At 36.8% G+C, this 138,820-nt stretch overlaps 15 protein-coding genes, 3 long non-coding RNA genes and 2 pseudogenes across 28 annotated transcripts in view; 10 read left to right on the forward strand and 10 right to left on the reverse strand.

Moving 5' to 3' along the window:
- The first annotated feature begins 10,129 nt into the window (after positions 1-10,129).
- Positions 10,130-13,948, forward strand: LOC137741704 (protein neprosin). Of its 2 annotated transcripts, XM_068481414.2 has the most exons (7): positions 10,130-10,759; positions 11,457-11,543; positions 11,646-11,891; positions 12,005-12,169; positions 12,282-12,335; positions 12,468-12,614; positions 13,145-13,948. In XM_068481414.2, the coding sequence occupies exons 1-7, from the start codon at positions 10,583-10,585 to the stop codon at positions 13,520-13,522; spliced, it is 1,254 nt and encodes a 417-aa protein (XP_068337515.1). In that variant the 5' UTR covers positions 10,130-10,582; the 3' UTR covers positions 13,523-13,948. The 2 variants fall into 2 exon arrangements, with proteins under 2 accessions (XP_068337515.1, XP_088535416.1); XM_088679290.1 differs by having other exon boundaries at positions 10,351-10,759; positions 11,457-11,891.
- A 3,192-nt stretch (positions 13,949-17,140) lies between these two features.
- On the forward strand, positions 17,141-32,950 carry LOC137743750 (calpain-type cysteine protease DEK1). 5 transcript variants are annotated; one of them, XR_015952960.1, is made up of 32 exons: positions 17,170-17,659; positions 19,264-19,514; positions 20,325-20,507; positions 20,655-20,790; positions 21,210-21,340; positions 21,436-21,550; positions 21,637-22,663; positions 22,817-22,927; positions 23,276-23,334; positions 23,715-23,877; positions 24,304-24,577; positions 24,689-24,839; positions 24,974-25,085; positions 25,175-25,340; positions 25,480-25,550; positions 25,665-25,756; positions 25,860-26,022; positions 26,213-26,284; positions 26,569-26,946; positions 27,029-27,144; positions 27,230-27,527; positions 28,178-28,497; positions 28,852-29,203; positions 29,343-29,663; positions 29,751-29,855; positions 29,937-30,065; positions 30,517-30,897; positions 30,995-31,132; positions 31,254-31,490; positions 31,589-32,036; positions 32,148-32,632; positions 32,750-32,950. XR_015952960.1 is itself a non-coding variant. In XM_068483694.2 (30 exons), the coding sequence occupies exons 1-30, from the start codon at positions 17,502-17,504 to the stop codon at positions 31,892-31,894; spliced, it is 6,516 nt and encodes a 2,171-aa protein (XP_068339795.1). In that variant the 5' UTR covers positions 17,141-17,501; the 3' UTR covers positions 31,895-32,686. The 5 variants fall into 5 exon arrangements, 1 of the variants encoding a protein (XP_068339795.1); XR_015952962.1 differs by having other exon boundaries at positions 32,187-32,632; XR_011069525.2 differs by lacking the exon at positions 32,750-32,950 and having other exon boundaries at positions 32,148-32,686.
- Positions 32,933-35,259, reverse strand: LOC137743751 (uncharacterized). The gene is made up of 6 exons (XM_068483695.2): positions 34,970-35,259; positions 34,703-34,753; positions 34,361-34,574; positions 33,685-33,970; positions 33,460-33,537; positions 32,933-33,219 (listed from the first exon to the last, which is right to left on the reverse strand). Exons 3-6 carry the CDS (start codon positions 34,570-34,572, stop codon positions 33,160-33,162), a joined length of 636 nt encoding a protein of 211 aa, XP_068339796.1. The 5' UTR covers positions 34,573-34,574; positions 34,703-34,753; positions 34,970-35,259; the 3' UTR covers positions 32,933-33,159.
- A 922-nt stretch (positions 35,260-36,181) lies between these two features.
- Positions 36,182-38,164, forward strand: LOC137741446 (uncharacterized). Of its 2 annotated transcripts, none has more exons than XR_015952964.1 (4): positions 36,182-36,467; positions 36,604-36,728; positions 37,240-37,628; positions 37,741-38,164. It is a non-coding gene; the product is annotated as an uncharacterized LOC137741446 (long non-coding RNA). The 2 variants fall into 2 exon arrangements; XR_015952963.1 differs by having other exon boundaries at positions 36,643-36,728.
- Positions 38,165-40,040: 1,876 nt separating this feature from the next.
- LOC137742534 (arabinogalactan protein 13) lies at positions 40,041-40,655 on the forward strand. The gene has a single exon (XM_068482427.1). It carries the CDS (start codon positions 40,191-40,193, stop codon positions 40,377-40,379), a length of 189 nt encoding a protein of 62 aa, XP_068338528.1. The 5' UTR covers positions 40,041-40,190; the 3' UTR covers positions 40,380-40,655.
- A 7,460-nt stretch (positions 40,656-48,115) lies between these two features.
- Positions 48,116-49,499, reverse strand: LOC148692605 (uncharacterized). Its single transcript, XR_015952984.1, has 3 exons — positions 49,389-49,499; positions 49,214-49,287; positions 48,116-48,305 (listed from the first exon to the last, which is right to left on the reverse strand). It is a non-coding gene; the product is annotated as an uncharacterized LOC148692605 (long non-coding RNA).
- A 6,854-nt stretch (positions 49,500-56,353) lies between these two features.
- On the reverse strand, positions 56,354-61,143 carry LOC137743263 (mediator of RNA polymerase II transcription subunit 13-like). The gene is made up of 6 exons (XM_088680659.1): positions 60,840-61,143; positions 60,587-60,723; positions 59,877-60,172; positions 58,508-59,585; positions 57,794-58,150; positions 56,354-57,332 (listed from the first exon to the last, which is right to left on the reverse strand). The coding sequence occupies exons 5-6, from the start codon at positions 57,957-57,959 to the stop codon at positions 56,737-56,739; spliced, it is 762 nt and encodes a 253-aa protein (XP_088536785.1). The 5' UTR covers positions 57,960-58,150; positions 58,508-59,585; positions 59,877-60,172; positions 60,587-60,723; positions 60,840-61,143; the 3' UTR covers positions 56,354-56,736.
- Positions 58,086-60,119, reverse strand: LOC148692606 (mediator of RNA polymerase II transcription subunit 13-like). Its single transcript, XM_088679457.1, has 4 exons — positions 59,877-60,119; positions 59,304-59,585; positions 58,508-59,105; positions 58,086-58,150 (listed from the first exon to the last, which is right to left on the reverse strand). The coding sequence occupies exons 1-4, from the start codon at positions 60,117-60,119 to the stop codon at positions 58,086-58,088; spliced, it is 1,188 nt and encodes a 395-aa protein (XP_088535583.1).
- Positions 61,144-62,089: 946 nt separating the features above from the next.
- On the forward strand, positions 62,090-65,160 carry LOC137743324 (uncharacterized). Of its 2 annotated transcripts, none has more exons than XM_068483192.2 (11): positions 62,090-62,398; positions 62,503-62,533; positions 62,663-62,676; positions 62,767-62,817; positions 62,925-62,994; positions 63,311-63,380; positions 63,485-63,552; positions 63,691-63,814; positions 64,159-64,198; positions 64,492-64,559; positions 64,878-65,160. In XM_068483192.2, exons 1-11 carry the CDS (start codon positions 62,165-62,167, stop codon positions 64,888-64,890), a joined length of 783 nt encoding a protein of 260 aa, XP_068339293.1. In that variant the 5' UTR covers positions 62,090-62,164; the 3' UTR covers positions 64,891-65,160. The 2 variants fall into 2 exon arrangements, with proteins under 2 accessions (XP_068339293.1, XP_088535147.1); XM_088679021.1 differs by having other exon boundaries at positions 63,353-63,380.
- A 3,472-nt stretch (positions 65,161-68,632) lies between these two features.
- On the reverse strand, positions 68,633-71,088 carry LOC137741483 (mitochondrial dicarboxylate/tricarboxylate transporter DTC-like). 2 transcript variants are annotated; one of them, XM_068481189.2, is made up of 5 exons: positions 70,683-71,088; positions 70,287-70,348; positions 69,557-69,897; positions 69,166-69,326; positions 68,633-68,930 (listed from the first exon to the last, which is right to left on the reverse strand). In XM_068481189.2, exons 1-5 carry the CDS (start codon positions 70,944-70,946, stop codon positions 68,874-68,876), a joined length of 885 nt encoding a protein of 294 aa, XP_068337290.1. In that variant the 5' UTR covers positions 70,947-71,088; the 3' UTR covers positions 68,633-68,873. The 2 variants fall into 2 exon arrangements, with proteins under 2 accessions (XP_068337290.1, XP_088535362.1); XM_088679236.1 differs by having other exon boundaries at positions 68,633-68,925; positions 69,161-69,326.
- A 2,699-nt stretch (positions 71,089-73,787) lies between these two features.
- LOC137741822 (mitochondrial dicarboxylate/tricarboxylate transporter DTC-like) lies at positions 73,788-76,523 on the reverse strand. Of its 2 annotated transcripts, none has more exons than XR_015953310.1 (5): positions 76,151-76,523; positions 75,766-75,827; positions 75,036-75,376; positions 74,285-74,805; positions 73,788-74,180 (listed from the first exon to the last, which is right to left on the reverse strand). XR_015953310.1 is itself a non-coding variant. In XM_068481536.2 (5 exons), the coding sequence occupies exons 1-5, from the start codon at positions 76,412-76,414 to the stop codon at positions 74,124-74,126; spliced, it is 939 nt and encodes a 312-aa protein (XP_068337637.2). In that variant the 5' UTR covers positions 76,415-76,491; the 3' UTR covers positions 73,788-74,123. The 2 variants fall into 2 exon arrangements, 1 of the variants encoding a protein (XP_068337637.2); XM_068481536.2 differs by having other exon boundaries at positions 74,285-74,499; positions 76,151-76,491.
- A 2,935-nt stretch (positions 76,524-79,458) lies between these two features.
- LOC137741821 (Mitochondrial substrate carrier family protein) lies at positions 79,459-82,666 on the reverse strand. Its single transcript, XM_068481535.2, has 6 exons — positions 82,393-82,666; positions 82,044-82,127; positions 81,490-81,551; positions 80,943-81,304; positions 79,953-80,167; positions 79,459-79,848 (listed from the first exon to the last, which is right to left on the reverse strand). The coding sequence occupies exons 1-6, from the start codon at positions 82,507-82,509 to the stop codon at positions 79,792-79,794; spliced, it is 897 nt and encodes a 298-aa protein (XP_068337636.1). The 5' UTR covers positions 82,510-82,666; the 3' UTR covers positions 79,459-79,791.
- A 7,322-nt stretch (positions 82,667-89,988) lies between these two features.
- LOC137741742 (tubulin alpha-5 chain) lies at positions 89,989-93,205 on the forward strand. Its single transcript, XM_068481463.2, has 5 exons — positions 89,989-90,308; positions 91,194-91,408; positions 91,493-91,692; positions 91,897-92,405; positions 92,713-93,205. Exons 1-5 carry the CDS (start codon positions 90,196-90,198, stop codon positions 93,023-93,025), a joined length of 1,350 nt encoding a protein of 449 aa, XP_068337564.1. The 5' UTR covers positions 89,989-90,195; the 3' UTR covers positions 93,026-93,205.
- A 1,741-nt stretch (positions 93,206-94,946) lies between these two features.
- Positions 94,947-96,335, reverse strand: LOC137741565 (ethylene-responsive transcription factor ERN1 pseudogene; annotated as a pseudogene). Its single transcript, XR_015953639.1, has one exon. The product of XR_015953639.1 is annotated as an ethylene-responsive transcription factor ERN1 pseudogene (transcript).
- Positions 96,336-97,477: 1,142 nt separating this feature from the next.
- LOC137742085 (uncharacterized) lies at positions 97,478-106,077 on the reverse strand. The gene is made up of 20 exons (XM_068481830.2): positions 104,651-106,077; positions 103,876-104,079; positions 103,163-103,267; positions 102,957-103,022; positions 102,699-102,863; positions 102,232-102,306; positions 101,994-102,148; positions 101,496-101,631; positions 101,352-101,421; positions 101,116-101,243; positions 100,970-101,026; positions 100,170-100,355; positions 99,947-100,039; positions 99,667-99,752; positions 99,511-99,577; positions 99,353-99,419; positions 99,137-99,273; positions 98,736-98,827; positions 98,545-98,611; positions 97,478-98,085 (listed from the first exon to the last, which is right to left on the reverse strand). Exons 1-20 carry the CDS (start codon positions 105,875-105,877, stop codon positions 97,921-97,923), a joined length of 3,348 nt encoding a protein of 1,115 aa, XP_068337931.1. The 5' UTR covers positions 105,878-106,077; the 3' UTR covers positions 97,478-97,920.
- A 510-nt stretch (positions 106,078-106,587) lies between these two features.
- On the forward strand, positions 106,588-107,314 carry LOC148692607 (uncharacterized). Its single transcript, XR_015953477.1, has 2 exons — positions 106,588-106,819; positions 106,913-107,314. It is a non-coding gene; the product is annotated as an uncharacterized LOC148692607 (long non-coding RNA).
- An 811-nt stretch (positions 107,315-108,125) lies between these two features.
- LOC137742133 (uncharacterized) lies at positions 108,126-116,624 on the reverse strand. The gene is made up of 20 exons (XM_068481894.2): positions 115,140-116,624; positions 114,555-114,758; positions 113,747-113,851; positions 113,569-113,634; positions 113,275-113,439; positions 112,784-112,858; positions 112,544-112,698; positions 112,013-112,148; positions 111,866-111,935; positions 111,657-111,784; positions 111,506-111,562; positions 110,608-110,793; positions 110,424-110,516; positions 110,147-110,232; positions 109,995-110,061; positions 109,835-109,901; positions 109,620-109,756; positions 109,316-109,407; positions 109,126-109,192; positions 108,126-108,736 (listed from the first exon to the last, which is right to left on the reverse strand). Exons 1-20 carry the CDS (start codon positions 116,364-116,366, stop codon positions 108,572-108,574), a joined length of 3,348 nt encoding a protein of 1,115 aa, XP_068337995.1. The 5' UTR covers positions 116,367-116,624; the 3' UTR covers positions 108,126-108,571.
- A 4,911-nt stretch (positions 116,625-121,535) lies between these two features.
- LOC137743262 (peptidyl-tRNA hydrolase, mitochondrial-like) lies at positions 121,536-128,769 on the forward strand (annotated as a pseudogene).
- Positions 128,770-129,765: 996 nt separating this feature from the next.
- Positions 129,766-138,443, forward strand: LOC137743261 (DNA topoisomerase 2-like). Its single transcript, XM_088679465.1, has 11 exons — positions 129,766-130,026; positions 130,117-130,182; positions 130,280-130,422; positions 130,540-130,606; positions 130,697-131,075; positions 131,177-131,247; positions 137,158-137,271; positions 137,373-137,480; positions 137,577-138,131; positions 138,256-138,374; positions 138,437-138,443. Exons 1-11 carry the CDS (start codon positions 129,766-129,768, stop codon positions 138,441-138,443), a joined length of 1,890 nt encoding a protein of 629 aa, XP_088535591.1.
- A 70-nt stretch (positions 138,444-138,513) lies between these two features.
- LOC148692608 (DNA topoisomerase 2-like) overlaps positions 138,514-138,820 on the forward strand; it is a 645-nt gene continuing 338 nt past the window's right edge. The window contains exon 1 of the mRNA XM_088679374.1: positions 138,514-138,820. This exon is cut by the window's right edge and continues 38 nt beyond it. Coding sequence (XP_088535500.1) covers positions 138,514-138,820 — 307 coding nt within the window.

Genomic DNA, 138,820 nt, shown 5'->3' on the forward strand with positions numbered 1-138,820 from the left:
TTATGGTTTCGATCATTAAGTAACAAGGCTATTATAAGAAAGAAAAGAGAAAATAGAAAGAGAAAAAGTTTCAAAAAGGTTGCTAACCCTCCTAGGCTAATTAGCCAAAACAATGTGCTTACCCCTTTATTTTGAAATTTGATCCTCGTTCCATAGATTATAGTAGCTTTATTTTAATACAGACTATATATATTGTCTATAGTAAGGGTGGATGAATGAGATAAGTCTCATAATTGGCTAATCATAATAATTTGGTGAAAATTTACATTTGGTGAAAATCAATCTTAAAACTTTTCATTTACAAGTGAAAATCGTAATCCTAAGTGATATAAATTATATAATAGTTTAGAATGCCAAGTTTTATGGTAAAAGAAATAAAGGAAATAATATAGGTGGGATCGGCATCGGCATCGTACTCACCAATGCCGGTGTATTTGTTTCCAATGCATGTGGGGTCTGGACCTTCCATTTTTCTTTCTCCCGTCTATTATTAAGGCAGGTTTGGCGCGCATTGTCAGCAAGTGCTACATTTTCATAGCACAAAATCATGAATCATGAAGTGGAAAAAGGAAAGGAAAAGCCAGGCCTTGGTATACCCCAATCATCCAATGGCTTATGAGAGTTATGGCCCCCTCTCCCAATCTCAAGAGACTCTTATCAAATTATGCATGTATATATATACACATATACATCTTCTTTTTCTTTGTTTCTACACATTTGAGTATTTGACTAGTGAGTATTGAACTGATAGACCCGTGACTTCTGAATTGATGGCCTTTCTATTTCTCCTCCCAACTTTCCAACTTTCCAACTTTTCCAGTTGGTGAGGATTTTGAGATATTTTGCTGGCCTGAAAATGAAATAATGGTCGTCTTGTTTAGTTTATACTTTCTAATTAATTCTTCTCAACTCTCTAATTGTCTTTTGTTTTGAACGGATTAGAATTAATGTCCTTTTCTTAATTTAAAATGAAGAAGGAGACGTTCATCCATGTTTTGGGAAGGAATCGGATTAAACAAAAAATTAAAATTATTTTGCATTTGATATATATCAGCATTTGAAGTTGGAACAATTGTTTTCTTTTAGTAATCTATAAATAATTACAAAACTTTGAATTGAATTAATACATCAGAAAGAATATATGAAGTTACCAGGATTGATGAACAACTCTAGTTTTTTGTATTCTTTTTCTTTTTCTCATCACTTGGTGGTTTGCTCATCACAATCAATAAGCATCATCGTATACATATGTGTGTGTGTGTCGGTGCATGCTGGTTTGAAGACAAATCTTCCAAAAAGATTTGTATTCCGTCAGAGCAAATTAAGAATCCTTCACATTCTCCTCTCCTAGTTTCACAATTTAACTCACTTCTTGCATCATTGCATGTTCAAGTGCTGCATTCATATGCCATCAACAATTAAAAATCCTTGAAGTTTCAAGGGCCACTCAAATTCAATACCAGATGTATTTTTCACATTATTACTAATTAAACTATGCTCTTATTAATAAAAATAAAATAAAGAATTTCAACCAACTCGCATACAAGGACAAACCATGGTTCACATGTTCATGGACTTTTGTGTCTCATCCAGTCCCACATTATTTGCCAGTTTTCCACCAGAAAAAGAAAAATATATATATATATATATATATATATTGTTTTCCAGTATTTGTTTTTCAATTACTTTTAAATTATTATTATTATATGTTAATAATTTGAATTTTCTACGGTCCTGAAGCAGCGAAGCCAACCATTAATTATGCATGCATGGCTCCTTGACGTCGATAAAGGCGTCCGTTTGCAACAAGACACCTCACACATTGCATATTCCTTTTTCGTTGCATCTAATTACAATCTACCAGATGAATGATGATGATGGAACACGAAATTAATGTTATTTTAAATGCGAAAAAGTTAAAAGAATGAATGGTCATTTAATTACGAAAAATGATTAGAAGATTGGCAATTCACAAATTAAAAGATTATTTGTTACTATCATATCTCGAAAGTAGATGTTTTGGACTTTTCATGATGTCCAGATTAATGCTACTTTCGTTTGACGTCTTATTTTTTGTCTCATAATATATGAATTCGAAGAAAATGACGAGATCCACAAGACTCGAGCAAATTATATCATTTAATGTGTTCAATTCGGATTTTAATATTTTATGATCTTTTTTATATTTTGTTATTTGTTTAATTTGTTTTCTACTTGGAGTTAGGGTTTGCTAAGATTATTTAAACAATATTTAGGGTTGTATTTTATCATCGTATCATATTATTCAATTGAAAATCCAAAGCTTTTCTCAAATTTTTGAAGTTCATAATTTTTCAAAATTGACTGTTCGTGATTTATATACCTATAATTCTCGATGTGTACCTAGATATCCAAAATAAAATGTTAGGTTTTTAGTTCATATCTTTTATAAGAACTAAGAAAATAACATAAGTAACTATTTTTCTTTTTTAAGTATACAAAACTAAATCGGGATATAACTTTTTAAACTTTCAATATAAAACAAGCTTAAAGTTGTTGTCCCAAAAATAAAAGTTGGCATGCCTTTGAAATTTTGAATAGATTGATAAGTGTATGCCGCAATTTGCTACGAATCGCGCAGCCAAAAGCCAAAAGAAAGAAAAAGAAAATGCCCCTTTCTCGATTGAAGCCTTTTTATATGGTTAGTAGTCATGAGCTTAACAGTTAACGGAATAAAGCATACAGATTTATCGTTTTCGATTAGAATTAGTTACTCGTTCCATAATTTAGTTTAGTTTATTGATAAGAAAAGTTGAAAGCAAAGAGGATTTTAAGCAACAGTACATTTCAGATACGAATCCTCGGGAAAAGATGGTGGAAAGTTGTTGATCTTGAAATACCACCAAAAACTATGTCAATCACATGCTTGGATTTTCAAAAAGGATAGAAAGAGCAAGTTGTGATGCATGCATTTGTTTTCTTCAATTATTTCAAAGTTGAAACGGGGAAGGAAAGAAAATCTTTATGTATTATCTTTCTTTTCCTTTCTTTTTTTTTTTTTTTTTTCGGTTAAGAGATTGTAACACGGGAAGGGTTTTAAGTTTATTTGTTAGCTTGGAGTCCTAGTAGCTTGAAGGAACCATGGTGCCCGAGATAAGGCATGGACCTCAACGTTTGAGACTCGACCCAATCTGGTACCCTAGAAAGCCAAACCCAAGAATCGACCTAAGATCTTGACCGTAAGACTTGATCAAGGTTCCGGTGCCTGGCACTCCAGACTCTGGTACCGATCTCGCAGCCAAACCCAGACCTCCCTGATGCGTGAAATCTCGCTACATTGATTCGAGCAAGTACAGTTGAAAATAAAGGGTTTGCTGTAAACTTCACAATTCTTTACAATAAAGATAAAATAAAGGGTAAAATAAATAGTATCAGAATTGATTTTTTAATGTAAAAATATAATTTTTCGTTAAAATGAACAGCACCGAATGTCTTTTATTAATATTCCTTAAAAATAACTATACTGCAGCTACATGTGCTTGAAAACACCATTGACATGCGCCAATCAGGGGACCAAGGAGCCCACTCCCCCAGCACATAACAAGGTATTTTCTCATAATTCACACCCCCAACATGAACCCATGTGCTGTGCTGGTGACACAGCCAGACGCAGACACACATGACCACACCCACCTCCCTCCCTATACCACTATCAGTACTATATACACTACTCTGTACCATACCATACCATACGCCTACCTTATACGTACACCGTACACTTTACCATGTCACCTTTGACAGTCTGACAGAGATCCCAGTGAGTGGGTCCCAGTTGGCACCAATTTGAATCTCGAATTATGATTTTTTAACCCCACTCCGGTGACTCCACTGAGTCCACTCCACCACCACTTGCCTTCGGGTTCTCTTTCCTTGCTCACTCAATTCTTTTTTACTTTTCTACTGTTTTTTTACCGTTGCTCGTGATTCGCGCCAACAGGTTGGTGGGTGCTCACGGGCGGGGACTGGTAAGTGTATGTACACGTGTATGGTGGCTGATGCAACCACACGGGGTGTTACAAAATCCCCTTGGCATCATTTCTTTGTTGTTGTTCATTGAGCCAATGAATCATCATGATCTCTCTCTCTTTTGTTGCTGCCCCTGGATTTCCTATATATATTGGTGATGATTTTCTACAGGTACGGTTATACCACTTAGATGATCAATTTCGGAAAGAGGTCATTTACGGGCCCTTCCACCTAATTTTCATGATCCATAAATTTGAACCCTTAAAATTTGATCAAACAACTAAATTTATTATAACTTTTGAAGAGATTCTTTATTTATAACCGTTAAATCAAATTTCAAATGCTCGAATTTATAGATCATGAAGCTGAGGTGGAAGGGATCTCTTTCCATCAAATCCATCATCCACCTTTAACTTTTTGGACCATCAAAATTTTTAGTTTTTATTGGTCCAATTTGACCGAGTCCATAAAAAAACACTTTTCAATTGAAATACCAAGCAGTTAGGGTCGGTACCAAGCACGAACAATAGTGCTCAACTTTGCATGTTTATGCATATGGTTTTCTGTTGAAGAATGTAATTAAATGTGTATCAGAAATTTGATAAAATCGATATATAACTGAGTAGTTATATCATTGGTAACATAAAGATCTCTTTTTATAACACTTGTCGCGCTAGCATGTGACCAAGTTCAAGTAGGAGATGATATTGTCATCGGACTAATTAACAGTGATTGTTGGTCCGTCTTTATGAAATATCAGATGGGGTCCAAATGCTGGATGTACCAATCTTTTGTGACTTGTGAGTTTATTGCCGCATAGAGCTTTCTAACAATTTTGTTCGTGGTTCATATCGATTGATATGGGGCACTATGTGTGCCGATATGATGCAAGGTTCATCCAAACCAGTTAATGATTTGATTTGATCGTTGATAAGGAATGATATAGACCTCAAGAATTGAACTGAAGCAGTTCGACTCATTCGTTTCCTATTTTCTCGATAATTAAATCAAACTTAATTAAAAACTTATCCTATTGCATGGTGAAACCAAACCAACTAAACCATCCACTCAGCTTTGTTCCGTCTACAGAATAACATATTTCAAATATAAAATAAGACTGAAAAATCATATACTTCGGCATCTCTATACTTTGTGATACTGCTATTTATCTTACAACTCTAAAACAATAAGGCAATGTTACGCATGAGAACACACGACATAACATTATTTGTTTTTCACGTCACGGTATCACAACAAAGGTGCACGCAAGTTATTCTCTCATTAACAAGATCCTCTTTAGATTATTTTGATGAGGATTTTGGGATCCGTGTATCATGTATGTTCATCATACATTATGTAATCAGTTTTTATTAGGTACTGTTTTTATTTAATTTTAAATAAAAATATTTAAAATGATTTCTGATCGTACAATATACGATAAACGAACACAATTAACAAATTTACAGAATCTTCAAAAAGGATCCGGATCCATTCTCTCGTTCATAGAATAGTCAAAATATTTTCCACACAAATTTTTTTTTTTTTTTTCACAAATAAATTGATGATGAAACGACGGTAACTGTGGTCGGCAGGTGACGGAAAACAAAAGCGACCGGTCCCCTCTGCGGCTCTGCGTCAGTCATATCTCCACATTGGTAATCATGAAGGCAGCTGACGAGAACACTTTTCATTGGGATTCTGAGACGATGAATATGTAATATTACTGAACTGCCACCGGTTAAATATAAATGTTAAGTTATGAAAGTTATAACATCTAATTTAAGATTTGGGTGTGGAACCAGTTAAATGTGTGTTTGTGTGTGTGTATACACACACATATATATATATATTATTGGCAATGCAGTAGCTTTCAGGCCCTCGAAACCTTCCACTGTTGTGTTTCACAGTGGAGCTTCGGACTCCATTGCCCTAGCTAGTCTCATACAAGTGAATATTCTGCTCGAGTGTCGGATTATATATCTCTCGGGCTGGACGGAAGAACACATATGTTATTTCTATAATTTCATATGTTAATAAAAGATGACAAAAATAATAATTAATACCTTACTTGTCAGGAATATACTGCAAAGTTTTTAAAAAAAAAAAAACTAATGAGAATGGTTTAAAAATTTTGAGTTTTAATGATAAAGATAAAATGAATAATACCTCGATTGACTTTTTAATGTAAAAATATAATTTTTCGTTAAAGTGATCAGTACCATAAGTTTTTCGTTAAAATTTAAAAATAAAAAATAAAAATTTGTAAGGTGGTCAAAGTGGACTGAAGAAGGGGCTAGAAACCAGAAAGGAAGAATACTTTGAATAGGCATGGCAATTGGCATCCAGATGCTTTCGCTTACGAGTTCCTTCCTTCCACCATTTTATGTAGTTTATGATATTATTGTGTGTATAAGATGACAATAATTGTCATGTGAAAAGTGCAGAAGTTGCCTCAGAATCAGAGTGCACTCACACTCATCGCTCCTCACTCAAACATAAGATCAGTGTAGAGTTTTGGTCCTCACCGAACAGTCAACACATGCTATTCACTAAATTATTGAACTCATTGGTCAAAATGCGTTAACTTTACCAGCGATATATATTGTCGATATTACTGATGATATAGCTTATGTTTTTTCCAATGTTATAGTTGCTATTGCTTGTGTTTCACTAAATTATTGAATTCATTGGTCTAAATGCGTACATGCGTTAACTTTACCAGCGATATATATTGTCAATATTACTGATGATATAGCTTATGTTTTTTCCAATGTTATAGTTGATTTTTAGTCGAAAATGCAATTAATTTTGACGTGTAATGAATGTTTTAACCATCTAGAATGTGGATTACTCACAAATTGTGTTTTTTTTGTTATGCATACTTTTTTACATGATTGTTGTTCAGTGATGACTTAAAAATGATGCTTAAGTAATGTAAAATATATATGGTAACATTAAACGAGTGATTGACATTAAATGAAGGGAGACCTTAGATGCGGTATTTAGTTATGAATATTCTTTGATTGAAATCTTGTTTGTTTTTAATTTTTGATCGAGGTTCCTGAAATTAATGTGATAATTTATTTCTATGTACGTTACTATATTTTTTTAATTAAAAATTAGAAATTTTATTTGCTTATATAAATGAGATTTTAAATAAAAATTCATAATTTGTGGGATTAAAAATATTAAAATATAAATATACTATTGTGTGTGTATAAACATGGGTACGTTCATCAAAATTAACCAAAAAATTTATTGTATCAAAACATGGGTACATTATTCAAAATCACAAAAAAAAAAAAAAAATTAGGCTTAATAACATTAGTAAATTTTTTCAATAAAACTTGACATGGATACATTTTAAAATCAAAGAAAAAAGAATTAATGTACCCATATAAGTTTAAATATGGATTAGAAAAAAATTGAATAGATTTTATATAAAAAAAAGGTACATTTTACATATAACAAATTGGTATATTTATGTCACATCCCCGCCCAGGTGGGATCACTTCCCGGCCCCGACTTCACTACCGTAGCACGATATTGTCCGCTTTGGGCTTTCACTACCGTAGCACGATATTGTTCGCTTTGGGCTTACCATTCTCTCACGGTTTTGTTTTTGGAAACTCACGAGCAACTTCCCAGTGGGTCACCCATCATGAGATTGCTCTAGCCCTCTTCTCGCTTAACTTCGGAGTTCCTACGGAACCCGAAGCCAGTGAGCTCCCAAAAGGCCTCGTGCTAGGTAGGGATGAGAATATACATTTAAGGATCACTCCCCTGGGTGATGTAGGATGTCACAATTTAAGTATGAGTACATTTTATGATTAAAAAGTTTTACATGAATGGGTACATATAATTAGCATGGGTACATTTTGGAAAATAAAAAGTACAAATAAAAATACTATATGGGTACAAATACAAATAAACTTTAAAAAATATGGGCACAAAAAGAAATTAATATATGGGTACAAATAAAAAATGAAAAGAAAATTGATACAAATTAAAAGAATTACAAATTAAAAATGGGTACAAACTAAAACTAAAAATATATGATAAAAAATTTTAGTCATAAATATAAATATACTAATTGTAACATTTTTAACATTAAATGAATATATTTAAAAAAAAATTTATTATTGAAACAATTAATGATGTTATTAATACTCAAGGATCTTGATCAAAAATTGAAAATGAATGAGATTTTAATCAATAGAGTAGCAAAATGAAGGATGAAAACCTAATTTCTTCTTAAATTAATTAATTAATTAACGTTTGAACAATATTACGTATTGTAAAACTACCATGTGTCTTATATTGGTCTCATTTTCCTTTTTATTATTTTGACGGTGGGGTAATATATATATATAGCAAGGACTACCTTTGTTGATGGGTTTGGGAAATTGTGCATTTCCATGTTGAAAATAGGATATAAAATGGGGGAGGAGAGGACCATTGTTCCCAGTATTATCCTAATTAATATATTTATTCTGTTTAATTATGCATAAAATGTAAGCCACTGCCTGCCATTGAAAAGTTTAATTATGCACGTAAAAAGTATAGAATAATATGAAGGTGGTGGATGGTGGTGGTGCCATTGAAATAAGATTGGAACAGAAGAATCTTTGTCCAGAATAACAAAAAAATAAGGTCGTGGACGAGACTCCCCGGTGTCAAGGACTCCCTGCTAAATAGTGCTTCCTCAAACGTCTTAATATGTCCTCTCGTTTATGCATTAAAAACACAGGTTTTTTTTTTAGAATAGTGATTCTCACACACCATTGAACTCTTACACACTCTTTTGAACTTTCTACACATTTTTAATAATTTTTTAATTTATTTGATTTGATAAAAAAAATTAAAGAAGACGGTGTAAAATTAAAGACGATTGCGGATAGCTCTGTCCTTGAGTAAATGTGATGGGGTTTATTTTTGAAAATGAGAAACTGGAAAGATATTTCATGAACCTCCCAATAGCAGTCTTCCCAAACGACAAACCAAGCTGTAGCCTCAAAAGCTTGTAGCATCATAATTCATCTGATGGATCTTCCTTCCCCTTTTTAAAAGAAAGAAGTTTTAACGAAAAATTTTTGGTACTGTTTATTTTAACGAAAAATTATATTTTTATATTAAAAAGTCAATCATGATACTATTCATTTTATTCTTTACTTTTTACTTATCGTTAAAACTAAAAGTTTTTAACTCATTTTCTTTAGTTTTCATGTAAAAGAATCTAGTTCATTTTCGACCCCATTGTTTAATAAAATAATAGTCTAGTTATATTTCTTCTTTTTTATAAATAAAATTTTTTAAATTCAACTCCTATAAATATTATAATATATTATATTTGTGTGCTGATGCATATTGGTTTTATCAACAGTTTTATTTTTAGTAATTCTGTTACTGAAATGTTCATAAGCATGGAATCACCCACAAATTACATAAATAATCGCATTTACCACAGGCCTTTCACGGTTAGGATTGTCCCTTCCCTTCTTGTATAGACAGTTGTGACATTTATTCACCGTTAATTTAGTTGATTAACAGTGTATGTCTTAATAATTATTATAGTTGATCTATTGTGTAACTTAATTTTGCTTTTATCATGGAGAGATTTTTTTTATTATTTCTGAAATACAGACACATACGTTATATATTATTATATAAATGAATATACACCTGAAAAAAACTTTGCTATAGTTATATAATAACATATAACATTCTGCCTCATGTTGAAAATGTTATTGACAAGTACACAAATCAAATTATACAATAACAAGAGTATTATTTAAAGGATAATAATAGGGAGATCAAAATTTTAAATTATTTACAAATTAAATAATGTGTCATCAATAAAAAGTAAGTATGTTAATCAACATTTAAAAATAATCAAATTATCCACGATCATATCATTTAGTTTGACAAAATTTAATTTCTCTAACAAGATCCTTGTTTAAATATAAAACATTTGGAACGTACAATTATAATTTTAAAGTATTAATAATTTTTTATTAATTCCTTTTATATAATATTTTTGAACTCCATCGTGCTCTTGCAAAAGCCTAAAATTGAAAGGAGAGAGAGAGAGAGAGAGAGAGAGAGAGAGAGAGAGAGAGAGAGAGAGAGAGAGAGAGTTAATTTTAACAAAAAAAAAAAAAAAAAAGAGAGTTAATTTGAGAGAGAGAAGGAGGGCATTGTTAATGAAAGAAAAGTAGAGGGAAAATGACAAGAAAGGTGCAGTTCTTGAAATGTGAAAGTAGAGAGAGAAAACGACAAAGTTCCCAAAGTGGGTTCTTGAGGGAGGGGTGGGCAGTTTTATTGGGTTTTGGCGTTGAAGGTTTCAAGCAGAACCAACTCACCCAGCAAAGGTGCGTCATTTGGGTTCTCAGAGAGAGAGAGAGAGAGGGGTCTTGTGTTTCTGGGTAATGATCAATGTGCTTGCATGAGCTCTAACCTACACTGCTGGGTCTCTGTAGTGTAGCACTGTGAGAGAGAGAGAGAGAGAGAGAGAGAGAGAGAGAGAGAAAGCTTTGATTTTTGAGCTTTTTGGTTATTGTTTTGCTGGGTTTACCCAATGGAGTTTGCTGAGTGCAGCAGAGTGAGCTCAGGGAGAGCTCAGGCGCTGGCCCTTTGCCTATTGGCCCTGATCTCTTTATCTTGTGCTGCCAGATTGAGTGCTTCTTCAAGGCAGAAGCTTGATATCCACAAGCACCTAAACCGCTTGAACAAACCCGCCGTGAAAAGCATCAAGGTATCCTCTTTTTCCTTAACTTTACATTCTTTCTTCATTAAACTTTCTTGGGTTGTGTTTATTTTTTGAAAAAAAATTGAAAAAAAGGAAGAACTTTCTTGCTTTTTTTGTTTTCTCCCTTTGTTGGGTTTCTGAGAAAGTGGTGAAAAATGGAAGAAAGTTAAAAAATTTATACATTTTTTTTGTTGTTTTGATTAGTTCTTTTAGTTTCTTTGGGTAATAATGTTTGATTTATTTGTATTTTCTTATTGTTTTCTCAGTGACCAATCGGGAAGTGTAAGCACATGGATTTTCCCCTATGATTTTCAGTATATATATATATATATTTTTTTTTTCTTCTGCAGAAGCTTATTATTATTTTTTAAAACAAAACAATGATTTAGTCATTGTTTGCTCTTTCCTTTCTCTTTACAATGATTTCATTTTAAAAGTAGTTACAGAAGATCAGAAAAATGAAAAGAAAAAAAAATCCAAAAAAAAAAAAAAGTGTGGCAACATTGTGAAATCAGGCCCCCATTTGTCATCACCAAGCATTGTTCAAGTGACTAGGCATAACGTAAATGCTTTCGTTTGTTTTCGGCCTTCAATTTATTTCTCTTGATTCTTGAGAGTTAGCAGGTTTCTTTGTTGTAGTATTTTGCACTGCTTCTGTTGTAAGATCTGACTCGATAATCTTCTGATTTGTTATGGGTATTAGAGCCCAGATGGAGATATTATAGACTGTGTTCATATCTCTCAGCAACCGGCTTTCGATCACCCTTACCTCAAAGACCACAAAATCCAGGTCCTTTTTCCTCAACAACGCATCTTTAAATTTGACAATTTTTTTGTTCCTTTTGCGTATTGCATTGTTTCTAAGTTTGCATGTGTCTGTTTTGTTTATCAGATGAGGCCTACCTACCACCCCGAAGGGTTATTTGCTGAGAACAAAGTGGCTGAAAGTACAAAAGAAAAGGTAAATACCCAGCTGTGGCATGTCAATGGGAGATGCCCGGAAGATACTATTCCGGTAAGGAGAACGAAGGAAGATGATATTCTGAGAGCAAGTTCAATGAAACATTATGGAAGGAAGAAGCAGAGAACCATACCAAAATCTGCAGATCCTGATCTTGCCAATGAGAGTGGCCATCAGGTAAGCTTTCTCTAATGGACGTTCTTAGTCTTCCCTGTGTTCTTTAAACTTTATTTCAGTGGATTTCTTAATTTTGTTTTAATTGGCTTCTTTGTTTTTTTGGGGGTGATTAGCATGCAATTGCATATGTCAATGGAGATAAGTACTATGGAGCAAAAGCAACCATAAATGTCTGGGAACCCAAGATACAACAGCCTAATGAGTTCAGCTTGTCTCAGCTGTGGGTATTAGGAGGGTCTTTTGGTGAAGATCTGAACAGCATTGAAGCTGGCTGGCAGGTACTGTCTTAATCAAGGCCAAAAAGTATTCGAGCCTGTACTTACCAAGTTACTTATTTTCTTATTGAAACATGAAGTATCGATCTTGATGCTTGTTTGTGCACTGCAACAGGTAAGCCCAGACCTCTATGGTGACAACAACACAAGACTTTTTACATACTGGACTGTAAGCTTCCAAAACATTAATTTTCCCATACCTTTTCGCGTTTGCATTTTTGTTTCTTGTTTATTTTCAATTTTAATAGTTTTGCTAATGTGTTTTTTCCTTGCATGCTTCCCTTCCGTGACTATATTACAGAGTGATGCATATCAAGCCACTGGTTGCTACAACCTCCTCTGCTCAGGCTTCATTCAAATCAACAATGAAATAGCAATGGGTGCAAGCATCTCTCCAGTTTCAGGTGTTCGAGGATCGCAATATGACATCAGTATACTTGTCTGGAAGGTAAAAATCAACAAATGGATCATCTAGTTTGTGGCTACAGAAAACAAAGGCATAGAGCTGATAAACTCCTATTGGAGGCATATGAGCATCGATAAACATTAATCAATTCATCATAGGCAATATAAACAGCAAAATATGTGTATATATGTATAATATGTATTTATATACAATAGATATACATCATCATCATCGTATTGCAATCTTGAGAGTCCCCGGGGGGGGGGGGGGGGGGGGTGGTAGGGGCAAAAATCGATTGTGGTTGAGATTCTAAGAAGCTGACTGTTGTTGATAAAGGGACAAGCATTGTTTATGCAGACATTGACAAGTTCCAAACTTTGATTCACCCTTCTTTGCATGCATGTCACGGGAAAGATAATAGCATTGTCTTGTCACTCTTTTGTTTTGCATAGGCATAGGCTATAGGATACTAGAGACCCTTTTGTTTCCCTCTGTAATTCAATAGTAGATACTAGATGCACATTTGAGAAAACTGTTCACTTGGGAAAACTGTGGTGTTTTATTGTTCGTAGGATCCAAAGGAGGGGCATTGGTGGATGCAATTCGGAAACGACTATGTGCTGGGTTATTGGCCTTCTTACCTATTCTCATACTTGGCTGACAGTGCTTCCATGGTTGAGTGGGGAGGTGAGGTTGTGAATTCAGAGCCGGACGGCCAGCACACCTCAACCCAAATGGGCAGCGGACGTTTTCCAGAGGAGGGTTTTAGCAAGGCAAGTTATTTCAGAAACATCCAAGTTGTTGATAGCTCAAATAATCTCAAGGCCCCAAAAGGGTTGGGCACCTTCACTGAGCAACCAAACTGCTATGATGTTCAAACTGGCAGTAACGGGGACTGGGGTCATTACTTTTACTACGGAGGCCCCGGTAAAAACTCGAATTGCCCGTGAGGTGAAAAATACCATTTCACCCCTCTACTGAAGTCCTATGTGTATCATTCAATCTAGTGCATTACCTTTTTCTTTTTCTTCTCCTCCTCCTTTGTATACCCTTTTTATTTTTTTGTCCTTTTCAGTCCTCTTAGGTTGGTTGGGGTAGTACTAGTAGTAGACAAGTGGTTGTAGCTTTTTATGTTGTGGGAAGTTTTGACTCGTTGGTTTTTTAGTGAAAGAATCTCGCTCCATGTAAGTAAGCGGTGGGTGGGTGTGAAGAAGGTTGGCCGAGTTTCTCAGAAGCCTAAAGAAACAAAGGCCTTTTTTTATTTATTTATATAAAACTCCTTTGGTATTCTCCTTGTTTGTATACACTCCAAATTCCAATCCCTCTCTTGCAGTGGCCTTTGTTTACTGAAATTAATCAAGTTTCTGGTTCGAAAATGTTGAGCAAAAGCGTTGGAATTCGCAAGTCTCACCTTTTTGGTTTTTGTTTTGTTAAATGTTATTTTATTTTTTGAATTTGGGTGTTGGTGTAGCTGGTGTAAAAAGTTGTTTGGAATGGGATGGGATGGGATGTGATTTGGCATGTGAGCGAATGACAATTCTTTTTGTTAGATTAGATTATCGGATTAGATGCCCCACCTGAGCATAGTTGCATTGCATGTCCGCCACCTCTACGCCCACCACCCATCACAAAGAAGAAATTTTCTGCAGTTCGGTGTCTCAAATTAATCACGTATCTTACAAAGATGAAAACACGTGTTAGTGCTTGACAGATTTGAAATGCTGTTACATCCTGGATGTCCATTGTGAGGCTTTTTCATTCCAAGCCATCTTCCAGCTTTAGATTCCTTCACTAAATTTAAAAGTGTGTAAAGCTAAACGCAATTTCAAAAGACGAGAGAGAGACATGCATGTTGATCTTGGAGTCCTTTTGGGGCAACTACTAAATGTTGGAAGCAAGTTTAATTGGTAAACAACTAAAAAGTTAAGTTGTGTTCCAACATCGTCGTCTTTGTGTTGGTTGCTCTCTTGATCCAACCAGTTGCTGTGATACATCGTTTTGTAAAGGATCTGTTAAAAAGTCCAGAATGCCCAAAAAATCTTTTCATAAAGCATTTATGTTATTGATGTTACAAGTGGTTAACAACGTTTATCTTTGCACCCGATGATCTGCATTTGATTCTTTCTTGAAACTTTACCAAACCAGTCACACTTTGGGATTCCCGATTGTAATTGAAAACAAACATGAAAATATATTGATTGATTGTGATTGTAATTGTAATGTGCAATAAGATAATGTTATCAGATTTGGGCCAAGGGGAGGGGACTTGTGAAGCCCGCATTGCTTATTATGCCGCACGTTTTAATACAATTTGGGGATTTGGGGTCTCCGCATTAAACAGTCCCTATCCTTTTCATCTCAGTTCCTTTATTCTCATGCCACTCTTTTAACTGCAACTGACACAAGTTTACTTAAAGGGATGTATTCAATCAAAATTTTAAAAGAATTTATTGTACTCCATAAAAATCTAAGTGTATTTATTTATTTTTTCTTTAGAAAATCAGGCATCTCCTACTAAGATTTTTAATAATTTCACCCAAAATTCACATGGAGTTTATGAAACTCCATTAAAACTCTAGGGATATATAACACTTCAAAATCTTTCAAAATCTCAATTGGATACAAACCCGTATAAAACTGAATTTTAGAAGAAATGGATCTATTTCCAATTTTTGACTTCCCTCACGTTTACTAACACAAGAAAATATAGGTGGATTCCATTTTAAACTAGGGGCGGAGCCAATATGGCCTCACAATGATCATCTCACCCTTGTGAAGTTCTTATGATTCTCATCAAAATAATATAGTATATAGTAATTTATCAGTTATGTACACTATGCCTATATGGTAGAATTATTCCTTACCTTTTTTTCTTCTTTCATTCTTTGAAACATTTATAATATTTAGAAAACTAATATAATCACCAAACCTAAAAGCTAAACAAATCAATTAGCATTAAACTTTTAAAACCTCTCCTATTCAGAGTTTTTCCTGGCGTCTTCGTCTCCAAGACTGCAACAACAATAATACAGTGTTCATCAATTCATCTTTGGAATTATATTCTGAATCAAGAAATCAAATAGGTAATTCCTAACCCTAAACATACACTTTTCTGAATTGCTGAACAATACAACCCTCATCAGTTTGTTTTCGATAATATTGATTATGATATGCTTATGAGAAAATTTCAGACTATTAAAGCTTGTCGAGGATAATAAATTTTTATATGAACTTTTCTTATTATATTGTAATCTTATAGTTATTTAAAGATAACCTTCCTTCAAAGCTTTTCTAGCTATGTCAATATTTTAAACTTAATTATCGTTACCCTCAAAATCAGTAGCTAGTTATTTTGATCCTTATTTCTAGATTTCCTTTATCTCCAAGTCCATTGTTTCCTTACTTGTTCGATTCCTGCTTAAGCAAACATGCTGTCAAAGAGCTATGACAAATCATATGAATGATTTTTGATTTTAGGACAAATCTCATATACTGGTTAAGTTGACAGTTCAGAAATGGCTACCGGTTTGCTCTTGGGATCCTTGACAACCTTTATATACAATCGTCAATCTTTCCACAAGAAAAAAATGAAATTTTAACGAAAAACTTTCGGTATTGTTTATTTTAATAAAAAATCACATTTTTACACTAAAAAAAATCAATTTTAGTATTATTCACTTTACCTTTTATTTTATCATTATTATTAAAATTCAAAATTTTTAAATTTTTTTCGTTAATTTTTCTAATAAACACATAATTATACACAGAGATGAAGACTAACACTTTGTTAGCAGTCTCTCCCATTTACACTCTGATTTATCGTTTGCAAAGATCTAGCTGAGTATAGCTTTTGCAGGAAGGCAATCCTGCAGCTGACATTTGATTTGACATCCCAAAGACACCTCGGTCCTCATTCCAAATAGCTTAAGAATTGTGCCAACTGCTATGACAAACTTTAAAAAATAAAAAAGAACCCACCTTCCGAATTCTTTACCTAATTAATTATTTCATTAAACAAATACAAATAATGCAGTGGGAACACATTATTCTACACCTACTACTAATTCAAGAATACTATCTTGACTCTTTAAATTATTTAAATCACAAGTGTGTCCCCTTTCGGGTAAAATTACTTTTCTGATTCTTATTTTCTTGTCTGAATAATTATCATCTTGAGAGAATTCATACACAAAGAACCCGCATCTATAAAATATACATATGTATAAACTTCCACTCTCACTCTCACACCAAAGTAGCCCACCTACCTCTCAATAGAAAATAAGTTGCCCATCGTGCTATAGGAGCGTGAGATGCACGCGCACCATCCATGCGTGAATGTAGCTCCCCCAAAGGCACAGAGGTAGCTGTTATTTTTTGGCCACTCTTCTAGCCTTTTAATTTTTTTAATTTTTATTTTCAATATAATGTTTTTATTTTTATTTTTTGCCTGTTTTCTCTCTCCAAATGAGCTTCCTTTTTTCACCTCACGGTTCACACAAAGATATCTGTGAGTCAGTAGGGTTTTTTAATCTTTACTCTTTCTCCCTCATCCCTCTCTGTGAACCTACAATCTTGACTCTTGAGAGAGAAACCCAACACAACACAAAACAAACATAAAGCCAAAATCTTTTTTAACCCAAAACAAACCCTAATTCCCAAATCATAGTCTTCTTCTTTTTCCTTTCTTCCTGCTATTGTTGACTCAAAAACCTTGGCTTTTCACTCTTGTTCAATTTCTGCTCCAAACCCTAGTCTTGGACCCCAATTCCCACTTCCAAAATGGCCCGTTTGCCCTGAATTCACCATCATGCTACTTCCATTCCATGCCATTGCGGGCTAGTGGGTGCTGGGGGCATTCCGGAAATTTGGTTTTTTGACTGAATTTTGTTGCTTTCTGGTTCTTAGTTGGAGTTTGGGAGATGAGTTCGGATGCATGCGTTGCGTAGGTGGGAGAGGAAAGCCATGGAAGGAGATGAGCATCAGCTGCTGCTAGCATGCGTGATTTCTGGGACCCTTTTCTCCGTTTTGGGTTCTGCTTCATTTTCTATTCTGTGGCTTGTGAATTGGAGGCCCTGGAGGATCTACAGGTAATCATCTCTTATAACTTTTTTGAAATTTTTAGTTACCATCTTTGCCCAGATAGAGATTAAAAAATGCAATGTTTAATTTAATTTATGGCTGCATTAATGTATTTGTTAATATTAGGGAATTAAGCTGTAGTTAGTTAGAAGTTTCATGACTGCACTGTTAAAGTAAGTTCACTTGGGGATTTATTGCTGGGTTTAACTCTTCTATAAAACAGAGGCTAAGGGCTGCATTCAGTATGCAATTCTGGGATTTATATTTTGTTTAAGAAATTGAGAAAGGCAGCATCTTCAGGGAACTGGAAACTCCTCTTTTCTGAAGAGTTCCTTAAGAATGTGAGAAACAATTCCCATCTCCGGCTTTCAAGAATACATGACTTAGATGGGTTGTAACTGACGGGATTGGAATACTTGGGGACATATGGCTACAAAGTGGAGAAAATTGTGAGTGAAGCCTAGGAGGTGCACAAATTTTGCGCTGTTTCGTTATTTGACTTCCCTTTGAAGTCCCTTTATCATAGTGAAAGGGATGCATTTTGGTTATAATCTTTAGTCTCCTTACCCCTGGTTCTAATTTGATCCAGGATTGTCTACAAGACTCTCCAAGATTACTTGGTCCTGCTGGCCAATTAGGCTAAGATTCTAGTTAATTTGGGAATTTTAGTTAAGTACGTAATACTGGCCAGCATCATTTTTTGGGAACAGAAGATTACACAAAATCATGCTGGTTAGACCTACAAAAATTTGAGAACTATAAGGGTACAAGTACTTTTGGCTAAATGGAAACATGTACTTTTGAGAACTGTAAGGGTACAAGTATTAGGATTTTATGAACTTCATAGGAAAGATTTCCAATAGGCCACTGTAGAAATAGTTATAGCCCAAATGATTATCGAATATTTTACTTTTCCATACTGATATCTTCCTCAATTTACACTGACCCAATTCTTTATATTTTGTATATACGGATGCTAATATTTATCCATTTCCTTTTTGCGCGCGTGTGTTTTTCGAACAATATTTTTAAGCATTTGCGGGAATCCACATTTCTTGATATATTTCTGTGTGGGCATGGGTTTTTTTCATCCAATTTTCAAACAAGGATTGATTACTGTTGGAATGCTTGCTTTGTTATAACGCTGAGAGTCTTAGATGCTGCATTTTTTCCCAACTTAATTGTACCATGGGTGACAAACAGTTGGATCCTTTCTCTATGAATTATGTTTTTTAACCTTTTTACCAAGGGGAGAGTCATGAGTGGGTCATCTTCTGCTGTGACCCCTTATATGCTGGAGATGTAAAAATAATACATAATACAGTTTTTGTTTGGAAGCCTTCTGTATTTCCGAAATTAATGATGTTTTGTATTCACTTAGCTACTTTGTGATCATTTGTGATGCCTTTTTGCAAAATGAGTTGCTGATTCGTGTACTCATGCTTAAATTATTGAATTATCAACATACAATCTCTCTCTCTCTCTCTCTCTCTCTCTCTCTCTCTCTCTCTCTCTCTCTCTCTCTCTCTCTCTCTCTCTCCCTCCCTCCTCCCCCCCTCCTAGCATATAAAACTCCGAATATAATACTATCACTTCTGTATTTTTTTTCCAGTTGGATCTTTGCCAGGAAATGGCCAGGTATCTTCCATGGACCTCAGCTGGATATAGTATGTGGCTTTCTGTCTCTTTCTGCATGGATACTTGTCATTTCTCCGGTCCTAGTACTGATCATATGGGGAAGCTGGTTGGTTGTAATATTGGATCGACATATAGTTGGTCTGGCGGTAATAATGGCTGGCACTGCTCTCCTACTGTCTTTCTATTCGATCATGCTTTGGTGGCGAACGCAATGGCAGAGCTCAAGTATGTATTTTCTGTACCTTTAATCAACTTTCTTTTTTCCTTATATGACTTAAACTGTACGAACAGATAGTAAACCTTAAGGTTTTGAAGACGATCAGAATGGACCATCTAAGTTAGCTTAAAGAAAAGATGGTTTCTTATTAATTATATACCAAGCCTTGGGCCTTATATTATTGATAAGTTGGTGATAGGGTATATGAGATCAGCAAAGATTATACATGAACTAACATGTGTCGAGTTGGTAATGGGATATATGAGTTGTGATGGGAATTGATGATGGGTACTTAATGGATCCAGTGTACTCATGTTGATGGTCTAGTTCCATTATGTTGAGAGTATCAATCCCACATCAGGAAAAGAAGGGACCTTGCATGTGCTTATAAGTAATTGGTAATTCCCCATATTGCCAATTGGTTTATAGTGGAACCTCTACTTTCTTCATGGTATCAGAGTAGGTTATCCCTTGTGTGAAGCCCAACGGCCACACGTGCTCCTCACGTCACTTGATTTGTGTTGTCCACGTGCTAGGTTTGAAAATTCGCCACGCGTGAGGGGGGCCTTGAGAGTATCAATCCCACATTGGGAAAATAAGGGACCTTGACCTTGCATGTGCTTATAAGTAGTTGGTCTACTCCCCATATTGCCAATTGGTTTTATGGTGGAACCTCATCTTTCTTCACATTCAACATAATTTTTTGGAATATGTATAACTCGAGCTTGCACTTAGCATTCATGTTTTTATAAAAGTATTGTTTATTGGTTTTTGTTTTGCGTAAGCATTAAAATTGTTTTATAATTTTTCTTTAACAGGGGCTGTTGCAATTCTTCTTCTTCTGGCTGTTGCCCTGCTATGTGCGTACGAACTTTGTGCTGTGTATGTTACAGCTGGTTCAAAAGCATCTCAGCGGTATTCACCGTCTGGTTTCTTTTTTGGCGTGTCAGCAGTTGCCTTGGCAATCAACATGCTCTTTATTTGCAGAATGGTGTTTAATGGTACACCTTGCAAACTTTTATCCTGTTGCATGCTTTTCAATTTGATGATTTTATCTCACTGAAAACAATAATTTGTAATTTCTGCTGTCAATTATTCTCTACAATTGGCTTGCCTTCTTCAAAAATGTTCTCCATCACTTTGTGCAGGGAATGGCTTAGATGTTGATGAATATGTGAGGAAGGCATATAAATTTGCTTATTCTGATTGTATAGAAGTAGGTCCTGTGGCATGTTTACCAGAACCACCAGACCCTAATGAATTATATCCTCGACAGTCTAGCAGGTACCCCTTAATGTGCAAGTTTTATTTCATAAGTTATTACTGGATTTTATTATACTGTTATTGATTAAAAGTAACTAGTCCTTCTCTTTCATAATAGATGCTTGTAAAGTGAATAGTGTTACCACTTTCACAGCCTTTTATTGATTATCTGAAAAAACTCGAGAGGAAAGAGATATGTTGAACAGATCTGCATCCAAGGCAATAAATGGTCTAGATAATCCTTACAGAAATTTTACATCTAGATAATCCTTATAGAACTTTTACTTGTCTTATTAAACATTGAAGAATTTGGTCAGGGTTTCTCCGTCTGTTGAATTGTGTAATATATTTATACCTAATAGCTTACATCTGGTTTAAACTTGCCCCAGAATTTTGTTCAAGTGTTGTCTGCATTCTCTGATTTCATTACGTGTATGTAGGGCTTCACACCTTGGGCTTCTTTACCTTGGCTCACTTGTAGTCCTTCTTGTGTACTCAATCCTCTATGGTTTGACTGCAAAGGAGTCACGTTGGCTTGGAGCAATTACATCAGCTGCTGTCATCATTCTTGGTATATTAACCACTGTCTTTTGTTTTGTTTTTGTTTATTTTTGCGTGCTTTATATTCAAATTTATGTATTAATTTGCATATCCAACATGCTGTAGATTGGAACATGGGTGCATGCTTGTATGGATTCGAACTCCTTCAAAGTCGTGTTGCAGCATTGTTTGTTGCTGGAACATCTCGGATCTTTCTCATTTGCTTTGGGGTCCACTACTGGTTTGTGCATTTTTTTTTTACTATTATTTGAATGTTACTGCCTTTTGTTTCTCTTGGTTCCCACAAATACTGCCATTTTTTGTCAGGTATTTTGGGCACTGCATTAGTTATGCAGTTGTAGCTTCTGTTTTATTGGGCGCTTCTGTTTCTCGTCATTTATCTGCAACGAACCCGTTGGCTGCAAGGAGAGATGCCTTACAGAGTACCGTGATTCGCCTCAGAGAGGGATTTCACAAAAAAGAGCAAAACAGTTCATCTAGCTCATCTGAAGGTTGTGGTTCAAGCATGAAGCGCAGTAGTAGCGTTGAAGCAGGTTGCCTGGGTAATGTGGTTGAAGCAAGCAATAGGAGCACAACACAGTGCACACTTGATGCCAATAACTGGACTAACACTCTATTACGAGCTGCAAGTTCTCGTGAGGGGATTAATAGTGATAAGAGCATAGATAGTGGAAGGCCAAGTTTAGCATTGCGTAGCAGTTCTTGTCGTTCAGTAATCCAAGAGCCTGAAGTGGGCACATCCTATACGGACAAAAATTTTGATCACCATAACACATTGATGGTTTGTTCTAGTAGTGGTCTGGAAAGCCAAGGCTGTGAATCTAGTACATCAAATTCTGCAAACCAACAAACTTTGGATTTGAACTTAGCTTTTGCATTGCAAGAAAGGTTGAGTGACCCGAGGATTACATCTATGTTAAAGAAGAGGGCAAGACAAGGTGATCTTGAATTGGTTAATCTATTGCAGGATAAAGGATTGGATCCTAACTTTGCTATGATGTTAAAGGAGAAGAGCTTGGATCCTACTATTATGGCATTACTTCAAAGAAGTAGCTTGGATGCTGATAGAGATCACCGTGACAATACAGATATCACCATAGTTGACTCAAATAGTGTTGGTCATGGTTTACCCAATCAAATCTCTTTGTCAGAAGAACTGAGGCTTCATGGGCTTGAGAAATGGCTTCAATTATCGAGACTTGTTTTGCATCATGTAGTAGGCACCCCAGAACGGGCATGGGTTCTTTTTAGTTTAGTTTTCATCCTAGAAACAATTGCTGTGGCAATTGTTCGTCCAAGGACAATAAAAATAATAAATGCCACACATCAACAGGTGAGCAAGTGATCTTCTAATGTACATTATCATTTATGAGTTGGTTACTTCATTGTTATACTTCTCAATCCTGATTGATGATGAGAGATGAAAACTTTACATATAATTGTGTACCTGATCATGCCTAAATTTTATATTTTGTTTTTTCTGTAGTTTGAATTTGGCTTTGCAGTGCTGCTGTTATCTCCTGTCGTCTGTTCAATCATGGCTTTCCTTCGATCTCTTCAAGCAGAGGATATGGCCATGACCTCAAAACCCCGCAAGGTATCTCACACTGACTTTAGGTTTGTTATTTTTTTTTGGATTGAACAAAAAGGTGGATGTTCAATTGCTTCAAATAGTCTTGATAGGTTTTTCATGGTTGAATTTACTCTTGAGAAACAAACGTGTTTAATGTAATTGTACTAGTCTGGATGCTTGTTGACCTCTGTGTAGTATGTAAAAATGGGTTGGCCTATATGATTATTGATTAGTAGGAAAAATCTCTTGGGGAATGCACATTTGGATCGGTTTGATTGGGGCTGAGCTTTTCCACTATCTTTTTCTGTGTACACCTATGTTATTTGAAATTTATTGGTGCTTATGCTGGTTCTCTTTCTCATGTTTCTTCAGTATGGCTTTGTTGCTTGGCTGCTCAGCACTTCTGTTGGATTGCTGCTTTCCTTCTTGAGGTATGCTCTAGCTTATCGGATAATATATAGAGTTTGAATCTCTTATAAAAAATATATATAGAAGAGAACGAGTCTTCCAAGTTTTCAGTTTTTAAGTGTGAAATGAATGGTTGAATGGATCAGTTGGCAATGTCTGAGTGAACCTAAGTTGTTTTTTTTTTGCATATATAACTCTTGATTGTATAAGATAATTTACAAAACTTGTTTTATTACTAAGTTTGCAAATATTGCATGTCATTTGAGTTTCTGATCATGTCATACTGCATTGCACCATTTAGTCTTAAAAAAGATGGTCTTTAACTTGTCTGTAAAACTTGTGGCTCTTAAATCGCGAAAGCTGTCTATATCCATCATGCTTATTATCTCTTTCCAATGTGCAGCAAATCCTCAGTTCTTCTTGGATTGTCCTTGACTGTCCCACTCATGGTGGCATGCCTTTCTGTTGCAATTCCTATATGGATCCGTAATGGTTACCAGTTTAGGGTTCCTCAATTACAATGTGCAGGTCCTGCAGGAAACCATCAAATTCGTGGAACAAAAGAGGTTTGTACTAAATCCATTTGTACCATGTTTAATGAGAGCATCTATCAGCACAAATATGGATGTTGGTTGCTGCTTATATCTCATTCTCACCATTGTCATTGGATGGTTATGCATGTATATGGATTCATACATACTGACAACGTTGATGCGCTTCTTTTCATTTATGTATTTATTTCTTGGAGTACCCACTTATTTATATGGAGAACAAAGTACTGAATTTATTTTTTAGCTTTAATTACTTCCCTTGTTGTTGTGTGATTTGATTATTGTGTGCTTTCACGAATCATGATTTCAAGAGTTTCCCTGAAGGTGTTTCTCTTCTTATTTTCTATTATACAATCTTCTCTTCTACTTTTTCACCCTTCACCAGAATTTATGGTTGACTTGAATTTTTTGTAATTCTAATTACATCTTGTACTTTGTCAGGGTGTTATTCTTGTCTTAAGTACAATATTATTTGCCGGATCTGTGTTAGCTCTTGGTGCGATAGTGTCTGCAAAGCCCTTGGATGACTTAAAATACAAAGGCTGGACTGGTGAACAGAAAAGCTTTAACTCTCCATATGCGTCATCCGTATACATTGGCTGGGCTATGGCTTCTGCGATTGCTTTGATGGTCACTGGTCTACTGCCGATTGTTTCATGGTTTGCAACATACCGGTTCTCCCTGTCTTCTGCAGTGTGTGTTGGGATATTCACAGGTGATTTCTCTAGATTTTTTGTTTCTTTAAGACTCTTTTCTTTTCGTATTGGAACATAGTTGGTACCCTGTTTTCGCTCATGAATTTTGTCATATTACCTTGTTTTTCCAGTTGTCCTTGTGGCATTTTGTGGTGCATCCTATATGGAGGTTGTGAAATCTAGAGATGACCAAGTTCCAACAGAGGGTGATTTCCTTGCTGCTTTACTTCCTTTAATTTGCAGTCCTGCATTGTTGTCTCTTTGCTCTGGGTTACATAAATGGTAAGTGAACTAATTGCCTTTTAATGACTGATTTGAGGCTGAAATCCATGGCTTGCTTTCCTTAGAAATTAGAACTATGTGGAGTAATGGGTGCTTGCCAACGTTCTGAAATTTCCTGGATTTTGTTTTTCCAGGAAGGATGATGATTGGAAACTCTCTCGGGGTGTTTATATCTTTGTCACAATTGGGCTGCTGCTTCTGCTTGGGGCAATATCAGCTGTTATAGTTGTAGTTAAACCATGGACGGTAAGTCAGGACTAACTTTGGTACCCTTGATTCTTCCAAGATTTTATAGGCAGTTGACCTCTCTGACAGTGCTTTTGGCTTCACAACAGGTTGGGGTGGCGTTTCTTTTAGTTCTTCTCATGATTGTACTAGCTATTGGTGCTATCCATCATTGGGCTTCAAACAATTTCTATTTGACAAGGACCCAGACATTCTTTGTTTGTTTCCTTGCATTTTTGTTGGCATTGGCAGCATTTCTTGTTGGATGGTTTGAAGGTGAAGATATTTTGTTGCTGCTTTTATTATTTACCTCATCATCAGTTTGCAGTTATATACTACATAGAAATATATATATATATATATATATATATATTATGCTACTAAGTACTGACCTTGTTTTACTCTCTCTGTACAGATAAAGCATTTGTGGGTGCTTCAGTTGGTTATTTTCTATTCTTATTTCTTCTTGCTGGGAGAGCATTGACTGTGAGTTGAATTCAATATTTTGAATCAAATTCTAAATTCTCACTCTAATATTTGAGTTCTTGTCTCTACTTGTTCCGCATACTTTAATTTTTTGTTACATGGCGTTTGGTGCAGGTTCTTCTTTCACCTCCCATTGTTGTTTATTCTCCAAGAGTTCTCCCTGTCTATGTTTATGATGCTCATGCAGATTGTGGAAAGAATGTCAGGTGTTTTATCATGTGTTTTTAACTGATGAACATGTGGTACACAAAGTAGTTTTGCTTTATCATGTGTTTTTAACTGATGATTCCATTTTGTATCCCTTAACAGTGTGGCATTTCTAGTGCTTTATGGGATTGCATTGGCAACTGAAGGCTGGGGTGTTGTTGCCAGTTTGAAAATTTATCCACCATTTGCTGGTGCCTCTGTGTCAGCAATCACTCTTGTTGTAGCCTTTGGGTTTGCTTTCTCTCGTCCCTGCTTGACTCTCAAGGTTTTCTTTATTTTGCTTGAGTCTTTCATTTGGCATTTGTTCGTTCTACGTAGTTCGATATAATTAAATGCTTTATTTTGGTGGAAGATGTATTGACATATTTACCAGTTGACTTGTTTCTCTTTGCCATTGAATTTCCCTTTCTCTCATGTGCTCTTTTGTCTGATTAGATGTTCATTTTTATGTCTAGATGATGGAAGATGCAGTACACTTTCTTAGTAAGGAAACCGTTGTTCAAGCTATTGCTAGATCTGCTACCAAGGTATGAATAATATTGTTATTATCGGTTTTTCAAGCATTGTTCTTAAGATTTTCCCCATCTACATGGAAGCGACAAACACTAATATGCATGTGTATGTGTGTCGGATCGGATAAGCTGTGTGAATTAATAATTTATTACTACATATTATTCAACCATGCCCTTAAATTGCACAAACTTTTAACATGTTTACCCTTATATTTGTATTCTGAAGCTGGATTTTCATTCTTGTTAGAGGTGAATGTTCTATTTGAATATAACAGGGAGTTATTCTTATAATCATGCAGACCAGAAATGCTTTGTCTGGAACTTATTCTGCTCCACAAAGGTCTGCCAGTTCAGCGGCTCTCTTGGTTGGAGATCCCACCATTATGCGTGATAGGGCAGGAAATTTTGTGCTTCCCAGAGCAGATGTCATGAAATTAAGAGATCGTTTAAGAAATGAGGAGTTAGTTGCAGGCTCATTCTTTTGCAGAAAGAGATATGGAAGAACTTTCCGCCATGAACCAACTAATGATGTTGATCATAGAAGAGAGATGTGTGCTCATGCACGAATATTGGCTTTGGAAGAGGCGATTGATACTGAATGGGTGTATATGTGGGATAAATTTGGTGGGTATCTGCTTCTTTTGCTTGGTTTGACTGCTAAGGCAGAGCGAGTACAGGTAAATTTCGACTGTTGCTGCTTGCCATGGATGATATAATTGTTTAAGTGTAAACAATAACATTGTTTTTATGCTATGCTAGGATGAGGTACGTTTGAGACTCTTTCTCGATAGCATAGGGTTTGCTGACCTAAGTGCCAAGAAAATAAAAAAGTGGATGCCCGAGGACCGCAGGCGGTTTGAGATTATTCAAGAGAGGTAAAGTTCCTCTTCCACATCTGGGTCTTCCTCTATGCGATTGTTGACGTTATCCTCTCTTCCTAATTGTATATTGATTTTGTAGTTATATAAGAGAAAAAGAGATGGAAGAGGAGCTCTTAATGCAAAGGCGTGAAGAGGAGGGGAAAGGCAAAGAGAGAAGAAAGGCTCTCCTGGAGAAGGAAGAACGCAAGTGGAAGGAGATAGAAGCTTCTCTGATTTCCTCCATTCCTAATGCTGGCAATAGGGAAGCAGCAGCTATGGCAGCTGCAGTGCGGGCAGTAGGGGGTGATTCTGTTCTTGATGATTCTTTTGCTCGAGAGAGAGTTTCAAGCATTGCGCGTCGCATACGAACAGCTCAGTTGGCTCGTCGAGCAGTTCAGGTGTTGTATATTATCTCAAACTGTTTCAAGCAAATACCACTATAAGTGATAGCATCATCAGTTCGCTTCTCATATAATGTATACAAAAGTAGGATATCTTCTCAGTTCTCATTTACTGTTGGGCTTTCAGTCTTAGATATTTTCTGACATTTATTAAAAGATTCTAGTCTTAATAGCATCCACATCTTTTTCCATGGGGGGATGATGAGTCATCTTTATTCTAACTTAATGATACGAGAAAGGTTTCAATGTTATGGTACCTGGTCTTGTTGTCTGGATTTGAGAACATTTCCACAGGCACCCTTGTAGAATATATCAATATAATGCTCTACTGTGAGTTGGAATCCATGAGTGAGAGAGTCTCACTTCTTAACGAGTAAAGGATGAGTGTGGTATACTGTAGACATGAAATGGGTCAAGTCCTTTTGTTATTAAGTGATCAAACCATGTATTCAGTTCATCTCAATGATCCAGTAGATCCAATAAGTATTCAAATACCTTGTGCTGTTATCTTTTGTTTTATCATATATCAATCTGTTATTCACTTATTGTTTGTCCTGCCTCATCTGTTTAGTTTGATTGCCTTGTCATGATATTTACATAAGGAGGTTGTTTGTTCACGGAAATGTGGTTGTTAATGTCATTGGCAGACTGGAATTTCTGGGGCTGTATGTGTTCTAGATGATGAGCCTATAACAAGTGGCAGACACTGTGGCCAGATTGACCCCACCATTTGTCAAAGTCAAAAGATTAGCTTCTCCGTTGCAGTGATGATTCAACCTGTATCTGGGCCTGTTTGCTTATTTGGCACTGAGTTTCAAAAGAAAGTTTGCTGGGAAATATTGGTGGCCGGTTCTGAGCAAGGTATTGAAGCTGGACAAGTTGGGCTTAGATTGATCACAAAAGGTGATAGACAAACTACTGTTGCAAAGGAGTGGAGTATTAGTGCAACTAGTATAGCAGATGGAAGGTTTGAGCCTTATCCATTAAAACAAAATTATTGGCTTTTTTTTTTCTTCTTCTGATTCATGGATTCGTCCTGATGGTTCTCTATTACCATCCATTTGTTTAGGGCTACTTAATTTCTTTTGTTGATCACATATTCTTGTGTTTGAGGTGGGCTTTTCTTTTTCTTTATTATTATTCTAATATTTTAGTATCAGGTCTGTTTTGATTTTATGTTTTTCTGATGGACCTCTTGTTCACCTTGTCTGGTTCCTTAATAAATTCCCAGTTTTATGTATGAAAAAAAAAGATTTTTAACCATGAATACGTGTTTGTTGATAGCTTTTGAATCTCACTGGAACGTGTATTTGCTTTTCAGGTGGCATTTGGTAACAATGACGATTGATGCTGATTTAGGTGAGGCAACTTGCTATCTGGATGGTGGTTTTGATGGCTACCAGACCGGTTTACCATTGCATGTGGGTAATACTGTCTGGGAACAAGGAACAGAAGTTTGGGTTGGTGTTAGACCACCTACAGATGTGGATGCGTTTGGGAGGTCAGACAGTGAAGGGGCTGAGTCTAAGATGCATATTATGGATGTGTTCCTATGGGGAAGGTGCTTAACTGAAGATGATGTTGCTGCTCTTCATTCAGCTATTGGCTCAGCTGATTCTGATATGATAGATTTTCCTGAAGATAATTGGCAATGGGCAGATTCACCCTCTAGAGTATGTGCATTTTGTCGTTGATATAAATTGTTCTGTATGAATCCATGCTAGAATGTAAAGTAAAGTAATTTAGTTCTTATTATAGTGGGTGGTTAAACCTATCAACTGATTCTGCTTCGCATTCTTTTTCCTTTGCTAGGTTGATGAATGGGATAGTGATCCTGCAGATGTAGATCTGTATGATAGGGATGACGTTGATTGGGATGGGCAATATTCTAGTGGGAGGAAACGAAGGGCAGAACGTGATGCAGTGCTGGTTGATGTGGATTCATTTGCCAGGAGGTTTCGGAAACCTAGGATGGAAACACAAGAAGAAATCAACCAGCGAATGCTTTCAGTTGAATTGGCAGTCAAGGAAGCCCTCTCTGCAAGGGGAGAAATACATTTTACTGATCAGGAGTTTCCACCAAATGATCAGTCATTATTTGTAGATCCAGAAAATCCCCCATCAAAGTTGCAGGTTGTTTTATTGTTCTGATTACCTTTTTGATTTTGTTGTTGACAGAATCTGTGGTCTTAGATAACTTTTCTGGCCTTTTGAATTTAGGTTGTTTCTGAGTGGGTGAGGCCTGCTGATATTGTAAAAGAGAGTCGGCTGGATGCTCGTCCATGCTTGTTTTCTGGCACTGTCAATCCTTCTGATGTTTGTCAGGTTTGGCTCTTTGCCAATATGGTAATTAATTATGATTATTTTGTTCCGCATTATCCTTAAGTGGGTTTCCATTCTAAATAGGGCCGACTTGGTGATTGCTGGTTTTTGAGTGCCGTTGCTGTTCTGACGGAGGTTTCACGAATATCGGAAGTGATAATTACCCCAGAGTATAATGAGGAAGGAATCTACACTGTTCGCTTCTGTATTCAGGTGACTTGTCATTTTAACATAACATTTCCGAATCATTTAGTTTTAAACATGAAGTTCTAGTATAAACTTGCATCTATTACCATGGGTAATATGAATTAAAAAGAGAAGATAAGGAAGAGAGGATAAACATCTGGAGGATTTGCAGTGTTTCAATAGAGCACGCTAAAGACCTTGAATTTCTTGCTACAAAAGACCACCGACTCCCGATCCAGTTTAAAATTTAAAGCACTCACCGTCTCTGGATAAGAGTTTATTATATATAATTCTGATGAAAATAGTAGCTTGGCCTTGTTTTATAGGAATTTTATTTCTCTGTAATGGGAAGTTTGCAACTTTATGCAGCTAAATGATCGTTAAGATGCTAGAATTCTTGGAGACTAATTAAATAGAACGAAGTTGAATTCCCACTCTAATAGTAGCATGCTAAGGCTTGTTCCTGACATTTCTTTAGGGTGAGTGGGTTCCTGTTGTTGTGGATGATTGGATTCCATGTGAGTCACCGGGGAAACCAGCGTTTGCTACTAGTAGGAAAGGTAACGAGCTATGGGTTTCTTTATTGGAGAAGGCGTATGCTAAATTGCATGGCTCCTATGAAGCATTAGAAGGTGGGCTTGTCCAAGATGCTCTTGTCGACCTTACTGGAGGTGCTGGCGAGGAGATTGACATGAGGAGTGCTCAGGCCCAAATTGATCTTGCGAGTGGTCGACTATGGTCTCAATTGCTGCGCTTCAAACAAGAAGGCTTTCTTCTTGGTGCTGGCAGTCCATCAGGTTCAGATGTACATGTTTCCTCCAGTGGCATTGTGCAAGGTCATGCCTACTCGTTATTGCAGGTGCGTTGGAAGGCGACCATCTCTTAGTTATGTCATTATATGTCAGCAAATGAAACTTGCATAAGGTGGGCTCACTGTTCTAATTTTGTTAACTCAGGTGAGAGAGGTGGATGGCCACAAGCTTATTCAGATTCGGAATCCATGGGCTAATGAAGTTGAGTGGAATGGCCCTTGGTCGGACTCATCACCTCTTTGGACCGATAGGATGAAGCATAAGTTGAAGCATGTTCCTCAGGTTGTTTACTGTTTCATTTTTCTGCATCACATATGTGAATCCATCTTGTCATTACTTTTGGTGGAGTGTTTCCAATCTCAAGACATGATTCATAATGTTTCTCTATTGTCTCTCTTAACAGTCAAAGGACGGCATATTCTGGATGTCCTGGCAAGACTTCCAAATTCATTTTCGATCAATATATGTTTGTCGTGTCTATCCCCCTGAGATGCGCTATTCTGTTCATGGCCAATGGCGAGGTTATAGTGCTGGTGGCTGCCAAGATTATGAGACATGGCATCAAAATCCACAGTTCCGATTGAGGGCCACTGGCCCTGATGCCGCGCTTCCAATTCACGTATTCATTACGTTGACACAGGTATCTTTCGAATTGGACCTTGTTGTGTATTTATATGAACAATTAGCTATCTTTTTATAACTGGATTTATAAACTTCTATCATTTGGTCAATGCTTAGGGCGTGAGCTTCTCAAGAACAGTTGCTGGTTTCAGAAACTATCAATCCAGTCATGATTCAATGATGTTCTACATTGGGATGAGGATACTCAAAACTCGAGGCCGTCGTGCTGCTTACAATATATACCTACATGAATCAGTTGGTGGGACGGATTATGTCAATTCTCGAGAAATATCTTGTGAAATGGTTTTGGATCCAGATCCAAAAGGTTACACAATTGTGCCTACAACTATACATCCAGGGGAAGAAGCTCCATTTGTTCTTTCTGTTTTCACAAAAGCATCAATTACCTTGGAAGCCTTGTAGTATGCTGTGGTCTTCAGATGTCTTTTCCTCCTTTGGTATGAGAACGCTTTTGAAAAAAATGTTGAATTGCTTGGGCTGGACATGGACTGCGTCTCCCTGTTGGAAGGCTGCGGTGGACCACAAATTAGAAGACATGATCACGGTAATTTTCTCACTGTGTCTAAGTCAATGCGGTGGTCAATCCTCTTCCGAATGGTTCTCTTCTTTTCGAGCTTCTTAGAGGACTTGTTAATATGGACATAATTCTGAGCAGGGCAGGGTACATATGATGCGACTGATTCTATCATTGCAGAAAATGCAAAGTTGCCAGGTCTGCAATTTTGATTAGCGGCACTGAACTCTCCAAGTTCAATGCACCGAGTATCAGACGGGTCCTTTAGTCGCAAGAATGAGTAAGAGGCGGGCATATACATGCATGTGGTGCGAAATGGTGCTTGTGAAAGAAAACTAGTCGCACTCCTCGCTGGCCTTCTATGCATATCATTTGCTTCCGCCAGCATGGAACAGGGCTTTCGGGGGTTTTGTAATTGTCTCTGTACATACAACTAATTGTTTTGCATGGAATGAATATAGGTATGATGTTGTGTAAATGAGGGGGGAAATTGGGAAAGAAATAGAATATGTTTAGTTGGAGGGAGATGTAAGTTGGCAAATGTAGCTAGAACTCTTTGTTGTTTTAGCTGCAGTTTTGAGGTTACAAGTGTCAACCAACGAATGGAGCCCAAGTGTACAAAATATGTAATTCTCTCAATTTGATTCTCCTGTTTCATTAATTCAATGTAACTTGCATTATCTTGTTTCGTTTTACTTTAACGTGCATCTTTTATGCTCATTAATTTTCTCACTGCGAATCAGGTTGCTCAGTTGACAAAAAAGATAAGGAAAAATCGTGAATGTTATCAAAGCTAGAATCGTCTGTCTTCAGAGCCCCTTGAAATAGGATATGTTAACAGCAAACATATAAGTCCTTTAATCTCCAGCAACTGTGTTCAATAATCCTCCAAGCTTGCAGTTTTAGGTGAGTCGCGACCGGTGATATGAAACAAAAAGAACAAATATATTGATAAAAATGATCATGCAACTAGGGCAGATAATGAAGTTTATTTTCCAAGTCTCAAAAATGCCGAAGCAATACATAACAAACCAAGGGAAGAGAGATCACGCTGTTTCTTTCAACTTTTTCTTTTACCCGGCTTTGATCTCTGTCCCTAGTTGCATACTCGAGTCCTAACTACTCGATAAAGTTGTATTTTCTTGCCTATTTTTCACGTCTCTCTGTCTGATTCGCTATCGATACCTCCCATGGCCTTCAATCCTCTGGGTCTCTGCATCATAATGGAATCCCAATCAGTTTCGGATTTGCATAGTTATGCTTGGCACAACAATTCTTAGGAAAATAAACAGACAACATAAAATATCATATGACATATCCATTTGTTAATCGATTTTGAGGTCCCGAACATTTAAAAGCAGTCTCAGATTCTGAATCCATTTTTTTGTCAACCCTAAGGATGGAACAATGTAGTTAAGACAACTGAAAATTAACCCAAAAGAGACAAGAATACCTTCTTTGAAGTCTTCTTCTCCCTGACTTCATACCGCTCCTGGCACAAATCCGATAACCATACACCGGGCATCACCAACTGCACACGGAAGTGAGCGTAAGTCAAACCCCTCACAAACAAAAACGAAAAAACAAAAAAAAACAAACACAAACAGTTAAACACACACACACACACACACACTCACACACACTCTCTCTCTCTCTCTCTCTCTCATGAACAACTTACAAGTAGGCTTTTCTGGAGCAATTTTGCTCTTTTCTTGGGCCTTTGAGGTAGCTTACACCCTTTCATAGCCATGAAATCCTCTTCCTTTTCTTTACTAGACAATGATAGAAATAACCTTGGCCAAGCACGGCTTCCTTTGTCATCCCTTGCAGGACCAGGATTATCTAATCCTAACACCTTCCCGTTCTCGTCCAACCCTAATGAACCCCTTGTTGTGTAGTACCGATCTTCCTTCTCAGGTGAAGTAACAAATTGCTTCCTACCATTCATTGGCGAAGCTGAACTCCTGCAATCAAAACGCAACCACTTGGTAAAATGTTACCTCTATTCCACTTCCCACAGACTTTCTGATTGAGAATTTTGCCAACTTAAGCAACGAATCTGAGATATAACAATATCATCACAACACTAACTTCACAAGTGCCATGATTCTGGGATTGTTCAATTTATTACCACTAAGTTCTAACCTTTCACTTCCATTTTTTCATTTCTTTATTTTTAAGAGGGATCTTTGAAAAATTTCAGAGAATACAAAAACAGAGGATAAACATACAAGCTCTTAGTTCAAGAGTAGCTGCTTCAAACCAATTTATAACATAATATCTAGCATACTTCAAACTTTGAAAAGTCAACATTTTTGCATCATGTTTCAGTTAAAACCATCGATGTTTCTTACTTATCCATGCGATTGGGCAGTGGATGACGAGCCGGAGAGTCTTTATCGGCGGTCCGAGATGTGATTTTCTTCTTCTTCAAACAGTCCGACGATCTGTCGTTGCTCAAGCTTTCGTCCTGCTTCAACTTTGAACATCTAAGCCTCTTTCTGTTCCCCCATTGCAGCACAAAGTCTGACTCTGTGGCCTTAGAGGTTTTCCCTTCCTTTTCCATCTCTGCAACCATAAATTTAGAGATTACCCATCTGGGAATTCCACTAAAAAAAATAATAATAATAAAGTGCGAGAAAATGATAGATGAGTGGAAGATAATTTCCCCAGCATGTAGAGAACTGAAAACTGACCTCAAGATCTATGGAGATAACGGCGAAAAATGCACTTTGTCTCAGACAGCCCTGCATTTCAGTGGATTTACGATGACCCCATTAACAAATTAGATCGAATAAAAACAACATCATAGTAATTATCTGATCTGTTTGGTTGCTGAGTAAGTCTCGGACAAAAAAAAGACAAAGAAACAAAGGAACCCAACGGGAAACCGAACAGACCAAACAGACCATGACGATTATACAATCAGCAGGTGAGATATTTGAAGAAAAAGAGCTCATTACATAGTGTGATGGCAGCCGAGCAGCAGCAGAAACTCAAAAAAGTGAACAACTTTGGCCTCAAATTTTCTCCAGAATAATTGAAAAAATAAATACAGAAGAGTGATGACGGTAATGAGATATGGGTTGTGTGTTGGCTTTTGTCTTTGAAACGCCAAGAGATCAAAAATCGGCGCTTTTCTTTGTTATCTTCACTTCTGTGAGTCTCTCTCTCTTCCCCTCTCAGAGCCTCTGTTTTTCTTTTGCTTTTTCACCCTACTTTGATTTGTTTTTGTTGCACTCCTCCAATCACCAATCTCTACTATGTCACACACTTACCGCTATACATGTCGAAAATGATTTTGACTGTCGGATGTCAAATGGTCATATGCGTTTCCCTCCAACTGCCTGACCTTTTAACCCCCCCCTTGTAAAGAAAAGTACTTAGGTTTAATGGGTTACCGTCACCATATAATTTTTATAGTTGCAAATTTGATACCTAATTATTAAAGAAAAACTTATATGGCATGGTGTTATCCTGTTCCAACGAAATAAATAACATATGAACAAATACTTTCACATGTCTTAATTTTATTACCATAAGACGCCACCGTGTTGATGAACTGGTGTTGTACTATGTAACTTGCAAAGGTTTATGAGAGTTATACTATCTCTTGCTTATTAATAAAGCATTATGCGAAGGAAAATAGGGGATCGCCCTTTTTCAAATGAAAGTAAATAACACGAGTTTCGAACTATTAATTTGATTTTGAGCCCAAGAGACTTTTAGGTCGTGCACAATTTTCCATTAATTCTATCACATGCAATTCGCATGACCAACTTTTCTAGGCATATGCATCATTAAAATGCTACAATCACAAAAAAAAAATAAATAAATACTTGAAATTTTGATAAATGTTAGGAAGATTAAATTTGTATATAAAATTTAAAAATTAAATAATTTGTCACTAATATGAATAAGCACATTTATCAACGTTTAATTAATAACTCAATTATCAACTTTTATATTATTTAATTTACAAAATTTTATCTACAAATTTAATCAGTGCCAACTTTTCCACAAATTCAATTAGATTGACGGAAAAAAGAAGTTGATTAGGTATTTAAGCGCTGGGCTTACGTTTTGGGTTGTTTCCCTTTTTCTTTTGGACTAGGACTCTCTAGCTAGGGTTCCTTCTTTAATTTTGTTGGTAATTTCTTTCAGATTTATTTTATTTAAGAAGCACCCATCGCTCTATTGCAAAATTCTCCACGCTGCCACACTTGGCTACAAAGTACAAAAGTGTACACTTGTCTACAAAGTACAAAAATGTCTGTAAGTAGTGGGGGCATGGCAAAGCGGAAGATAGAAAACAATTCTACAAGAAGTACAACGGAGTTGAACTTATCGAACAACAACAGAAAACAAGTTCATCATGCTCATCAACCGAATACGATGAAGTCCCGCCCAATAATATTCATTCTGCAAAACACTTCTCTCACAAAGGGTTTCGTCCATAAGGTACACACTTCCAAAAACAAAAACAAAAACAAAAACAAAAAAGGATTAAGATTTCTTTAATTTGATATGCAAATGCTTGAAAGAAGATACCCTGAATTCAACTTAGACGTAATATTTAACATTTCTTATGTTTCAGAGGTAGAAGATTCTAGATTTAGCATTTCTTATGTTTCAGAGGTGGAAGATTCTAAAATTGGATGACGACCGTAACCTTCTCCTCAAGCAGAACAAGATGATTTTGGGCCTGCAATAATTTACCAGGTTTGTGAGTTGTTGGTGTGTGTGTGTGTGTAAGAAATTAATTATATTCTTAGAAATCATAGCTCTTAGTTTCAACCTAGCTCCAACAATATATTAACATGAATAATTTTCTAAGGTTTTTTTTTAGTGGAAGGATTAATCCCAACTCTAAGTTATAACTCAAACAGTACATTCAGGTTTTGGATTGAGATTAACATACAGCTTGCTACCGTATGCTACCAAAATTTTAATGTTTTTATTTTTTAGGAAATAGAAGTCTTAACATTGGATCATATGCAGTCTTACTAAGATCTTGTGTGTATTAATTCATGCTTAGGGAGTCGCTAATGGCAACTACAATCCTCCCTTGTGAAAATTTTAAAGGAGGGAGGAGCGTTGAAAGACCAATTTAGAGCACACTAATAGCAGTCCTTTTCTGATATATTCGATCGTCCTACATTGCCGTCTCTTCAAAGTACTTCTTGACCGATTATGAGGAACTTATTAATTGATTTGTCGTTTGATTCTTCAGTTTCTCAAGTGGAGTTGCTCACAAAGAAATGTATACGCACCGAAGATACAAATGAGGTACTTATGCGCGTCATCGAGGAACCTGTAACTCGAGATTTACCTGTCAAGTTACTGATTATAATTGGGATATATGTAGGTCTCTCTGATAGTTTAGAGAAGTTGGTTGACATAGATAAGTACGTTATTTCTGCTGGGGCCGATGATCAGGATCTTGTTTTTGTGGTATACTTAAGAATCTGAATTGCTTATTATCTTAGGACTGCAGAACTTGCTACTTTATTTATTTTAAAATTATGGAATCACCATGACTACTACGTATTTATGCTCGATCAGGTGGGTGTAATGGCCCATGAAAAATCAGTAAGGAGTACGCAGATGATTTTATATCAGGTAATTCACACTTAAATTAGGTTGTATCTTAAAGTAAATCGTATTTACCTTTTGTTCTATGTAGTCTCGCATTCACCAAAAAAAGTGTCTTGTTTAACTTGCTGATGTGCAGTGTCGAATTATTGAATGGGAAGCGAAAGACAGCATAGCATTCATTTACGAGGCAATGGAGTGGACGATCGGTATCTATCTTAGGTTTATAAATAGTTATACCTTGCAAATTGATCCCAATGCGTCAAACAAGTACGAGTCACCAACCGAAGAAAGAAAACCAGGCATATAGGCAAGAAACTCAAAAGGATAGGCAAATGGAAATGATTGGATGGTTTGTGCCTCCTATCTAGTCCCATTCCATTATGAAGATGTCAGTTAAGGTCAGTTTGGGCTAGGGTAGTATGATTTTGCCCGTTTGTGCTCAAATTCGAACCACTTTCTTGTAAGCTAAAGTAGTTTAAAATATCACTTTGTCACAAAATAACAAACCCATTCAATTTCATGTACGATTTCATTCTATAACTATGCATGTCTTTCCAACACTTCATGCTTCGCAAGTCACATACTGGTATATTAGTGGGTTTTCTGATTCTCTAGCCAATATGGCTGCCATATTCATGATTTGTGAATACTTAAATTTTTTTGTTATATATTTTTTTAAATTTATAATCATTCATGAAATTTAAACTCGGAATTTCTTTAAACATAGTAAAGATTGAGTACTGCTTTTCTTTACTTAGATGTGACTTGAATAATGAAAGACTAGGAAGATGCATAAAAAGAGTAACAAAAACCGTCTTATTCTCATTTATTATAGATTGGCCCAGTTAATTTGTTTGATTCCAAAAACATCCTTTCAGTTTCAAAGCATTTAGCCTGGATTTGCCTTGTGTAAAAGAGTTGGAGTTTAGCTAGCACTTATGGAAAAGAATCGTTCGTGATAATATGATCACCATTTTTAATTTGCTGATTTCCTTGCCTCAATTTCTTTTGACCCATTCACATACAGTAGAGTTTTCATAATCATATGATCACAATTTTGCGGACTCAAAACTTTAATTTACATATTTTAATGTTAATTAGATTGTCTTTACGATAGAACATGTAAGGATTTGTTAAAATTAAGAATGAAAATTTTCCTCCGATATTCAGTCTTAAATAATTAGATCAAATTTCCATGTTTGATTTGATTCACATTTGGTTCAGTTGAAAACTGTGTAGATACAGAATGAAGCTGATATGGACAACACACCAACCCAGCTGGTAAGCTTAGGTGACCCATCTAGTTTCCAAGTTTCCAAGCCAGCTTTCCCATTACTATTGTCCATTGCAGAGACCACAAGCAGTTCCGATTTCCCTTTCATGTGGATTTTAAGCTAAAGTTTTAAGGAGCGAGATTGTGGAAATCACAACCCAAATTGTAACTTCGAGGACTTTTACCTCCTACCCCATGTATATATGTCCTATCCATTTTAGATCCTTCCTTCCTGCGCTCTTACCAAAATATTTCAATAAATCTACAAAATAAAACGCTTCTGCACGTATATAAAAAATTTAATCCCTTTGTAAAGAGAAATGACTCATTACACGTAAGTTATGTATTTTCTAAATTTTATATAAAAACACCTACATATTCTAAAATACAATTAAAAGTACAGCTACAAAACCACACTAGTATGTAAATAAAAGCAGCACAAGTGCATATAATAATCCACTGTAGTACTAGTATTGTTAAACAAACATAACATTATCATACAACCAGCTCATCATCACTTTTCATTTCCTACCAAATCGCATAATACACCTAACAAGAAAACTAGAAAAGCATAATAACGTTCACCCAATGAATGATGAATGGTAAACTCAACCACTTATGAGTGCATGAGCTATCAAGTTAGAACTTATACTGTGTTTACTTGTCTATATTAAATCCAATTGCTAATATATACATAATCGAAAAGATTGTGATCTTCATGAAACAATTGGTAATTCTTTACTTGAAAAAACTAAGACTAGATTGATAATTAGAAATGAGCTGTTCCAATACAAGTTCGTTTTTTTTCAACTTCTAAATTTCTCGATTCATGATTTCATCGATTAAATAAGTAGACATGCTAAAAACGAATTTAATTAGCAGAATGAAAGTGAAAAAAACTGTGAAAAAAAAACTATAAAAAAAATTGGCAAAACAATAGTTAAAAATCTTTTAGAAGACAGCAAACGTGGGGGGGGGGGGGGACCCTGAGGCAAGGTGACAGTTGTATGACAACAATGCCAAAGCCACCCTGTGAGGTGTCAACTTCATCAACCCCCCCTAACGTTCACTTTGGGAAATTTGGCAGTTCAGCAGCCTTTGAAAATTGAAAATTTGAAAATTTGAAAAATTGAAAAATTTAATCTATCTTTCTGTCTCTCGTCTCTCTCTTTCTCTCTCCTCTCTCTGAGGATATATAGCCTACAACCCACAGCCATTGTCCTTACACTTCCTCTACAGCAATATAAGCAATCAAGTTTCTTTCTTCCTCTCCTTTTTTCTATATTCCAAATTAATTACTCAGTAATCAAGAAATGGAGGCAATGAAGATGAACCTTTTTGTTGCTTTGTTGGTGGTTATGATGGTGGCCTTCTCAGGCATTCAACAAGTAGCTGCAGCTGAAGCTCAAGTTCCAGCTCCAAGCCCAACATCTGATGCCTTCACATTTGCCCCCACTTTCTTTACTTCTCTGGCAGCTTTGGCTTTTGGCTTATTCTTCTAAGCATGATTCTTTTGGGGGGAATTTCAGGTCTTAATTTAATTTTGTATTGTTGATGGAGTTGTATGTGTGTGATCTTTTCGTTTTGGTGGATTTGTATTATATGATGTATAATTAATGTCATAATCTTTTTAGTGGGAATGTGAGGATGGTTCAATTTTAGGCTAATAAAGGGGATCAAGGGTAGGCATTTGATGTCCTTGTATTTTCTCTATCATTTCTATCAGTGATTCATTTGTACTAAAAAAATTTCATTCTTCTATTTTCTTGTCGTTTTCAGATTAATGTCTCATCATTGGATTTAATCTAGGAATTCGTATGATTATGAAACTTTTCTATACTTAAGAAATAACATATGTGATTTGATTAAAAAAAAAAAAACATATGTGAGTTATATGATCCGTTGGTTTGGACAGTGTGTCTTTCGCTTGATTTAGTTTTCCTTCTTGTAGTTTAGACCATTGCATTTTGAAAGCAAAAAACTGAAAGAGAAGAAAGAAACAAAGATAATTAGACAGAGTGGACCTTGTAAGTTGGCAATTGTGGTGAGAAGAGAAGGGTTATGATGAGCAGTAGCTAGCTAAGCTTGGCATGTTCTACTCCAATGAAGTTGTGTGAATTGTAATGGTGAATTGGGCATGGGTTTGTGGTGCCTCTGCAATAATGCTTAAGGCCATTCCATAGTCGAGTGTTGAACATGCAAGGGGAGAACAAAGATTTACATGCAACTAGGACATCAAAGTGACAGTATTACAAATTTATTATGTATAAGAATGTGTGATTCGTTTGAGATATTATCGACAATTTAGTGTTATATTACATGGAAGTCCTCCACGAGGAGGTTTACCAAAAAATCAAAACCAAGTGCTTTGATCCTTGCAAGTTTGTGGCTTGTGAGTTTCTGTGAGGGACCATTCAGAACAGCCAAGGATTGTATTAACTTGGCGGTGGTCCAAATGAAATTCTTCATTGTGTGGGTCATATCCATACAATGCCAGAGAATGAATGAAATGACTTGATGCCTAAAATATCCTATAGTTTTACATGAATTTTCGTATAAATATAATGCAAAACAGAGGGTATTATGGATGAGGGAGTCAAAAACATGATCTCCAAAAACTATTTAGGAAATATGCAACAACTTACATACATTGGTCATATATCTCTATCGTTTTTATCACGTGACGTAAACGGAGGGACAACTAAATTTTCCGCCACAAATTAACCTAGACCTGGACACACATCATCATTCATCTTCAATCAGTTCACATGGATTGAAAAAAAATAGCTTCTTTCTGTACAACAACTTCACATGGAATGTAGAAAATAAAGTAACGCAGAAAAGAAAATTGTTTAGGGTTTAAAAAAACCAAAAACAGCAATGATGTGAACCTTTGAACAAACATCACATGCTTTGTGAGTTCTAAGAAAGGATGGTAGGGCCATATATATAATATCAAAATTGTTTTTTCTAAAGGCAATAATTAAGAACTTCAAAAATTAGAACTCTGCAATAATTAAGTTTCTTAAATTTCTTGTAGGACATTCAAGAGATGCTTTGTCCAGAAAAAAAATTTGTTATGGTTGTCAGAAATATGTTAGGAACACTGCTGGCATATTACAAGACTGAAGAATGGGAGCAAAACTGCGAAGGAAAGAGTGCTTCCAGAAAACTTGTCGCATTTATCAACTCGATAAAACGGAAGAGTGCTTCCAGAAAACTTGTCGCATTTATCTTACCTCCCACGTAAAATATTTTGCGAAAATTTAATAACCATTTTTCATAAAAAACACTACAATGAATAGTTCATGAATTTCAACTCCATTTTGTCCAAAACTACAAATATCATCATAAAAGTATTTTCGTGGAAGTTTCACCACACCATAAGATTCTTTAAATTCATGCACGACATTTCAGAGACATTGTGAGCCCTGCTATAGTCGTAAAATTACTTGTTTTCACATTTACCACACAGTTGGGTTTTGAAAATTTATGTAAATTTTTTTTTTTTTGATATTCTTGTGGATGGAGTCCCGTTTAGGCAATGTTTTGAGCCCCTTTGTTGTTTTTGTCCACCTTTTTTTAAGTTTTTGGTTTAATCTATTAAAAATACATTTGTGCATCGATAAATGGTAAAACCATTTTCATTTGCCTTATAAAGTTACTCTTACTCATGGGGGAAAATATAATACAAAATAAAAAACTTCCATTTTTCGCAAAAAGAAGTGGGCTAATCATCATGGTTTCTAAGCGATTTTTCAAATTTGTACATAAATCGTCGTAAAATCTACTTACTTTCATCTTCACCTCACCGTTGGGTTATGAAAATTCATGTAAGATTTTTTGTTGATATCATTTTGGATGGATTCCTTTTTTGTCAATGTTTTGACCCCCACTATAGTTTTTGTCTACTTACTTTTTAGTTTTCAGCGTAAATATTCTATTAAAAATATATTTAAGACTTAATAAATGGTAAAACCATTTTCAATTACCTTATAAAGTTACCCTAAATCATGACGGAAAATATTTTGCAAAAATAAAAATTTGCATTTTTCTCAAAAAATGTGGGTGTATCACAGTTTCTAGGCGATTTTACAAATTTGTACAGAAATCGTTGTAAAATCTATGACCTTTCACTTTCATTGCACCATTGCATTTTGAAAATTCATGTAAGACTTTTTGTTAATATTCTTATGGATAAATGTAAAACCGCTTTCATTGGCCTTACAAAGTTACTCTTAATCTTGTTGCAAAATATTATGCAAAAATAAAAATTTGCATTTTTCTTAAAAAAAAAAAAAACAAAAAAAAACGTGGGTTTAACCATCATGGTTTCTAGGCAATTTGCAAATTTCTACAAAAATCATCGTGAAATTACTTTGTTCAACTTTCACTTCACCTTTGGGTTTTTAAAAGTCATGTAAGCACCATATGTAAGACTTATTGTCTACTTACTTTTTAGTTTTCAGCGTAAATATTCTATTAAAAATATATTTAAGACTTAATAAATGGTAAAACCATTTTCAATTACCTTATAAAGTTACCCTAAATCATGACGGAAAATATTTTGCAAAAATAAAAATTTGCATTTTTCTCAAAAAATGTGAGTGTATCACAGTTTCTAGGCGATTTTACAAATTTGTACAGAAATCGTCGTAAAATCTATGACCTTTCACTTTCATTGCACCATTGCATTTTGAAAATTCATGTAAGACTTTTTGTTAATATTCTTATGGATAAATGTAAAACCGCTTTCATTGGCCTTACAAAGTTACTCTTAATCTTGTTGCAAAATATTATGCAAAAATAAAAATTTGCATTTTTCTTAAAAAAAAAAAAAAACAAAAAAAAACGTGGGTTTAACCATCACGGTTTCTAGGCAATTTGCAAATTTCTACAAAAATCATCGGGAAATTACTTTGTTCAACTTTCACTTCACCTTTGGGTTTTTAAAAGTCATGTAAGCACCATATGTAAGACTTATTGTCTACTTACTTTTTAGTTTTCAGCGTAAATATTCTATTAAAAATATATTTAAGACTTAATAAATGGTAAAACCATTTTCAATTACCTTATAAAGTTACCCTAAATCATGACGGAAAATATTTTGCAAAAATAAAAATTTGCATTTTTCTCAAAAAATGTGAGTGTATCACAGTTTCTAGGCGATTTTACAAATTTGTACAGAAATCGTCGTAAAATCTATGACCTTTCACTTTCATTGCACCATTGCATTTTGAAAATTCATGTAAGACTTTTTGTTAATATTCTTATGGATAAATGTAAAACCGCTTTCATTGGCCTTACAAAGTTACTCTTAATCTTGTTGCAAAATATTATGCAAAAATAAAAATTTGCATTTTTCTTAAAAAAAACAAAAAAACAAAAAAAGACGTGGGTTTAACCATCATGGTTTCTAGGCAATTTGCAAATTTCTACAAAAATCATCGTGAAATTACTTTGTTCAACTTTCACTTCACCTTTGGGTTTTTAAAAGTCATGTAAGCACCATATGTAAGACTTATTGTTGATATTCTTGTGGATAGAGTCCCGTCTCGGCAATGTTTTGGCCACATTATTGTTTTTGTCCCCTTATTTTCAAGTTTTTAGCATAAACACTTTATTAAAAATACATTTGCGCCTCAATAAATGGTAAAACCATTTTAATTTGCCTTATAAAGTTAATCTTGAACATGGGGGATGATATTATACAAAAATAATTTTTTTTTCATTTTTCTCAAAAAAAAAAAAAATGTGGGCTAACCATCACGGTTTCTCAACGATTTTTCAACTATGCACATTAATCGTCATAAAATCTACTTGCTTTCATCTTCACTGCACCGTTGGTTTTTCAAAATTCTTGTAAGTCTCTTTGTCGATATCCTTGTGGATGGAGTCTCATTTTGGCAATGTTTTGCGCTCCACTACAGTTTGTCCATTTATTTATAAGTTTTTGGCTTAAATAGTCTATTTAAAATACATTTATGGGTCGATGTATGGTAAAACCATTTTCATTTGCCTTATAAAGTTAATCTTTAAACATGGGGATAATATTATACAAAAATAAATATTTTTCATTTTTCTCATAAAAAAAACGTGGGCTAACCATCACGGCTTCTCGGCGATTTTTCAAATTTGTACATTAATCGTCATAAAATCTACTTTCTTTCATCTTCACTGCAACGTTGGTTTTTAAAAATTCCTGTAAGTCTTTTTGTTGATATCCTTGTGGATGGAGTCCCATTTTAGTAATGTTTTGTACCCCACTACAGTTTGTCCATTTATTTATAAGTTTTTGGCTTAAATACTCTACTTAAAATACATTTGTGGCTTGATAAATGGTAAAATTGCTTTCATTTGCCATATAAAGTTACTCTTAATCATGGGGAGAAATATTATGCAAAAATAAAAAACTTTCATTTTTCTCTTAAAACAGGTGGGCTAACCACCACGATTTCTAAGATATTTTGCAAATTTGTACAAAATCGTCATAAAAAATACTTGCTTTCACCTTCACCACACTATTGGGTTTTGAAACTTCATGCAAGATTTTTCATTATTCTTGCAGATGGAGTCTCGTTTCAGTAATGTTTTGGGCCCCTCTTTTTGTCCACTTATTTTTAAGTTTTTGGCCTAAATACTCTAGTAAAAATATATTTGGGGCTTGATAAATGGTAAAATTGCTTTCGTTTGCATTATAAAGTTACACTTAATCATGAGGAGAAATGTTATGCAAAAATAAACACTTTGCATTTTTTTAAAAAGAAAGTGGGATAACCATCACGGTTTCTAGGTGATTTTGCATTTTTGGACAAAAATCGTCGTAAAATCTAATTGCTTTCACCTTCACCCCATCGTTGGGTTTTGAAAATTCATTGATATTCTTGTGGATGGACTCCGGTTTCGGCAATATATTGGTTCCCACTAAGTTTAAGTTTTTGGTGTAAATACTCTTTGAAGAATAAATTTGCAGATCAATAAATGGTTGAACCCCTTTCAATTGCCTTATAAAGTTATTGTTTGTCATGATGGAAAAAATTTTGCAAAAATAAAATTTGCATTTAAAAAAAAAAAAAAAAACGCCGGCTAACCATCATGGTTTCTAGGAGATTTTACCAATTTGTAAAAAAAGCGTTGTACAATCAACTTGCTTTCACCTTCATGCACCGTTTGGTTTTGAAAATTCATGTAAGACTTTTCATTGATATTCTTGTGGATGGACTCCTGTTTCAGCAATGTTTTGGTCCCCACCCGGTCTAAGTTTTCGTTGTAAATATTCTGTTAAGAATAAATTTGCGGTTTAATAAATGGTGGAACCACTTTCAATTGCCTTATAATGTTACTCTTAGTTATGACGGAAAATAAAATTAGCATTTTTCTCAAAAAAAAAAAAAAAGTGGGCAACAATCAAGGTTTCTAGGCGATTTTACAAATTTGTAAAAAAAACGTTGTAAAAAAATCAACTTGCTTTCACCTTCACACACTGTTTGGTTTTGAAAATTCATGTAAGACTTTTTACTAATATTCTTGTGGTTGGACTCCCGTTTCGGCAATGTTTTGGTCCCTACTCGGTTTAAGTTTTCGGTGTAAATATTCTGTTAAGAATAAATTTGCGGCTTAATAAATGATAGAACCACTTTCAATTGCGTTATAAAGTTACTCTTAGTTATGACGGAAAATATTTTGCAAAAATAAAAATTTGCATTTTTCTCAAAAAAAAACATGGGCTAACCATCACAGTTTCTAGACGATTTTGCAAATTTGTAAAATAGCGTCATAAAATCAACTTGCTTTCACCTTCACGCACTGTTTGGTTTTGCAAATTCTTTTAAGACTGTTCATTGATATTCTTGTGGATGGACTCCCGTTTCGGCAATGTATTGGTCCAACTCAGTTTAAGTTTTCGAAGTAAATATTCATTTAAGAGTAAATTTGCGGCTCAATAAATGATAGAACCGTTTTCAATTGCCTTATAAAGTTATTCTTAGTTATGACGGAAAATATTTTCCAAAAATAAAAATTTTCATTTTTCTAAAAAAACGACGTAGGCTAACCATCATGGTTTCTAGGCGATTTTACAAATTTGTAAAATAAACGTTGTAAAATCAACTTGCTTTCACCTTCACGCACCGTTTAGTTTTGAAAATTCATGTAAGACTTTTCACTGATATTCTTGTGGATGGACTGCCGTTTCGGCAGTGTTTTGGTCCCTACTTGGTTTAAGTTTTCGGTATAAATATTATGTTAAGAATAAATTTGCAGCTCCATAAATGGTAGAACTACTTTCAATTGACTTATAAAGTTACTCTTTGTCATGATGGAGAATATTTTGCAAAGATAAAAATTTGCATTTTTCTCAAATAAACGTGGGTGTTATTATGGTTTTTAGGAAATTTTGCAAATTTGTAAAAAAAAGCATTGTAATATCAACTTGCTTTCACCTTCACGCACTGTTTAATTTTGAAAATTCATGCAAGACTTTTCATTGATATTCTTGTGGATGGACTCTCGTTTCGACAATGTTTTGGTCCCCATTGATAATTGCTCAAAAGTGCATGTCTAATGCGCTTTGATTATACCCGTTACTTGTTTTTCTCTAGTAATTTATCAAATTTGTGCTTTATCATGTATAACTAGTTAAATAGGTTTTATATCTAATTTTTTTAAATTTTTTACTGAGGTTATATTAATTTTAATGTGCAAGGCTATGAGAATGTTGCAAGGCAATTAAAGGGTGAGGCACAAGACAATAAATTGGTGCTTAATTCTATGTCGGTTACCGAAAAGAAATGAAGAAAGGAGAAGGCAAATAAGAAGAAAAAGAAATGGCTAGCCATTACCATTTCAATATGGCATTATGTGACATCCCACATCGCCCAGGGGAGTGATCCTTATATGTATATTCTCATTCCTACCTAGCACGAGGCCTTTTGGGAGCTCACTGGTTTCGGGTTCCATAGGAACTCCGAAGTTAAGCGAGAAGGGGGACTAGAGCAATCCCATGATGGGTGACCCACTAGGAAGTTACTCGTGAGTTCCCAAAAACAAAACCGTGAGGGAGTGGTAAGCCCAAAGCGGACAATATCGTGCTACGGTGGCGGAGCGGGCCCGGGAAGTGGTCCGTCTCGGGCCGGGATGTGACAATTTGGTATCAGAGCCTAACCTTGGTCGCGTGTGTGCCGATGAGGACGTCGGGCCCCTAAGGGGGTGGATTGTGACATCCCATATCGCCCAGGGTGACACACCCCGTCCCGAAGGAGGGCATGCTGGCCGTCACGTGAGAGTGACGTAACCATTTACACAGTTCGGAAGCTTTAAAATATACAACTTCTAAGATGAACCACCCGAAGGTGAGTTCTCATTTGGTCCATTCTGTCAGAACACCGTTGAATTTCCTCGTAGTCACCACACCTTTGCAATTCTTAAACCTGGAGGGGCGCAAAACCAAAATTGAGTGGGTCAGTAAAACAATTCTTTTCCAAATCCAAACACTTCTCAAAACTTTGTAACCCCTCTCCGTAAAACCTGTATACTTTCTCAAAAAATAAACATATATACGTATGTATAGATATGTCAGTCATGCTCCAAAGTATGCCATTCATGCTTGAGAATATGCCACATCAGAATCTCATAATAAATGTAAATGCTCAAGCATAACTCATATCAATATCATATAATCTGGCAGCCGAGAGTCACCTAACGTGACCTGTACGGCTGCATATAGAGCTCAAATCTCAAACTCAATAACTGAATCTGCACATGAGTCGGAACCACCTAACGTGGTTTGTACGACAGGCTGGTGTAATATATATATATGCTCTAGTGCTACGATCACGTGAAGCTGGGCGATAAATCGCGGGTCACCTACGAGTCGGAACCACCTAATGTGGTATGTACGACAAGCCTATGCACCTAACTTGGATCCAAGGCGAGCATGCGGTACGGGTGAACATACACGTGAAGGCTATGCCCCAACTCTGGGCGGGAGCACTAACACCGGGGGTGCAGATTATGAGCTCTCTAAGCATCTCAAACTACTATTGCATACAAACTTGAATACCACTTACCTGGCACTTACCTGTGCGTCCACAGCACCAAATACACATATATAAATGTATGCCGCTACTAATGCATGTGATGATAGTATTTCAAATGTAGCTTACCTGGGCCTCCTCAGCACCATGCAACAGTATGCATAATTATGGTAATGCACATATTAAAATATGATGCATATATGACAGGATATTTAATTCGTATTTCTTTTAAAATACGTTTTATGGGAAATACGTCAAGCATACGTATATATATATATACTGAAAAGTAACTGCCCACTCACTGATCACATCGACGTCTCGTAGGTCCCTGAGCCTCCCCTAGATTGGTTACATTCTTCTTTTGTATAATTTTCACCTATACAAACAGTAACCAACTTGACGTTATTTAACGCACATACACCAAACATTCGTCCATAACTTTCTCATACGTTGCTCAATTTGGGTGTATGAATATACCACGGTGATCTACACGACGTCACGAACACGTGACAATTTTCAGAACTCAATTTGGAGCTCTCACGCGCCCCCACGCGCCATTTTCAAGCGCTGCCCACGCGCGCGTCTTCTTCCCCGCGTCGCCGGACTGGTTTCGCCGGCGGTGGGTGTTTTGCCGGAATTTCTGGGTAAACTTCAAAGTGTCATAACTTCTTCATTTCTTAACCATTTTCGACGTCTTATATATCAAAATGAAGGTATTGACGAGACGAACACAACCATACCTGCCTTAACCCCTAACTCGCCGTGGATTCGCCGGAAAAGGCCTCGAAAGCTCCAGCCAACTTTGACCACGATGATCCCGACGTCCAATTCCTTCAAACGAAGCACTCCAAGCTTCCTTAGGACCTCACCAAGCTTCCTGCAAGCTTCAAAATCCCAAAAACATGCTAGTTTAAGTTTGCATGAACAGTACCTAAATCGGATTACCTCGAATCGACATGAAAACGAAGGATTTCTCACCTGAAAATGGTATGGTTGCACTCGCACGAGCTTCACGAGTTCGAATATGTACTTGGATTCTCCGATCTACAAGGTTTGGGTGATTTGTGTGTTGTCCGTACGTTGAAGGAAGAAGAATGATGGAGGACTCGGGGAGAGGGAGAGAGAGAAGTGACAGAAAAGAAACAGAGGGAGAGGAAAACACGGGAGAGATAGAGACAGTGTGTGTAAGTGTGTGTGTGTGGTCCAACACATGCCACACCACACAAACAACACTAAACGTAAATGTAACGAACTAGGGGTAAAAAGGTAAATTCACACATACGTTTTTATAATCTCGGGACGGGATGTCACACAGGGGAGTGATTCTTATATGTATATTCCCATCCCTACCTAGCACGAGGCCTTTTGGGAGCTCACTGGCTTCGGATTCCGTAGGAACTCCGAAGTTAAGCGAGAAGGGGGGCTAGAGCAATCCCATGATGGGTGACCCACTGGGAAGTTGCTCGTGAGTTCCCAAAAACAAAACCGTGAGGGAATGGTAAGCCCAAAGCGGACAATATCGTGCTACGGTGATAGAGCGGGCCCGGGAAGTGGTCCGCCCCGGGCCGGGATGTGACACATTAAGTCTTATCAATGACCATTATTCAGAGGGTTATGGGGATTGGCATTAACATATTAATAATGGGTTTATCAATGACCATTATCGAAGAAGAATATGAAGGGAGGTTGACTGCGGTAGCAGCTCATATAATCTCCATTTGATTGTTTTCCAAAGTGGCCCGACTCTTTCATAATTTTAGACTTTTCTTTTTCTATTTAGTTTATGGAGAACTAATCTCCCTAGCTAGGGGGGAAACCTATATTACTAGTATGTAGTTTTATTATTTTGATTCTAATTGATGAATATTGGTTATGATTCATAAGTTTAATCATATTTTCCTATAGTTTTTGTTTCACATTCATGCTTTTAGTGAATTGAATAAATTAGTAGAATGGTACGATTTCGACGGAGTAATTTTTTAATATTTTGTTGCCGTGGGTACAAATTATATTTGGGATTACTTCTATAAGAAATTGAATGGGCGTTTTGTTTTGAATATCTACAATGAAAATCACTTTCAAGAAGTTTTATACGAGGAAAACTTAATTGCTATATTTTCTGGTTGAGATCACTTGTTGTTGGTATCTCAGTTGAGTTATAAAAAGGAATCGAAATAGTGAAATTGCATAGTTGTATGTGGGTGGAACCCTGATGCTTTAGTGTTTTTAATTGTTGAACTTTTATTCTATAAGTTACATCTCATTCGATATTATTTTTTGTTTCAGTCTTGATAATTCTGCATTCTTTTTCAATGCTCTTTAAGGAATATGACACTCAGACTTCAAGTTGATACTGCTACGCGACACCTGCACTTGGGTTTAGCAAGCACCCACTCAGTTTAAGTTTTTTGTGTAAATATTCTGTTAAGAAAAACTTTGAAGCCCAATAAATGGTAGAGCCATTTTCAATTGCCTTATAAAGTTACCATTAGTTATGACGGAAAATATTTTGCAAAAATAAAAATTTGCATTTGTCTCAAAAAATCGTGGGCTAATAATCACGGTTCTAGGTGATTTTGCAAATTTGTAAAAAAAATGTCGTAAAATCAACTTGCTTTCACCTTCACGCACCGTTTCATTTTGAAAATTCATGTAAGACTTTTCATTGATATTCTTGTGGATGGATTCCCATTTCGGCAATGTTTTGGTCTGTACTCGGTTTAAGCTTTCAATGTAAATATTTTGTTAATAATAAATTTGTGACTCAATAAATGGTAGAATCTCTTTCAATCGCCTTATAAAGTTACTCTTAGTTATGATGGAAAGTATTTTGCAAAAATAAAAATTTGCGTTTTTCTCACAAAAACGTGGGCTAACCATCAGTGTTTCTAGGCAATTTTGCAAATTTGTAAAAAAAACATCGTAAAATCTACTTGCTTTCACCTTCATGCACCGTTTGGTTTTGAAAATTCACGTAAGACTTTTCATTAATATTCTTGTAGATGGACTCCCGTTTCATCAATGTTTTGGTCCATACTCGGTTTAAGCTTTCAATGTAAGTATTTTGTTATAATAAATGTGTGGCTTAATAAATGGTAGAACGGCTTTCAATTGCCTTTATTAAGTTACTCTTAGTCATGACGGAAAATATTTTGTAAAAATAAAAATTTTCTTTTTTCTCAACAAAATGTGGGCTAACCATAACGGTTTCTTGGCGATTTTGCAAATTTGTAAGAAAAGCATCGTAAAATCAACTTGCTTTCACTTTCACATACCGTTTGGTTTTGAAAATTCATGTAAGACTTTTTATTGACATTCTTGTGGATGGACTCCCATTTAGGCAATGTATTCTTCCCCACTTAGTTTAAGTTTTCGAAGTAAATATTCTGTTAAAATAAATTTACGACCCAATGAATGGTAAAACTGCTTTCAATTGCCTTATAAAGTTACTCTTAATCTTTATGGAAAATTTTCATTTTTCTCAAAAAAGCGTGGGCTAATCATCACAGTTTCTAGGCGATTTTGCAAATTTGTTAAAAAAGTGTCGTAAACTCAACTTTCTTTCACCTTCACACACCGTTTGGTTTTGAAAATTCATGTAAGACTTTTTATTGATATTCTTGTGGATGGACTCTCGTTTCGGCAATGTTTTGGTTCCAATTCAGTTTAAGTTTTTGGTGTAAATTTTCTGTTTAGAATAAATTTGCTGCTCAATAAATGGTAGAATTGCTTTCAATTGCCTTATGAGGCTACTTTTAGTCATGATGGAAAATATTCTGCAAAAATAAAATCTACGTTTTTCTCAAAAAAAATGTGGCCTAACCATTATGGTTTCTAGGCGATTTTGCAAATTTGTAAAAAAAGCGTCGTAAAAAATCAACTAGCTTTCACCTTCAAGCACCGTTTGGCTTTGAAAATTCATTTAGTACTTTTCATTGATATTCTTGTGGATGGACTCCCGCTTCAGTAATGTTTTGGTCCCTAATCGGTTTAAGTTTTCGGCGTAAATATTCTTCTAAGAATAAATTTGCAGTTGAATGAATGGTAGAACTGCTTTCAATTGCCTTTTAAAGTTACTCTTAGTTATGGCGAAAAAAATTTTACAAACAATAAAAATTTGCATTTTTCTCAAAAAAGCATGGGCTAACATCATGGTTTCTAAGCAATTTTGCAAATTCATAAAAAAAGCGTTGTCAAATCAACTTGCTTTCACCTTCATGCACCGTTTGGTTTTGAAAATTCATGTAAGACTTTTGATTGATATTCTTGTGGATGAACTCCCGTTTTGGCAATGTTTTGGTCCCCGCTCAGTTTAAGTTTCATGTGTAAATATTATGTTAAGAATAAATTTACGGCTAAATAAATGGTAGAAACCCTTTTAATTGCCTTATAAAGTTACTCTTAGTCATGACGGAAAATATTTTGCTAAAATAAAAACTTTTATTTTTCTCAAAAAAAACGTGGGCTAACGATCACGGTTTTTAGGTGATTCTACAAATTTGAAAAAAAAAGGTCGTAAAAAATCAATTTGCTTTCACCTTCAAGCACCGTTTGGCTTTGAAAATTCATGTAAGATTTTTCATTGATATTCTTGTGGATGGACTCCTGTTTTGGCAATGTTTTGGTTCCCACTTGGTTTAAGTTTTTGGTATAAATATTCTGTTAAGAATAAATTTGTGACTTAATAAATGGTAGAACTGCTTTCTATTGCCTTATAAAGTTACTCTTAGTTATGAGAGAAAATATTTTGCAAAAATAAAAATTTGCGTTTTTCTCACAAAAACGTGGGCTAACTATCACTGTTTCTAGGTGATTTTCCAAATTTGTGAAAAAATGGTCATAAAATTAACTTGCTTTCACCTTCACGCACCGTTTGGTTTTGAAAATTCATGTAAGACTTTTCATTGATATTCTTTTGGTTCGACACCCGTTTCGGCAATGTTTTGGTCCCCACTCTGTTTAATTTTTCGGTGTAAATATTTTGTTTAGAATAAATAAGTGGCTCAATAAATGGTAGAACCACTTTCAATTGCCTTATAAAGTTACTCTTAGTCATGACGGAAAATATTTTGCAAAAATAAAAATCTGCATTTTTCTCCAAAAACATGTGGGCTTAATGGTTTCTTGGCGATTTTGCAAATTTGTAAGAAAAACATCGTAAAATCAAGTTGCTTTTACCTTCACGCACCATTTGGTTTTGAAAATTCATGTAAGACTTTTTATTGACATCCTTGTGGTCCCGTTTAGGCAATGTATTCTTCCCCACTCAGTTTAAGTTTTCCAAGTAAATATTTTGTTAAAATAAAATTGTGGCCCAATAAATGGTAAAACTGCTTTCAATTACCTTATAAAGTTACTCTTAGTCTTTACAGAAAATATTTTGCAAAAATAAAAATTTGCATTTTTCTCAAAAAAAAGTGGGCCTAACCATCACGGTTTCTAGGCGATTTTGCAAATTTGTAAAAAAAGCGTCGTAAAATCAACTTGCTTTCACCTTCATACATAGTTTGGTTTTGAAAATTCATGTAAGACTTTTCTTTGATATTCTTGTGGATGGACTCCCGTTTCGGCAATGTTTTTGTCCCCACTTAGTTTAAGTTTTCGATGTAAATTTTCTATTAAGAATAAACTTGTTGCTCAATAAATGGTAGAAGCGCTTTCAATTGCCTTATAATGTTACTTTTAGTCATGACGGAAAATATTTTGCAAAAATAAAAAATTGCATTTTTCTCAAAAAAAATGTGGGCTAACCATCACGATTTCTAAGCGATGTTGCAAATTTGTAAAAAAAGTGTCGGAAAATCAACTTGCTTTCACCTTCACGCACCACTTGGTTTTGAAAATTCATGTAAGGCTTTTCATTGATATTCTTGTGGATGGACTCTCGTTTTCGCAATGTTTTTGTCCCCACTCGGTTTAAGCTTTTGGTGTAAATATTCTGTTTGGAATAAATTTACGGCTCAATAAATGGTAGAATCTCTTTCAATCGCCTTATAAAGTTACTTTTAGTTATGATGGAAAATATTTTGCAAAAGTAAAAATTTGCATTTTTCCCACAAAAACATGGGCATCACAGTTTATAGCGCGATTTTGCAAATTTGTAAAAAAAGCGTCGTAAAATCAAATTACAAATTTCTTTCACCTTCACGAATCGTTTAGTTTTGAAAATTCGTGTAAGACTTTTCATTGATATTGTTGTGGATGGACTCCCGTTTCGGCAATGTTTTTGTCCCCATTCAATTTAAGTTTTCGGTGTAAATTTTATGTTTTGAATAAATTTGTGGCTCAATAAATGGTAGAACTGCTTTCAATTGCCTTATAAAGTTACTTTTAGTCATGATGGAAAATATTTTGCAAAAATAAAAATTTTCATTTTTCTCAAAAAAAAAAAAAAAAAAAAACGTGGGTGACAGTTCTAGGCGATTTTGCAAATTTGTAGAAAAAACGTCGTAAGATCAACTTGCTTTCACCTTCATGCGCTGTTTGGTTTTGAAAATTCATGTAAGACTTTTCATTGATATTCTTGTGGATTGACTTCCTGTTTCGGCAATGTTTTGGTCCCTACTCGGTTTAAGCTTTCGGTGTAAATATTTTGTTAAGAATAAATTTGCGTCTCAATAAATGGTAGAATCGCTTTCGATCGCCTTATAAAGTTACTCATAGTTATGACGGAAAGTATTTTGCAAAAATAAAAATTTTCGGTTTTCTCACAAAAACGTGGGCTAACCATAACTGTTTCTAGGAGATTTTGCAAATTTGTAAAAAAACAAAAACATCGTAAAATCTACTTGCTTTCACCTTCATGCACTATTTGGTTTTGAAAATTCATGTAAGAATTTTCATTGATATTCTTGTGGTTGGACTCCCGTTTCGGCAATGTTTTGGTCCCTACTCTGTTTAATTTTTCGGTGTAAATATTCTGTTAAGAATAAATTTGCTGCTCAATAAATAGTAGAACTGCTTTCAATTTCCTTATAAAGTTACTCTTAGTCATGACGGAAAATATTTTTCCAAAATAAAAATTTGTATTTTTATCAAAAAACGTGAGCTATATCACGGTTTCTTAGCGATTTTGCAAATTTGAAAAAAAAAAAAAACGTCGTAAAATCAACTTGCTTTCACCTTCACTTTCACCTCACCGTGGAGTCATTAAAATTCATGTACAAGTTTTTGGTATCATGTTGAGAAAGATTACTGTATCGGCTGGTATGGATATATGACAACTAAACCGAAATTTGAGAGTATCATGTTGCAGTTGCAGTGCCCCTTTCCTATGCTTCCCGTCTATTCGAGTCTTGTCACTGCGCTCCCAAACAACGAGAACGCACATATAACATACATGTGACATAATCATTCTGCAATGAACTGTTGTCTTTTTTGTTTAGGTCGTAGGTTCAAAATCTCATGTGCCAAAGTTTGTTGTGTTGTCGAATAAAAATAAATAAATCGAAACTCTAATCACGCCTTGATTTATTTGTTACAAACTATTCATGCAGAACAAGAGGAACACATTGATAATCTCCCTCCCAAGTACCTTAATCTTCATATTAAACTGTCCTTCCAACTGTTCATATACATCATGATAATCTACCTATTTCTTCCCAGGCTGCCTATTTTCGTTTACATCCATTTGGAAAAAGATGGCTATGAATTAGCAGGCTAAAATTACATCTAGAAATCCCCAATTTACAAAAATCGTCTATAGAAGTACTACACTGTCAACTTTCAGGCCTTCGAGAGTTCACTTGGTCATTTCATACCTTAACATATATATATTTACCAATAAATGGCCAAGTGATTACCCGCGGTCTTGATTTTACCCCCTCTAAGCCTTCTCTTGATGCCTGGACAGCTCCTTATCAGCAAAATGCAAAAGCCTCCTCAATCTCAAAACCATATCGCAATGAAATGGCAGTGCAGTTCGCCTCTCTAGGTACACTGGACTCACAGTCATCCATGAGAGTGCATGAAGCTCTGCCGCCAGAGATTCCAGAATGACATGAATCTCAAACTCCAACTCTCTAGCTTCCGAGCTTGGACTCCTTCCCGCTTGTTTGGTATTACCCCTCATGAGTTTGTCTTGGCTAAAGCTATTGCCTCCATAATGATCAATAAGACTGACCAAAAGAGATGAAGGCCATTCTTCTTTGCTCCTCCAATCTCTCCTCACAGTAGGTGCAGCTTTGGAAACCACAAAACAAGTAGAAAAGGGGATAGCAGAGCCTTTACTGTGAAGGAGATGGGCTACTGGAGGTGATTCGGCAGTGAGGCATGTGGGCAGCTGAAGAGGTGTTGGCGGGAGGAATCGCATGCTCGGTGATGGGATCAGAATGTAAGAAGCAGGTTTGGAACCAAGAGACTTCACGGGTGTGAAGCCTTCCAGATATGCTGCGGAGCCCACACCGACAACACCTTGAGCTCCTGCACAGAACTTGGAGTCAATATTATAATCAAACTTCACATTAACTTCTCTGATCCGCTTGGCAGATAAATAAATAAAAGGTTTGAAGTGTCTCAGAAACAAACTCGCGTAATTTAGATAACTAAACTATTTCCATAAGACATTTTCTCTTGTTTATGTTGATCTATAGAACCCTGGTTCATATTGCATAAGAAAAAGTCCCAATTATTGCTGTTAGCTTTTGTTCTAATACTTCTTTTTCCCTCTTTTTTTGAGACACGCAAAAGAAATAAACAAAGAAGAGGAGCACTTTGTTAAGCAAACGGAAAGATGCATATGGTGCTGTTCCGTTCAGTTTAAAACTATTATCCCAAAAATACTAACCAAGTTCATGTATTGGGCCTTAAAGAATAAAGCATCACCATCATTATGTAATATTAGTTATTGGACAACAGAATGAGGACTGGAAGAAGTAACTGACCCGGAGATTGTGTATCTGCTTGAAAAATAAGATGCAAAGAATGATCAATTGCAATTGTAATAAAGCTGATACTTTGCACCCACTGAATAAAACTCCTTGAGCTGTCCATTAACTGTGTGCCCACGAGCTGCTTTCTGACAGAAGGTTGTCCTAAGCCACCCTTCATATATCCAGATATTTTTTAGTGAGAGCTGCCATACAGAGGGCCAGGTGAAGAAGGTAGGGTTCTTTCTTGAATCATACTCATTTCCTGCTGTTGCATGGAATGCCCTTACTACTAGCAGACATCCCATCAGACAGAGATCGCCACAGTTGCAAATTCAACACCGATACCAATTTGAGAGTAGTGAATAAAAGCTGTGAATGAAAATTCACAGCATCGGTGAAAGTGATCTCAACATACAAGATGTACAAATAATAACCAAATTGATTGCAATTACCAACAGAAAAAAAGGTTGACAAGAATACCAACTGCATGTGGGCACTTCATCTCATAATTTAATTCTCACCCATGTAACCACTGTATCTCACATGCAATTGTCACCCTAAAATCCCTAATATAGACTTCGTCTTCCATCACAGTTCATCTTCAAAAATTAAAAATCTACTCGATACATTGCAGCTTTGTAACCGCACCAACACACAACTTCAACTTTAAAACAGAAAACCATAAGAACTTTGAAACGTAAAATGATGGGAATGAACTCAGTATACCTTGGTATTCAAGTTCATAGAAACTTCCAATGCGTGCAATCACAAAGTCCCTTGGCTTGGCAACACTGGTATCAGAAGAGCATGCCCGCAATATCTGACAGCCTTGCTGCAGAACTTGCACAAAAAGGCATTCCAACCCCTTTGTGTCTTGTCTACTGCTGATTCCACCAAAGGGGAATATGTGGCTATCAAGTAATTCTCCCCTTGAATCTGTCCAGATACATATTAGCCAACGCCAATCCTCTGTCCATCCATAGCAACAATGTAGGCTTGGAGTCTTATCTGGCTCAGATCCATCTTGGGAGCCCGATCCAGAATCAGCATTTCCACCCAAACTTGTATTCGGCAGAAAGCCTCCACTACTGTCATCTGACAATGGCTTTGAAGATTCTAATGATAAATTACCAAAAGCTAAAGGTGACAATGCACGCTCTAGAGAACCAGGTTCCACAAGAATAAAAAGCGGTTCAAAGATGTAGCGAGTCTCATCTTGAGGAAAAATATCTCCAATTCTGTTGGGATCACAGCTTACTGCTCCACTTCTTGTTTGCCATGAACTATCCCAGCCACCAGTCCTCAAACTAGCATCAATTTCACCCTCTCTTGGAAGGGAATGCCCATTAATTCAAGAGCCAACACAATCCTTCCACATCCCCGGAGTGGTAGAAGGCATTTGTGTGAGGACAGTATGGGATCTACTGGACAGTGATGATCATTGGACCACATCGCTAGATGGTCCTCGTGATATTCGGCGAGCCTTGTTGTAAATAGTAAAAGCAGTTTCCTTGAGAATTACAAGCTCATTCAGTGATGAGCTTGTAACTTTAAAAATGGCATCCACTGTCACAATTTGCAGTACCAATTTAGGAATATTAAACCCAGAAAGTACTAAAATATTTGATATTGATGCTTCATCCACTGTTGCTGAATAGCTTAATGCCTTGGAAACCTGACTGTGCCATAGAGATCTCTTTTCTCTGGCTGATTGGAAAATGACCGATCCAATAGCAACAGAAGATTCAACGACGGTCTTTAGAACTGGAATAGGCTCAGGGAAGGGGCACACAACATAAATCACCTGGATACAAAGAACCAACATAATATAGGATGTTAATCACAAGCAGTTAAAATAGTTTCATTACTATCTTGAGCAATTAGCAGAAAATACAATTTTCAAATAACCATAAAAGTAAGGTAAATTGAGTTTCCAGCGTACTCAGAAGAGTCCCAAATGAATAAGATAGAAAGCTTTGCAACTTAGGATAATCAGAAATTTATCCAAATATAGGATTGACATGAAATTTCCATAATCAGGAAAGGAAAAGAACACGTCTAAATACAACAGTAATTGAAGGCCTACTTTACTCACCGTTGAAGGACCACTACTTCCTTCTTTTGCATTTGTGGACAAGCAGTGACCAAGTTTCAAAGCTTTGAGTGCCTCTGAGAGAGACTTAAGGTAGCTTGTCAGGTCCCAGCCATTTGAAAGAGAAAGAAAATAATCACCTATTGAGCCCAGAGGAGATGCATTTCTGCTTTCTATCTTCATCGCTTGAGGGCAATCAAGTAGGACAAACCCAGGAGATGGCCTTCTCCCAGAGTCCACCTCCATTTGGTTCCCAACAGTCTGGAGTAAATGAGTTCCCAGTTTGCATGTTTCATAAACTGGAGAAAAGGAAGCAAAAGGTAGAACTTAAACACACAGATAAAAAGGGGAGGGGGAAGAGATCATGTGGAAGACAAATATTTTTCTCTTTCTAAACGAGAACACCTGAAAGCACAAATTCACCATAGATAACTGAGTTATGCACAAGCTTTTATTTTCCATTCAAGTAATAACTCCGAAATGTCTCTTTGAATTCACACATTTTCAGGGGTTAAATATGTTGAGAATAAACTCAAAAATGAGATCAGTGTTGTCTTTCTTCTTTTTTCTCTTGCAAAGCTATCATATATAACAGCATTCAAGCCATGATGCAATGCAAGTATGCCATATTAAGAATAAACTCAAAAAAAATGAAACTTTAAGAATTCAAAGCTAATGAAACAAATGAAGAGAACAGGGGCAAATGAACATACGATTTTGAAAATATTCGTCCACATTCCTTTTGAATATGATGGTAAAGCTCCAAAGCTCCTTGCCCCTCAGCTACTAAGTGCCCTTCTTTTATGATACTAAACTCGTATCAAATCCAATCCCCAAACATCTCTCATCTCTGCAAATAATACCAAATGAAAATTCATACACGTTTTCAACGCAGAGAAAAATATAGCAAATTAAGAAAATTGTTTCCACGTAGTGATATATGTATGCATGTAAAGAGCTACAAACCCTAACAACCCGTCTGGTGGCAACATATGGAGAGGGAAGCAAAGTGAAAATTTCAAATTTCAGATACAAGCTGCAAGATTTAGTATGCTTCTCCTTCCCAATTCCGAAGACTCTTGGCAGCGGAAAGATGGAGAAAAAAAGGAAGAAAATTTGCAATAGAAAATAAGCGTCCCTTGTGTGGTGTTTGGCTGCCGGGAAAATTCAGTCGGTGATTTTCTTTCAGAGGGTTTTTCTTACTCAAGTCTCAACAGTCCAAGTGAAATGAATTTTGTATCGATTCAAGTAGAAAGGATTATCGTGCGTCGATCTCATTCGGATCCTATTCCGCACTTATTCGGACAGCTGCGCTAGAAAATCTGAATTTTTGTCGTCGTTTGTCCGACACCTAATGGGTTAACGGTGCGGATCCTGGTTGGTTCGTTACCGATTGTCTAATTCAGAGCTTTGCACGTTTGTACTCTAAATAACTGAAATGCCCAAACTTGCATTGTTCATTTGTACTCCAAAACTTTAGCTAGTTATGCAATAAAATAATAAAGACAACTAACATTTTAAGTTCGACAAAAAATATTTTAAAGACAACTAACATTTTAAGTTCGACAAAAAAAGTAAAAAAAACTAACATTTTAAGTTGAGTGTTGTTAAACTCACTTTATTGTCTTATCATTTTATCATCTTATAATAAAAATGTTAATACTAATTTTACCTTGTAAAATGACAAAAGGATTGCCGTGAATTTATAAATGGGTTATGAGGATGAAATTTGGGAATTGCCGTCCTAAGGCTTGGTCGTGGAATTTGAAAGGAAGTTGAAATGAACTGACGATCTGGGATGATTGAATTATAGAATTCTAACCAGAATTAAAATCGGAAAGGGAGGTTTGGCGGTAAGTTGAGATGCGAGTGTGCTTATCATCACTCTAATGTTTCATTGGATAAGTTTAAGCGTGGTCCAAATTTAAGTTAGCTGTAAAGCGGTCTAAATTTAAGTTAGATGTTCAAAAAGGTCATACAATGAGTCATTCAGTACTACGATCTGATAGTATTTCTTTTCATTCGAAAATGAGAGGTCTTAGATTCGAATTTCGTAGATGAAAAATTTGATATCAAATTAAGTTGTTCATTATGTGACTTACCCGAACTCTCCTTTCCCTTAATATAAAAATACCAATGTTCTAAAAAAAAAAAAAAGATCATACGAGGTGAAATAAAATTTTCCTATAAATAACCGTTCACTTTCAGCGTGGGTTTTCTGCCGCGTAGCATAAACTCTCACTCTCTCAAATTTCCCAATTTTTTCTAGCAGAAAAGCAAAAATTAAAAAAATGCACGCACTGGCAAAGCTGTGCAAGAATCTCCCTCGCCCTCTCTTTCTCCTCGCTCCGAGAACCTTAACCACCCTTACTTCTTCTTCTTCTTCTTTATCGCACTCACTAACCTCACCGGGCTGTGATTCCACCATCACCCACAGCACCAACACGTGTTTCACCGGAAGAACTCTGCTTCGCTCTCCTTGGTCCGCCATTCAACAACGCGGAGCCGTCGTCCACGGCGGCGATGTAAGTTCCTTAATCTCGTTTAGGTTTTTCGTGCTATGAATTCGACTATTTTGAGTTGCAACTGTTGTTTGTAATCATGGGTTGGGTGATTCGTGATTCTGCAGGTAAAACCTGGAAATGTCATTGCAAGGAATGGTGGGTTTGGAATTTCATTGGGTTTAGTTTGAATCTCGTTCAAAGTTTCAATTTTTACTAACCAAGTTTGTGAATTTTGAAAATATATTGCATTGCGGTCGGGGTTATGGTTTGCAATACCTTTTCCAGATCGCATTTACCAGGTGAGTTTGCTGATTATCTACTTTAATGGTGATTAGTGTTGTTAATTAGTATTCTGGAGTTTTATTGATGCATAATTTGTTGTTATATAGGTGTTAAAGGCGGATCATTCGCATGAAGGAAGAGGAAAAGCGGTAGTTAAGGTGTTTTTCTGACGTTATCATTATTAGGGTGTTGGTCACAAGCTGTGATTGTAATTTATGTTTTTTTTTCAATCATGCTGATATCTTAAGCTGTGTTTTCGTTGCAGGTGGAGGTTCGTGATGTTGACTCCGGGAACAAGACATCCTTACGATTGTTGACGGATGAGCAAATTGATAGTACGAAACTTTCAACTTTGCAAATTCCTATTACTAGTTATGGTTCAGTTTTCGAAGTTCAATGTTAGCATTCTCTGGTTGTCGTATGATCTTAGTTTCTTGGATATTTATTTATGCATTGCGCGTCATAAATTGTTTTACTGTTTCGTGCCATTCTTAATGTCTGTTTTGATAATTTTGAAGCGAACGTGCTGGGTTGTCACTGTATTTCCAGTTGGCTGAGTTCCTTTAATCTTAATCATGTCCCTTTTTTTTTGAGCTATTATAAATGTGTGTGCTTAAGTTAAGATGATAAATCTCATATGGATTGCTGCAGAAGTATTTGTTGAATCAAAAACTTACGTTTACATGTGCACAGATCGTGATGGCATTGTAGTATTGATAGAGTGAGTTTTATATAATATTAAAATTTTCTTCTGGCATCGCCTTCGGTTCACTTTCTTCTGTTACTTTCCCTTAAATAATGTGTACTATTTATAATTCTTTTCAGCCCTGATACACTTGATCAACTTGATGTGCCTGAGGACTTGTTTGGAAAGAAGGCTAAATACCTACAAGGTCTAAATTTATTATAGTACATGTTACTCTCTGTTCACTTATTTCCATGATATTTTTTTTATTTTCTTTTCCTTAGTGTCCGTATACCAAAATATTATTGGTTGCCATGTATCTAAAATATGTTATCACTGTGAACAGAGGAAATGAAAGTGACAGTGGAGCTGTATAATGATAAACCTTTATCCGTTAAAGTTCCAAAGCACGTGACATGCGTTGTCAAGGAAGCACAAAATCCTGTGAGGGGGACTGCACAAGCACCTAAGTATGTTTTCATTGTGGAATATTATCTGTTTTTCAGACTTTGTATCTCTAGTTGCTTTCTTTTTCAGTATCAGTATATATGGAATTTAGTACTTTGTGAGTATGCAAATGAATGAAAGAAAAAAATCCTGCAATTCCTAAACCATTGATTTCTCAATTAACTTGTTAAACTAAAGCTTGCTATGATAAGACCTTTTAATCATCATTGACTTGGCTCCTCCTACAAATCTTGTAGCTAAATTCTGAAGCGGTTTCCAGTTCTCATCTTGACACTACTGTACGCTGTAATTTTATTATATCATTTGTGTGCTTTTGCTATTCCCTTGATATTTCTCTAAAATGCAGGGAAATATTAGCTGTGATGGAAAACGGCTTCACTGTCAAAGTAAGACTATTTTTTCTGAGTAGTTTGATATTTAAATTTATTCATCTTTGTAGCTAATATTACAAAATAACATTAGGTATTTGCAAAACCTGTAGCAAGCAATAAACTTAGAATAGGACACATTCCAAATTACGGCTTTCTAATTTGAAGGGGGATATTTTTGTTGGCATTCCTAAACCTTGTTCTACCATCCCATGGTGCATTGAGGATATTCCATAGGTTTTATGAATCATATATTGCATTATTGTTTGTGTTTAATATTTTTTGTAAATTTTCTTTTCAAACTTTCCTAGGTACCACCTCACATTGTAGAAGGTGAAGCTGTGGTGGTTGACACCGATGACGACTCTTATGTTAAAAGGTAATTTTATACTCATCTTTATGGCATGTTTCACATATTTCAAGTTCTATTTTCTGGCACAGTTAATATAGGGTAAGCATTTTATTTCACGTCTGCTTGAAGTGTATCTATTTTTTTTTTTATTTTTTTTTTTTAAATGTTCATAAGATGAGATTTTTTTTTTTTTACGTTCTAAATAGAATGATGCCGATGATTGAGATGTTGAAGTTAATGCTATAATGTTATTATCCCTCTGTATAATTGTAACTCTCCTCGTGCACTGTGAAGCGTTTCTGGATTTTGTACCAAGTCTATTCTCTTATTTCCTTTTGGTATCAGGGCCAAGCCATAATGCTTAATAGCATTGCTTCAATTGGATGGAGAGGTGGAAATTCTATTGGCCACTGTTTAAGATGAGTTGCTCAACTTCATGATAATTTTTACCATCTTGATGTAGCTGATTCAAAGTGATGTACATTTACTCGTACAACATAGTTTGGCAGCAGAAATGATACCGCTCTTTCAGCGGGATGATAGTTTTGCTCGTTGACTTGATGAACACATGTTTCTTGGTGCAGTTTAGTTTATAAAAAAAGGAAAAAAGTTTCACATTATTATTAAACTACTGTTTTGCACTTTTATGATTTTATGAGAAGGGAAACGAATTTTTATCATATATGCTGATAAGCTCTTTCATCAATGTTCCACTGAAACTTCGTGCAGAATTCGTTTTAATGTTAAATCTGATTAGCCTAGTGGTTCAAGACAAGTTGTTCATATCTGGTAACCAACCGGTTTATTGGAGGCAAACCCCTTTTAGCACGAAATATATGACCTCTGATGTTCTTCATCACCTCGGTATTTTGGCTACTCGCAACAAATCAGATTCACTGTTCATGAAATTTGACCGTCCGGACCAAAACCTTGTTTGAAACATGACATCAGTGGCCAACCTTATGATACACGGCAGTATTTTTGACATTCATATTTGGTTCTAATCTCGGAAATAAAAACATGATGAAGTAAATAAGATTCTAATCTTGGCAAAAATACAAGTTTTAACATATCTGCTTCGAAAAGAAATGTTATCAGACCAAGACTTAATTAATTAAGATCTAAACCAAATCAAATCCAATCTGATTCCACAAGTTCCTGATTCTTTCATTGGGGATTGTGTGATTGTATCCCTGTTGCATGACATCCCCTACATACTCACAAAACAAAGGGGAAATGAAACATGACATCAAAAGGAAAGCTTGACTACACGTTTATGTGCATCTTGTTGCAGACTTCTAGTATTCAGATTGCCAGTCCAACTGACACTTCGAGATTCCAAATCCTTTCTAAATGAAACCAGGAAGTCTCCAAAATCATGCAGCAGAATAACATAATCAACCACTTTCCAATAAATAGACAAATATGCGTGCGTGTTTGCGTGTGTTTGAGATAGAGAGAGCAATAGCGGGAGAGAGAATACCATGGCAGGAGGTGCAACGCGAAAAAAACATGTAGAAATCCTTCAAACAATGGTCGTCTTGATTTTAGAATTTTCAGGACACAATCCAGGGAGCTAGCATATTCACTTTCTTGTTTCGCTATACGGATGTGTTTTGAGTGAAATAGGAACACCTTGAAGATATTGCGGGCATGCCTAAAAATCTCCGGACTGGATGAATGATACAATGTCGGAATTAAAAGTAATTAAGATGGTCTCACCTCCTCTTATACTAACAAAGAAAGGCCTTTTTTTCAGCAACCACAAAGTGGATTCCTGCCACCCCATTTTAGTCTGGTCGACCGTCTAGACAGCCTCAACGTTTTACCCTCTAGAGTAGGGGTAAGAGTCCAAGATGAAGATATAGAAATTGTCCATGTTAAAAAGATATATAGTCATACATAATGTAGAAGTACCATTTAACAGAAGTTATGCTTCCACCTAATTAATACAATAATATTCAACTTTCATATCCAATCTGTTTTCAAATCTGAATGCGTTCAAGAAGCAGTCTCTGCACTTGACTAGAATTTCTATTGTTCCATTGTCTCTTCTTCTTTCCTGATTTCTTCTAAAACACCCCATGTAATCTGCAAAACAATGCACCAACGGGAGCTCCAGCGCTCCTGTCCCGGCACTCTCATGTTTAACTTTCTGGAACTACGTACAAATTGTGCGTATAAAAGTGATAAAATACTCAATTTAACTGAAAAATCATATGGCACTTGAAACAGACAGATAAATAAATGTGTGCGCATTCTTGTGCATGTTAGAGAGAGTGAAAGAGAGAGGTTACCATGACATTAGGTGCATAATTGACAAGAAGAGAAGGAAACCCAGTAAAGAAAGCAAGGGGTCCTCTTGATTTTAGAATTTTAAGGGCGGAATCAAGGGAGCGAACATTTCAAACATGTTCTTACCAGTAAGAACAAGAACACTTGTAAATATTTAGCTCAAATAATGAACTTATTCTTACCAGTAAGAACACTAGTAAAATTGCAGCTCTACTAATTAACGTGTTCTTATTGGTAAGAACACGTTCATGTATGACTTGCATCATGCTTTGTACTAATTTCTAAAAAAATAAGTTTAAGCCCCGGGGTCTACTCTTTCTTAGATCTTTTTTTTTTTTTTCTAATTATTCCAAAATAATAGGTAAAGTGTTAGAAAAAAATGCATGACATAACAAGCCTCGCGGGTTGTCGTCAAAGTGCAGGGCATGACATGTCATGACAAGACATGACTAGTCGCTAACCCTCCCAACGTGACACAACATAACAAGCCTCGCGAATTGTCGACAGAATGCATGGCGTGTCATGACATGCATTTTGCCAACATTCACAACGCTTGTAATAGCGAGGCCAACAACGATATTTTGGCGTGCCACGCTACGAGGGTTGGTCATGCCATGCATTTTCCTAACACTTTTACATGTTGACCCTCGCATCGTGGCACGCCAAAACATCGTTGTTGGCATATGACATGTCACATGTCTTAACAAGCCATGACTTGTCTTAACATGCTAACCCTCCCACCATGGCACGCCATAACAAGCCTCCCAAACTGTTGACAGAATGCATGGCATGTCATGACATGCATTTTGCCGACAATTCATGACGCTTGTCATGTCGAGGCCAACAATGATGTTTTGGCGTGCCATGATGCGAGAGTGGCGTGTCATGCAATGCATTTTTCTAACACTTTGACACGCTAACCGTCACATCGTGGCACACCAAAACATTGTTGTTGGTATGCGATGACATGTCATGGCATGCATTTGCCGATGTTTTGCGCGCTTGACATGCGATGGAATGTTATGGGATTAGGATGTTGTGACATGAATCGCCGACATCTAAATTATTTTGAAATAGTAGGCAAAATGTTGGTGTACCATGATGCCAGTGTTAGCGTAGCCATGACTTGCCTTGACACGCTAACACTCACATCGTGGCATGTCATGACAAGCCTCGCGAATTGTGGACAAAATGCATGGCATGTCATGACATGCATTCTGTCGACAATTCGCGATGCTTGTCATGTCGAGGCTAACAACGATGTTTTGGTGTGCCACAATGTGAATGCTAGAGTGTCATACCATGCATTTGTCTAACACTTTGGCACGTTAACCCTCGCATTCTGGCACGCCAAAACATCGCTATTAGCTCCGACACTAGCCTCGTTTCTAAATTATTTTGAAATAGTAGGCAAAGTGTTGGCAAAATGCATGTAAAAAAAGAATCTAGGAAATAGTAGTTCCCGAGCCTTAAATTAGCTTTTTGGAAATTACTACAACATAGTAGGCAATTATATATGAAGGGTTCTTGCATTTTTTTTAACATTTTGCCTACTATTTCGGAATAAGTTAGATGTCTAAAATGCATGTCACGGCATCCTAATCCCATGGATCTCGGTTCCATTTTCATAGTATACAAAGTTGTCATGTTAAAGCTTTAACACTAAAATCAATCAACATCTTTTCCGGAATCCGTATGCATCCTCATTTGATATGCAACGTGACGTATGAAGAAAGAGAGAAGCACAAAGCGGATATACACCTCTTTACACCAAAGTCTATCTCTCCAAGGCAAGGGATCCAAGATGTAGATAAGAGTCCAAGATGAAGATATAAAAATTGTCCATGTTCAAAAGATATATATAGCCATACATATATAATTTAGAAGTACCATTTAACAGAAGTTATGCTTCCACCTAATTAATACAATAATATTCAAAATCCAAACTGTTTTCAAATCTGAATGCGCTCATGAAGCAGTGTCTGCAGATACAATATGGCAAACCAACTTCAGATCTCATCAATTTTAGGAACTTGACTAGAATAGCTATCCTCCTATTGACTTTTCTCGTTTCCTGATTTCTTCTAAAACAGCCCATGTTACCTGCAAAACAATGCACCAACATCACGCAATCAACCAATTACACAAGGCCAACGGAAGCTCCAGCGCTCCTGTCCCGGCACTCTCATGTTTAACTTTCTGGAACTACGCACATATTGTGCGTAAAAATTTGTAAAATACTCAATTTGAAGTGAAAAAAAATCATACTGCACTCGGGATAGATGGATAGATAAATGTGTGCGCATTATTAATTGTGCATGTTTGAGAGAGAGGTTACCATGACATTAGGTGCATAACTGACAAAAGAAGAAGGAATCCCAGTGCAGAATGCAAGGGGTCCTCTTGATTTTAGAATTTTAAGTGCGGAATCCAGGGAGCTAACATTTCGAAACGCTGATTCGCATGCCACAGCACACAAACCTGATATAGCACTAGCACCTGAGTTAATAATTAAAAGTTAAACACCGCCACTAATTCATTGATACAATAAAACTCGAAACTATTTAATATAATGTTCATCATCAGTTCGAAAAGTCAGTGTTACTGGATTACAACGAGTGTTCAGTTTTAAGATATAAGATGTGCATGATCGACCATATATATTCCAATATCTTTAATTTTTATTAAATTTTAGTTTTGAGAGAGAAAAAAAAGAATTAAGAATGTACCGAGTTGTGCGTCAGATTGGCTGAAACCACAGGATTCCTTGAGATAACGGAGACTTGGATTATAGGAGGCAAGCATACCGAAGTCTAAGCTGGTTCTTGACCTCACATAAGGACCCATTCCTTTTGTCCATATTTTTGGGTACCTAGCTAAACCTGCCAATGTCCAAGGCTTTGCAAAAAAGTTAGGTGATCCAATTTTAGCTCTACAGTAGCCTACATGCAAATACAATGGAACCCTAATACATGTTGCAATTGCTCCAGCAGCCAGCCCACAAGCAGCTTCCTGATGTAACATTGGTGGCATTCCATCGTTCGTAGAAATTGCTTTCCTTCTCAGAATCCTAAATAAAGTAATTAAACCAAACTCACTTTTGAGAGGAAAAAAGAAATTCAATCAAAATAGTCAGGTTAATTGGAGGCCTGCCAGGATACCAACTGGCTTTGACCAAGAGAAAATTAACCTCAGTTCTACTCAAATCTCTGTTGACACGCTTGATTGTTCTAGGGTGTTGAATCATTAAACTTTGAATTGGCTCATTGAGTATCAAAAGGGTTCATTTTGTACCCTAAACAATCAACCGTGTTAATAAATGAAATCAAACTTGAAGAAAATTGAGTACAAAATGAGGAGTTCTTGAGGAGTCATCGAGTCTTTACATATATTGTGTTTATATTGGTGGTATTGGTACAGGCAGGGCTAGTTCTAAAATTTAGTAGAATATATACTTACTCGAATAATCCAAGTAGTTGAGACGCAATGAAAGTATTAGCCAAAATCATACGAGGAATAATCTGCGAACAACAACCAATTTAAAGTTAATAATATTGAAGATAGACTGCAACTGATATCATAAATTAAATTAACATTTCAATATAAATTATTTATATGTAAGGAATATACAGTACACCTCGGACTCCGAAGCTCATTTTCAACCACATCAGACATTTTGTCACAGATCAGATCATCAGAGGCTTGTCAAAATTAGGGAGAAAAAAAAAAACCAAGCTTTTTCATAGATCGAAATGAGATAAATTAGGCAACTTATTTATTTGCTAGCTAGCTAAATAGTTCTCAAATAAATAAACAAAAAAAAAAAAAAAAACAGCTAGGGTTGGAAATTGGAACCTTGATGTTTTCTTTGGAAAACAAATGGAATGTGGGATTGTTTTGAAAGCGAGCGACAGTGTCTGGAGATGTAAAATAGAAGACAGTGGCCGAACTGGCAATAGCGACATAGCTTGTAAAAAACCCAGCAGCTCCACCGTACACAAATGGCTTCACCGACGGCCAGTAATGTTGCATCCACCGTGGATTTGAACCCGCAGGAGGAGGACTACTACCTGATTTACTCAAGGGTTTCATGCCCACATTCTCCTCTCTCTCTTCCATATCTCTCTCTCTCTCTCTCTCTCTCTCTCTCTCTCTCTCTCTCTCTCTTTTATATTCTCATTTTCATTTTCTTTAGAAACCATGAGTTTTCAAGGCCTTGTTTTACACTATGGAAGAAAGAAGGTCTCATCATGCAGCTTCATCTTACACTAACAAAGAAGGTCCTTTTTCCAACAACCAGAAAATGGATTCCCTGCCACCCCAATTTTAACTTGCCTACTCTCTAGAGAGTATTGGCATAAACCAATACTGTACCGAGTACCTACCACCAGTCATGCAACTGGCATCACGCAATGGACATATTGTCTTTTATTTATATTTCGATCCTTTCAAATTTGTGATTTGGTTCCACACCTACAACCTATAGAATTCAGTGGCAAATAGAAATTAGAATCCAGCATGCTCTAGAATTGGCTTGACTAACATGATAACAATCTTTATCAAGAAAAAAAAACCATGAAAAATTGCAAATGGCAAAAATAATTGGGCTGAGTTCCAAACCGGCCAAATGACACTGAATAAAATCACATTATAAGGGTTTTGTTTGATTCGGTTTCACTCATGGCCTTTTGGAAACCAACCAAATCGATATATATATATATATATATGAAGATGGAAAAATGTTAAAAAAATATGATATTACTGCCTATGATTTTATTTTGTGATGGAAAATGAAATTTATCTTTTCATTATCTTTTAGTTGACAAAGAAAGTTGTATTAATAAATAGTTTACATAGTTGACGATCAAATGGGTTTTGTCGTACATGTAGTTTCCAATATAACTAATGGTCCTTTATAATGATTGTGAAGAATTGGGATGGGATGGAGAACACACGTTCCTAATTATAACCCAACAGAGATCATTGATAACCTTATACGTTTAATGCAAGGTGACCCGGTGCTGCCAATGAGGCTCTGGTATAAAGGCTTTCGTGGAACAATAGCGCCTATCCCATCCAATATGTGGGAACCTTGTTTGAAACTTGAAATCAGTGGCCAACCTTATATTTTTTACATTCATATTTGGTTCGAATATCCAAAATACAAACATCATGAAGTAAATAAGATTCTAATCTTGGCAAAAATACAAGTTTTAACATATCTGCTTTGAAAAGAAATGTCATCAGACCAAAAGCTGGAGGCACAGGGGACGAGAGAGAAGAGGGGAATGAAAAATATAAAGGGAACTTTAACGAAAAACTCTCTGTACTGTTTACTTTAACGAAAAACCACATTTTTACACTAAAAAGTCAATCCTGGTACTATTCACATTACCCTTTATTTTGTTCTTATCATTAAAACTCAAAGTTTTCAAATCATTTTCATTAGTTTTCCTAAATAGAGAACTTTAACGAAAAGCTCATGGTACTGTTCACTTTAACGAAAGACTATAGAATTCAATCTTTATAAATAGTTTAGTCATACAATCATAACACAACAAAACCTGTTACCAAGTTGGTTTCAGTGAAACTTTTCAAGTGAACCCTCATGCATTCCAGGATTTCGGAGAATTTTGATAATTTTTATGATTTTTATAATTAAAATATTATAAAAATTAAATATATATTTCGATTCGGTTTGGTTTGATTTGATTTTTTTCCGGTTATATTTTTTTTCAACCTCAATCTGGTTTTTGGTCCAATTTTTTTCGGTTTTTGGTTTTTTTAACCCACCCCTATTAGGAATAACCAGTTGTTTGATTTTGTTCGTGGACGCAGAGAAATTGGAGTTGATGCCAAGCAAATCTATAGCTAGGTTTAAATACTAAAGGGCCCCTTTATTTTTTCGGAAACTCTTATTTATGCCAGAAAGCATGGGTAGGGTTTACTGCATTTTCGCTCCATAAAGGTATAATTTTTAAATTTAAACTCCATAGCATATCTTCGAATGAGGATACTCTTCGGATTCTCTTTGTGAGAATTCTAGAAATTCGTGAATCATATCTGTTCATCATACGTTTGGTTAGAAATCATTTTAAATTTTTTATGTAAAATTGAACACAAACAGTACCTGACAAAAATTGACTGCATGATATTCGATGAACATATATGATTTACGGATCTCCGAGATCCTTACAAAGAGAATCCGGAGAGAATTCAGGTTCCATATATTCCACTTCATACCTGTTTTGGCTTTTGTGAATTAGCTTTGTATTTATTTATTCTTTTGAGCCTTTTATTATCTGGTGGACATGGATAAAAAAAATTACCCGGTGGACAAGGTCTTCACCATTACATAATTTACATCTCGATTTTAAACTTTTCTCCATTTTCATAAGAATTTAGTGCAGATTATATATCAATTATCGAAAAATAAAGAAATTGAGTTTTATGATTATTATTGTGTTGTTTGCTTTTATGAAGGTTTTCTCAACATTCTTATGGCTTTATTCTATTTAAAAATTTAATCTTTATTTCAAGGATACGTTATCCGAGCGACAAAATTGTCGTTTTAGAGCTTTAACACTAAAATCAATCAACATCTTCTCCAGAGTCCGCATGCATCCTCATTTGATGTGCAACGTGACTTGTGAGAAGAGAGAAAAGCACAACCAAAGTCTCTCTCCAAGGCCCAATTGATTTAAGCTTAGAATTCATTCCAACAAACAGATTCGCTGGTCATTGATTTATGCAGATGCAACGACCGCCCTCGGTCAAAAACATATTTGTTTAAGGGTGTGCTATCCTTCTAATTTTCTACCGTAGATCAGATGAAATGAAGAAGATCAACGGACAGAAATTAACAAGGGATGTGTGGATAGCACACCCCTCTGTTTAACATGATCATGCAGTACAAGCAACACAAACTGTCAACCTGCAGAGCTTCAAACGCCAAACCCCTGCTTATAATGTGGTGTAAAAAATTTATTATTTCGCCTCGACATTCATTCCTTGTCCAATTGTTCCTAACGAGAAGATCCCTCTCGAGTACTCAACTTCAGAATCAATCACAAGGGGTGTAATCCTTCCTACCATTCCAGTCACACCCGAAAAATTACTAGTACAAATATCATAAATTCAAGTAAATCCTACTCCAACTCCGATATTAAAATTCTCAATAATCAGTTAGACTCTGTAGGCGTGATTTTGCAGAAACAGGACTGCAATAAAACTAGAAAACTTATTGTTTGAAGTTTAAACTCAACTCCAGCAGAAATATCCGTCCACGCAGATAAACTACAACCCAACTTTCTTTTCCAACTTCTGGATCTGGTTGATGAAAATCCATGTCATCTGCATAATTTAACGCCAAATAATCAGAATATGATCGAGAAATATGTTGGCACCTGAAAATAAATGGAACATCCCTTGAGGAAGGAAGAGAGCGAGAAGAGTACCATGACGTGGGGTGCAATTCTACCACAATATACCGGAAACCCAGTGTAAAATTTCAATGGTCCTCCTGCTTTCAGGGTTTTCATGGCACAATCAAAAGAGCCAGTGTATGGATACTTCCCCTGGGCATCAGGCTGCATTTTCTGAATTTGGGTTTTCACGTAGTCAAAGGGAAAACTGCAAGCAGCTGCGAAAAACCCTGAAACGGTACTGGCACCTACAAAGAAAAAGGAAGCAAATGTCAATTCACCGGCCATAAGCATAGGCCAAATATTAACCGCGGAATAGAGAGAATGGAATATATGAAATTAAGAGTTAACATTCCCCTTTTGTTGGTAGCCATAAGCATAGGGCAAAACTAGAAAGTTCAATAAACGCTTTCCACGAGGACAACGTAGGATGAAATACCATATAGATCATTAATAAAATGCTGGAGACTAATTAAGTGCGGAATCCAGGGAGCTAACATTTCGAAACGCTGATTCGCATGCCGCAGCACACAAACCTGATATAGCACTAGCACCTGAGTTAATAATTAAAAGTTAAACACCGCCACTAATTCATTGATACAATAAAACTCGAAACTATTTAATAAAATGTTCATCATCAGTTCGAAAAGTCAGTGTTACTGGATTACAACGAGTGTTCAGTTTTAAGATATAAGATGTGCATGATCGACCATATATATTCCAACATCCTTAATTTTTATTAAAGTATAGTTTTGAGAGAGAAAAAAAAGAATTAAGAATGTACCGAGTTGTGCGTCAGATTGGCTGAAACCACAGGATTCCTTGAGATAACGGAGACTTGGATTATAGGAGGCAAGCATACCGAAGTCTAAGCTGGTTCTTGACCTCACATAAGGACCCATTCCTTTTGTCCATATTTTTGGGTACCTAGCTAAACCTGCCAATGTCCAAGGCTTTGCAAAAAAGTTAGGTGATCCAATTTTAGCTCTACAGTAGCCTACATGCAAATACAATGGAACCCTAATACATGTTGCAATTGCTCCAGCAGCCAGCCCACAAGCAGCTTCCTGATGTAACATTGGTGGCATTCCATCGTTCGTAGAAATTGCTTTCCTTCTCAGAATCCTAAATAAAGTAATTAAACCAAACTCACTTTTGAGAGGAAAAAAGAAATTCAATCAAAATAGTCAGGTTAATTGGAGGCCTGCCAGGATACCAACTGGCTTTGACCAAGAGAAAATTAACCCCAGTTCTACTCAAATCTCTGTTGACACGCTTGATTGTTCTAGAGTGTTGAATCATTAAACTTTTAATTGGCTCATTGAGTATCAAAAGGGTTCATTTTGTACCCTAAACAATCAACCGTGTTAATAAATGAAATCAAACTTGAAGAAAATTGAGTACAAAATGAGGAGTTCTCGAGGAGTCATCGAGTCTTTACATATATTGTGTTTATGTTGGTGGTATTGGTACTGGCACGGCTAGTTCTAAAATTTAGTAGAATATATACTTACTCGAATAATCCAAGTAGTTGAGACGTAATCAAAGTATTAGCCAAAATCATACGAGGAATAATCTGCTAACAACAACCAATTTAAAGTTAATAATATTGAAGATAGACTGATATCATAAATTAAATTAACATTTCAATATAAATTATTTATATGTAAGGAATATACAGTACTGCTCGGACGCCGAAACTCATTTTCAACCACATCAGACATTTTGTCACAGATCAGATCATCAGAGCCTTGTCAAAATTAGGGAGAAAAAAAAAATACCAAGCTTTTTCATAAATCGAAATGAGATAATTAGGCAACTTATTTATTTGCTAGCTAGCTAAATAGTTCTCAAATAAATAAACAAAAATAAAAAACAGCTAGGGTTGGAAATTGGAACCTTGATGTTTTCTTTGGAAAACAAATGGAATGTGGGACTGTTTTGAAAGCGAGCGACAGTGTCTGGAGATGGAAAATAGAAGACGGTGGCCGAACTGGCAAAGGCGGTGAAGCATGTAAAAAACCCAGCAGCTCCACCGTACACAAATGGCTTCACCGACGGCCAGTGATGTTGCATCCACCGTGGATTTGAACCTGAAGGAGGAGGACTACTACCTGATTTACTCAAGGGTTTCATGCCCGCATTCTCCTCTCTCTCTTCCATCTCTCTCTCTCTCTCTCTCTCTCTCTCTCTCTCTTATATTCTCATTTTCATTTTCTTTAGAAACCATGAGTTTTCAAGGCCTTCTCTCTCTCTCTATCTCTTATATTCTCATTTTCTTTAGAAACCATGAGTTTTCAAGGCCTTGTTTTACACAATGGAAGAAGGAAGGTCTCATCATGCAGCTTCCTCTTACACTAACAAAGAAGGTCCTTTTTCCAACAACCAGAAAATGGATTCCCTGCCACCCCAATTTTAACTTGTCTACTCTCTAGAGAGTATTTGCATAAACCAATACTGTACCGAGTACCCACCATCAGTCATGCATCAGGCATCACGCGATGGACATATTGTCTTTTATTTATATTTCGATCCCTTCAAATTTGTGATTTGGTTCCACACCTACACCCTATGAATTCAGTGGCAAATAGAAATTAGAATCGAGCATGCTCTAGAATTGGCTTGACTAACAAGATAACAATCTTTATCAAGAAAAAAAAAACCATGAAAAATTGCAAATGACAAAAATAATTGGGCTGAGTTCCAAACCGGCCGAATGACACTGAATAAAATCACATTATAAGGGTTTTGTTTGATTCGGTTTCACTCATGGCCTTTTGGAAACCAACCAAATCGATATATATATATGAAGATGGAAAAATGTTAAAAAAAAATATGATATTACTGCCTATGATTTTATTTTGTGATGGAAAATGAAATTTATCTTTTCATTATCTTTTAGTTGACAAAGAAAGTTGTATTAATAAATAGTTTACATAGTTGACGATCAAATGGGTTTTGTCGTACATGTAGTTTCCAATATAACCAATGGTCCTTGGTAATGATTGTGAAGAATTGGGATGGGATGGAGAACACACGTTCCTAATTATAACCCAACAGAGATCATTGATAACCTTATACGTTTAATGCAAGGTGACCCGGTGCTGCCAATGAGACTCTGGTATAAAGGCTTTCGTGGAACAATAGAGCCTATCCCATCCAATATGTGGGAGCCTTGTTTGAAACTTGAAATCAGTGGCCAACCTTATGATACGCGGCAATATTTTTTACATTCATATTTGGTTCGAATTTCCAAAATACAAACATGATGAATAAATAAGATTCTAATCTTGGCAAAAATACAAGTTTTAACATATCTGCTTCGAAAAGAAATGTCATCAGACCAAACGCTGGAGGCGCAGGGGACGAGAGAGAAGAGGGGAATGAAAAATATAAAGGGAACTTTAACGAAAAACTCTCGGTACTGTTTACTTTAACGAAAAATCACATTTTTACACTAAAAAGTCAATCCTCGTACTATTCACTTTACCCTTTATTTTGTCCTTGTCGTTAAAACTCAAAATTTTCAAGTCATTTTCATTAATTTTCCTAAATAGGGAACTTTAACGAAAAGCTCCTGTTATTGTTCACTTTAACGAAAAACTATAGAATTCAATCTTTATAAATAGTTTAGTCATACAATCATAACAAAACAAAACCTGTTGCCAAGTTGGTTTCAGTGAAACTTTTCAAGTGAACCCTCATGCGTTCCAGGATTTTGGAGAATTTTGATAATTTTTATGATTTTTATAATTAAAATATTATAAAAATTAAATATATATTTCGATTCGGTTCGGTTTGATTTTTTTTCGGTTATGTTTTTCTTCAAACTCGGTCCAGTTTTTGGTCCAATTTTTTTCGGTTTTCAGTTTTTTTAACCCAACCCTATTAGGAATGACCAGTTGTTTGATTTTGTTCGTGGACGCAGAGAAATTGGAGTTGATGCCAAGCAAATCTATAGCTAGGTTTAAATACTAAAGGGCCCTTTTATTTTTTCGGAAACTCTTATTTATGCCATAAAGCATGGGGAATTAGGGTTTACTGCATTTTCGCTCCATAAAGGTATAATTTTTAAATTTAAATTCCATAGCATATCTTCGAATGGGGATACTCTTTGGATTCTCTTTGTGAAAATTCTAGAAATTCGTGAATCGTATATGTTCATCATACATCGTTTGGTTAGAAATCATTTTAAATTTTTTATTTAAAATTGAATACAAACATTACCTGACGAAAACTGACCGCATGATATACGATAAACAGACATGATTTACGGATCTCTGAGATCCTTACAAAGAGAATTCATGGAGGATTCAGGTTCCATATATTCCACTTCATACCTGTTTTGGCTTTTGTGAATTAGCTTTGTATTTATTTATTTATTCTTTTGAGCTTTTTATTATCTGGTGGACATGGATAAAAAAAAATTACCCGGTGGACAAGGTCTTCCTCACCATTATATCTCGATTTTAAACTTTTCTCCATTTTCATAAGAATTTAGTGCAGATTATATATCAATTATCGAAACATAAAGAAATTGAGTTTTATGATTATTATTGTGTTGTTTGCGTTTATGAAGGTTTTCTCAACATTCTTATGGCTTTATTCTATTTAAAAATTTAATCTTTATTTCAAGGATACGTTATCCGAGCGACAAAATTGTCGTTTTAGAGCTTTAACACTAAAATCAATCAACATCTTCTCCAGAGTCCGCATGCATCCTCATTTGATGTGCAACGTGACGTGTGAGGAGAGAAAAGCACAACCAAAGTCTCTCTCCAAGGCCCAATTGATTTAAGCTTAGAATTCCTTCCAACAAACAGATTCGCTGGTGATTGATTTATGCAGATGCAACGACCGCCCTCGGTCAAAAACATATTTGTTTGATGTGCAATCCACACATTTTTTTACTTCTCACACACCCCTTATTAATTTATGCCCGTTGATCTTCTTCGTTTCATCTGATCTGATCAAAAACATATTTGTTTAGGGATGTGCTATCCACACACCTTTTTTTTACTTCTCACACACCCCTTGTTAATTTATGTCCGTTGATCTTCTTCGTTTCATCCGATCTGACGGCCAAAAATTAGAAGGATGTGAGAAGTGAAAAAAAGTGTGATATCACACCCCTCTGTTTAACATGATCATGCAGTACAAGCAACACAAACTATCAACCTGCAGAGCTTCAAACGCCAAACCCCTGCTTATTATGTGGTGTAAAAAATTTATTATTTCGCCTCGACATTCATTCCTTGAACAATTGTTCCTAACGAGAAGATCCCTCTCGAGTACTCAACTTCAGAATCAATCACAAGGGGTGTAATCCTTCCTACCATTTCAGTCACACCCGAAAAATTACTAGTACAAATATCATAAATTCAAGTAAATCCTACTCCAACTCCGAAATTAAAATTCTCAATAATCAGTTAGACTCTGTAGGCGTGATTTTGCAGAAACAGGACTGCAATACAACTAGAAAACTTATTGTTTGAAGTTTAAACTCAACTCCAGCAGAAATATCCGTCCACGCAGATAAACTACAACCCAACTTTCTTTTCCAACTTCTGGATCTGGTTGAGGAAAATCCATGTCATCTGCATAATTTGACACCAAATAATCAGAATATGATCGAGAAAATTGTTGGCACCTGAAAGTAAATGGAACATCCCTTGAGGAAGGAAGAGAGTGAGAAGAGTACCATGACGTGGGGCGCAATTCTAACACAATATACCGGAAACCCAGTGTAAAATTTCAATGGTCCTCCTGCTTTCAGGGTTTTCATGGCACAATCAAAAGAGCCAGTGTATGGATACTTCCCCTGGGCATCAGGCTGCATTTTCTGAATTTGTGTTTTCACATAGTCAAAGGGCAAACTGCAAGCAGCAGCGAAAAACCCTGAAACGGTACTGGCACCTACAAAGAGAAAGGAAGCACATGTCAATTCACCATAAGCATAGGCCAAATATTAACCGCGGAATAGAGAGAATGGAATATATGAAATTAAGAGTTAACATTCCCCTTTTGTTGGTAGCCATAAGCATAGGGCAAAACTAGAAAGTTCAATAACCGCTTTCCACGAGGACAACGTAGGATGAAATACCATATAGATCATTAATAAAATGCTGGAGACTAATTACAGGGAAACAAAAATAATATAATATACTTTCACTTTTTTGGCATAAAATATAGTTTCAATTTGATAATGCGGATACAAAGGGAAGAAAGAGAGAGTGAGGTCAACACTCAAATAGAATAATTGGAAAAGCAAATATCATCGATGAACACAAAAACTGTATGTGGGCCTAGGGGTCAAGACAAAATTCAGGAAAATTTGTCCAACTTCTCTACAGACCCAACTGATGACAATGTTGTTCGATAATAAATTTTGGACCCGTGAAAACACAGAGATGTTTTGACTATGTAGGTTTAACTCTACAATGTTCATTCCAAAGCTTTCCTCACATAAAGCAAAACCTGCCTTAATATATGAAGTCCATTACTCTTCTTTCCATGTTAACAAGACCGAATATTTTCATTACTCACAAAAAGAATCGGTCAAAAAGAGTAGACTGAATAAATGCTTCGGATATCAGTAGAAGTTAGAAAAATCAAGCTAATTTCAATCACATCCCAAATAATTTAAAACAAAAAAGAATCACCTTTTTATACTACTTGCAAAGAATCTTACCCAAGATAGTAGCAGCTTCACCAAATCCAAGGGAATCCTTGCAAAACTCAACACTTTGATCATAAGAGGCAAGCATTCCCATGTTCAATGCCATTGCTCTAACTACAGTAGGGCCTGCACCTTTCCAAAGTGCCAAAACCCCTTCATCTGCAGTAATGCGATAGAGAGCATGGAAAGCATTTGTGTAGTTCCGGCGCTGAGCAGCAGGCAAAGTAGCATCAGCTTGCATACGAATGAGTGCTAAATCTGCTGGACTTCCAACAGATGCTCCAATGGCACCAGCAGTTAGCCCACACAAGGCTTTCTGGTATAGAGGTAGGGGCTTCCCATCATTGGCCTCAATTGCTTTGTTTGTCAGAATCCTAAACAGGTTTATCAAATTCAGATTAACAAGATGATAAAAAAACAATTTACATATAAATCATCATATCACATGATAAAAGTACTTAAGAAGATCTACAAAATCAAACTAAACAAAAGCAAATCTATCACTAAAACAATTCAAATGCTTTCAAAAGCTCACTTCTGGATTTTGCAAAAGACTCACCTGAATGATCCAAGACGAGCTGTGGTATATGTAGCTTGTCTTAGTAGTCCAGCAGAGAGTCCCTGCTCATAGAATTTCAGTTTAGATAAACTATCATTGTAACACGTAAACTTAAGTCAATCAATCAGCACATACAACATCAAGAACTTTAAGTCAATAAAAAACATTCTTCTACGTTCCGAACCTCAAATCTGACAATTCCTTAGATTGCATTAGGATTCGGGAATCAGAGAGAAAGGGTTTGGACTTTGGAATACAATTTTAAGTTTAAATTGGTTGGATGTTATATGAAAGACAACACTTTTTAGTCAAATACATGGATGAACTAAAACATAAGCAGATGATGAATTTGATAACGCCTTGGTCAAATGTGTTATTCGAAAACCTATATGAAGTGATCATTCTGAACGAACTTATCTTTAACACATCTTTACCGGTACAAATTCAAATCTAAACACCTTACAAGCATCACTTGATTTGAAATATCATTCAACACTGGATCAACAAGATATACGAAAAGTACTCAAATTCTAATCACATTTTAAGAAGTATACCTTATACAAAGCACCAACACCTTCCTCTTTAATCATGGTCCTGGTGACCTGGGCAGCTGATCCCTGACCCAATTGAATTCTCACCTGTACCAGCCAAGATAACACGAACCCAGAAAGCATGAGTTCCAATTAACCAAATTATAGCACAAATCAAAACAAAAACTTTCAGAAAAAAAAAAAAAAAAAAAAAAAACACTAAAAAATTCCAGATCTAAAAATCATCAAGGAAACCCGATTTCAGCTCAAAAATTGAAGTGGAAATCAATAAAAACGAAAGAAAAGACATGGGTTCAATCCAAATCTCAAAAATGTAAAAAAAGATTCAAACTTTGACAGTCCAAAAACTCACCTTGATCATATCGATTGGCTGGATGACACAGGTAGCAAGCATACCAGAGGCTCCGCCATTGACGAAGGGCTTAATGGTTGGCCAAACACCAGATTTGGGCGTACCTTTGTCTCCCATAATTTGGATTGGAAGTGAAGAAGTGAGGAGCTCGAAGAAGGGAGAGAAAGGGCGGAGGCTGCTTTTGCTTTGGAGTCGCAGAAGATGAGAAAACAGAGGCAATTTAACAGACTTAGCTACTCGCACTCTTAACAAACCCTCTGCCTCCTTGCTTTCCTCACGACATGAAAATTATTTTAATAAAAATGAAAAATCAAAATGGACAAGCTTGTCTTATGACCTCACAAGTCTAGTAAATTACAATGGTAGAACTACTTTGTGCCAATTGTGATTTATTATTGTTTAAGCACACTCTAATATTTTCTTTTAGTGAAAAAAAAAAAAGTGATTTTCTATTTGTATAAAATAATTAAAAGTCCATGACCATCGTTCTAATTATCTTCTTTTTTACATAGATTAAAACCCACACGAAGTGTGACTCTGGTTTCTTCTTATAATACAAAAATTCCTCTTAATAATAAGAAAACTTGTCTAAATATTTTTCGTTAAATTATGAATGAATTTTTATTAATTTTCCCTCAAATTAGTCCCCCTTACAAGTTACAACTACATTGGAAATATTGTGAACGGTTATTTCTAACATATAATTAAGTTGGCGCTTTTGAAGAGATTGCTCCATTGTTTTCATCTAAAATATATAAAACTAATTCTATAGTAAACAACTAAAATATGTTTGTTTAATTCTCCAATTGGTATAGAAGATGCAAACCATATTTGATGTGCCAATAGAACACTAGGAGTATATTCAACTGAACTTTTATTACTTTTTAAATTCAAAATAATACCAAATCAGTATGGTTTTTTTTTTTTGTTCCATATTTTATTAACTTAAAAACAAACTTGTTTGTAATAAAATAATTAGTTCTAATGTGTTGGCGAAAGAGAGTAGGTTGGGAGTCAAATTTGACTGGCCAAACTAAAGAGAAGAATTGGGATCATGAGTTCTCCCTTTCCACATTTTAGTAAATATTCTGCCTAAACCCATGAGATGATAGAAGAGAATTGATTAAGTCAAAATAGTTGCAAGGGTATATTTGGCTATAAAGATAGGGTGGTGTTATTCGTACACCCTTATTAATTTTTCTCCATTGAACTTCTTCATTTTATTCAATTGAACGGTCAGAAATTGAAAGAGGTGTGTAAGAGGTAAAAATTGGCGTATGGATAGCACCACCTTGAAAATATATACAAAATAATTGATGTAGGTTATGAAACTCTTGTACTGGTTTGCTCGTAAGCTTTAATTTAAAGTGACTTAACGTAGTAATTTCGTTGTGCATGCATGTTAGACAACGGGATCAAACATTGTCAAATGTGAAACTATAATAAACTACATTTGAAACACGTTTTAAGGATGCACAGAGAGCAGCCATTTCATGAGTTGTGGTTGTTGTTGTTGCCTTTCTATGTATTCAAAGAAAGCTCACGAATGTAGCAACATTGACTTTCTGGTAAGAGTCTGATAAGGAAGGAAACTCAACGGCATTTGCTTGTCTTAGAAGACCACATGCACTCCTACTTTGTATTATATTATATTATATAGATACAATCGAAGCAATGCAAAGGGCAAATAAGTAATTAACTTACTTTTCGCCGTAAAGCAATAGTCATGGAGACGTTAAGAATATTTTTTTTTTCATGTGCAGATGCACTGCATATTACAAAAAGATTAATGAGGATTTTCTCCGATTCTCTCTTTGTGAATATCTTTGAAATTTTTAAATCGTGTCCGTTTATCTTATATTGTATAATTATAAATTATTTTAAATATTTTTATTTAAAATTAAATATGAACAATACTTAACAAAAAAATGACTATACAAATATGATAAACGAACACAATTTAAAGATTTCTGAAATCCTCACAAAGAGAATCCGAAAAGAATCCTCGTTCCAAAAAAATCGATATTTTCAGGGGAATTCGATGCCTCCAAAATAAATGGTCATGTTGTGAGGCTATTTTGGTAATTTCCAAATAAGGATTGGTGCTGCCCATCGTCCGCCTCAGGAGGACCTCAGCTTATCCAACCAGCCAAGCTGCCATAGGATTATTCGCAAATATTAAATTACATAACTGTCCAGGTTAAGATATTGGAGCCTTTTTTTGGGTCGACTCTCTCTCTTACTCTTGGGTGAAATATTAGAGCATTTAGTAACCAGTCATCACCAACGTGAGGAGTTTGATTTTTGTGTGAACAACATTTGATACCATCCTTACGAGAATCCGTAATGTCACTTTCAATAATGGGGCAGTGTCATCAACATCAGTATATTCTCATAAACCTTCGGCCTTGTTCTTCTTTCTTTCTCTCGATCATAAACTATGGGATCTAATATCTAATGTTTGTGTAAATGTAAAGTTGATTAGCCAACACTGGTACCTGCTATTTATGATACGAAAAAATATTTTAACTTCGAATCTTTTCTCATTTACCGATCAAGAATTAAAATCTACATATGAACTAAGCAAGATTATTTATCATTAAGATGCAAGCCGACCTTGCATGCAAGAAGCCGAAAAAATTCCTTTGCATTGATCATAACATCGATCACTTATGTATAAACATGTTAGATGGATGTTGTTGATGGTGTGATAATGTGGAGAGTTGTCTCACATTGAAAAGTTAATGACGTTGTATATATGCTTATAAAGAGATGGAGCACTCCTTAGTGGAAGCTCAATTTTTTTCATAGTATCAGAGTAAATTAAGTCACCCGTATTTGACTCAGCCCAGTCCACGTACTCCAACATCACTCAATATATGTTTTGTCTATGTTGCTTAAATGACCCTACATGTAGGAGCATGTTAAAAGCCCGACTTTTCACATTGGGGAATTAAGGAACATCTTGTAAAGTTTGAATACTTTCCTTATTGTACAGTTAAATTAATCTCAATGCACTAAGAGCATCTTCACTCGTTATTGGAGGGCATAGGCAATGAAGTTGCCCTCACTATTTACTCTACCTGTTTGGAAGGAGAAAAGACAAGGGAGATTACTATTCACAAATATATATTTTATTTTGTTAATGTTTTCTTTGTCTTATTCCCACATGTCATTATTTGTCATAGAATCTTGGTTCTTTTTCCTACATCAAGTAGCATTAGAGCAGGTTATTCGTTGCGGTTGAAGACCATGCCTATGATTTACAATCTATTTGAGAGGACACTGTCGAATAAATTAGTTTCGTTGATTGGAATTTACCACCAATTTACGATGAGCACGTTGATGAAGACGAAGTGAATAATCATTTTGTGAATGAAGTTGATGAGGATGGTAGCGAGCCTTCCATGCGTTAGATGGTAAGCTGTGACAGCTATTTGTGTTATGGATGCTACAAGAAGCTTTCAAAGTACTCCAAGCATGATGCAAATGGAGATGCTTCAAACCTACAAGGAATGGATGATGGCAAAGGGCTACTGATGTCCCAAATGAATTTTGAAAAGAATTTCAGGCAGTCTACAATTTTTATGACTTCAACATGGATGGAACAAGGCGGTGTCCATCCTTCCTCAAGCCTAGCAGTGATGCTTAAAAAGGCCACTCATGTGATAAGTTGTGGTTATGAAGACAAAACTGAATGGGGTTTCAAACTAGGTTGGATTCATGAATTTATCATAGATAACATTCTAACGGGTTTAGAGATGCATTTTCGTGGTTGGAGGTCATTTTCAATCAAGAAGAAGGAACTAAGGCCTACAACGTTTGGAAGACTGGGGAAGTGGTGTTTTTGTGAATATTTTGTGGCTTGGAACATATGATTGCCGTGAACTTCATTTTACTATTAGGATAATGTTAGGGTGACCAAATTTGCAAACCAAATGATGTGGTTGTAGATGGTTGAATAATTAATTAAGTGTCTAACGTGCTTGTTTCTTATTGGTAACACTTCATTTAGTTTACAATTTAGTCTACAAAATTTGATCTCTCTAGCATTACTTTTACTACTATGGTTGTTGTGGAAGAATCTGCAAGGTCATCCTGTAGATTGAGGAAGACCAAATGAAACTTGAGGGCGATTTTTCTTTTAAAAGGATAGAATGATGCGGGAGCCAAGGCATAAGGAAAAACAAATTGAAAACTTCTCATTGACATTTGAAATTCAAGTAATAAAGGCATTTGAATTTATTTTTTGTGACATAGGAACTTGTTAAGTCATTTTTAGAGTTTCTTAGGAAGTTGATGTATATTTATGTTACTGTATCTTTAGTTCCTTTAAATATTGATGTATTAGAAGCCTTTGGGGACTAGACTTGAACGAATTAAAATATATTTTGCTATGTGCAATTGAAGTGAGTGATTTCTCCTTTCTCAATCAAGAGTTTGGCTTGGTCGTGTCGAATCCACGATTAGTAATGTTGAGCAAGCTCCGTTGCCCCTAGTTGAGCAAATCTCAGGTCATCTATCCTTCGTCTATCATTTTCTACATCTATTATTGCCGTAGATTTTTGTTTAATTTGCAAGTATGTCGTATGTCGAACTTTGTAAGATTTTTTAAGTGTGAACTTTGTAACTTTTTTAAATATTTTTTTTGGTAATTTTTATGATTTTTCGGAGTTTGATTAACCCTAACCGTTGATTTTTAAAATTTTTTTTTTGAAATCAGAGGCTCTCAAAGCGCCATGTGGCAGCTGCAAAAATTTTCATTTTATTAACCATTGGAAATCCAACGGTCCAAATGAAAGTACAGTTGAAAATATCAAACGGTCTGCAAGCATTGCAATTGTGTTGTCACGTGGTGTGGTGGGCTGTGCTGTCACATGGTGGGGCCCAACCTCACCGTTCTTATTGAAAGGGCGCAAGCCCTTGCTCCAATTGACTCTCCAACTTTGGACCCATGGAGGAGGTTTTTCTAGGTTGGAGGCAATTTAACCCAATTGCAAGGGCAATATAGAGACAGGTGGACATGCTCTAATATGCAAACACTAATTCACTAGAATAAAATAACTAGAATCGAAGTTTGCAGTGTATGCTGATCACCTGGATCAGTAGTCATACGTGATCTGTGGCATGGTTGAATTATTCGTGATGGGGAGATTATATATTTATACAAGTACGTATACCTTACGTGTTCGTGATCATATGGCATGCGCCATGCAAAGTCTTTTCATAAAAAAATCAGTGACTCACACAGCTATATATCAGATTCCCCAAGTTGGTAACTGCTTGGACGGTTGGACCTAAAGTTTCATACCCCGATCACAATCAAGGTTCTTAATTAGGTTTTAATTAAATCGTGGAATAAAATTACATTTAATACTATCCGTATAATGTATGTAGTAAATATATTAAGAATTTTTTAATCAGCCAAATGAATAAGAAAAGGGATATATTTTCCTAACATTACTGGCCAAACCAAGCTGCGAGCTTCCAAAACAGTTAGCACTCTCTTGGTAGTGTGTGGGCGCATGGAGTGATAAATAGATAATGTACTAGTTTGGAGATTCAAGCAACCAAAATTACCAATCCGAAAAAGCAATCTGCTCGAACAATGAGAAATTGAGATTTTGTCATAAAATCATTTAACAATATAGAAAGTAACTCAACTACTTATAAATAAATAATGTGTAATCCCATATTCTCAACATTTCTCACTCAATAATGTATATACTGAATCTAAAGAAAACCAATTATAATGATTCATAAATTTTCTTTCATTGTGCAACATACTAATGGTTTGAGTAAATATATGACACTGCTAATTCCAAGCTCGGATAAAAGAAAAGAGAAAATGCATTAGGTAATCGATGGTCGACACTTCGTTTTTACGTCGAATCCCTATAATACTAATGGTTTGCACACAAGCTCTATTGGTTGGTTGGTCCCTTTGAATTATGATGCTTACTACTGTGGCGCTGCCCAACTTCAACTCGTGTATGGTACATGTGGTCCTCAACCTCTAGATTTTCTCTCTGAAACAATGCATGAGTGCATGCAACCTGTGTATATTTGCAACCCCGCCCGCCCCTTCTTATTTGATTGTGTGTGTTTTCCTCTTTTAAATTGATTTATAACTTCAATGTCGAAACTTTCAGTCAATAAATACAAACATATACGTTTTCATGCATTAACCAACTATTATGCCAACTATTGTATAGTAATAGAACCAACGAAGCATAAAATATCTATGGGTTCCAAAAATAGTGATAAATAAGAGGAGGAAAAGTTGGTGCAAGTGCATCCAGCAGTAACAACAGCTAATCACACTCGAAAGACGCTTGGGTTGCTGCACATGGACAGGCTGGTGCGCCAACTTTTCAACTTACCCATATTGCCCTTCCAAAACCAACCCCGATTATAGTACTCTTTTATTTTTTATTTTTTATTTTTTTCTGATATGGAATGTTTTCAAAACGATAAAAAATAAAAGTGAGTATTACACAATGTTTGACAAAATCATTTTAATTTAGGATGGTGCTATTCACACACACTTTTTTATTTTACACATAATTTTTTTTTCAATTTTTGGTATTTAAATCAAAGAAATTGAAGAAAATAAAAAAAATAGGGTGAATCGATGCTAGAGTAAACCAGCGAATCAATAATGCTAGGGTTGAAGATTTGAGAGAGAGAGAATCGGGTGGCTAATGGGTGTTGCCTTCGGTAGCTTACTCTTGCTTGGGTGGAGAGGCTAGGGCATTTGAATTATTTGACAGCATTTTTCTGATTTAGTTATTGGTTTGTGTAGTTTTTTATTTATTTATTATTAATTTGCAAACATATTTACATTTTTTTAAAACCGTAATAGGATGAATCACATTGACTTAACAGAGTAAAACACAAGGATTAAATCGATCAAATGAAAAATACAAGGATTAAATTAGCTAATGGAATAAAATACAGGGACCGTTTAACATTTAAGCCTTACTTATTTTGAATCAGTCTAAAACTAGTGTATGATTCATTGTAGTACAAGTGTGAGACCATTATCAAACGAAGAATTCGTTGATATAAGCTTGGGGAACGCTGATGAAAAATTGCGACGATATAGCTACGGAAATGGAATTAGCAACGAAATCATGCTAATAAAAGGGTGAATCATGCTAATACAAGGGTGAAACGATTATCCGATGAAGACTTGCTTGTGAGATGGATACCAGGTTATGATTAGGAAACAATAAAATGCAAAGGAAAATATGGGAAATAAACATATAATGTGTGTATTTAAGTGTTCAATGAGTCTCTTACAATTTATTGGAAACAATAAAATGCAAAAGGAAATTTATCTATTTTCTATCTAAGTGAATTGCAACCTAGGCAGATGTGTAGACGGGTCTAGATGGGGCTAGGCGGGTGCCTCAGCAGGTCTATGCGTATTTTCTTAATTTTCAAACATCTAGGCATTAATCGAGTATTTTCTTAATTTTCAAACATCTAGGCATTAATCGAGGCAGTAACCAGCCATTTAACGCTTAGACAGAGATTTTTAGAACAGTGGTTTGGGATCCAGGTTTAGGCTGGTGCCAAATGGCAGCGGGAGGAGAGCTGTCTCTTTTTATCGTAGCGGACTTCAAATTTTTGTCCATTCCCATTTGATCGAAAAAAGGGCAAAACACACACACAAAACCCACAAGAATAGCAAAACAGGGGATACCATATCATAGCACGCAGAGAGAAATAACAGAGATAGCGAGAGACTTCTGCTGTTCATAAAGTTTCAATTTTTATCGAAGAAAAGGGAGAGAAATGAGAGAAATTATAAGCATTCATATTGGGCAGGCTGGAATTCAGGTGGGGAATTCATGCTGGGAGCTCTACTGCCTCGAGCATGGAATTCAACCTGATGGGCAGATGCCCAGGTTGGTATTTTTTTCCTTGTTTCTTATCATTTCTACTGATATTTCTATTTAAATATGCACTTTTCTGTGGATTTGTTTGTTTATTTTTGGTGGGTTTCTCAAATGTTAGTCGATGAATGTGTTTTTTTATTCTGACTTTATTATTTGGAAAATTAAAATAGGTAACTTTAACAAATAGGTGTTTGCGATCTTCTTTTGTATGAATTTCAGATGTATGATTGTTGTTATCTGTTTATCTGGGGGTGTATCTGTTGATTACATTGATATTTTTTGGAGTTTTAGGTTCTTTTGAGCGGTCTTTCATGTACTTTTGATGGAGCTGAAGAATCAAGCATGAATTTTCTGAATGTATTCGATGGGGAAGCTAAAAGTTAACATAGAAGAAATAGAATTCAATTCAATTTAATCCGATTGATCGTATGCATTTGCTTTCTTTGCAAGGTTGTTGTAACCGATACGTCTTGAGTCGGGTGTGCTTAGAGATAGTATCAAGGAACTAAACACGAAGTTCTATGGTTTTGGGACATAGTTATAAACCTATAACAACAAAACTTTGTTGATCTTCTAATAATAAGGGTAATGTTAGGTAGACCAACTATGTAGATCAAATTTTGTAAACCATGACTTGGTTGTTGATGATTGGATTATTACTTAAGTTTTGATTAACGTGCTTATTTTCTATTGGTGACACATCCCATGGATTGCAAATTGGTATAGAAAGTCGTTATACCTAGCAGTACTCCTAGTAATAAGAAAGTTGATCTACTTAAACCCTAATAAAGCTTTATTGTTTTTCTCCTTCTGAGTTTAATGTTTGCAATTTAAGTCTGAATTTGAAGATGATTTGATTGCCTGATGGACAGTTATGGTTTTGTGTCTTTAAAGTGATACAACAGTGGGTAGCGGCCGCGATGCTTTCAATACCTTCTTCAGCGAGACTGGATCAGGCAAGCATGTCCCTAGGGCCATATTTGTCGATTTGGAACCAACTGTTATTGATGAAGTAAGGACTGGGTCTTACCGCCAACTCTTTCACCCCGAGCAGCTCATTTCTGGAAAGGAAGATGCTGCTAATAATTTCGCAAGAGGACACTATACAGGTAATGGATACTCTTCTATCTTTCATTGATGAATGCTTTTATTATGTTAATCTCGTTGATTTGACCTCTGGTTGTGCTCTGCAGTTGGAAAGGAAATTGTAGATCTCTGCCTTGATCGAGTTAGGAAATTGGCTGATAATTGCACTGGTTTACAAGGATTTTTGGTGTTTAATGCTGTGGGTGGTGGTACCGGTTCTGGTTTGGGGTCCTTGCTGTTAGAACGCTTGTCCGTGGATTATGGAAAGAAGTCAAAGCTTGGATTCACCATCTATCCTTCTCCACAGGTACTTCATCCACAAATATTATGATATTCGACTCTCCTCAAAAAGTCTATGCAGTTTCTTATGCAGAAGAATGTTTCTGTTTATACGTTATCTTATGATTTCATAATTATAATGCATCTTTTTTAGAAAAACAAAAAAGAGAAAAAAGAATATAGGGGCCGTTGATATGGAGCTCATCTGTGCCTTAATTCTTGTGCACTGCAGGTTTCAACAGCAGTTGTCGAGCCTTATAATAGCGTTCTCTCTACTCATGCTCTCCTTGAACACACCGATGTATCTGTGCTCTTGGACAATGAAGCTATCTATGATATTTGCAGAAGATCTCTAGACATCGAGAGACCAACGTACACCAATTTGAATAGACTGATATCACAAGTCATATCCTCCTTGACAACATCATTGAGATTTGATGGAGCCATTAACGTTGATGTTACAGAGTTCCAGACTAACCTTGTACCATATCCCCGCATTCATTTCATGCTTTCCTCATATGCTCCTGTTATCTCAGCTGCAAAGGCATACCATGAGCAGATCTCTATTCCTGAGATCACAAATGCAGTTTTTGAGCCCTCAAGCATGATGGCCAAGTGTGATCCCCGGCATGGAAAATACATGGCTTGCTGCCTAATGTACAGGGGTGATGTAGTTCCCAAGGATGTCAATGCTGCCGTTGCAACCATCAAAACAAAAAGGACTGTGCAGTTTGTTGACTGGTAAGAACAATGCCTAAAGAGGAAAAGAAAACGACGAAAAATACTTACATATTTTTTAAATCATATCTAATGTTGTTGAAGAAACTTACTTTGTTCAAATGCCATAGTCTCAACTCTCGAACATCAGTACTCACAGTAGGAACGGAGATTTATTTATGATGCTGAAATTATCTTGATGCCATGTTCTTTTCATCTTTAATAACGAGTTTTCTTTCAGATAAACAGTTTAACCATTTGTGCATCATCCGTCTGAATTATGGTCTTCGTATATGTTTTATCTGACAAGTTTGGTGGTTCAATTCTGCAGGTGCCCAACAGGTTTCAAATGTGGCATAAACTATCAGCCTCCAACAGTTGTACCAGGGGGTGATCTTGCCAAGGTTCAGCGAGCAGTGTGCATGATCAGCAACAACACTGCTGTGGCTGAGGTGTTCTCACGCATTGACCACAAATTTGATCTCATGTATTCCAAGAGGGCATTCGTTCACTGGTATGTTGGTGAGGGAATGGAAGAAGGAGAGTTTTCAGAAGCTCGTGAAGATCTGGCTGCTCTAGAGAAAGATTACGAGGAGGTTGGTGCCGAAGGTGTGGATGATGAAGAGGGAAGTGAAGATTACTAGTGTTGTAATGCAAGAGAAACAGTGTTTTATCATTCATCTTCAGCTATCTCTGTTCCTTTTGTTGTGTCGTACACTCTCGTGCTGTGAAATTGTGACAATCGTCACTATGTTCTGATTATGTTTTTTTGTGAAGTGACATTTCTGAAAAACCTGAATGTTTATGGTCCTCTTTCAAAGATATTTTACGTTGTATGTTTCCCAGATGTTTCACATAGAATTCGGTACTAATTAAGCCATCTCCAACCGAAGGAGGGTCAAATAATTTCTTTTAGCTCTATAATCTGGTAAGAAATTATATTTTAATGAACAATGAGGTCATATTTTATATCATCTCCAACTGAGGGGGTCAAAGGGTCATAGGTCAAATATAATCCTTTGATAAAAAATCATCTCCAACCGAAAGGATCATAGGCTAAACATAATTTATTATTTTAAATAAATTAATATGGTTAATTAAATTAAACTAGTATATTAAATAAGGTTTTCAGACATATTTTGAGTGCCACTTGTCCACAAATGAATAAGTTTCTGGATTTCTTATCTTTATATAATCTTAATAATTTTTCGAATAGGATTTCGAGTAACACGTGTCGCTAAAAAGATTAACTCTCTAGATTTCTTATTTTTATGTAATCTTAATAATTTGTTGAATAGGATTTCGAGTGCCACATGTTGAGATGTAATTGGTTGTGCAATTTTAGATATGATTCTTATTTATGTGGCACTTTTTATCTTCAGCTTCAATGTTGTAGGAATGGTGTAGGTATTTATAGGAAAAAAAAATTAGATTTTTTTTTTTTTTATAAATTCATCCAAAAAAAAAGATTTCAAATTCCAACGGTAACTTGACATTAGCTAGCCATTGCTAATTGGTGTCATGTTGACACCAGGTAGCCGTTGGCATTCAAATGGGCTTAGCTAGAGGGCTGGCACAATGTCAAACTTGACATTCTGGAGTTGGAGGGCCGGCAAAATGTCAAACTTGACATTCTGGCACTGGAGCAAAATAAGGGCTGGCAAAATGTCAAGCTTGACATTCTGGTGCTGGAGGGTTGGCTGGCTGGCTGGCTGGAAATGGCCAGCCCATTGCCTGAATTTGGGGTTTGGGCCCGATGGGACCCACAAACCCTTTGGCCTAGCCCTTAGTTGGAGACGGTTTTCGTGTCATTTGTAGCTATTTTTAGCCCTATGACCCTTTGACTGGGTCGGTTGGAGATGGCCTTATATGACGAAATTTGTTTGGCATGTTGTTTCCCCATTTTTCCTTCAAGACGGTTTCATGGTATAACTTAATATCATTCATTGGTACGCCATCCACTGTCTTGAAATACAGTTACATGTTAAGGTGAACCGGACACGTGAATTTTTTTTGTATGATAGTTTTGGAAGAGGAGATTCGAACTTGGGATCTCTTTTAACATTGAGAGACCGGGAGCTTGTACTTGTTTTAAAATGTGGTTCGTTGATAAATTTTCGCTTTCATCAGTTTGCAGCTATATGATGTTTTAACAACAGATAAACCTGGTTGATTAGTCATGGTAATTTTGTCCTGTGGTCGTTATATAGCTGTGAACTGCACCAACTGTTCTCATTTCCGCTTCTTCATATTAATTGAACGCCTTGTAATATCGCGTTAGAAATTGTGGATCGAACATAATTGTTCTACATCAGATAAGTGATTCTCCAATATCGATATATTACGGCATGTTTACTTACTTGGAATGGAGGAGGTCGTGAATCAAGAAGGGGAAAGTAGGCATGAGAATGGGATTAACTAGCAACCCTGTAGTTGATATGATCCCTAATTATTCAGGTAACAGATTACGGATTTTAATGTATAACCCCCACTTTTTTTATATTCCATACGAGTTAGTAAACACAGGAGAAGTAAGGAATCAGAATCATTTCAATACCCATGTTTTAGTAAACGCAGGGAAGTCGGGAATCAGAATCATTACAATACTCATTCCACGCAACTTCTCAGGATGTTCTTCCTTTTGCATCTTAATTTCATGCTACCAAAAATCAATGCAATTGTTAATCAAACTCAGAGAAAAGCTGAAACTCATCTGCAATAGCAGATAGGAAGTACAAGCTATTGATATCATTCAGCTACCTACACTTCTCATGCTTTCAAAAGAATTACACTAAACATAAACTCTCAAGACTAACCCCTCAATTCACTCATTTCAAAAGAATAAAACAATACTCAGAATGGTGAAGGCCATCAGCCTAGGCAGAACGGTTGAGAGAGACTAGGAAGATCCCAGAGAGCATCACCGGCATTGTACTCATTGTCAAAGTACTCATTCACTGCATTCATTGTATAAAATGAAGCCGACATCTGCCTTTCTACCTCCAAGCACTCAAATTCCGTCACCTCTGGCTCTACTGCAACACTAGGTTGCACCGTCACAGCATTGCCTTTCGCTAAATCCATCCCTTCATGGGTTATTGGAAGCTGATCAAACCCAGTTAAGAGTGGCCACTGGAGACCAAAATGGTTACGAAACAACCCTGGTTGAAGATCATCAATGCAGTTGCTAATGTCTGGTCTATATGCATCATCAAACACCTGAACATTTTTCTGGCTTTTGCAATTAGGCAGAAAAGTTTCACTAAAAGTAGCAATGGAGATAGCTGAACCGTCACTGAAAGAGGTATATTTGTTACTAGTTCTAGTACTAGTAGCTGTAGGGGTGGAATTTAAGCTGTTGGGGGTGGAACTTACAGGGCATTGCTTCAAGCTCTTTTTCTGGTTGAGGAGGTTTCTGATCTTCAAGGAAAGTGGAGAGTTAGAAGGGACATGAGTGGCGAAGTTGGTTCGGGTATTCGAACCCCGAAGAAGGTAAGCAGCCTCGTCGTAAGCTCGAGCAGCTTCCTCGGCAGTCTCAAAGGTTCCAAGCCACATTCTTATCTTCTTTGTTGTGTCCTTGATCTCTGCAACCCACTTCCCGGATGGCCTTTGTCTCACCCCGACGAACTTGCACTTGGATTTGGTCCTCTCTTTGAACTTTCTTTGTTTGTTGGCTAAGACTCCCTTTTGCTGCTTCGGGGCTTGATGTTCCATGGAAGAGGCTGAAAGTGAGAACTTTAGCTTGTTTGAGAATACTTCTGGAAGAGCTAAAAGTGATTTCAGATAATCAAAGAGCTTTTAACAGCGTTTGATAGAAGGAAGAGAAAAAAACTAAAAGTGCTTTTGGATTCTAAAAGCTCCCACCCCTGTTGGTCCCTCGGGGCTTCATGTTCTATAGGAATGTTTGAAGCGAAGTTGTGAATGAATGAAAGAGCAAAAATGGGTGTGACTTGTATAAAAAGGTAGAACAGGGCAAAGGTTCTGTTTGGTAGTAATGGGAAGCTCGTTTTCTTTCCCTTGTCAGCAGACTCAGCACGTCAATTTGTATTTGTTCGTTATTAAGGATGACTGATCTCTCAATGCTCACTCTAAATCAATTACATTGTTAGTAGCATTGATGGATAATATTTTAATAGCAAAGATGTCGATCAATTATCTATATACTATTAACATTATCAACTATTCACATGATTTGTGTTTTTCGCTTGCTTGACTGGAAAAGTCGTTACACATGAAGCTGCGTGTTAACAGTAAAGAATGGACTTTGCATGTGCTTACAAGTAATTGAAATATAACTTAGGTTGTCAATTGATTTTATGATGAAATTTCAATTTCTTCAATTCAGTCAACTCTATTCATGTCTCATCCACATGACATCCATGACCCACCCCAACGGTAACCGTAAGGGTTTGGGTAGTTGTCGTGGTCACTCCTCACCACCACCAAGGTCCAAAGCAGTTGGTCAACGGAGAGAGAATCGAAAGTCGTGGGAGCACGAAGGCATGACACATGGAGCACGAATATGGTCCCCTCCAAATGAATTCATAAAAAATAAAAATAAAAAAAATAGAAACGACAGCTGGCATTGCATTTGTATCGAAAGAATTTGAGGTTTGATGGCGAAGGAAGGAATCTGATGCTGCATGCTCTCTTTTGTTTGGTGGAATCCTTTTTCAGTATTACATAAAACATACCAAATACTTGACTTGCATTGCATTTATATTCATAATAAAAAAGATAAAACGAATAACCAAACGAATAGATAAGATTCGAAGGTCTCAACTCATAACCAGCGTTGGATAGAATTGGATTGCAATGGATTGTCCGAGCCTCGAACGCTTACTTCTCAGGCTCTAGGGTCCTTGAGACGGGTTCAATTCTGAGACTAGCTCTCTTTGGTTGCGGGATTCCAAGAACTCCTAGATATCTTTGAGGAACAAAGCTTTGTTCTTGGCACTGTTTCTCGAAGAAATGGAACCAGACATATCATCGTCTTTGGGTGCTCAAAAACTCTTGCACTCCTCGAGGATGACTCAGAATTACCCTAAAGTGTGATAGCCAGTTCACATCCAACACAATAGCATACCATTGAAATATACCATAAAAGCCAATTTTATTGCCTTTTGGGGATCAAAATTGAAAACATAACGAAAGAATCGCCATCGATAATTTCATCAACAGATTCTTACAACGCAGGTATAGGAAAATACAAAACAGGATGAGACCAAAACTCCCACGAGAATTTTCTCACCAACAGCCCTCATAACCTCGGGCACCAACAAAAAAGAAAATGAAAGAAACCCTCACGAGCAGGAACAAGTCTTCTTTTCTTTTAGACTCAAAATCGCCACTATAAATTAACACTTTCATATACACCCTACAAAAAATGGTTTGACCAAACCGCACCAATGACTTCCACGCTGAATCGATGCTGACGGGCCGCTGTAAAACTTTTCACATAAATGACTGATGGGAAACATAGCAAGACAGGGAACAGTGCATCTGAAAGCAGCAATGTGCACAATGCAAGCCAAAGTATTTATGAGGAGAGGATGGATTGCAGAGCAAGCTGTTGCTGGGGTTGCAAGGACGACCACGTTGAAGCCAATGTAGCTGGTGGCAAAGTCTGCTGAAGTTGCCTTAGCAGTTTAATCATTCGGTTTGCAGTCTGTTCAGTTGCCAGATCCTTACCGGCACATAGAACCTACACGAATAATCATAACCCTCAAAGTAAATATTCTGGAAAGCTTGAAAACATATTACAAAAAACATGCATTTACTGGAGCCATCTGATTGCCTGCATTGTTTAAGATATCAATTAGAAGAGAAAAAGAAAGCCTAGATTTAGGTTACAGTTATACTAGTTCGTTAATTAGTCCCTAAATCTTGCCACAACGGAAAAATGGCTCAATTGACCAAGGTGTGCACATATCTGTACCATACATACAATAAATGATGTGCCTATAATTGCTTCACCTCAATAATAATCAGTACATAAGATAATTGCTTCACCTCAATAATAATCAGTACATAAGATACATATGTTCAAACTGATGAAATAGAATATTGAGAAATGTATTAATGAAAAAACATCGATTTTGATCATGATATATGACACAGAAATATAGCTTAAGAGTGCTAATTTAGTTTCTAGATTACAAACCTCTGCAAACACTGCAACAATTTTGGGAAGATACTGATTGTTGGGACCCAAAAGTTCCCGATCAGACCTGTAGATGGATTACAAGGGTCACCTCTATGAATTCGTTTGGTAATGATATTCTGAAAGTTAAATATACGAAAAGGCAACAAGTAACAGAACAAGGCACAAGTACAAGAAAATTGAAGCTCTACCTCTCTACCATAGAACAAAGTTGGTCATGAACAACTTTGGCTTCAACCAAGTCACCTTTAATCGGTAAACAGTTCAGCCATGCAGGAATGACCTGCAAAATGCCGAAAGGATGACAATCCATACCACCCCCCGAAAAAAAAAAAAAAAAAATAATGGAACTGACAAAAGAAAGATTATTAATCTTAAAAGTGATAGTTGGCAAGATATATTATAATAAACTATAGTGTTGCACTAAATTGAGGAACGTGCGCACAAAAATTATATTAGAGAGCGCTACACAGCACAGTAGTCGTATACTCATAGTCAAGACTCCTTACTTTTGTGCGTATATTCCACAACAACACCAATGAAAGAATTTCTGATCAAACCATATGACAACAGAGAAAATAAAAGTTAGTACCTGAGCTGCATCAATACTGTCACGGTGGAATTGGCTAATTTTTCCTAAAGCAGAAACAGCATTATCATATGCCATTACATTTTCAGATTGTTGGGCATTAGGATGCTGAATCACAGCGTTCAGCCTTGATAGAGCCTCTGTATAAAGCCACAAGAAAATGTTACTCACAAACATACATAAATGTTTCATCTATTTAAGATATTCAAGCAGAATTACCGCCAACAAGAGGTTTAATTATTGCTCCACCAAACTCTGAACAAATACCAAGTCCATATACAGCTGCCTGAAAAATAAAAATAAAACAAAAACAACCACTTAACACTAATGTCGAAGAGCAACCTGATGCCTATTGAAACAGTTTGTTGAGATCAGACCTGTCGAACATCAGGGTTTTCGTCATTGCAAGCCTCCAACAGAAAAGGAAGAAATGTGTCATAATATCTGATCCAACCAAATCATAACCAAATATGAGTACAGAAAACAAGAACTACTCAAAGTAAAATCTGAACGTTTCTATTAAAAAAACTTACTTTACAGCTGCTTCACGACACTGCTCTGCAACTTCATCAAAGATGCATATTGCAATCCTTCTCTCTTCAGGTGTTTTATCCTTGGCCTGTGTTTAGAACCCGAAATGAATAACATAGTTAAGAAGACAAACAAATTAGCTCAAATATAATGGCTGACAAAAAAATTAACATTCTACTTCCTTGAAGTGAAGCTTTCTAAGGAGCGTTTGAGTAAACATAAACAACTAAAATCCTAAAGTTGGAACAGAAAAAAAGGCTGCATCCGTGAGACGAAACTTACCCACATAGGCATTAAATATGATGATAGCTCATCAAAGAAAGGCAAGAAAGAGGCTTTGAACGTTTTAATCAATGTTCCAATGATTTCTCCCACCTGAAACAATTAAAAAATGTGTTGAAGAGAAACAGGACAAAAAGTCCCACACTGCATATGCTGGCCCAAAAATTAAAAAATCAGCAAATTGCTGACAAGCTACTTAGAGATTGTGTTAAAAAAAACTCACTTGATCAAAAACTTCTTCCTCTTGTTCATTTTCCTCTTTAATCAGCTCCTGTTCCTCAGCATCAAAGTCTTCTGCTTTGGTCCTTTCTGCTCTCTCTCTTTTTCTACTAGAACTGGCAGTGATCACCTGCTTTATCTCCTCCACGATGGATCTCACCTGGTTTTCATCTAAAAGTGGTCCAGATGTCTGAAAGCAAAGATACAAGGCGCATGAATGGGGCCATACACAAGAAATGATGCACAATATAAAAATGAAAACACAAAAACAAATTTTTGTCTTTTGAACAAAGCTAATTCTGATTAACTCAACAAAACATTTCTCCCAAAACAGTTGGCTCATTCACTGCTTCCGTGCAAACTAAAATGAAGGATTGGCTACTACAAAACAAAGTAAGTAGTACTATATTGCAGTGACTGCCAGCATTTCCAATTTCAAGCCCAAAATCTAAAAGGCAGAGATTTAATTATAAAAGTTCTTTCAAATCAAACCAATGATTTTCACTATACTGCAGTGACTGCCAGCATTTCCAAGTTCAAGCCCAAAATCTAAAAGGCATAGATTTAATTATAAAAGTTCTTTCAAATCAAACCGATGATTTTCTTCTGCAATGAAAAGAAAATAAAACAGAAGTGGCATAGCATGGAACATGATTAGTATCCAGTACTCAATTAAAAATTTAATCATGAGTGTATTGACAACTTCTCTACAACGAAAAATATAGCAATTCCAGCACTACTGAATTGGTCAGTTGGTGCGGAATGAGTGCAAAAAGTAAATTTCTTCAAGAATAAACGACGAACCTGTAAGCATTCATTTAATGCATCCAATATATTCGCACAGATTTCAGTATCAGGTTCCTGCACACAAATTGCAATCTCATACTTCAGAGAACATATAAATCATTACACCATGGTCAAGGAGGCTTAAATGAAAAACACTGAACAACCTTATGTAACGCTTCCACCAGAGCTGGAACAATGTAGTCAGACAATTGCTTTATATATGTTTCATTACGACCTTGAGCCTGCCCTTTCTCTATTGCTAATTTTGCAGAACGCAGTAGCTCCGGCATTGCTAGAAACAAAAAGTAGATATCTCTTTATTAAGAAACAGAGCAAACTCAAACAAAATTTGTAGAGGAAAGAGAAAATAAAAACATTGAGTATTAACAATTAAGGGTACCTGAAACAGCTGCCTTTCTAACTTCTTCATGGAAATAAAATTTAAGAAGTGGAACCAAAGTTGGGGCAACCTACACAAATATGACCTTTGTAAGTATGCAACCAAAGTCGGACAAAAAAAAATAATCGTGACACTATTGGATACCTGATCAATCCAGGGAAAGAATCCTTCCTTCAGCTCATCAGCATAGCAACACAGCATATTGCAAGCTGTAGCTTTCTCCTCCAAGACACTTGTCTTGATTCCAATCCTTTTATCTCCAAGAGTAATTGTTTCCATACTGTAACACAAAAGCAGCTTTTAGCAAGAGAAGAAGTAACACAGAGCTACATAACAGCACTATTTCCAGATCTTGGTATCTTTTACACTCATTCACCAAAACTACACCTCAAACACTCTAAATCAGTACATTGATAACTGAACCAGATAATTATCAAGTATAGAAGCATATAAAAAAGTTGATGTGGACGTTAAAGACACTGGTTATCCATGCAGTGAAAGTTTCTACACTAGATTCAGGTACTTACATATCAAACTTTAGGAAGGATACCAAGAAATAGGTAGTGATGCAACATTTGAGATATCTTACATGCCCGTTGGTATTGAACTTACGTAAAAAGGGAAATGAGAAAAGTTTCAGACCTATCATCATCAGAGTCATCAATATCATTTTCGTCATCTGCAGATGTGATGGTTACATCTGGCTTAAGTTGAGCAGATTGAAGCAAAGGAGGCATTACAACACTCATGTATGGGAGGAAATCTTGTCCTAAGCACTTGCAGAGTCTAGCCCAGGCCTACAACATTGTAGATAAAATTTTATTGCAAACAATAAGCATTAGTACAGTAATTTTAGTGCACTTATAAGATAAGGGCATACTTGTAACATGTAACTTGTAGTTGGATCATCCGTCTCCAAGTGAGATCCTTGCAAAGCCATCAGCACTTCCATGACCTTCAGATGAACAGTAAACACCAGTCTGTGATTAGAGAATTTGGCAGCAGCATTTTTCTATTAGGTTTTTAGATTGGCCAAAATGGCAGCGGCATGTTCACAGGTTGAAAGACTCAGTTTTTAATCTCCCAACTGATAAGCGGAAAAGAGCTGAAGCATATAACTTGAGCAAAGGAGAGTGCAGATGAGGAAAAGAACAGGTCAATTTCGGAATTTTGATAAAATAAAAATTCTATTGGAGGTATTAAGGTATGAAATGGTTCAAAATAACAAAATATAGATCTGCATGAACAAGCACCTTAAAAAATAACATGAAACCATCATCCATCAAATAGCCATTCATATCCCAGGTCCAATAAAGTAAACGTAGTTTCAAATGTATAATGCCTTACCTGCTTAGCGTCTTCCCTGAATTTCTCTTTTCCAACTGCCATTCCAACCAAACTAATACACTCCATCGATTTGGCACGAAGCATGCGATTAGACTTATCAGTGGCATTCACCAAGATAGCCTTCAGGTAAGGCATAACTGCATCATAGTATTTTTGAAAATGCTCCTACACATCCCATTACCATCAAACTTAATCATCCATAAAATATATAAAAAAATAATAATTTCATGTATAATATCACATATTATAATACAATACCTGAGATGAATCAGCAACGGATGCCAAAGCAGTCAAGGCACCCTCTTGCACCATTTGTTTTCCATTCTGCATGAAACGTGAAAAATCAGACACAATTAATAAATACTAGTTCAAAAGCATGTAATTAAGTAAAGTTTTACATCATGAATAGGGTGTTTGTATATACACATACACACACGCACACACATAATCTTGAGAAGCATTACCTGCAGAAGTACAAGCAATTTACTCACTACTCCATCCAAATACGGTGTTAAAATATCCGGAGTGCAATTCTCACTGAAATTCAGCACTGCTGAAGCAGCATGTGCCTGCAGATAGCAAATTACAAAAAAGGAAGCAATGAATAGATAATCTTGCACGTTTAATTACATGATCTTGATAATGAGCTGAGTAAAGCACCAAATGATCACTATCCTCCAAATTCAGAAAATAAAGAACCTCATATGGAGGATAGCTTGCAACTATAGATGCCAATGGTAGCTCACAAGTCGCAACAAAAGGCCAACGATTAGTTTTCAAACTGTACTTTTCAAAAAGTCCATACTTAAAAAAAATGTGACAACATCAACCACAAACATGCAGTCAAGCACATATGACTTTTGCGTGGACTCATTCAAACATCCCATTAACCAGAAACAGAAAGTGAACTAAATAAGTAACGGCTCTACTGAAGTCGAGGACATAAGATGACTAGCAACTTAGAACATTATACACACTAGAATGCTCTACAGTACACAACTTGTAAAGAATCCTTAAGATGAGAAAGTGCCAGTCAATATAGTCTTGTGGTCACCCTCTAGTGCATGACGAAGGTGACCTGCATTGCAGGATACAAATCCATACCATTCAAATAATAAAACTGAATATCAAGTCAATTATTTAGAAACAGGATCGGATGCTACGATCAGGTACTAACCTGAACACGAGGGTTCTGAAAATCATCCATAGCTCCAGCCAATGCCGGGAGCACCCGTTGGTGATACTGAACTTGCAGATCTGGGCCCAAATCAGTAGACAACTGCCCAATTGCGTTTATCGCTGCCCACCTTACACGAGGATGTGGATCTTGAAATGAGTTCAAGACCATTGCTACCACTTGCTCCAAATTTTTAATCATTACCTGCAAATAAAATAAAAATGAAAGGAACAGACTAATGGTCGTCATTAACAAAATAAATGGAAATTCATTTAACTAGAAAGCTGCACAAAAGTACTTTATAGCTGTACTATTCACTTATTTAAGGATATAAAAGTGCCCCCTCGGAAACTGCATAGTAGGAATATACAATCGCTTATGTAAGATGCAAACATCTTACATAAGTGTATTGTATCTGGCCTGAAAGCTTTTCATTCATATTGTGCAAGTGTGAATGTGACTATCAAACCGTACAAACATTGAATAATTTCAAACGAATGTTTCTCATTACATATCTAACCTGTTATCCATTCGAATTCACACAATAGCACATTCAACACGTGTCAAAAACCTAGGCTCTTTTATTACCAAAACTCAACTCTATTACTTCAACAGAAAAGGCACGTTAAGTATTCAAAATGTGGTTAAAGGCGGAACCATGAAAAATTGGACAAGCAACTATCCCAAGCATAATGTCTCTAACTAATGACAATCAGTTAACCTGGATATACAATTTCACAAATAATTGCACAACTATTAAAATAAAAATTGATACCTTGGCACAACCCTCAGCAATCTGAGCCAGGGCAATCAATGCAGCATGGTGCTTCTGCCACTCAGGGGCAGCCAAATATGCAGGCAATTGCTCAGACGCCACGGGAACAATGGTATTCCCACCCAGGGATATGGCAAGCCTATCCAAACACTCCTGCCCAACACTGTAATTACCAGTCTCACCCGCATCCTCATCTTCACTCTCTGCCGCATGCCATGCCGGTTCGTCCTCAATATCCAGAAGCATTTTCATTAAAATGGAAAATAATCGGCTTATAAACTGCGGCAACTTCCTCATCATGCCAGGAGCACGCTCTCTGGCCTCGGCCAGAGTGATGACGAACTCAATGGCCAAGTGCCTTGTCGCTTCTTCCAAGGAATCGGCCTCAGCAATCTGTAACATAGCCCCAACGACTTCCACAATCTGCCGCCTCAGGAACCTCGGCTCGGTCCCAGCCAACTCAATCAATAATTCAAGAGCGTCCTGAGCGGTGGCCTCGTTCCCGTTGTTCAGAGCCTCCATCAACGTCTTCATCATCGCTGGCAACAGGTCCTGAAACCTATCCCTATCCGCAGAGCTGGTCAAACACTGAATGAAATTGATGACAGCGTTCAAAGCCGCGATCTTCACGTCGGGGCTCGGCGAATTCCCCAGGCTATGCAAGAACACGGCGTGCAATTCCTTTATGTGCGGCACCATGGTGTCGCCGATGTACTGCGATAACTGAGCGAATATCAAGAACGCCGCTTCTTGAAGCTTGGGCGAATCGGACGAAACGCAGTGGAACATAAAGGGCAAGAGCTCCGGCCACCCGTTATCCGGCAAAATCCCGGAGGCCAGCTCGGAAATCGTATCGCATAGCTTCTTGGAGATAGATTTGGTGTCCTCCTGCTGAATACACGTGAGCAGAACGGTCTTCAGCGTCGATTGGGTCGTGGGATTCAATCGGGGCCAGAGGTAAGAGTCGTCGCGGGTGAGCTGCTTGCGGAGGAGAATCGCGGACATGGCGCGGGCCTCGGCGGCGGGGGAGAACTGGAGGAGGTGGGCGAGCTTGAGGGAGAGGGAGTCGGGATCGGTCTGCTTGCAGAGGTTGAAGAGGAGCTCGGCCTGGGAGCGCTGCTCGTTGGCGGAAGACATGAGGTGGGAGATTAGGGTCTGGAAAGGGGCCGGGTCGGGGCCGAGAATGGTCGCCAGTTGGGCTTGCTGTAAGTGAGTCGACTCGGCCATCGGAACCAGGTGCAGTTGTTTAGGGTTCTTGCCTGCTCTGCGCTGGGTGTGGATTGGAGTCAGTGGTGAACCCGCGAAGAGAAGATGCCCTTTCTCTCACTTTCTCTCTCTAGACTTTTGAATCAAATCAAAAGTTGGGATATTTGGGGAGTTTAATTGTGCGGGGGATTAAAGTAGGAGCCGGAGCAGAGGAGTGGGGCTCCTAAATAAAGGAAGAAATGCAAGGAATTATCCAATGGATGATTAGCTGGGCGTGGGTCGGTTATCAATCATGATTTATGACTATAATTTTCCCACCAAAATTTATTTTTGGAGGGAAGGGAGAAGGGACTCATTTTTTTTTGTTTAATATGGTATAAAATTATAATTTGAAAATTTTAAGTTTTAACGATAAAGACAAAATAAAAGGTGAAGTGAATAGTATCAATATTAATTTTTTAATATAAAAATATGATTTTTCGTTAAAATAAACAGTATCGGATAGTTTTTCGTTAAAGTTCTTTAAAATCATATCTTGGAATTTTATTAATTATCAAAAAAATATATAATTTCTGTGGAAAATAGGTGGGCCAACCAGTTTATAAAGCAAAGCCCAACTTTTTCATAAAGTCCCTTTGATTGGCCGTCTTCCTAATTCTGAATTTTTAATTGTTTTCCCATTTTTCAACAAAGCAAAACAATATTTTGAGTTAAAAAGGAAAGGATTTCTAAACATTTATTTTCTCCTCAATAATAGGTCCATAAACGAAAATGAAAAACCGAAACGGGGTTTGAAAATTTTAAATTTCGGAGCGAAATTGTAGAGAGGGGAAATGGTAGGGTTTTAGTATTTAAACCTTCCCTTCTAGTTTCTTTCTACTCCCAGTTTAATTGCCTCCACCTCCACCAGTCCACCTCCGCAGACCAACCACCGGCATAAAATCAAGGAATTGGTTTCTCAAGGTAATTCCTAAACCCTAATTTCAGTTAATTTCGTGCTATTCCGTCATCGCAATTGCTTGATCTCTGACATTAGAATTGTGTTTTGGAATGGAGATGGCAAGGAGCCAGCGGACATTGAGTCCCTGCTGCAGGAACGATTCAAGGCTAATGAACCTACCCGCCGATATCCTTGACGACATCCATTTAGGCTAGCCAGTTAGTTATGCGGTTATGAAAAGATGCAAAATTGCATATGCCTTCATCCATTCAATATTGAAAAATGCTAAAGGGAATCTTTTAAATAAGAATCACTCTACTACCTAACAATTTAATGTTAATTTTTATATCAATATTATAAAATATTGTATCAAAAATATAAGATGACAGAAAAGAATTGATGTGTTTATTTTTAAAAAAGCTTTTGTTGTACTTTAAGAAAAACAAAAGTTGGTTGCTGAACAATTAGCAGGAGTTCCTGCGAAAAGCCAATGTAATTGCTCTTGGTTTGACACTTTATTCCTTTTTTTTTTTTTTTCCGGCAGAATTGTTCGTTTTGAAAAGTATCCTTCTAACACAATGCCCTCTCTTACGAGTCTCCTTCATTCCTTATTTTGTAGAAAATTACTCATTCATTTATATAAGGGGTATTCTAGGCCAATAAATTTTTATCAAACAGAATTTAGTGTTTTCTCTTTAAATTGAAGCAGCCTTTTGATGGAAAAATGTAATACCAAACAAAGTCTAAGTATGCGACTTTTATGGTTCAAGTAAACATCGGTTTTGGAGTTTACGGATAAATTGTCTCCATTTAGTATTAGTCTATTTCTAAAAAACAATGTATAAATCTATCGCGTGACACATTAAGATTACTATGTAAAGCACAATAAATATTTGATGTACATGAGAGATGGCACTAATTATCCGATTTCTTGCGTCTCATTCTTCTCATATGTACCATAACTTACGTGTACAAGTTGAAATGATGTTTCCGATTTTAAAAGTAAAATTTTCACATGAGAACTCGAAATTTTCAAATTCGAATATTTTTTGCAAAATTAAAATGCAAACAAGAATTATGATGGTTCTAATCCAAATTTTTCTGAAGTATTCCAAACTCAAAGCTGTTTGTATCATGAAAACAAATTGTGTCGAACTAAGATTTGTTCATACTCAAAATGTTGAGAAACAAGCTCTGCGAATTTACAGACCCGCTCGGTGACTACTTTTTTTTTTCTTTCAAATTTTAAACTATTCTTCAATTAGAAACAGAGGAAAATGTGGGGGAGATGAGGAAGCTCAATCCAGCACAACACAACACAAGAGCATCTACCACTGTAAAAAGCATGGCCAAATTTATTGCCTTTTGCGATCAAAATTGCCAACACAATGAAAGAATCAACCTCTCAACCTCTAGTCAACAGATTCACACTATAAAAAGTAGGCATAGAATACATTAAAACACAAGGAGATCAGAAATGCAACAAGAATTTGTCGACCAACAACACTCCCGAACCTCAGGCGCGTGCCCACAAAAACAACCCTCCCCAACAACAATCACCTACACTTCTTTTCTCTTAAGACTCAAAATTGCACTAATAATTAACACCTGCATGTACACATCTTACCAAAAGGAGTATACGATCAAATCGCAATGATGACTTCCACGCTTTGCAAAACCAACCTACGGGAACCATCTTAAGGAGAAGAATTGGTGACATAATTACCACACAAGACAGGATCCGTGTATCCCAAAGCAGAAATATGCACAATCACTTATGAGGAGAGGATAGATTGCAGTGCAAGCTGTTGCTGAGGTTGCAAGGAGGACCACGTTGAGGCCAATGTAGCTGGCGGCAAAGTCTGCTGAAGCTGCCTTAACAGATTAATCATTCTGCTTGCAGTTTGTTCCGTTGCTAAATCCTTACCCGCGCATAGAACCTACGAGAGAACAATCATACACTCCAAAGTAAATATTCTCACACTCTTGAATATGTATTACAAACAAAATCAACAAGGGACAATATCATTGTGAAAAAAAGTTTACAGCTATCAGCAAGGCCAGTAAAACAAAGCAAATTAGGCAAATAAATTTTGGTAAACTTGTACTTTATCACATCAGTTAATCAATCCCCATATCACAACTGATGTGCCTATAATTTCTTAACGCCAATAGCAATCATTGAAAACACACACATCAAAATAAATAAATGAAACAGAACAATGAGATATGCGCGTTACTGAGGAAAAGAGAATATCAAATATCATGATTTTCTTAGTGTGTAAAATACTTGGCATAGTAGTGCTAAATCATTTTATAGATCACAAACCTCAGCAAACACGGCAACAATTTTGGGAAGACACTGATTGTTGAGACCCAAAAGTTCTCTGTCAGACCTGCAGATGGATTACAAAGGTGCACCTCTAAATTTCACCGGTAATGTTGTTCTAAACTTCAAATGCAGAAAAGGCAACAAGTAATAGGATTACGCACAAAGTAAAACACAGCTGAAGCTCTACCTCTCAACCATAGAACAAAGTTGGTCATGGACAACTTTGGCTTCAATCAAGTCACCCTTAATTGGTAAACAGTTCAACCATGCCGGAATGACCTGCCAAATGACAGAAAGTTGTCAGACCATAATGCGAAGAAATAAAAGATTTGAAAGATAAATTTCAATAACTCTTGAAATAAAAGTTAGGACAAAACAGTAGTGTAATAAAAAAGTTTTCTGAAAACACCGTATAGAGCACACACTGCATATAGTGACAACAAAACAAATGAATTTCAGATGTCACAACATAAATAAATAAAGTTTAGTACCTGAGCTGCATCAATACTGTCACGATGAAATTGACATATTTTTCCTAAAGCAGAAACAGCATTGTCATATGCCATCACATTTTCAGCTTGCAGGGCATTAGGATGCTGAATCACAGCATTTAGCCTCGAAAGAGCCTCTGGATAAAGCCATCAGAAAGTGTTACAATAAGCAATCAGAAATATTCCAACTCTGTAAGAAATACAAGCAGACTTACCGCCGACAAGGGGTTTAATTACTATTCCGCCAAACTCTGAACAGACACCAAGTCCATATAGAGCTGCCTGAAAAGGGAAAACAAAACCAAAAAGAATCACATAACACTTACGGGAAAAAAGCACCCTTATACATTTTAAAATAAATTGCTGAGATCAGACCTGTCGAACATCAGGGTTATCATCATTGCAGGCCTCCAATAAAAAAGGAAGAAATGTGTCATAATATCTGACCCAACAACATCAGAACAAAAGATAAGTTCATAATAATATGAATTACTTCCACCCAAACATTTCTAATAGAACAAACTTACTTTAAAGCTGCTTCACGGCACTGCTCCGCAACATCATCAAAGATGCATATAGCGATCCTTCTCTCTTCAGGTGTTTTATCCTTGGCCTGTTGATTTGGATGCATTATTTAAAAAACAAAGAAACTAACTTGAAATCAAAGATTGACAAAACAGAACATAAGATTTTACAAATGAACATTCTGGTTCCTCAAAATGACAATCAGAGGGAATGATAAGCAAATACAAAAAAAATAAGTTGGAATCTTAAAGAGGGAAGCTTCCTTGAGACGAAACTTACCCACATTGGTGTTAGATATGATGTTAGCTCGTCAAAGAAAGGTAAGAAAGAGGCTTTAAATGTTTTAATCAGAGTTCCTAAGATTTCTCCCACCTGGAATTAAAAAAGGTTGTTCAATTAAATAATGAAAACATCAGCAATATCATTGATGGGCTACTTAAAGATTGTATTTGAAAAAACTTACTTGATCAAAAACTTCTTCCTCTTGTTCATTTTCCTCTTTAATTAGCTCTTTTTCCTCATCGTCAAAGTCTTCTGCTTTGGTCCTTTCTGCTCTCTCTCTTTTTCTACTTGAACTGGCAGTGATCACCTGCTTTATCTCCTCCACAATGGATCTGACCTGGCTTTCATCTAAAAGTGGTCCAGCTATCTGAAACAAAAGATGCAAAGAATGCATTAAATGGTGTCATATTCAAGCAATGATAAAGATGGAAATTCCAAAATGAAGTTATTGAATTTTGAACTAAAAAGTATGAATATACTCAAATAAAACATTTTTCTAAGACAGTAGGGTAACAACTATATAACCGTATTACGGTGCATTAACTGTCTTCAAGTCAAAGTTTAATATAAAAAAATATAATAATATACTAGTCTTATTATAGTTACTGAAGTTTTTTTTTTTCTTTTGCAAGAAGTTAAAATTAAACAAAAGTGGAAAAACAGGGTAACTCGAGTATCCAGTATTGCATTCAGGATACATAGACCACTGGTCCAAGCCAACATTTTTCCCTCGTTTCTCACAACTGCGGGAATTCACTGGTTTCATCCCGGATCTTCCGAGTATCGGGTACCTCTCCGAGAGACCAGTAAAGCTCACCCGATAGGGTGACCCTTGCTGGAACAGTACCAAAGCATCAGCTCTAGCTTACCAACCTTCCAATGGGAGAGACACCGCGCACTCTAAGGAGGCAGGCTCGATCCCAGGTCAGAAGCGTAAATCACTTTGGTGCGCTGTGCAAGGTGCCCAACCCAGGTTTAGCTATTCCATCACCACAGAGCTAAACTCGTGCAGAATAAGTACCAAAAGTTAAACCAGGCCTCAAAGGAAATTTCATAAATTTCTTTAAAATGTGGCATACCTGTAAACATTCATTCAATGCATCCAAAATATTTGCACAGATTTCTGTATCAGGTTCCTGCACACAAATTGCACTCTCATTTCATACTTCAGAGAAACATCATATCATTACACCCTGATCGAGGAACCTTAAATGACAAACAATAAACAACCTTGTGTAATGCTTCCACCAGAGCTGGAACAATGTAGTCAGACAATTGCTTTATATAGGTTTCATTACGACCTTGAGCTTGCCCTTTCTCTATGGCTAATTTTGCAGAAAGCAGCAGCTCCGGCATTGCTAGAGACAAAAAATAGATATTTCTTTATCAAACCTCCAACTAAATGTTTATCAGAAGGAGAAAACCCAAATAAAGTATACCTGAAACAGCTGCCTTCCTAACTTCATCATGAAAATAAAATTTAAGAAGTGGAACCAAAGTTGGGGCAACCTGCACAAATATGACATTTTTAAGTATCATTCATAGGAAGCCGGTAAGAAAAATAATTATGATACACCATGAAAGACCTGATCAATCCAAGGAAAGAATCCTTCTTTCAACTCGTCAGCATAGCAACAAAGCATATTGCAAGCGGTAGCTTTTTCCTCTAGGACACTAGTCTTGATTCCAATCCTCTTATCCCCAAGAGTAATTGTTTCGATACTGTAATGGAAAAGCAACATTTAGAGAGACAGCTACTAAAGAGCAGCATAATAACACTACTGCTACATGTATTTATCTTCTCCATTCAATTACTCTAACTACACCTTCCAAACTTTAAATTGCTAAATTGGTACATTACACAAATAATCATCCAAAGGTTCAAGAAGAGAAACATCATATATGGATGTCAAAGCCATTATGCTTATCCATTTTGCGGCATGTAGATAATGATGTAAATGTGGTAAAAGTGATATGAACCAACAATAAATCCAGATGCATTTATAACAAACCTTTAGGAAGGATAGCAAGAAATGGCTAATAGTATCACATTCACATACATTATACATGGCTGTTGGTATTGAACTTACATAAAAAAGAATGAAAAATATTCTAACCTTTCATCATCAGAGTCATCAATATCACTATTGTCATCTGCAGATGTAATGGTTACATCTGGCTTAAGTTGAGCAGACTGAAGCAAAGGAGGCATTACAACACTCATGTAGGGTAGGAAATCTTGTCCTAAGCACTTGCACAGTCTTGCCCATGCCTACACCATTGTAGATCAATTTTTATTGAGAATACTATGTTTGAAGTATAGTAATGTTTGTGCAATTTAAGAAATAAGAACATACCTGTAGCATGTAACTTGTAGTTGGATCATCTGCCTCCATTCCAGATCCTTGTAAAGCCATCAGCACTTCCATGACCTTCAAAGAATTAAGGGTATGATCAATCTGTATCTATATATAACTAGCTAACTTAAAAGTTCAAACACAAAAAACAAGAAATTGGCAGCATATTCCAAACAGGTTTCAAATGGCAGCAAAATTTTAACAGGTTGAAGATTCAATTTATCATTCCCATACAAGAAACAGAAAGAGCTTAAACATATAATTTGAAAACTGTAGAGTGAAAAAGGAAAAGTTACAATTCCAATGAAATCAAATTTCTATTGCGACGTGAGGGGCTTAGGGGAAATGAATTAAGAAACCAAAGCTTCAAAGCGTCCATACTTTTCCACCCATTCCATAACCAGTGGTATGCAAGATAATTATTTCAATACGAACTCCAAAACGAGGAGGCTCTGATACAGTGAAAATGGATACAAGATAGAGTGTCTTACCTGCTTCGCATCATCCCTAAACTTATCCTTTCCAACAGCCATTCCAACCAAGCTAATGCACTCCATCGATTTCGCACGAAGCATGCGGTTAGACTTATCAGTTGCATTCACCAAGATAGCTTTCAGGTAAGGCATAACTGCATCATAGTATTTTTGGAAATGCTCCTACAAATCCAATTACCATCAAACTTAATCATACATAAAAAAAAAATTTAAAAAAAAAAACAAATATATATATATATATATATATATATATATATTAAACAAGAATAACGCATTATATAGAAACAATACCTGAGATGAATCGGCAACAGATGCTAAAGCAGTAAGGGCTCCCTCTTGCACCATTTGTTTGCCATTCTGCATGAGACATGATATTTAAAAGAACGTAAACTAATACTAGTTCAACAAGATTATTATTATGCAAGTGTTTTTATTAGATGAATATGTTATTTTCTTAAGAAGCACATACCTGCAGAAGTACAAGCAATTTGCTCACTACTCCATCCAAATAAGGTGTCAAAATATCCGGAGTACAATTCTCACTGAAGTTGAGCAATGCTGAAGCAGCATGTGCCTGCAGATATCAAATTACAAAGAGGATGCTAATGAATAGATAATCTAGCACATGCAATAATACGGTCCAGATAATGAGCTAATAAAATGGGCATGTCATATTATATCAAAAGCAATCACCCTATATTACAAATTCAGGATATAAAGCAACTCAAGCTCACAAAACTAAAGCACATGACACATTGTTTCCTACTGTACGTTGCAAGAAATAGTGCTCACGAATGAAAGCCTAATTGTTTTTTCACTTCAACATAATAAGACTGCATTAATACAAGTCTTTTTTTTTTCTTTTTTTCTTTTTTTTGTCAAATCATTAATACAAGTTTACATCCCAGTAAGTAAGATGTAGATTCTCGCATCCCAAAAAATAAAAGATTAACAGGACAGAAAGCAATGATTCTAAAAGAATGACACTTTCCATAAGTAGACGTCAGGTGAGATACACTATCTAATTATATTATTGATTAAAGCAACTTTATACACACCATAATGCTCTACAGTGCACAACTTGTAAAGAATCGTTAAGAAGAGAAACTGTCTGTCAGTATTTGTCTTATGGTGACAAGGTCAACATGAACCATACCATTTTTGGTAAAGAGTGTTAGTTATGGTAGGTTAAGGATGACACTAGCATGGAAAAAACCAAATCCTTCACCAATTCAATTAATCAGAAAGAGAACCAGAAAACACAATCGGCAACTAACCTGAACACGGGGATTCTGAAAATCATCCATAGCTGCAGCCAATGCCGGGAGCACCCTTTGGTGATATTGAACTTGCAGATCTGGACCCAAATCTGTAGACAACTGCCCAATTGCATTAATCGCTGCCCACCTTACACGAGGGTGGGGATCTTGAAATGAGTTCAAGACCATTGCTACCACTTGCTCCAAATTTTTAATCATTACCTGAAACGCCAAAAACCAAAATATTAACAAAAAGGTAGATGAAAGTTGATTTTAACTGGAAGAAGCAGCATGCTGCACAAAAGCTTTATCTGCCGCTGTACTTTTCCCATAGTTGATGACGTAGACGTGTGTGTATGTGTGCAAACAATTTACCCTACACTTTAATTGTATCCGGAATTAAAACTTTCATTCATGTGTGTCAAGTGTGAATGAAACAATAACCATTGACAATCAAGGTGTATATTTCCCAGATTCTATCATTTCAACTGAAAAACATCTAAAGTGGTTGAACAACTAATCCTATTGTAGTGTAACTAACCAACAACATTTAGTTAACCGGGAAATAGTATTCATGAATAACAATATGATAACAATCGATACCTTGCCACAACCCTCTGCAATTTGAGCGAGAGCAATCAAAGCAGCTTGGTGCTTCTGCCACTCAGGGGCAGCCAAATAAGTGGGCAACTGCTCAGACGCCACGGGAACAATGGTATTCCCACCCAGAGATATGGCAAGCCTATCTAAACACTCCTGCCCAACACTGTAATTACCAGTCTCACCCGCATCCTCATCTTCACTCTCAGCTGTATGCCATGACGCTTCGTCCTCAATATCCAGAAGCATCCTCATCAAAATGGCAAACAATCGGCTTATGAACTGCGGCAACTTTCTCATCATCCCTGGAGCACGTTCCCTGGCCTCAGCAAGGGTGATTACAAACTCAATTGCCAAGTGCCGGGTTGCTTCTTCCAAGGTGTCCGCCTCGGCAATTTGTAGCATTGCCCCAACAACCTCCACAATCTGCCGCCTGAGGAACCTCGGCTCAGTCCCTGCCAATTCAATCAACAATTCAAGAGCGTCCTGTGCTGTGGCCTCGTTCCCGTTGTTCAAAGACTCCATCAGCGTCTTCATCATCGCCGGCAACAGGTCCTGAAACCTGTCCCTATCGCCAGAGCTTGTCAAACACTGGATGAAATTAATGACGGCGTTCAAAGCTGCGATTTTAACGTCAGGGCTCGGCGAGTTCCCCAGGCTGTGCAAGAACACGGCGTGCAACTCCTTTATGTGCGGCACCATGGTGTCGCCGATATACTGCGATAACTGAGCAAATATCAAAAACGCCGATTCTTGAAGCTTGGGCGAATCGGACGAGACGCATTGGAACATGAACGGCAGGAGCTCCGGCCACCCGTTATCGGGCAGGATTCCGGAGGCGAGCTCGGAAATTGTATCGCAGAGCTTCTTGGAGATGGATTTGTTATCCACCTGCTGAATACAGGTCAGGAGAATCGTCTTCAGCGAGGATTGGGTAGTCGGATTCAATCGGGGCCAGAGGTAGGAGTCGTCGCGAGTGAGCTGCTTGCGGAGGAGAATGGCGGACATTGCTCGGGCCTCGGCGGCGGGAGAGAACTGGAGGAGGTGAGCGAGTTTGAGGCAGAGGGAGTCGGGATCGGTCTGCTTGCAGAGGTTGAAGAGGAGCTCGGCCTGGGAGCGCTGCTCATTGGCGGAGGACATGAGGTGGGCGATTAAAGTTTGGAAAGGGGCGGGGTCGGGACCGAGAATCGTCGCCAGTTGGGCTTGCTGTAGCTGAGTCGACTCGGCCATTGCTGCAGCGAAGTCGAGAGTTGCAGGTAGGGTTTTTGAGACTTTGGGTGTGGATGACGAGGAAGGTGGCCGGCTATCTCCCTCTTCTCACTCTTTCTCTCACTTAACTTTTTCGAATTTAGGGTTTTTTGGGTGTCGACTGCGGCGACAGGGTACGGTGCGTTTAGAGTGGGAGTGGGAGTAGGAGAGTGGGGCTCCCTCGTTGGCAAAAGACCGCGTTCTTGTACATTATTCTTTTAATTTAAATCATTAAAGAATGCGTTTATCAAAATTATGCTTGATCGTTTGTTAAATTCTAAGTTTTGAATATCCTCGTAACAATTAAAGTGCAAACAAAACTAATTTAACATAATGTATTTTTATATCACTAAATATTATCAATTTATGTTATATTTAATATTGTTAATTTAACAGAAATGCTTATGAATATTATTCATTTCCATTTTCTCATAACAATTCAAGTGACAAAAATTAATTAATTTGACTAAATATTTTATTAATTTAACATAAATCGTAGAAATTTATCTAAATACTTAAATTAGAATTTTTAAATAAATAAACTTGTGTATTATACAATTTAAAAATTAAGAAATTTAGTGATAGAAACTTGCATTATGGAAGAATTTTGTCGTCGATCATTCTTTATGTACTCAACCTGACACACCCCGACCGAGATCGGAGCGTGCTGGCCGTCACACGAAGGTGACGTAGCCATGTGCACGTGCGGAAGCTAATAAAGTAATAATATAAAAGTACGAATACTTAAAAACTAGCATACAAAGTCCTAGAACAATTGCTAGCGTAAGTGAAATACAATTTCAGAGCAGGTCTATAGCAGTCCAAACGAAGATTTCAACAATAGTACACCCGAATGTGACCCTACAATGGTGAGTGTCTGTCAGAAACGCCGGAAAAGCCCTCTGGGAGACCACTGAAACTGCTAAGCAACTAGAACCTGGAGGGGCGCAAAACAAAAGCGTGAGTGGGCAAAAACACATCTTTTCTAAAACCATTTAGCAAAATACATTCTAACCCCTCGCCGTAAAACCTGTATACTTCCCAGAAAATAAACATATATACGTATGTATAGATATGCCAATCATGCTCAAGGGTATGCCAATCATGCTCAACAATGTGCCATGTCAAAGCCTCATAATGATATGCAAGTGTTCAGGTATAAATCACATCAATAACATAACATCTGGCAGCCGGAGTCACCTAACGTGACCTGTACGGCTGCATATAAAGCTCAAATCTCAAACTCAATAACTGAACCTGCCCACGAGTCGGAACCACCTAAAGTGGTCTGTACGACAGGCCTGGGTGTAATACATATGTATGCTCTAGTGCTACGATCACGTGAAGGCTGTGCGAATAATCGCGGGTCACCTACGAGTCGGAACCACTTAAAGTGGTCTGTACGACAGGACTGTGCACCTAACTTGGATCCAAGCTGAGCGTGTGGTGCGGGAGGTGAACATCACGTGAAGGACTGTGCCCTACTCTGGGCGGGAGCACTAACACCGGGGGTGCAGGTTATGAGCTCTCTAAGCATCTCAAACTACTGCTGAATGTAAATATGAATATCACTTACCTGGCACTTACCTGTGCGTCCACAGCACCCAATATGCATATGTATATGTATGCCACTACTAATGCATATGATGATGCATAAACAATAATAATATGGTGCATGGCATAACGTAAATAACCCTTTTTAATCAATTTCTGGGAATATAAATGTATATAGGTATATACGGAAAATAAAAGCCCACTCACTGATAAGTGGAAGGGTCGTAGCCCCCCTGCCTCAAGTGCGAACGCTCGTCCTCGGGGTATGTGTCACCTATATGCGAAATAACTATAAAAACGTTAACTTTAAAGCACATAACCAACTTCTCGTAATAACTTTTCATACAATGCTCAAAATGGACAAATGAATATACCAACGTGCTCTACACAACCTCAGGATCACAACCATATTTTTAGAAAAAATTTCCTCCGCCGCACGCGCCCCCACGCGCAGGCCAAGGCACGGCCACACGCGCCGGCCACGCGCAGGCACGTGTGGCGCACACGGACGGCGTCAACTGACGCCGTGAGGAATATTCCATTATTTCTAACGGATTCCGTCAACGGCGTCAGGAATATTCCGTCAACTCTGACGGAATATTCCGTCACCTTCTCCGTTCAATCTCCGGCGCCGTCGCCGGCGCCGGAAAACTGGGTAACCTGCAACTCGAGTTTTCTCACTCGTTTCTCAACCGTTTTTCGTGATTTTTGAACCAAAATGAAGCCCTAGACTAGTAGAACACATCCATACAAGTTTTAAGGGCTAAAACTCACGGAATCATACCTGTCCACACAAACCAAAACCGGCCAACTTTGAACCAGGCCTTCCCGACGTTCAATTTCATCCAACTAAGTACTCCGAGACTCCTTGTCACACCACCAAGCTACCTACGACCTTAAAAATCCCAAAAACAAGCTAGATTAAGTTTGCATGAATAGTGCTTGAAACTGCCATTGTCGAAACGACGTGAAAACGATGTATTTCTCACCTGAAAATGGTATGGCTGTGCTCGCACGAGCTTCACGAGTTCGAATATGGCCTTAGCTTCTTCTATCTGTGATGGTTTGAGGGGTTTGTGTGTTTGTCCGTACGTCGAAGGAAGAGGAAGAAGAAATGGGAGTACGGGAGAGAGAGAGAGAGAGAGAGAGAGAGACAGGGAGAGGGCAGAGAGACAGTGTCTGAGAGTGTGTGTGTGTGGTCCAACACCTGCCACACCACACAAAACAACCAACAACGTGACGAAAATGCACTAGGGGCAAACTTGTAATTTCACACGTACGTTTCGATATTTCCGGGACGGGATGTCACAACCTTCCCACCTTAACAGAATTTCGTCCCGAAATTCAAAACAACCAAGTATAACCCCTAGTGGTCATAGAACAATCGAGGATACAAATCCCTCATCCGATCTTCTATCTCCCACGTAGCTTCCTCGACTGAATGATTCCTCCACAAAACTTGCACTAAGTTCACCGTCTTGTTGCTCAGAACCTTCTCTTTCCAATCGATGATCGTCACCGGTTCCTCGTCATACGTCAAATCTGGGTTAATCTCTAACGGTTGAGGAGGTATCACGTGAGATGGATCAGCAACATAGTGTCGGAGCATAGACACGTGAAAAACATTATGCACTCTAGCCAACTCCGGAGGCAACTCCAACCTGTAAGCTACCTCACCAACTCGTTCTATGACCATGTATGGTCCGATGTACCTGGGACTCAACCAGCTCAAATAAAATACCTACAAAATTAAATCGTAAATAAAAATTAAACATAAGAGAAGAAAATAAAAATACTAGAACCAAGAAAAACTTACTGTGGAGAAGAAGGAATTAATGAAGTTGGAAGAACAAATAAGAAATATGTGAGATAAGAAGAAGAAAACACTATGGATGGTTTATAAATTCGAAGAAATAAGAAAGATGTGAGTGAGGAAGAAAAAAACACGGGGAAGGTATATAAAGGCCACCAATCTATTTCCTACAACTGACACTGGGTTTCAAAATATTAAAAAAATTAAAACCTATGTCGGCTACAACCCACACTGGCTTTGAAAATATTTAAAAACTATCATTAGTGTCGAGCAGAAACAACACCGGTCTTCTTTTAACCGATCCTAACTTTATCTCGATTACAATTGACACTAGGTTTCAAAATATTTAATAAAAACTAAAACGTATGTCAACTACAACTGACATTGGCTTTGAAAATATTTAAAAACTAACATTAGTGTCGGGAAGATGCGACACCAGTCTTCTTTTAACTGACGTTAATGTTATGTCGGTTGTAAGTGACACGATTTTTTTTTTATGCGACATCAGTATTAAAAAATATTAAAATCTATGTCAGTTATAAGCGACATTAATAGTTTATGTCAGTTATAACCGATCGTAATTCCAACAACATATTAAGTAGGTGTCAGAATGTCTTATATGCCACTACGTTATATAAAACCGACACCAACCACCGACAAAATAAGGCCCTTTTGTAGTAGTGCGTGTAATCAAAGTAGAATTTAAAAGAATGCATCCAAATTAAAGTGTAGTCAATTGGAAATTCGAAATACTTTTAATAAAGTACAAACAAATTTATAGATATTCAAAATGTTATGGATTTTGAAGAACTTCATTAAGTTAAAAAAAAAAAAATTAGAATTTGAGAGTGAATTTTATGCATCACCTATAAAAAAAGAAAAAGAAAAGATAATGATAGGGAGACTAAAATTTTAAATTAAATGATGTGCCACAAATGGAAAATAAGTACGTTAATCAATGCTAAAATAATAATTCAATCATTAACAACCACATCTTTAATTTACAAAAGGTCAATTTAATTTAGAAATTTAGCCTCTCTAGTATTACCTCGATAAAAAAAATCTCATGTCCACCGTAGGATTTTCTTTTCAAGCTTCTTTTTCTGTTCAACACTCTAATCTAACCTTACTTCACCTCGCTTGCGGGGTCTGCCGGCACAATAAGAGAATGAGGGAGCTAATCTGCTTGCTTATTTTCTACTTTGTATATACTGATATACGTTCCTTTCTCCTTGGCCTTTAGGACTTGGAGTTGATCGGTCAAAACAGCTGCAAGTTAAGTACGGATAAAAACAGAGCTTGTCTATTAAGTATCGAAGTGGTCACATGGTGCCTCTGAAGTGTTACAGTCATGGAGCCGTCGGGAAATTTTACAGATCCTATGTGCAGAAATCGGGGAAAGAAAAGAAATATACTAGTTTGATGGCAACAAGGACCCGGGCCTTTGGTTGGTTTGTAGCACAGAACCCTCGTTTGGGGGTAATTCATGTGGCATGTCGTGCCACCTTGGGTGTGTTTTGAAGCTTGAAAGTTTTGGTGTTGGAGACGAGAGAGGACGTAGGGGACTTGATGGAGCTTTTATTATCCATCTTCTGGTATTGGAAATGATCTGTCTCCCTCTGCTTGGTCCTTTCGTTACAACGAATCACCTAAACAACAAATGGCGGGAAAGACTATTTGATTGAAATCAAATTGAATTGGGAATCAAGTTAGAAAGGGAAAGACATACTTGATTGGTTTGTATTTTCATATCAACACGCACACACACACACACATATACCGAAATGGTATCTTTGGGAAAGGCACGTAAACCTTTGCATATGTTACTTTGTTTTTTGTCATTTTCATGTTTCGTTTGTGAAGTTCATGGAAGTTTGTCATTTCAGGTTTCGTGGGGGAAGTTCCGGTTTTTCTTGCAAAGCCTCAAACTTACATGAATTTGAGTGGTGAATCTGTGACTGATATACTTTCTTTTTGTTGTGCTAACCCGGATAGCACCAAATCAATTTTTGGAACCAACTCAAGCTAACCCACAGGAAATATATCAAATATAGTGCAAGAACAAAATATAAAAGACACCAAGATTTTAACGAGGTTCCTCAACAGTCAGTGTAACTGGAGTACGTCCTCGGAGCAGTAGGAGCTCACCCAATAATCCACTATCAACCAAATGGGAGTTTACAAAGTGTTGGCAATCTCACAACCCTTAACCCCAATACACCCAAAAGCTCTCACACACCAAAGAAACAAATAGAGAAGAAAATATAGTGATTAATTTCTTCTCTATACAAAGCTCAAAGCTATTACAATTACTTTGATGGATGCTTACTAACCAAAGAGAAGAGCACATTCTTCTCTTCGAAATGGGGTTGCTGCTCCAGATTTCTTCTTCCTCTCTGCCCTCTGTTTTCAGCTCTCACTCTCTCCCACAAACAATGAGGATAATTGATATCCTTTAATTAAAACCCCAAAGCCATCCGTGGCTTTTCCCATGGGTCAAGACAAAAAACAATTCCATGTTTTCCTCCCCAAACCAAGGAAGACACAATGATGTTGTCCACCTTTTTTTTTCTTTTCAACAAACATCATCATTCCACTTGGCCACTAATACAACAATCTCCACCTTGGCCAAGTTCCGAAAACGCCATGATAAGCCAACCAACACAATTGACACAAAAAATCACTCCCAAACACTAGCAAGAGAACAACTCATGCCGAGCCAATTCTCCAAAACTCCTACTGCTCAATGCCTTCTTTAAATAGGCAAAATGCGAGCCAAGTTCAAGCAATGAACAAACTTGGCTACACCAACAACCTTAGTCAACATATCAGCGGGGTTGTCTTTAGTTGGAATCTTTTGGAGAATGATTTCCCCTTCACCAACAACTTCACAAACAAAGTGATAACGCACATCTATGTGCTTGGTCCTCGCATGATGAACCTGATACTTAGCCAAATAAATGGCACTCTGACTATCACAATGCACCTCCACCTGCTTCTGATCAACCCCCAAATCTCTAATCAGCCCATGTATCCAAATGGCCTCCTTTATAGCTTCAGCAACTGCCATATATTCAGCCTCTGTAGTAGACAAAGCAACAGACGACTGCAAAATGGACCTCCAACAAACTGGCCCTTTAGCCATAGTAAACACATAGCCTGTAGTAGACTTCCTTCCATCTAGATCACCTGCATAATCTGAATCAACATAACCAACTGCAAAATGACCAATACCAGAGTCATCTCTCTCAAAGCATAAACCAACGTCTCGAGTACCATGGAGATATCTCAATATCCATTTAGCTGCTTGCCAATGCTCTTTACCTGGATTATGCATATATCGACTCACCATGCCAACTGCATGAGCAATATCCGGTGTAGAGCATACCATTGCATACATCAAACTACCAACCAAATTTGCATATGGTATATCTTTCATTTGCAGCTTCTCTTTATCAGTTTTAGGACACTGTAGAGAACTTAATTTAAAATGAGGAGCCAAAGGGGTACTAACTGATTTGGTTGAATCATGAACTCCAAACTTCCGAATCAACTTCTCAAGGTATTGTCTTTGATTCAAGCATACCAAACCTTTCTCTCTGTCTCTAGTGATCTCCATGCCAAGGATCTTCTTTGCTTCACCAAGATCCTTCATCTCGAACTCATTCTTCATTTGCTTCTTCAATTTCTCAATCTCTTCGACATTCTTTGAGGCAATCAACATATCATCAACATATATCAATAAATAAATGAAAGACCCATCTTGCAACTTCTTGAAGTACACACAATGATCATATTGACTTCTAGAATAATTTTGGCCTCTCATAAATTTATCAAACCTCAAATACCATTGTCTTGGAGATTGCTTCAAGCCATAAAGTGATTTCTTCAACTTGCAAAACAAATTCTCTTTCCCTTTCACTTTATACCCATCCGGTTGACACATATAGATCTCTTCATTCAAATCACCATGTAGGAAAGCCGTCTTCACATCAAGTTGCACAAGTTCAAGATCATATTGTGCAACAAGAGCTAACATAATGCGAATTGAGGAGTGCTTCACAACTGGAGAAAAGATTTCATTGTAGTCAATGCCCTCCTTTTGTGCATACCCTTTAGCAACTAATCTTGCTTTGAATCTGACATTGCTTTTCTCAGCAACATCTTCCTTCTTGGCATACACCCATTTGCAACCAATAGCTTTCTTACCCTTAGGCAATTTAGCTAACTCCCAAGTCTTGTTCTTCAAGAGAGAATTCATCTCATCACCCATGGCATTGCACCACTTCTCCTTTTCCTCACTCTCAATGGCTTCCTCAAAATTGGATGGAATCTCATCAGTGATAATAGGAAGAGCAAAAGCAACATAGTCACTATACCGAGCTGGCTTGGTAATATTTCTCTTTCCTCTGTTCTTAGCAATAGACTCTTGAGGTGAAACTTGCTCTTCAACTTGAATAGAATCTTCAAGTTCAACTTCTTCAACATCCTCATGGTCTTCCACTTCTTCACTTGTAGTGGCTTCGACATCAGCGGAAATAGGATTTGAAGTACTAGAGGCAACTTTCTCAAGCTCCACCTGTTGGACATCTTTCACATTCTTCTCAGAGTCTCTAAACATATTTTCTTCATCAAATGTCACATCTCTACTGATTACAAGTTTTTTCATCTCTGGGCACCACAACCTGTAACCTTTGACACCACTACTAAAACCAAGAAAGATAGCCTTTTTGGCTCTAGGATCAAGTTTATTTTCAGTTACATGAAAATAAGCAGGTGAACCAAAAATACGAATATAGTCATAATCAGAAGAGGGTTTTCCAAACCATACCTCCATTGGTGTCTTACCCTGAACAGCAGCTGAAGGTAACCGGTTGATGATGTGACATGCATAAGTAACTGCCTCTGCCCAAAATGACTTGCTCAAACCCGACTGAGATAACATGCATCTAACCTTCTCAAGCAAGGTTCGATTCAATCTTTCTGCAACTCCATTTTGTTGTGGAGTTCCCTTGACACTGAAATGTCTTACAATCCCTTCTTCTTTGCAAACTTTAAAGAAAGGGTCGGATGTGTATTCACCACCATTATCCGATCTCAAAATCTTAATCTTTCTCCCAGTCTGGTTCTCAACCATTTTCTTCCAACCCAAGAAAATGCTCAACACCTCACTCTTGTGCTTCATAGTGTAGACCCAAGACCTTCTTGAATAATCATCAACAAAGGTCACAAACCAATGTCTACCACTCAAAGAGGGAGTCTTTGTAGGACCCCAAATATCTGAATGCACATAATCAAGAATGCCCTTCGTCTGATGTACAGCAGTACCAAACTTCACTCTAGTTTGCTTCCCCAAGACACAATGCTCACAGAAATCAAGCTTACAAGTCGTGGCACCTTTTAGAAGACCTTGTTTCACAAGCCCTTGTAGAGCTTTCTCACCGGCATGGCCTAATCTCATATGCCACAATCTAGTAGTATCAGAATCGGATGTGCCCATATTTTCTGAGACTACAGATGCTTCACCTGTCACAGTGCTTCCTTGCAATAAATACAAATGGCCACATCGAGGAGCTTTCATCACAACAAGTGCACCATAAGTCACCTTCAATGTCTGCCCATCTGAATGAAACCTGAAGCCCTTGGCTTCCAAAGTTCCCAAAGAAATAAGATTTTTCTTCAAATTCGGTACATACCGAACACCTGTCAACTCTTTAACTATGCCATCATGCAACTTCAAACGGACTGTACCAATCCCTTTTGTTGTGCAAGGATTGTCATCTCCCATGAACACAACACCGCCATCAAACTCTTTCAAGCTTGAAAACCAATCCTTGTGAGGAGTCATATGATGAGTACAACCCGTATCCAACACCCACTTAGTAGCACAATCAAATGATGAGGAAGTGGTTAAAGCAAAATCAGAAAAATCTGTTTCAACCTCAGCAACATTAGCTTCAGAACTTTCTTTGCCTTTGGTCTTCAATCTAGGACAATCTTTCTTCCAATGGCCCTTATTACGACAAAAGGCACATTCATCCCTTTCCAAAGGTTTTCTACCTTTAGAGTTTCCTCTAGGTCGAGACTGTGATTTTTTCCTGCAAGAAGAGGATCTCCTCTCCGATGATCTACCTCTAACAAATAAAGCTTCAGAGGTACTATCATGATTTTTATCTCTATGCCTCATTTCATAATTCATCAAGGCATTTGACACATCTTCAAATTTCACAGTTTATTTACCATGCATAATAGTGGTAACAAAATGCTCATAAGAGTCCGGCAAGGAATTCAACAATATTAAGGCCTTATCTTCATCCTTAATATCCTCATCTAAATTTAACAAGTCGGCAATCAACTTATTAAAAGCATCAAGGTGTCTAATCATTTTTGTACCTTCTTTGTATTGGAAGCGGTAGAGCTTTTTCTTCAAGTGTAGCCGGTTCTCTGCACTCTTCGTCATATACTTGTCTTCCAATTTTTGCCACAACACACTTGCCAAAGTCTCCCGCATCACAAAATACTTCTGAGTTTTTGCAAGGCACAACCGAATTGAAGAGCAAGCCCACAAATTTAATTTCTCCCATTCCATTTTCGACATAGCTTCAGGCTTCTCTCCCAAGGCGGCAAGAAGATCTTGTTGAGCCAACACATCTTTAACCTCACATTGCCACATCCCAAAGTTGTTTGTGCCATCAAACTTTTCAACTTCGAACTTTGCATTTTGCACCGTAGTTCTTGCAAACCCAGAGCTGCTTCCAAAAGGATTCTCATCTTGCCCGTCTGACATCTTTGGCAACTAGATAGTACCCAAGAGCAACCAGTGCTCTGATACCAATTGTTGTGCTAACCCGGATAGCACCAAATCAATTTTTGGAACCAACTCAAGCTAACCCACAGGAAATATATCAAATATAGTGCAAGAACAAAATATAAAAGACACCAAGATTTTAACGAGGTTCCTCAACAGTCAGTGTAACTGGAGTACGTCCTCGGAGCAGTAGGAGCTCACCCAATAATCCACTATCAACCAAATGGGAGTTTACAAAGTGTTGGCAATCTCACAACCCTTAACCCCAATACACACAAAAGCTCTCACACACCAAAGAAACAAATAGAGAAGAAAATATAGTGATTAATTTCTTCTCTATACAAAGCTCAAAGCTATTACAATTACTTTGATGGATGATTACTAACCAAAGAGAAGAGCAACTTCTTCTCTTCGAAATGGGGTTGCTGCTCCAGATTTCTTCTTCTTCTCTGCCCTCTGTTTTCAGCTCTCACTCTCTCCCACAAACAATGAGGATAATTGCTATCCTTTAATTAAAACCCCAAAGCCATCCGTGGCTTTTCCCATGGGTCAAGACAAAAAACAATTCCATGTTTTCCTCCCCAAACCAAGGAAGACACAATGATGTTGTCCACCTTTTTTTTTCTTTTCAACAAACATCATCATTCCACTTGGTCACTAATACAACACTTTTAACATCTGATGGAACTATGTTATTGTACTTCTATTTGCAAAGGCTATTCATTTATCTTGCCTTGCTACTTATGTTTATTACTTCCACTGCGATTTGAATGAACATACGTACCGAAATGGTATTTGTTCTGTGCATTTCATTCCTTCTAGCACACTTCCAATCCCATTTACTATTCCCGCGTGATTTTTTACTTCGTCACTTTTGTATGTTAGAGGCTTAGAGCTATTATTTAATGCTACTGGTTATGTAAGTAATGTTAGTAAAAGAGAGAGTGCATGGTTTAACTTGTATTTCTCTTTATTAAACTACAGACAGGACCTCTTGCTGCTTGTTTTTAGCTCTCTCTCAATCGTGTGCTTCTGGTACTTTCTTTTTCTGGTTTTAAGTTTTTCTGTACGTAGAGCATCTGTGCATATCTTTATAGTATTTATTTATTTATCCTCAACTGTAGTTTCATGATGACATGACCAAGTGAGGTACTTCGTCTTCACCCAAATGGAGGTCACCTATGCCAGAATGGGAATGATCAAATTTTTTGCTTTCGAGTTTTAAGCACATATGCTTCTATATGATTAAGAAATGGTGAAAAATGTCCTACCAAAAATGTTAGAACCTTTCTAGACACTGGTGTTTACATTGGTTATATATATAATTAAGAAGAAGAATCGTCGGTGAACTAATTATATAGGAGCTCCATGTGAGGATTGTTTACCATCACTACTTCTACACTGAGGAGTAAAGACCATGATTATGCGGTGTTACCAGAATTCTTATGGTCAAGCTTCCCTTTTTGGGGCTGATCACTTGATCAACCAATTAAGCACTCATATATAATTACCGAAAATGTATTAATTTTCATTTCCCTCTTGAAAGGCATTTCAATTTTGCCTTTTCTGCTTTCAAACTTAAGGAGAATAAGTGGACTACCGGTACTTATCACTGGATTTTGTTTTGTTGTTAGGCTGAAGAGTGTGATCTGTCACTTTCGAGGGAACAGAGAATTTCCTCGGCTAAGAATCAGTGAGCTTGAATTTCCAGATTTCATGAGTTTGAATGGGAGACCTCCTGGTCAAATGGATCCAAAAGCATTCTTGCTGCAAAAATTTCATGCAACAGCTCAAGGACGAGTGAGTATATGGTGGTTGTGTATTTGTCTCAGATAACATTTCTTACGTTCAAGGCATCCATATTCTTAGTTTGTTTCTCCTACTGCATAATAAGAATTACCACATAGCTAAGAATTTATAAAAACTATATGTTGAAAGATTCTACCACCGTTTGTTTGCTTGTTATTTACTTATTCAATTATGTCTAAACGTCGTTTGGTTCCTGTTATCATTCCTTGTATCCCAATGTAAGCCTAGTAATTACTTTCTGAGATACCGATGATGTGCCTATTTGATCTAGATTGATGCTGCTTTACAAGAGGGAGTTGATATAATGAAGGTCGTGCTTTCTAAAGGCTTTGCCGAAGGTGTTAGATGCTTACTCAGATCAGAAATACAAGCACCTAAGATTAGAAACCTTGCCAACATGAATTTGTAAATGAGTAAATGGTTTTCTTTCGGGATAACTCTTGGGTCGTGATTGTCGGATATATGGAAACTCGACAGGCGTTGGATCTAAAAACAAGAGGACGTACATGTGTTGCACTGTTGATAATCCACGTCATCGATTAACGATATAAGGTTCTGACAACTCACCCCCCCCCCTACGTAAACCATCATGTAAAGTCCAATTTGCAACAAATAATTACATAAATTCCAATTCAATGGTTTTCCCAGACCAATTAGTAATATAAAGAATTTGATATAGGAAACGAAGATGTTGTAAGATTTAATCCAACAAACATCAAAGCTCCCAGAAAAAGGTAAACAAGCAAGGTCTTAGACAATAAAAAGAAAAAAGAAAAAATGCAACTCTTACCATATTTGAGTACATTTTCACATTCGCATTGCATTCCTTGTACGGGAAGCATGTTGCGAGATGATTGTTAACAATCCAAAAAAAAAGTCCAATCAATGTTTTTGCATACCTGATAGGATTTAATAATGAAAAGGAAATAAAACATGTAAGTACAAAATTGGTAAGATTTTAGCGGTTTTAAACAGGAAAGACTTGAACTTTTTAACCTTTTGATCAATGAATTAATGTCGTGGCTTCCCCAAAAAAAAAAAAAAAAAAAAAAAAAGAAAAGTACTTGAGAGTGTATTCAAAGAAATCTATTCCTTCTTCATGAGGGTGGAACCTAACTCAACTTGGGTAAGTTTTCGCATATAAATATGGGAGTACATCCACCTAACAAACACACAAGCCCAAGCACATCTCCGTACGTAGGATTCTTTCAAAGATCACACAGCATAACACTTTGGAAATTTCAAACCTTTTTCGATTTTGTTGCTTCGTTTGTTCAAGAAAGAAGACGATATCTTAGGATAAAAACGAACAAGAGGAATGCCAAGAACAACAAACGAGAGAGACTGGGTTTGGAGACTGGAAAACCCAAACTTTACGGGTGTACGATAATGAGGAGATGGTTGAACGTCCAGTAACGTACGCTCTTGGCCTCTACTGGATGTTAAACGACATGCTGACGGATGTCGCGTTGACGATTAAAAACAAACTGGAAGTTGATATAGGGAAGGTTGATGATGCCATAACTATTTGCTTTGCCAATAAGAGCCACGAGAAGTTTAGTATTTTATGCAAAGAGCTCGAATTGTCAAAGAAGTTTGTTCCTTATTGCAAAGAAATCATAGTGTCAAAGGCTGACGGAAATAAATTGCATAAGAAGGTAAAAAGTTTGATATGTTAAATGTGTTGTAATCGTGGCGGCCATCGATTGAGCACACGGGTTCAATAATTTGATTGTTACAAATTTCAGGTATTCTCTAGAGACAATAAGAACCCGCAAACTGACTCCAGTGATCACAAATCAAAGGAACTGTGGGTGAGAATACTATTGAAACCAGATTTGGCAACATATAACATGTCATGTCACATATAACATGACAAGCCTTAACGGTGACATTGTTGGTTTGATAAAGAAACGAGTGATTGACATAGCTGGCTGCCTCGGAGAGACGGTGGAGGTTAAGCTAAATGGAAGGGACGTCGGCACAAAATCATTCTCTACATATGTTGATCTATACTTAAAACCTAGAGCTTTTCATTTTGTCAACATTCCAAGGTTAATTATTGTTTATATGAAACTTTTGGTTCTAAATTTATCCTCTTATTTTTTTTTCTTATAATTATTTAGAAAGTTTTTTTTTTTTTTTTTAACTCAATCCACTCAATTTGCCAGGATAACCATGAAAATTAGCGATGACATGGAGATCTGTGTGACTCTGAGCAACGGACATTTCCAACAGGTTTATTACATATGAGAGCCCAAATATATGCGACTGTTTTGCACATGTGAAATTTTGAGTCTCGTGTTGTCGGACTTTATTTCACTATAGGTCAGTTTTGTCAACTTAGTCAATACAAGCCACGGTGGAGATAATGTTGATGTCGTTAGCAATGCGATCGCAAAACATCTTTTCGAAACTATCAAAGAAAAGGATGAGAATTCAACCTTAAATTTAGATGAGAATGAGAATGAGAATGAGAATCAAAACTTAAATTTAGACAAGGACGAGAATCCAAACCTAAATTCAGATGAGGACGAGAATCCAAACCAAGATTCAGATGTTGTGAAGAATCATTTATGGATTTTTTTTAACGTTAAATTTCGCAATCCTGTGTTTAATCTCCCAGCAAAAGATACTTTTGATCATCCGCGCCATACTATAGCATTTACCAAAACATTTGAACTTTCAGAAGATTTCTTAAAGGAAGGTATATATATGTATAAGCAATGCGATCAATGATTCAAGTTCAACTACTATAGTAAACTGGAATACTCTAACCTTGATTCTCACATCTATATTATTTTTCAGTGGTAGACTCATCAATTGTCAATATTTTGAAGAGACGTTTTGGCATGTATGAAGAGGAAGAAAATCTTCAGGTAGAAAACTTGACGGATGCATATTTTCCCCGCCGGGGGAGTGGGTGGTGGGGAGGAAGGGATTGCACCTTGATTTTCGTAGAAGGAAATTCAGCTGAGTCGCTTGCAGTAAGTCATCTGTTTTGTAAACTTTTGTAGAGTCAACAAATTTTTTTTTATTTGGTTCCCGTTGTATAGTATGTTAACTTAAGTCGATCCAAATTCAAAAACAGACGACAGGGCTCAGTATTCTGGGTCGGGACACTTTTGGTGTGTTTAGGTTGCAAGGTAAATTGCTCAATGTAAGAGAAAATAGCAAAGACAATAAGATAATTGACAAAATCATGACAAGTATGGGGGTACAGAAAAATAAAATCTACGAGGGTGAGGATTACGCTGATTCATTACACTACGGCAAAGTAATGATTATGACAGATTTGTTGGTATTCTAAAGTTTACTAACTCAATACCAAAATATGTGGGTGATAAGTTTACAAACTCTATCACACCTCTCACTTTCACTCTCAATAAAATTGGACAAAGAAATAGAGAAAGGAGGGAAGCAACAAGCTTTGAAAAAAAAACACTTGGACTTAGATATATGAAAAGAGAGTTTACAAAAATCAATAGTTTACAAGCTGAAAATGAGAATGGGAAATGGGATTCGGATGATATGCACTAAGGCTTAGCAAGATGGCCTATTTATACAAAAACTGAAAAAATAAACAATCCAACAATACATATAATGAATGATGGTGTTCCACATCTTTACACCCTTTCAAACACATGCAGCAACTTTGATAGTTGGCATACACATGCATTGCATCATGGCAGGTTGTAATACCTTCCTTTCGGCTAACACATGGAGGCACACTGCTGTCTTCCTGCTAGCACATCACATGGCAGCACACTTGCTGTCTTTCATCACCATTTGGCTGAATAATGAAGGAGCAATGATGATTATATTTTGCTGGAAACAATCTGTAAAGAAAGGTTAGCATCACATGAACAGATCACATGACTTTTAATTTGAATTTCCAACATGCCCCCTCAAATTAAAACGCCTTCATGCCTAGCATTTCACGTAACAGCCGGAATGATTCAACTGGTAATGGCTTAGTGAAGATGTCTGCCACTTGTTCCTTCGTGTGACAATAGACAAGCTCAATTGTCTTTTGCTTCACATGGTCCCTTAGAAAATGGAACCTGGTATCAATGTGCTTGCTCCTTCCATGTTGAACAGGATTCTTTGCAAGCTTGATTGCAGACATGTTATCCACATGAATCACAGTCGATTCCACTTGTGGATGACACACTGACTTCAACAGATTTCTTAACCAAATTGCCTCACACACGGTTGAGACTACATCAACATACTCGGCTTCACACGATTACAAAGCAACAATTGATTGCTTCTTTGAAGTCCATGAGAAAGCTATTGATCCTAGAAAAAACACATAGCCAGTTGTGCTTTTCCTTTCATCTTGGTCACCTCCCCAATCACTATCTGAATAACCAAATAATTTTGCATCTTCACCAAAATTATAAAATAGACCATAGTTTAGAGTACCTCTTATGTACCTTAAAATTCTCTTGGCGGCCAGCCAATGAGACTCCCTTGGTGTTTCCATGTATCGACTCACGAGTCCAACACCATAAACTATATCAGGTCTTGTGATTGTAAGGTACCTTAGGCTTCCAACCAAGCTTTTGTACATGGTTGAGTTTACAAACTCACCTTCTCCTTCCTTGGACAGCTTCAATCCAGTTGCAACTGGAGTGTTGACAATATTGCACTTGTCCATATTGAATTTCTCCAATATATCTCTCATGTACTTTTGTTGAGAGATGTAGATACCGTCACTTTCTTGCTTCACCTCTATGCCAAGAAAGTATGACATTAATCCATTGTCAGTCATCTCGAATTCACTGAACATGGATTGCTTGAACTCATAGAACATTGCTTCATTGTTTCCTGTAAACAACAAGTCATCTACATAGAGACAAATAATTAAGAACTCCCATTTTTCACCGTTCTTCATGTAAACTGAATGCTCGTATAGACATTTCTGAAATCCATTTTGGTGAAGGTAGTTGTCAATCCTTGAGTTCCAAGCTCGTGGTGCTTGCTTGAGGCCATACAAAGCTTTCTTCAAACGATACACCTTATCTTCTTTTCCTTGTACTTGGAAGCCTTCTGGTTGTTCCACGTACACTTCTTCCTCAAGAACTCCATTAAGGAAGGCTGACTTGACATCTAATTGATAAATTTTCCATTTATGCTAAGCGGCAAGAGAGATTAGTAATCTTACCGTGTCAAGTCTTGCAACTGGAGCATAGACTTCATCATAGTCCACTCCATACTTCTGTTTGTAGCCCTTTGCTACAAGCCTTGATTTGTATCGATCCACACTTCCATTTGCAATGCGTTTGATCTTGTAAACCCACTTGAAACCAATAGCCTTCTGATTTGGTGGGAGCTTTGTTAACTCCCAAGTGTCATTCTTCTCGATGGCATGGATCTCTTCTTCCATGGCTTTCTTCCAACAATCTTCTTCCACAGCTTCATTGAATGAGAGAGGCTCATGGTCTGCATAGAAGCAGAAAAAATTGGTTTCTTCTTCTTCTTGTCCATAAATCTCTGTGAGACTCCTTAACCTCACTGGAGTTGAGGAGCTGCTTTCCTCACTAGATGTAGGACCACTCCTTGCAATTTTGTGCACTGGAGTTGTTGTGATTGTTTGAGCAGGCTGTTGCTCAATAGGTGGTACAACTTCTGGTTCTTCAAAATCAGTGGAGACGATATTCTCTTTATTGACTTCTTTGTTGTTCCACTTCCATGTCTCTTCCTCATTGAAGATGACATCTCTACTAACCACTAGTTTGCCAATTAGTGGGTTGTAGAGCTTGTATGCCTTGGACTCTTCACTATAGCCCACAAACACACACTTCTCACCTCTATCATCAAGTTTCCTCCTCTTGGCTTCTGGAACTTGAGCATATGCAACACACCCAAAAATTCTTAGGTGTGTAACATTCGGCTTGTATCCACTCCAAGCCTCTTGTGGTGTCATCTTTTTGACACTCTTTGTTGGACATCGATTCAACAAATAAATCGAACAAGCTACAGCTTCTACCCATAACTCTTTTGGAAAATTCTTCTCCTTAAGCATGGACCTTGTCATGTCAAGGATGGTTCGATTCTTTCTTTCGGCTATCCCATTTTGCTGTGGGGTATAGGCAGCAGTAAGTTGATGCCTAATTCCTTACTCCTTGCAGTATGCTTGGAAAGCATTGGAGGTGTACTCTCCACCTCTATCTGATCTCACAGCCACAAGCTTGTGGTTACTTTCAGCCTCTGTGAGTGCCTTGAACTCCTTGAAAATTTTTAGGGCAGCTGACTTCTCCTTGAGAAAATAGACCCAAGTCTTTCTACTGAAATCATCAATGAAGGTAATAAAATACCTATTACCTCCATAAGACATGGGATCCAATGGACCACATATATCTGTGTGCACCAACTGCAGTGATGCCTTTGCTCTCCATGTATCACCAACATGGAACGATAGTCGTGCTTGCTTGCCAAGCACACAACCTTCACATACTTGGCGTGTGGCTTCAATTTGGGGTAGACCACGAACCATTCCTCCACTTGACAGCAACTTTAGGCCATTGAAATGAAGATGGCCAAATCGAAGATGCCATTTCCATGACTCATCTTCCATTACACCGATGTTGCAGCTTCCAATCTTTGTGTTCAAATTCAACGGAAACATCCGGTTCTTTGACATTCGAACACGTGCAATAAGTTTTCTCCTTGCATTCCTGAGAGTGAGAAGCATGTTCTCCATATGTATAATGTACCCTTTCTGGAGCAGTTGACCAATGCTCAGAATGTTGCTTTTCATACCTGGTATGTAGTAGGTATCGGAGATGTATTCTTCTCTACCATCCTTCTGGATGATCTTGATCTTCCCTTCAACTGGCAACTTTGAGGAGTCACCAAGACTTACAGATCCATAGGCCCCATCTTTGAGTTCGGCAAAGAACTCCTTCTTTCCACACATGTGATTGCTTGCACCAGAGTCCAAATACCAAACATCTTGTTGGCTACTGGAATCATGGTGTGCTAGCAAGACTGTAAGTTCTTCATCAGTATTTCCACTTGATTCTGCCATGTTGACATGCTCACCATTTTTATGTGAACATTCATTGGCATAATGTCCATATTGCTTACAGTTGTGACACTAGATATGCGCATTTCCTCGAGTAGATCTCCACTCTTGAGACTGACCTTGATTTTGTGCATAGCCTCGACCTCTTCCTCGGGCTCGTCCTCGGCTACGGTTGGATGAACTCCCACGACGTGAGTTCCACTACCCACGACCTTTATTTGGTTTGTCAATATTCAACTTTGACTCCAAAGCTTGCTCTAGCGTTGTGGGGCTTGCATTCTTCTGAATGCGTTGCTCGTGAACTATGAGGGATCCTAGCAATTCCTCTGTGCTCATTGTCTCCAAATCCTTCGATTCCTCAATGGCAGTCACCACATGCTCAAAGTTGGATGTGAGTGACCGAAGGATTTTCTCCACAACTCGTACTTCATCGAGTTTCTCGCCATTTCTCCTCATCTGATTTACTATCGCAATGAGCCTTGTGTGACAGTCGGAGATACTCTCTCTTTCATTCATGTGAGCAGTTTCAAAATCTGTTCGAAGTGACTGTAACCTCACTTTCTTGACTCGATCTACTCCTTTGTAGATTGTACTGAGTGTATCCCATACTTGCTTGCTCGTTGTTGCTTCTGCAACCTTCTCGAACGTTGAATCTTCCAAACCCTGGTATAGAAGATACAGCGCATTTTGGTCCTTCTTTCGTAAGTCCTTGAGAGTGTTCCTTTGATCCGCAGTATATACGGCTTCTTGCTCGGCAGTGGGTACAACATACCCACTACTGACAACTTCCCATAGCTCATGTGATCCAAACAATGCTTTGAATTGGATGCACCATCTTTCATAATTTTCTTTCTTCAATGTGGGAACTTGGAGTTGCACTAAGTTGGACCCCATAACTGCTGCACCTGCCAGAATGGTATTCTGGCTCTGATACCAATTGTTGGTATTCTAAAGTTTACTAACTCAATACCAAAATATGTGGGTGATAAGTTTACAAACTCTATCACACCTCTCACTTTCACTCTCAATAAAATTGGACAAAGAAATAGAGAAAGGAGGGAAGCAACAAGCTTTGAAAAAAAAACACTTGGACTTAGATATATGAAAAGAGAGTTTACAAAAATCAATAGCTTACAAGCTGAAAATGAGAATGGGAAATGGGATTCGGATGATATGCACTAAGGCTTAGCAAGATGGCCTATTTATACAAAAACTGAAAAAATAAACAATCCAACAATACATATAATGAATGATGGTGTTCCACATCTTTACACCCTTTCAAACACATGCAGCAACTTTGATAGTTGGCATACACATGCATTGCATCATGGCAGGTTGTAATACCTTCCTTTCGGCTAACACATGGAAGCACACTGCTGTCTTCCTGCTAGCACATCACATGGCAGCACACTTGCTGTCTTTCATCACCATTTGGTTGAATAATGAAGGAGCAATGATGATTATATTTTGCTGGAAACAATCTGTAAAGAAAGGTTAGCATCACATGGACAGATCACATGACTTTTAATTTGAATTTCCAACAAGATCAGGCTAGATGCCTTAATTTTCATAATTTTTTTTTTGTTTTATTGCTTACCGTTTATATTGTACACCACTTAGTGGGATAAGGTTTTGTTATTGTTGTTTGATTGTTTCTACTTACCGTTTATATTGTACACGACAACTTCAAATTTTCAATACATACGGTTTATCTTGATGACTGCTAAGAGAAAGCTTAACGTATGTGCTTGTGTAGGATGATGATGGTTTCCACATCAAAGGACTTTTGATTAACCTTTTCCATTGCCTTTGCCCCTCACTTCTTAAAATTGAGGGGTTTTTGGCTGAGTTTGTAACTCCTTGTATCAAGGTTAGTTTACATAATTTAACTAGTATGCCTAGTAAATTTAATATGATCGATCAATGGAAGATTGTCAAGGGTATCTATAACTTGTATTAACATTTGTACAGGTGACTAAGGAACATGATCAAAAATACTTTGATTCTACCAAAAGCCATGAGGAGTGGAAGAAGACACAGGACAATAACGCTAGTGACTGGTCGACTAATCACTACAAGGTACATATTAGTTTGTGTCTTCAATTTATTCTTGGGATTGTGCGATGCATATTGTCATAAATAGTTTGTTCTTGTATGATATTTCATGTCCTTTAGGGTTTGGGAACATTCTCCCCTGAGGAAGAAGGGAAAGATTTTTTTCGAAATCTTGAGAATCATAGGAAATACTTTGTTTGGGATGATAGAGCTGATGAGGCGATTGATCTTGCCTTTAATAAGAAAATAGCAGATGATAGGAAAGGGTGGCTTAACAACTGTATTCGTATGGAGCTGAAGCGGGAGTGGGAGGAGCAGCGTAGTAACCGAGTTAATGATGGGGATGAAGAAAACCACAACGACGAGGATGAGGAGACGCATACAAACTATACTGATTTTTTTAACAAGAAGTATATAAAGTATTGCATTGCTGCTCTGAAAAGGACAATTCCATCAATAGTTGATGGATTGAAACCCGGTAAAAGGAATATTTTGTTCAACGCTTTGAAGAATAAGTTAATCGGAATAACAAAATTGGAAGCGTTTTCTAAGTCTGTCGATCACCATAGTTCGAGTAATGTCGCCAGCATAACTATGGGAATGACTCAAAATTATGTGGGAAGCAACAATGTCAATCTCTTTATTCCCCATGGCAATTATGGAACACGAGGCCGGGTAAGAATGTCACTCATTGAACAAGCTTCAATGACGTTGATCATGAATGTGTAATGTAACTCTTAAATTCCATGACAACCTTTTGTTTTACACACATATATTCCTTTTTCCTTTCTACTTTTAGGGGGGCGAAGACCAGTCAGCACCTCGTTATCTACACATTGAGCTTTCTCCTATTGCAAGATTGATTTTCCTAGATGACGAAAGCTCAGATCAACAAGGCAAAGAAGTTAAACCCGGAAGGTACGTAGTTTGTTTGAATATTTTTACTAACATTACTCTTCTTTCCTTCCTTAAAAGTTTAGGTGGTAAATTATTGAAATTGTTCTCTTTGGGATGACTTTTTTTGTTTGCCATGTAGGTATTTTCCAATAATATACCCATGGTCCTTGTTAATGGTTGTGAAGGAATTGGAGTTGGGTGGAATACCAGTGTCCCCAGTTACCACCCGATACACATCATCAAGAACATGATGCGTTTAATTGATTCCAAAGGGAATGTAGACAAATTGCCGGTGGAAATGCGCCCGTGGTATAAAGGTTTTCATGGAAGGATAGAGGGTAGCCAGTCCAGCGATGGTGACTACACCTCTTACGGGTGCATACAAGAAAGCAACGAAATGTTAAAGATTACGGAGTTGCCAATCCGTAAGTGGACGGACAAGTATTTGAAATTTCTTAATTCAGTCG

The sequence above is a fragment of the Pyrus communis genome, chromosome 11, assembly GCF_041283825.1.
Source record: "Pyrus communis isolate YQ-2024b chromosome 11, ASM4128382v1, whole genome shotgun sequence".
NCBI lineage: Eukaryota > Viridiplantae > Streptophyta > Magnoliopsida > Rosales > Rosaceae > Pyrus > Pyrus communis.

Bases quoted from the DNA above. Each gene is read 5' to 3' on its own strand.
- LOC137741822 (XM_068481536.2), bottom strand. From the start codon at position 76,414: ATGGAAGAGAGAGAGGAGAATGCGGGCATGAAACCCTTGAGTAAATCA. The intron at 75,377-75,765 runs GTAAGTATATAT...TACTTTATTTAG, and splicing joins CAACTACTTGGATTATTCGA to GATTCTGAGAAGGAAAGCAA. The intron at 74,500-75,035 runs GTACATTCTTAA...TTTTCTTTGTAG, and splicing joins CCAATCTGACGCACAACTCG to GTGCCAGTACCGTTTCAGGG.
- LOC137742133 (XM_068481894.2), bottom strand. From the start codon at position 116,366: ATGGCCGAGTCGACTCAGCTACAGCAAGCCCAACTGGCGACGATTCTC. The intron at 111,563-111,656 runs GTTGTTTATTGT...ATTTGTGTGCAG, and splicing joins TGGTGGAAGCATTACACAAG to GAACCTGATACAGAAATCTG. The intron at 109,757-109,834 runs GTAAGTCTGCTT...GGCTTTATCCAG, and splicing joins AATTAAACCCCTTGTCGGCG to AGGCTCTTTCGAGGCTAAAT.
- LOC137743263 (XM_088680659.1), bottom strand. From the start codon at position 57,959: ATGAAGGGTGGCTTAGGACAACCTTCTGTCAGAAAGCAGCTCGTGGGC. The intron at 57,333-57,793 runs GTCAGTTACTTC...AGTTCTGTGCAG, and splicing joins AGCAGATACACAATCTCCGG to GAGCTCAAGGTGTTGTCGGT.
- LOC137743751 (XM_068483695.2), bottom strand. From the start codon at position 34,572: ATGGAAAAGGAAGGGAAAACCTCTAAGGCCACAGAGTCAGACTTTGTG. The intron at 33,971-34,360 runs GTAAGAAACATC...TTTTGATTGCAG, and splicing joins CTGCCCAATCGCATGGATAA to GAGTTCAGCTTCGCCAATGA. The intron at 33,538-33,684 runs GTAAGTTGTTCA...TTCCGTGTGCAG, and splicing joins TGCTCCAGAAAAGCCTACTT to TTGGTGATGCCCGGTGTATG.
- LOC137741742 (XM_068481463.2), top strand. From the start codon at position 90,196: ATGAGAGAAATTATAAGCATTCATATTGGGCAGGCTGGAATTCAGGTG. The intron at 91,409-91,492 runs GTAATGGATACT...TGTGCTCTGCAG, and splicing joins CGCAAGAGGACACTATACAG to TTGGAAAGGAAATTGTAGAT. The intron at 91,693-91,896 runs GTACTTCATCCA...TGTGCACTGCAG, and splicing joins CCATCTATCCTTCTCCACAG to GTTTCAACAGCAGTTGTCGA.
- LOC137743750 (XM_068483694.2), top strand. From the start codon at position 17,502: ATGCATGCGTTGCGTAGGTGGGAGAGGAAAGCCATGGAAGGAGATGAG. The intron at 21,551-21,636 runs GTTTGTGCATTT...ATTTTTTGTCAG, and splicing joins TGCTTTGGGGTCCACTACTG to GTATTTTGGGCACTGCATTA. The intron at 27,528-28,177 runs GTGTTGTATATT...TGTCATTGGCAG, and splicing joins TGGCTCGTCGAGCAGTTCAG to ACTGGAATTTCTGGGGCTGT.
- LOC137741483 (XM_068481189.2), bottom strand. From the start codon at position 70,946: ATGGAAGAGAGAGAGGAGAATGTGGGCATGAAACCCTTGAGTAAATCA. The intron at 69,898-70,286 runs GTAAGTATATAT...TACTTTATTTAG, and splicing joins CAACTACTTGGATTATTCGA to GATTCTGAGAAGGAAAGCAA. The intron at 69,327-69,556 runs GTACATTCTTAA...TTATTAACTCAG, and splicing joins CCAATCTGACGCACAACTCG to GTGCTAGTGCTATATCAGGT.
- LOC137742534 (XM_068482427.1), top strand. From the start codon at position 40,191: ATGGAGGCAATGAAGATGAACCTTTTTGTTGCTTTGTTGGTGGTTATG.
- LOC137743261 (XM_088679465.1), top strand. From the start codon at position 129,766: ATGGTTGAACGTCCAGTAACGTACGCTCTTGGCCTCTACTGGATGTTA. The intron at 130,423-130,539 runs GTTAATTATTGT...TCAATTTGCCAG, and splicing joins CATTTTGTCAACATTCCAAG to GATAACCATGAAAATTAGCG. The intron at 138,132-138,255 runs GTAAGAATGTCA...TTCTACTTTTAG, and splicing joins ATTATGGAACACGAGGCCGG to GGGGGCGAAGACCAGTCAGC.
- LOC148692606 (XM_088679457.1), bottom strand. From the start codon at position 60,119: ATGGAGGTGGACTCTGGGAGAAGGCCATCTCCTGGGTTTGTCCTACTT. The intron at 59,586-59,876 runs GTGAGTAAAGTA...CTTTGTATCCAG, and splicing joins GAAGTAGTGGTCCTTCAACG to GTGATTTATGTTGTGTGCCC. The intron at 59,106-59,303 runs GTAATTCTCAAG...CTTCCAAGAGAG, and splicing joins GCTCATCACTGAATGAGCTT to GGTGAAATTGATGCTAGTTT.
- LOC137741821 (XM_068481535.2), bottom strand. From the start codon at position 82,509: ATGGGAGACAAAGGTACGCCCAAATCTGGTGTTTGGCCAACCATTAAG. The intron at 81,552-82,043 runs GTATACTTCTTA...TTCTATGAGCAG, and splicing joins GTGTTGGTGCTTTGTATAAG to GGACTCTCTGCTGGACTACT. The intron at 80,168-80,942 runs GTAAGATTCTTT...TTCTCTTTGTAG, and splicing joins TGAAGCTGCTACTATCTTGG to GTGCCAGTACCGTTTCAGGG.
- LOC137742085 (XM_068481830.2), bottom strand. From the start codon at position 105,877: ATGGCCGAGTCGACTCACTTACAGCAAGCCCAACTGGCGACCATTCTC. The intron at 103,023-103,162 runs GTAATGCTTCTC...CGTTTCATGCAG, and splicing joins AATTGCTTGTACTTCTGCAG to AATGGAAAACAAATGGTGCA. The intron at 98,086-98,544 runs GTTTGTAATCTA...TTATTCGTGTAG, and splicing joins TTGTTGCAGTGTTTGCAGAG to GTTCTATGTGCCGGTAAGGA.
- LOC137741704 (XM_088679290.1), top strand. From the start codon at position 10,583: ATGGAGTTTGCTGAGTGCAGCAGAGTGAGCTCAGGGAGAGCTCAGGCG. The intron at 11,892-12,004 runs GTAAGCTTTCTC...GGGGGTGATTAG, and splicing joins CCAATGAGAGTGGCCATCAG to CATGCAATTGCATATGTCAA. The intron at 12,615-13,144 runs GTAAAAATCAAC...TATTGTTCGTAG, and splicing joins TCAGTATACTTGTCTGGAAG to GATCCAAAGGAGGGGCATTG.
- LOC137743324 (XM_068483192.2), top strand. From the start codon at position 62,165: ATGCACGCACTGGCAAAGCTGTGCAAGAATCTCCCTCGCCCTCTCTTT. The intron at 62,399-62,502 runs GTAAGTTCCTTA...GTGATTCTGCAG, and splicing joins CCGTCGTCCACGGCGGCGAT to GTAAAACCTGGAAATGTCAT. The intron at 63,381-63,484 runs GTGAGTTTTATA...AATTCTTTTCAG, and splicing joins GGCATTGTAGTATTGATAGA to CCCTGATACACTTGATCAAC.